Source organism: Hemitrygon akajei, chromosome 17 (genome assembly GCF_048418815.1).
Source record: "Hemitrygon akajei chromosome 17, sHemAka1.3, whole genome shotgun sequence".
NCBI classification, from domain to species: Eukaryota; Metazoa; Chordata; class Chondrichthyes; order Myliobatiformes; family Dasyatidae; genus Hemitrygon; species Hemitrygon akajei.
In genome coordinates, this window is record NC_133140.1 from 68,036,469 (window position 1) to 68,180,647 (window position 144,179).

The 144,179-nt window shown below is 39.5% G+C and overlaps 2 protein-coding genes across 2 annotated transcripts; both read left to right on the forward strand.

The window, feature by feature from the left end:
- The first annotated feature begins 13,028 nt into the window (after positions 1-13,028).
- On the forward strand, positions 13,029-75,369 carry usp10 (ubiquitin specific peptidase 10). Its single transcript, XM_073070336.1, has 14 exons — positions 13,029-13,131; positions 35,210-35,278; positions 37,204-37,249; positions 37,883-38,968; positions 46,152-46,243; positions 48,728-48,837; positions 48,978-49,033; positions 49,164-49,267; positions 53,434-53,533; positions 55,731-55,908; positions 60,640-60,805; positions 62,023-62,167; positions 65,197-65,262; positions 73,480-75,369. Exons 1-14 carry the CDS (start codon positions 13,111-13,113, stop codon positions 73,665-73,667), a joined length of 2,427 nt encoding a protein of 808 aa, XP_072926437.1. The 5' UTR covers positions 13,029-13,110; the 3' UTR covers positions 73,668-75,369.
- Positions 75,370-100,416: 25,047 nt separating this feature from the next.
- crispld2 (cysteine-rich secretory protein LCCL domain containing 2) lies at positions 100,417-133,775 on the forward strand. The gene is made up of 15 exons (XM_073070337.1): positions 100,417-100,617; positions 102,218-102,508; positions 104,781-104,899; positions 105,753-105,885; positions 106,971-107,086; positions 108,184-108,284; positions 111,116-111,268; positions 120,306-120,366; positions 121,088-121,154; positions 121,811-121,944; positions 123,104-123,147; positions 123,249-123,321; positions 124,775-124,850; positions 130,314-130,447; positions 131,667-133,775. Exons 2-15 carry the CDS (start codon positions 102,284-102,286, stop codon positions 131,716-131,718), a joined length of 1,488 nt encoding a protein of 495 aa, XP_072926438.1. The 5' UTR covers positions 100,417-100,617; positions 102,218-102,283; the 3' UTR covers positions 131,719-133,775.
- The last annotated feature ends 10,404 nt before the right edge of the window (positions 133,776-144,179 follow it).

The following is a 144,179-nucleotide window of genomic DNA, read 5'->3' on the forward strand; positions in this document are numbered from 1 at the left end:
CTTCAGGAATTCGTGGGTATGGTAAATTTCTACCACCGTTTCCTCCCTTCAGCTGCCCGAATCATGCGCCCCCTGTTCACCCTGATGTCGGGTAAGGGCAAGGACATTACCTGGGACGAGGAGTCCGCCGCCGCTTTCATTAAAATGAAAGAAGCCCTGGCAAACGCCGCGATGCTAGTGCACCCCAGAATGGACGTCCCTACCGCCCTCACAGTGGACGCATCTAACACGGCAGTCGGTGGGGTACCGGAGCAACTCATTGAGGGTCGCTGGCAACCCCTGGCGTTTTTCAGCAAACACCTGCAACCACCCGAGCTCAAATACAGTGCTTTCGACCGGGAACTGTTGGCGCTATACCTGGCAATCCGGCATTTCAGGTACTTCTTAGAAGGTAGGCCCTTCACCGCGTTCACAGACCACAAGCCGCTTACCTTTACGTTCACGAAGGTGTCTGATCCCTGGTCGTCCCGCCAGCAGCGCCATCAGTCCTACATCTCTGAATACACGATGGATGTCCGGCACGTCTCGGGTAAGGACAATGTCGTGGCAGACACGCTCTCTCGCCCTAACATTCATGCCCTTTCCCAAGGGGTAGACTTTGAGGCGCTGGCAGAGGCGCAGCAAGCAGACGAGGAGATCCCTAGTTACAGAACCGCAGTCTCCGGTTTGCAGCTCCAGGACCTCCCCGTAGGCCCAGGTGAGAGGACCCTACTCTGTGACGTCATCACCGGCCAACCCCGTCCCGTCGTTCCCGCAGCCTGGTGGCGGCGCATTTTCAACTCCATTCATAACTTAGCGCACCCCTCCATCAGGACAACCGTCCGGATGGTCTCCAACAGGTTCGTTTGGCACAGACTCCGCAAGCAGGTCAGTGAATGGGCCAAAACGTGCATGCACTGCCAGACAGCCAAGGTGCAGCGGCACACCAAAGCTCTGCCGCAGCAGTTCCACCCCACCCACCGGCGTTTTGACCCACATTCATGTGGATATCGTGGGCCCCCTGCCAGTGTCGCAAGGAGCGCGGCACCTCCTCACTATCGTGGACCGGTTCACCAGATGGCCAGAGGCGATCCCACTCACCGACACCACCTCCGAATCTTGCTCCCGGGCACTGATCGCCACCTGGGTATCCCGCTTTGGTGTACCGGCCCACATTACCTCCGACAGAGGCGCCCAGTTCACCTCCAGCCTGTGGTCAGCTATGGATAGCCTTTTGGGGACACAGCTGCACCACACAACTGCTTACCACCCACAGTCGAACGGCCTGGTGGAGCGTTTCCACCGTCACCTAAAGTCGGCTCTCATGGCCCGCCTGCGAGGAGCTAACTGGGTGGACGAGCTTCCCTGGGTCCTACTCGGCATCCGCACGGCGCCCAAAGACGATCTGCACACCTCGTCGGCCGAGTTGGTGTACGGCGCACCCCTGGTTGTCCCCGGGGAGTTCATGCCAGCCCGAAGGGGGCACGAGGAAGAACCCGCAGCAGTCCTGGGCAGACTACGCGAGAGGCTCGGCAACCTGGCCCCCATACCCACCTCGCAGCATGGGCAGCACCCGACCTGCGTACCCAAAGACCTGCAGAACTGTAAGTTTGTGTTTGTACGACGGGGCGGACATCGGGCACCGCTACAGTGGCCCTACGAGGGGCCGTTTACGGTGATCAGAAACAACAGGTCCACGTTCGTGCTGGACGTTGGGGGGAGAGAGGAGGTTTTCACGGTGGACCGACTCAAACCGGCCCATGTGGACGTGGCGCAACTGGTCGAGTTTCCGGCACTGCGGCGCAGAGGCCGACCTCCCAATCAGGGTCCGTCCCAGACTGTGGACATTGGGGGGTGTATCGCCGGTTCTGGGGGGGTGGGGGTTATGTGGCGACCCACTTCCTAGCACACTCGAACTGGCTCACAAATTGCCAGCGCGCCGGCATAAAGGCCAGTCCCAAAAGGGCGCCAGGTCTGCTTCACCAACAAAGGGAAAAGCCCGTGCGGGACTGTGAGTACGTGCCCCCTACAGCATCCACGCCCGGGGAGGGCGGGATCAGGGAGGCTTTAAAGCGAGGCCGCAAAGTTCGAATAAAATCTTTTTTAACTGCAGTTTACCGACTCCGTGTCGTTATTTCAGCGCTGCGTGTAGCACACCGCTACAGCTTGACCTTTTGTGGGGAGCTTTCTTCAAAGTTAGTGGCAAGTAGCATGCTGGGCTACTGTCTGTAAAGTTTAGGCTTCCATTTCCTTCCATGGTTCAGTGTCAGTTTTTCTTTATCCACTTCTGTTAATGGGTCTGACCTGAAACATTAACACTGTTTCTCTGTCCTTGACCTGTAGAATGTTTACAGCACTTGCTGTTTTTATTTTCAATTTCCATAATCAGCAGTTTTTTTTATTATGAGTAAAATATTAACTATAGTACTAAATATATAATTTTTGATTGTGTGAAATATGACAAATTAAACATTTCTGTGAATATCTCCGAGTTTACACAGTAGTGTGGCGGTCAGCTTAATGCTTTACAGCGCAAGCGATCGAGGGCTCAATTTCCAGCGCTTTAATGAGTTAGTACATTCTTCTCATGACCATGTGGATTTCCTCTGGGTAATCCGGTTTCCTCTCATTTTCCAAAGGTGCACAGGTTAGTAAGTTGGGGGGGCATGCTATGTTGGCGCTGGAAGTGCGGCGACAAATGTTGAGGCAAACAACGCATTTCTTTGTATGTTTTGATGTGTATGTGACAAATAAAGCTAGTCTCTGCTTTTTTTGAAAAAAGAGTCATTGTTCAAGTTAACAAAATTATGTTGATTAATGCACATAGTTGAAAATTGTAAAATAATTGGTACCATAAGACATGCATTGCCACAAAAGTACTGAAAGTTGGCGGGCACTGCAATGCAACAGGAGCCTGAGGACATAAACAGGGTGAAGCACAGACAGGAACAGAGCCAGATCATTTTCTTGTTTGTAACTAAATGAGATCAAAGTTTGAAGTGTATGGTAATAATAATAGTAACTGATTTATAGAGCACTTTTCATATAAATGATGTAGTTCAAGGGTGCTTTACAATGAGATAATGTGCAAACATAAAAATAAAAAGACAAAATGAAAGCAAAGTTAAATAAACAGTTTTGAACAAGTGATTGAAAGTGTCAACTGAGTCTGTATCCCTTACAATATTAGGTACTTAAATTCTACATTTTAGGAGTGTAGGTGAAAAAAAGCTGACTGGCCAAGTTTCTATTGAGGAAGATTGTTTAAATTTAAGAGGATGGCGTAGGAAGTCCAGAGAGCTGGAGCAGGATTATGAAACGAATAGCAGGCATGGACGTGTTTAAAGAGACAACAGAAGTGCAGATTACCCTTTGGCCAAGCTTAGGTCAGTGTGGCTGTTAATGAAAAACTTTTCTTCAACTTTTTATGCTTAAAAACAATGTGAAAACACACTACAGCTCCAGTTCTTCTATTTGGGGGAATTTTCTGTTTGTACATTAGTTACCAGATTTCTTTTAATAACTTCTGACAATTGGTCTCAGAGAACTGAAATGCTAATTCTGTTTTAATTTACACAATATGCTGCCAGTTCAAAAAAATTTTTATTTCAGCATCTTCAGTTCATTTTGGATTTTCTTCTCATTTCCTCTGTTATACTTGTGAAAACACTTCAAGGGATGTTTTCATCTCCAAAGACCTTTGGAGCATCTTGAATCAGAATTAGGTTTAATATCACCGGCATATGTTATGAAGTTTGTTAACTCTGCAGCAGCAGTACAATGCAATACATGATAAATATAGCATAAAAATTGAATTACATGAAATATATGTATGTATATTAAACAGTCAAGTTTAATATAAGTAGTGCAAAAAACAGAAATAAATTTTTAAAAAGTAGTGAGGTAATATTCATGGATTCAGTGTCCATTTAGAAATCAGATGGCAGAGGGGAAGAAGCTGTTCCTGAATCGCAGAGTGTGTGCCTTCCAGCTTCTGTACCTCTTTCCTGATGGTAACAATGAGAAGTTAGCATGTCCTGGGTGGTGGGGGTCCTTAATGATGGACGCTGCCTTCCTGAGGCACTGCTCCTTGAAGATGCCTTGGATCGTACGGAGGCCATGATGGAGCTGACTAGTTTTACAGGTTTCTGCAATTCACTTCAATCCTGTACAGTAGCATCCCCCCCCCCCCACCCCGTACCAAATGGTGATGCAGCCCGTCAGAATGGTCTCCACGATACATCTATAGAGGTTTTGAGTGCTTTAGGTGACAAACCAAATCTCCTCAAACTCCTAATGAAGTATAGCCACTGCCTTTCCTTCTTTCTAGCTGCATCAATATGTTGTATCAAGGTTAGGTCCTCAGAGATATTGACACCCAGGGACTTGAAATTGCTCACTCTGCTGCAGATCGCTCTATCGCTCTATGAGACTGGATTGTGTTCACTCGTTCTACACTTTCGGAAGTCCATAACCAGTTCTTTTGTCTTACTAATGTTGAGTGCAAGTTTGTTCCTATGACATGTATGCCCTCTTGACACCATCTAAGAGTCCGCCAACGATGTATGATGATTTTGGAGGAAACTTTAAAGGCTCGTTTTTGTTTCTATAATATTTCCATGATGTTAAATTGCCTGCCTCACAGCACAAAATAATGTTCAATCTTTGTACCCTGCTCAGCATGCAAATGAGCTTCAGCAAAGAGGTAATTCAGAATTTTGTCTGAATAATTACAGTATTGTACATTGTGATGTATGCAGACAGGTTAGTTTTAAACTTAAATGAAAGAGTTTCACAGTGAATCTGCAGGACTTCACAAAGGCTACTGATTTCTTCATATATACATAGAAGGGGCTACTTCAGCTCATTGAGACAAGTTCAAGATTATTGTCATTCACCCATACATGCGATACAACTAAGCAAAGCAACATTCCTAAGGGACCAAGGTGCAAAACACAGTGCACATGTCATATACAGCACATAAGATGATGATGATGATGGCATCCATCTGTCTCAAAGGACAATGGAGTGTGCGCTATGGCTGTGCAGTCTAACTTTAGAGCGGCAGGTCTTACTGCAGTTTCTCCCTTGTTACTGCCTCCCGTGTTGGTTCTGTCATCGCAAACAGCAGCACTAGCCTGCGGGGAAGGTATGGAGATCCTGGGATGCCCAGTCAAGATCCCCCTCCCGTCGTCACTGGTGCAGTCCAAAGGAAAGCAAAGCAGTCTGTTTGGCATCACCTTGGCTGTAGGAGCTGCTGGAAGGATGTTCAGTGATGTCCTTAGGCGCTCCACTCTGGATTTTCTGACTGGGTTTACTTCCGTAGCCTTCGTCTCTCCTGAGACTGCCCACAAAGCAGTGGGGCTATTTACACAAAGCTAGGGATCTTGTTCACAAGCACCAGAGCACATAAAATAATATTAACACAATTACGTTAACAGATAAAGAAAAAGTCTATACCATCTTAGAGACCAATTCCATTCCTCCACTAGTTTTCCCTGTAATTTATTCCCCCCACACTTGCTTCAACTTTTCCCAGATTCTACCATTCACCTAAATAGCAGAGGCAATTTACAGAGGCCAAATAACCTACCAACTTTTATACTTTGTACCTTTGGGATTTGTGAGGTAGCTGAAGCACCTGTAGGAAACCCATATAGCTACAAAGAGAATGTGCAAACTCATCACAGACAGCATAAGAGGTCAGGATTGAGCTCGAGTCAATCTGCATGCATGACTTTGCTATTCTTCATTCTGCTATGTCAGCCACATCATGTCTAACTGGGGTCACTCTATGGTGCTTCATCAACTTTTAGGCATCTCTCACCCTGTCAAATATCATTTCCCAATCTACCATGCACCTACAGGTTCCCCATAATGAATTACGTCTTATGTCTTACATTCAGAAATACCTTACTTTGAGCCTCAACTATACAGGGTATACAGAGAAATGCAAATATGGAAATACACACAGTTACCTACAACTGGTTTATTTACTAATTATGGCCAACTTATTAGACTCACCTGCTCATTAATACAAATATCTAATCAGCCAGTCATGTGGCAGAACTCAAGAGATTCAATTGTTGTCCAGGTCAACATCAGAATGAGGAAGAAATTTGATCTAGGTGACTTTAACTGTTGAATGAATGTTGGTGCATCCGATTTCCAAAGAACGGTTTTGCATTGTAAATGACTTCTGTCATTTTGTTTGAATATTTTCATTCCATGATTTGAGTCATGTTTTTTTGTCTCAGTTCTTACACCTTCTTCAAGGTCTGGCTGAATTAAACTCAATCCTGTTCAGAGTTTTCTGCACATTTGCAACTCAGCAGCAGTGTAACCTGTTATGGAAGGTGGCAATATTCTGTAGTTTTGGAAATGATCTGCTAAATGATATCTCGTTGTTAAAGCTGTAATACTTGATCCTTCAGCAATTCTTTGACAATTCTCACTGATATGATGAAATATGTCTGTACTTCTACATACAAACGTTTGTACTTTTTGCTTCACAAAATGCTCAAATGAAACTGACGAGCAATATCCAAGTTTAGCATTGCCGGTAAATCACAACTAGAGAAAATAGTTCATATCAAATCAAGTTTAATTATCATTCAACTATACATGGACACAGCTGAACAAAACAACATTCTTCTGGGGCCAAGGTACAAAACATACACAGCACATTCAAAATAGAGAGCAAAAAAAAAACATAGTCACGCAAAAAAACACATATACAAGACCACAAGACATAGGATCAGAATTCTGCTCTGCCACTCTATCATGACTGATCCTGGATCCCACAACCCCATACACCTGCCTTCTTGCCCTGTTCTTTGATGCCCTGACTGATCAGGAAACTTCTGCCTTAAATATACACATGGACTTAGCCTCCACCGCAGTCTGTGGCAGAGCATTCCACAGATTTACTACTCTCTAGCAAAAAAAAATCCTCTTTACCTCCGTTCTAAAGCGCAAGACCCTGAGCACCATGTCCTGCAGATTGATGGTACAGTTTCTGGCACTGCAATCCAGCATGTCATTCCACTGATCAAACACTGGAGGGCAGCACTGATGGGAGAGGCCAGCCCCCAACTGAGCATGGACTGCCTCCGGCGTCTCCTCCGCTGGACTGCAGCAGCAGGCAAGCCAGCGACTTGAGGCCTAGTCCTCACCACAAATGAGGCTATGCAGCTTCCCCACCACCTGTCACACCACCAAACAAGAGAAACAGGCCTGTAGTATCTTACATTATCAATGTCCAACAGGGTCTTGGATTGCAAGAGAAATGTTCAAGGCAATCAACCACTGTTACACTGCAGGCTGTCTTCACACGCCAACTTTGATGCCTTTGAGTAGTAGGCAGCCCCTCCAAACCTGGCTGGCCGCTCTGACATGCCAGCCAGCTACTCCAATCAAAGAGCAGCTCACTGGTTGGGTAGACCTGCAGTATCCAGAGTCTTGGAGTCCAGTATTATCTTGCGATCATAACATTTAACATATCTAACAAAGCAAAGAACACCATTGGTTGGTCGCTGAGAGGCCACTGCGTCAGAACACACCACCATCTTGCTGGAAGATCTCAATTCTTTGACAGTGGTACTGAAACCCAATAAAATTTGATTGAAATAAAACAGAAAATGCTCAGCAGGTCATGATGAATTTGTGGAAAATGAAACAGAATTAAAGTTTCAGGTTGAAGACCCTTCATCAGAAATGATAATGAGACAAAAGGGGCTTGTTAAAAGTGTGGGAAAGGGATGACTTCTCTGGGGTGTTTGAATCTTAATGTTACCCTTTAGAAGATGAGCTTAACAAGGCAGCCTACAGAGAAGTCATCACCCTGACACAGTGGTGTCAAGAAAAATAAATCCTCTCCCCCAATGTCAAAAAAACGAAAGAGCTGGTTGTGGACTAAAGGAGAAATGGAGATAGGCTAACCCCTATTGACATCAATGGATCTGGAGTTGAGAGGGTGAACAGCTTTAAGTTCCTCAGCATACACATTACCAAGGATCTCACGTGGTCTGTACATAAGAGCTGTGTGCTGAAAAAAGCACATCAGCACCTCTTTCACCTCAGACGGTTGAAGAAGTTTGGTATGGGTCCCCAAATCCTAAGGGCTTTCTATAGGGACACAACTGAGAGCATCCTAACTGGCTGCATCACTGCCTGGTATGGGAACTGTACTACCCTCAGTCACAAGACTCTGCAGAAAGTGGCGCAGACAGTACAGCGCATCGTAGATGTGAACTTCCCACTATTCAAGACATTTACAAAGACAGGTGTGAAAAAAAGGGCCCGAAGGATCATTTAGGACCCCGTCATCCCCAACCACAAACTGCTCCTGTTGCTACCATCCAGAGCATAAAAGCCATGACCAACAGGCTCCGGGACAGCTTCTTCCACCAGGCCATCAGACTGATTAATTCACGCCAATACAATTGTATTTCTATGCCATATTGACAGTCCTATTGTACATACTACTTATAACAAATTACTATAAATTGCACATTGCAAATTTAGACGGAGACGTAAAGATTTTTACTCCTCATGTATGTGATGGATGGAAGTAATAAAGTCAATAAAAATTTTATACCTCGACATCTATATACCGTCTACAAAGTCAGCAGAGAGGATAATTGATGTCCGGTCTTTGACGTATATTTGGGATTTCAGAACATTTGGTTAACATTGCACATAGAAATTTTCTGAACAACGATAAAGCGCGTAGATTTAGTGTAATTATAACAAAATGGACTGAGAATTGATTAATATATAGAAAACAAAGAATGAGAATAGAGGAGTCCATCACTGGTTGGTAACCTGTGACTAGAGGGATACCACATGACTTATTTCTGGCTCCTCGACTATTCCACAATCCATATAAGAAATTTGGATTAATTGACCAAATGCAATATTTCAAAGTTTATTGATGACACAAAGTTAAATGAAGAGTACTGATGAGAATGCAAAAAGGCTTGAAAAAGATATAAAGATCTTGAGTAAATGGGTAACAATATGGCAGATTTTGTGAAATACTTGAGATTACCCACAAAGGTATAAAAGGGGATTTATTTTAATGGTGAGTGAAAGACCATGAAACCATGGTTGGCATGAACTTGCTGGGCCAAAAGGCCTGTATCTATACTGTATTGCTCTATGATTACAAGTCAGCATTTTAAAATTCCTGGACATTAACATTTTGGATGACCCGTTCTGGGCTCAGCACATGAGCGATGCATACTTCTATCTTAGAAGGTTAAAGAGGTTTGGCGTGTTAACACCCTAACACACTTCTGCAGAAGTGTCCTAACTGGTTGTATCACGGTGTAACAAAATATTTTCAAATTTGTTCTTTGTTCTTTCCTACTTCAACAGCAAGAGGTAGCCACAAAGGAGTTGCTATACATGTATTAAAGATTAAGAAATTACTTTATTGAGTATAAAATACAGAAAGAAAGATTGCTTAATACAATAAAGATAAGAACAAAATGATACTTGTCAACCAATCAATGAACTGATTCATATAATGGAAGAGAGAACCTCAGGTGACTGGGAGTATTTCTACAGTTGTTTTTTCCTCTCTCCCTCCCCTCCCCCTCTATTTGTGACCCATTTAATATTCTTCCAAAATTTTACAATTTTTTTTAATTGCAGTACTTTTCTGATCCCTCGTGGTACCAGCCTATACCAGTTATCCCTTGTAACCCTTGACCTGGGCACATACCTTATAAACAGAGACAGCAGATTTACAAAAGGCATTCTTCACCAATATCCAATCTCAAGAAGGTATATCCAAGTAAATCCTCAAGGTATTACCACATTCTTAGCTGATACCCTTTTGTCTTACAACTACCATTTTGTGTTACACACACTTAACTTACCAAGTTGCAATGAAAAAACTTATTCGGTAGCTTTTTCTCCTTCCAAGTGGCATGATACAGCAATTCAAACGTGCAGGAACTCAAGAAGCTGCAGAGAGTAGTGGACTCTGCTCAGGACATCATTGATGACATCTTCAAGAGGCGATGCCTCAAGAGGGCAACACCCATCATCAAATATCCCCACCACCCAGGCCATGCCGTCTTCTTTGCAGCTACCATCGGGCAAAAGATACAGAAGCCTTACATCCCATACCGTTAGGTTCAAGAACATCAATGTCCTTTCAGCTGTTGGCTCTTGAGCAAACGAACAAAACCCTAATCACTACAGTTTAACAACGCCATGACCACTTCACACTAAAATGGATTTTAATTTTCTTCTTTTCTAATTGTGTCCTTCATGTAAAAATTACGTATAACTTACATGTTTTCTTGTAAATTCTGCTTATATGATGCTCTGTTTCGGTGATGCTGCTGCAAGTAAGTCCTTCATTTCACTTGTGCATAACTGTACATATGACAATAAATTCAACTTTGACTCTAAAGAGATATTGACACAAAAAGACATCTGGGTGTCCTTGTAGACAAACCATGAAAACAGTTTTTATTTATTTAGGAAAATATTTCCTATTTATTTAGGAAAATAAATGAAACATTTGACTTTCCTGCATGCAGTTTGGACACAAGGATGTCAAACTAAAGTTATATGAGGCCCAAGTGAGACCAAATATGAATTATTCTTTGTTTTATCTCTCCTCTACCATAATAGGATATTCTTCTTACGGAGGAGTACAGCTGCAGTCAATCAGACTTGTTTTTGGGATGGCAGATTTGTCATTGAGTAGATCAGAATCATTATTAATATCACCAGCATATATAATGAAATCTGGATTACAGTAAACAAATATATAAAATACTTAAATAAGTAGTGCAAAAACAGAAATGTAAAAGTAGCAAGGTAGTGTTTATGGGTTCACTGCCCACTCAGAAATCAGTCGGCAGAGGGGGAAGAAGATGTTGCTGAATTATTAACTGTGTGCCTTCAGGCTTCTGTGCCTCCTTCCTGATAGCAGCAATGAGAACAGGGCATGTCTTGGGTGATGGGTGGCCTTAATGATGGACACAGGCTTTTTGAGGCCTTGCTCTTTGAAGATGTCTTCATTACCAAGGAAGTTATTGTTCTTCAAAGCTTAAAGAATGAAATGAATTTCATCTATCATGTTTTAGTTGTATTCCTTCCCCTCTAGCCCCCCAACTTCTTATTCTGGTGTATTTCCCCTTCCTTGACAAGTCCTGATGAAGGGTCTCAGCCCAAAATGTTAATTCTTTACTCATCTCCAGACACGTTGCCGGATCTGCTGAGTTCCTCGAGCATTTTGTGTGATTGACTGAGGAATGAGAAGTAACAACATTGAAAAATACAACAATTTCTTTCCGAGTACAGGGAAAACAAAAAGAAAGTTTAAAAATCTGTAGAAGCTGGAAATCTAAAATTGAAAAGAAATAGAAGATGCTGGAAACACTGTGCAAGCCAGGCAGCTTCCAAGTCACATCTCCATAATCAGAATGAGGAAAGGGAGGTACACCAATGCTCTATTAATCCACTGCATTTAGGACTTTAATGGGGCTGAACCAGCAGATTTTCTGCACTATTGTATGTTACTTCCATAAATACTCCAGCACACTATCGTCTTTTTTTAAGATGCTACACAGCAGAATAATGTATTTCACAGTGAAACTGTTAAGTATAAAGGGTTCATGGGGAAACAAGCCCATGGTAAGTTTAAAGGGAGTGGAGGGCATAGCTCTAGAGAAGTTTCAGAAGAGAGGAGGGCATCAAATTAAACATAAGGAGATACTGGAAATCCAAAGTAACATACCCAAATCACCAACTATTTGTTCATTTTCATAGATGTTCCCTAACCTGCTGAGTTCCTGCAGCATTTTGTGTCTGTTGCTTAGGAAATAGAACTAGGTGAGTTCCAAAGGAGCACATAATCTGAAATCTTGGTGAATGAGAGATCAAGAAGTGGGATACCCAAGGTGTGAAAGGAACTGTGGAAGCAAGGCCCTGGTGTGTGAAGGAGAGCACAGAATCCAGGACCCCAACATGTAAAATCGTGGGTAGGATCCAGGGTGTGTGAAAAAGGACTGTGGGAAATGGGCCCCTAGTCTATGAATAGCAGAAAAGGGCAGGGGCTGTGGTGTGCGGGAAATATCTTGTGAGCCAGATGCTCAAATATCGGAATTTCCAAAGATTCAGATACTAGACTATCAAGTCAGGTCGAGTTGTTGTTACATGCACAACTGCACTGAAGTACAAATACAATGCTTGCAGCAGCATCGACGTGCGCACGTAGATGGAGACGAGAGAACAGAGAAAGTGGTTGCAAGGATAAATAGGACAAAGGGAACATATGAACAGCACGAGGCCAAAGACCCTAGAAGTACGGGCCACATTCTCAAATTAAGAGAAAGGCCACTTAGGACTGGGGGAGGGGTGCGGGAAGAAATCAGAGAAATCATTCATAGGGTGATGAATTCGCGGAATTGTTATCCCACAGTCACGTGGAGGTTCTGCGATTGGTGGCTTCCCATCTGAGCTCACAAGTTTTCCTAAAGTTGTGGAGATTAAGGAAAACTGGTGTTAGGGCAGGAAGTCTTTTAAAAAAAGACAATAACAAATCTGGAAATACTCAGCAGCTCAGGGCACGTTTGTGGGAAGATAAACAGATTTAATGTTTCGGGGCAGGAAAATGGTGTGAAGATTGATCTTTTCTGTTGGTAGGACAGTTTCAAAGGGCTGAATAACCTACTCCTGCCGCGACATCCTTTGTCCACGATATCTCATTCTTCAGCTCTACGTGTAACCAGAAACACATTTACAAACTGCAGAAAATAAATTGCAGCTTCCAGACGTACCGATCACCAACACTACTGCCTTTGGATCAATGTAAAAGGCGAACACCTGAAAGTGACCAATCCTGAAGAAGGCTCTTCGCAGACGCGCGCTAACTGACCAATCCACTGTAGCTCTGTGTTATACTTGCAGGTTATTGGCGGAGCCCGATAATTCGCATATTCACCAATCAGAGAAAACAATTCTCCGACTATCAACCAATGAACAGGGATCTAGGGGGTGGGGTGCTTCGCTGAGGGAGTAGTGCGCAGGCGCACTGGTTTTCACGTACGAGACAACATGGCAGCAAACGGGGAAGCATGAGTTATCTCATTCAAAGGCAGCAAAATGGCTAGCAACAATATGAAGGTGAGGAAAGTCTGGTGTTGCAGTGTCGTGCTGGAGAAAATGCCTATCGCCTAGTGCGGGATTGAAAACAACCTGGGTGGGGAAATGGGAAGAGTTTTATCTCCTTACAGGGTGATTGAAAAAATTCCATGAGGTCGACGCTTAGGCCCTGGGGTGTTTTCTGGGGCCTGACTCTGAACACGATACGGTGCATATTGGAAAGAAGGAATCTCCCTTCTTCCAAGCTGTCACTACCACTTAAAACATTCTTCGTCCCCGTCGTGTGGCATCTTGGTTTCGGCTGCGTTCCAAAACGCTTAGCTTATCAAGAAAACATTAGAAGATATAAGGTGTGGGGGAGGGGTTCCTGCCTGCTCGTGATGATTCATTCCAGCATGGACTGTTTTTACTGCAGATTAACCCGCTTCCTAACGTGTTCAACCGGGTAAATTGTGATCGAACGCTAGATCGGAAGAGGGTTAATTTTGTTCAGTAAGATCCATGCGTGCTTCATGGGGATGAATGGTCAAAATGGATTCCGATGTGTATTTTTCGATGAGGGGCTTTGCATGCTGTATGTTCAAAATATTTTGATTAAGTACACGACTGTATTAGTGGTCGTTTTTTTTTGACCACACTAGCGTTGTTCATTCTGTTTGGCATTTGCATCCCCAAACAGTTGGGTACTGTGTTGGAACATTTTTTAAAAAGGTGTTGATTTCTAATGTATCAAAGTATTTTTCCCAGAGAAAGTAAATCATTGGAAGTTCATCAGCGACTGCTAATTCAACTCTATAAATGTGAAATATCTTGTAATGAACATATTCAAAATCTATAACTAAATGCTAACTTAGAAAAGCATAGACACGGCAAAGTGGTTGTTCCTGATAAGTTACTTTTTAAAAGGACTTTTATGTTGAAGTACTTGTTTTTCTTGATTGAGCATTTTTATAAAAAAGATATTCTGAACTTTACCTGTTGGAATGTCGAGTTATGCAGACGTTAGAATCTGTACATATATTAAAAGTCAATTACAGTACACAGAAAATTGCTTCAGTTCGGATGTGAAAATCTAATGGAGAGAAAATCAGGTGATTAGTACATTGGATTGTAGCACTCCACTGGCTGTAAAATAACACAATTTTGATTCTACAATAAAATTAATATTTTATCTGCAAAGATGTTTGGAATCCTTTTGTGCCAGTGGTGATGAATGTGAGTTCATTTTTTAATCTTAAATTTGTAGTCACCAGATACTAAATTTATGATACCAAACAGCAAAGGTCATAGATTGTGATCTTGAATGGAGGGCCATGCTGGAGGCTGTGTTGTTATGTGTCCAGTGTAAAACAGTGACCAATGTGTAACATTGCTTACAACAGAGGCATTATAAAAATGTATACGCCTATTTTAAAAAGTGACTAATAATTATTCCCAATATTTATTTATCAATTGATTGACATCTAGCTGAGATGTTTTGTGGCCCCATGAAAGAAAGTTGTTAAATCATTTTGCCATTCATTTATAATGATTCAAAATACGTTACTGATTTTTCTTCAGCCATAAAAGTAATTTTCCAATCAATGTTTTAAGTTTTAAAATAGTTCTATACCACTTTATTTAGCCCAGTTCTTTTCTACTAGAAACAAAAGGCACCAGCTCCACAGTTGCATTATTTTCAGAAGTGAGTGTCATGACCAAAAATTTTTGCACTACTGGTGCCAAGAAAAAGTGCTATGTTTTCATTTTAACATTGCAAAATATTCCCGCCTAAATAGTTTTGTTTTAAACCTATCATAATATGTAACAGAAAATGTAGATTGGTTTTAAATTTATACAAGTGATTTTTCCCCCCTTTTAACTTTGATTAATAGACTGATTCTATTGTTTTAGTTTTTCACATGTTAATCAGTGGCAGATAACTATCTTTATCTGGCATTTCCCTTCCACTGTCTATAAATCTATAGGCTTTGTCCAGTGTCTAGGACAATGAATAATAAAACATTTAACTAAAGCTTGGGAAGACTGAACAAGATGATTTTGGTTCTTCAGTATTTCCTGCACCCACCCTCAGCTGAACTCCAGTTCCTGACCACTGATCCCATTCCTTTTCCAGCATACTTCAGGACTGAAACTAGTTATTTTTAACAGAAAGACAATACTTCATACCTGTCCATACAATCACCAAAACCATCCTCTGTAAAGTTGCCTGAGACTTATTGTTATCCAAGCTGATTTGTTCAGACATTTATTTATTTCCTCTCTGCTTGACAATTCCAATTGGAAGTCATTGCAGTTCTGTTGTATATCTTGAGGTAATAAAGAGATGAGTGTCAGTGCGGAAAAGTGGTGCTTAGCTATAATCTTATCAAATAGCACAGGAGATTGAAGGACCAAATGTGTTATTTCTACTATTTATTGTATTTTTGTGTTCATCTAATTTGGATCAAGCCCAGACTGTTCACTTACATCATTTCTTGCTTTTAAAAAAAATCTGCATTTTAATGTGACTCATCTCATCCTTCTCTATCCCTCAATCTCCTCCAGTCTCCTATATTTACTGCTTCTCTTGGGCATTCTATATTTGATTTGCTCCATAATAACTGATATGGAATTCAAGGTCCTGGAATTCCCTTGTTACATTCTTCTGCCTCTTTGCCTTTTACTCCTTTGTTTCTTCTTAAATTTTATTTTTTGGCCAGCTCTTTATCATGTGCTCTAACTTGTCCTTGCAGTCAGATGTTGTGCTGGTTGATAACATTTCTCTTGAGTGTCAATGTTAGGCGTGTTTTATCCTTGTAATGTGTTGTAACCCAAGGATTCAAGCCAATAAAATACCGTGAGTTAAAGCTATTTTGTGTGCGTGTTGGGGGAGGGAAGGGTCAAGAACATTGGCATTTAATGCTGAATGTTAAAAGTGTGAATTTTGGTTTTTAGTTTGGGATAGGTGGTGGTAAAGGAAGTCAATAAACAGCATGGTTAGGAAAGTGTTCTGCCTCAATTTACAGTTAAAAGAAGTCACATTTTCAAGTAATTGCATTCTTAAAAGGCAAGGATAATATTTAAGAATGTATGTTCATTATCTGGACAGGAGTGGGATTTGTGTACAGAACTGTATAAAGCTGATATTTTTCCTGTTACTGGAGTAAAATAATTGTTGCAGTCATCATTTAATCTACTTATCTATTTCAGCAGTGTTAAATTTTGAATCCTGCTGCTGCCTTGATAACCTAATACAAATGCAGTTCATGACAACATTACACTGTAAAAGCTGCTTAAGGATTCTTTGACACTTAACCTTGTTCTGTTTTTTTTTTATTCACTGACTGAATATTTTTGTCTTTAACTTTTGGGAAAATTACTCAAAGTTGTCATGGTTCTGAGTGTGTTTTATGTCCAAATGTCTAATTACTGTATCCCAAAGCTGAAAATAATAACAGGCTACCATAGTTTTGTCAAATATTGCACTTCACATTTTGCACAAGGTTATTTTTTTGGCTAAAATTAAAGTGTATATGTAAATCAGCCTTAATTGGCCTTACAATTAAAAATCAGAAGATGCTGTCAATACTAGGTGAACCAGGCAGCAGTTTTTTTTTGGAAAGATAAATTGTCTGATAGCCTGCTCTCAGAACTAGGAACAATGAGAAAATTTGTTTTAAATTGCAGATTAGGAGGAGGAATGGTTGAGGAATAGGAATGTCGGAGGTCAAGAGAGATTGGACGATACAAATTGGGGTGATGTGTGCTGAAAAAATCTGATTTAAGGCTTTTTGAAGTTGATCTGGATGAAGGGAGAATGAATGAGAAAGAAAACATTACTGGAACTGAGATACAGAACACGATGTCTACTGTTATCTCAAAGATAGAAACACTCAACTACACTTCATTTACACTTCTTCCAGTTTAATGTACTGCACTTTGGTCCTACTTTGCAAAGTACCTCCAGGTGGTCTTAACTGTCTGTTTGACTGTGACTGCAGTTACCTCTCCTACTCCCATTTTGAAAGTTCAATGTAAGGGAAACATCTCATCTCCTAACTAGTCATGTTACAACTCTCAAAAATCAACATTTAATTCAACAATGTGGGTGGCACAGCTTCTAGACCTGTTTCCTCAGAGTGCCATAGATCCTGACCTTGGGTATTCCTTCTTGTGTGGATTTTGCACATTCTCCTTTTTATTGTGTGGGTTTCTTCTGGTGCTGTAGTTTTGTCTTGAGTCCCAAAGTTCTGCAGATTGGTAGGTTAAATGGCCACTGTGAATTGCCAGTAGTGGTGAATGTTGGCTGGAATGTTAGAATTGGGAAACGTTGGGATTATTTTCACTGGAACATAGACCAGGTAGCTGACGTTAAAGAAGTTTCAAAAGTGAAAATTAGGGCAGAGGTGTCTAAAACGGGAGGATATAAGTTTAAGTTCAAAAGAAAGAAATTTAAAGGAGATCTAAGATGGACATTTTTCACACAGAAGGTGGTGTTACAGGTGAATGTCATAGCATTCATGGGTCTTTTGGATAGATTTGTGTCTGTAGGCAGACAGGATCATCTTGGATCAGCATCATGGTGGACAGACCAGTGGAAAAGATCCATTTCTGTGCTATGCATTGCTTTGATTCCTTATGTGTATGTGTGTGACGTAATCTGGGGGATATAATGGGTTAGGAGTGAATTCATTTAAAGAAAATGGGTACTAGGTGGTCAGCACAAAGTTAGCTGAAGGGCCTGTGTCCATGCTTTTTCTGACTGTAAACTTTACAGGTTTATTTCAAAATGAAACACTTCTGAAGAAAGGTCATAAGTGTGTAACATCTGTTTGTATCCCTTCATGGATGCTGCTGGACTTGTTGGGCATCTCTAGTATTGTTGCACTTATGAATTTTAGCAACAGCAATCGTCTTATATCTCATCGTCCTATTATTGTTTTTGTTTTATCCTCATTCACCTCTGTTTACAACTCTTACAGATGGATTGGTTGTAATTAACACTTCTTTACTGTCCTCGGCCAAAATCACCACCATTGTTAAGTATCCTAGTTCCAGCTAAGTTCATGCAGTGCTACAAGGAGCTTTGATTAGTGTTTAAATAATTGTCAGGATTGGAAATACTTTTAAATAATGGGGTAAGGAAGAAAATTATTAAAGAGATGTAACAATAGCATTTATAACATTGAAAATGATTGACTTTTAGGTTCAAAATAATTGAGATTAGAAGTGCATACCGATTACACTTAAGTGAGGTGGAAGGTGCAGTTCGGTACTAAAATGGGAACTTCTAGTTTTATTTGAAAGTACATGAGTATAGTAGTTGATTGTAAAAGAGAACCCATTTAGTTAAACTAATGCTAATTTTGGACTTTGATGCGTTTGGTATCATAGTGGGTAAGTTACAGGAGTTCTGGATCTATTGAAATCCCATCATTAAGGTGAGGAATTTGAGTAAATAAAATAGACTTTAAAGCATATTTCAATAATGACTGCAATTTTCAGTTTGTCAGAAAAGCTTGTCTAGTTCAAGAAAGGCAATGTCATTATTACATAGGCTGTTCTCCAGAGTCACCAATGCATCACCTTGTTCAAGAACAAATGGGCATCGATGCTCAATACTGACATTGTTTGGAATAACTACATCCAATAACTAAATTAAACTCATGTGTAAATACCTTTTTTTAGAACTACAAAATGACTGTCCAGATTGAGACAATTTGGCACATTATTGAGAAGAGCTATGAAATAAGCTCTTGTAATTTCTTCTTGGTGTTTAATTTGCTATTGAAAAGTCCTTTTTAAATCTGTTTCATGGAATCATTTTGTCATTAATTCTACCTTGAGTTGTTGGTGATTTTAAATACTTCTATTATCAAATTTCCTTTTGGCCTTTTTGTTGCCAGAAGAACAGTCCCAGCTTTTATAAATCATATCTAGTACTCTGAAAACATGGGAAAAGTGCAACACAGAACAAGCCATTCAGCCTCTTCATGTGACCTGTCAAATATACCTGCTTCTACCATTTCCCCTGGCACTGAGTTCTAGAATATAGAACTTACTGCAAAGAAAAAAATTGCCTGATAAATCTTGTTTAAGCTGTTTTCCCTTCTCATTTTAAACCCATGTCCTGGAGTATTTGACATTTTCACCCTGGAGAAAAATATTACCTTATGCCTTTCATAATTTATATGCTTCCATTAACCTCTGAGATGCCAGAGAAAACAATCCATGTTTATCCAATTCCCTCATAGTTATATTCTCTAATCTGAGCAATGTCCTGGTAAACCTTTATGCATCCTAATGTTATGGTGACCAAAACTTCACACAATACTTGAAATGTGGGCCACCTAGATTGTACAGCTGCAACAAGACTTACAAACTTTTTTTAAACTTAATGCCCAACTAATTAAGGTAAGCATGTTGTACAACTCTCTATCCAATTGTGTTGCCACTCCATGGTGCCACATCAATGATCCTAAGGGTTTTGCCATTTAATGCATACATTACTCTTGCATTTATTTTTGAAAATGCAACCTCTTGCATATCCAGACTAAACTCTCCTGATTTCTAAATGATCTATGTCCAACTGCATCTTTTGACAGCCTTCCTTGCCATCTATGTTGAATGCAATCATGGCACAATGCTTTTGGTTGTATGTCAAGACCTCAAAACATTAAATATTTAGCAGAACATTGTTGGAGATAATGTCTTTAAGTGTTCAGCATAATAACTTGCTTTTTGTAAGTCAATTATACAACCTGGTATTGCATGCTGCCTATTACAGCCATGTTGATGTCTGCTGTATTCAAAAGTTATACCTGCTGTTCCCTTATTCATGGGCCTTTAATTTGTATAATTTAGTTGATCTTATCTCTTAATATATCATTTTTTAAACATCTGTGTTAAATGTAATCTGCTGTGCAACTGCAATTTTATGTCCAGCTCCTGAACTCTGAGCTCTTACTGAATGATACTTTTAATAATGCCAATATCTGGGGTGAAGAGGGGTTAGGTACATGGTTATGTATTTCACACCTATTTGTTCAAGTGTTCAGCTCCTTTCTTCCCTTGGCCAATTGTGTACAGTCGGCCCTCCTTATTTGCGAGTTCCGCATCCGTGAATTCAACCAACCGCGAATTGAGAAAACCTGGAAGTGCTCTTCCAGCACTTGTTTGAGCATGTACAGACTTTTTTTTTCTAAGCGATGCAGTATAACAACTACTTTACATAGCATTTACATTGTATTAGGTATTATAAGTAATCTAGAGATGATTTAAAGTATACGGGAGGATGTGTGTGGGTTATCGTGGATTGAGATAAAAAAAATCGGAAGTTCTCTTACTATGTAAGTCGGAACAGGTACGTCCGGTATTGTTTAGCATCAGTTAGTCAAATGTTTGTCTTAGTATATATTTTACCTTTCTATGCATATAAAACACTTAAGAACATATGTTTCAGCGCCGGGCTCAGAAACGGAAGTTCCCAAGTTCGATCCTGGGACAGACCACTTCCGAGCGTGCTGTCCATCCATGCCGGGTTGATGTGGAGGATCAAAAACTCAAAACCCAATAATTAAACTACTGTATTGCTTAGTAATAATTGTAGCTTTCATCGGGGCAAGGCCTTTCTCACTTTAACTTTAAAATTGTTCCGATCGTTGACCGACATAGTCTAACGCTTTTACAATGACCGATGGCATTTCACCTTTTTTCGATTGTTTTATTATTTCCACTTTATTTTCAATCATGATTATTTTCGTGAACAGAAACACTGTGGATTCAGAGCTCTGCCGCTGGGTACTAATGTCCACCACACTGAGACAGGTTAAATAAGGTCTGGGGTTCTGCTGGGTCCTAAGGTCCACCGCATTGAGACAGGTTGAATAAAGGACTTGCATCTGTGATTTCTGGTATCCGTGAGGGGTCCCAGAACCAATCCCTCGCGGATAAGGAGGGCCGACTGTATTCACTCAGCTCACCAAAGTCATGGATTTCAATTATTCAAGCAAGTTAGTGTATTAATTCTGGTAGAATATACATATTTTCCTTTGGATACTTAAACTACCAGTTGACATTTTTGGTTGAGCTTAAGTGTCAATATTTACTGTTGTAAATCGCTGTCAACATTTATTTAGTTTTGCAATGTCAACTGTCACAATGGTTGTATGAGCGAGTTGCTGAAGTCTTTCTGCTGTTTGAAGTTTACATATGAACCAACTTCTGACAATGTGCTGGAGCCCAGTTAACTAACGAGAGACAACTACGTAAGTCAGGTGTATATTTTTATAAAACATTTGCTGTGCTGGTCTGGCTTGGTACTGCATACACATGAGGGTAGTTTCCCTAGTAAGAAACTTTAAGGAAGTGAAGAATTTCAGGTTCTTGTATTGTTTTGTCCTCAAAGAGTAGGTTTGATATTTCAATAACTTTATGACAACTGTTGCATATGGAAATAATATAGTTTTGGAGTTTTAGGGTATTCATTTTATACCCTCTTTTACTTCCTGTACAATTTATCGATGTGATAAAAGTTGTGGATGGCAGTTTGAATACAATTTTTGTGGTAATTTGCCAATAATAATATATTGCTCTTTCTATATTAACGTTCATGTCCTCTTCTGTGACAAAGTGTGATTTGGAGTAAGAGAGGGGAACTGTATTCAGGGTAATAGTGATTGAATTGTCATTCAAAAATAGAAAATAGCAGTTGTAAAATTTGCACACCCAAGACTGTTCAGATTCACTGAACTGTACACTTTAAATGTTGTATTTACATAATGCTTCTGTTAGTTTCTGTTTGCATCAGGGAGAAGAATTTGGGTATTGAGTCATTTTTAATTCTGTCAACAGAAAAATTCCAAATTGCATTTAGTTGGGATGTAGTATGTGGAGTTGAAATGAATGAGTACTGATAATATGTATATAAAAATATGCTATTTTTGAACTAAAAATTTTATTGATAGTTAAAATTGTAGACAATTGTACAAGACTGTTAGTAAAGGTCAGGGCTGTTATGGTACTTTTGTGAATGAGGATTAGTGAAGTGCTTTTCTCATGTTTTCTGCTCTTGGCTTAACTTCATTCTAATTATTCAGCATGTTTTTTCATTTCACACAAAAGATTAATCTCCAAAGAAAGTGTGCAAATGATTTTGCTCTGATTTGGAGAGTGTGAATAGTCACATTAAACATGACTTTTCCTATCCTCTGATTTTATTTTTGGCAAATGAACTTTGGAAAATAGATTACAAAGAAATTTGTATTGCTTTGATTAATTAAATGTATGATGGGTGGGATACTTGGATGTTGCCAAATACAGTTAATTCATTAAACGCAAATGCAAAAAATGTACTTTTGCACGAAGTAATTCATGTACAAATCATAGAATTTCAGATTAGTTCATTTGTATTACTTCTGAGTTCTAAGATCTCAAATAACTATTGCTCTGCCTGTTGGCTAATACCAATGGTGCTTTAAAACAAGTGTATAATTTGAGTTGTATTGTAGCATGGAAGTTAAAGGGTCTCACTTTGCTAAGGCAATAAATGGATCCACATTAAATGCTCTGATCATTCTCATCTCAAAGAGATGCTTAAAAATAGAAAATAGATTAGCATGCCATCCGCTGAAGGTTAAATATAACAGTTACATCAGAACTTTGTGACCCAGTATACATTTAAATCAATGTGTTTTTTTTATTTACGTACTTGCATTCAAACTGCTTAAGGGTGTTGGATTCAACATAAATCACAATATTGGCTACAGCTTTCCTCTAGCATTTTCTATCAGTTACCTGTCTAAAATGTGATCTTATGCTGAATAATAGTTTGTCATTCGGAGCTTTTGGGAAGGGGGAGTGGAGTTGCATCTGTCTAGGTTGCTTCAAACAGATTTGTTCAGAAATCAGAATTTTTTAAAGACTTGAAGTATATGCTCAAAGTTGGATGTAAATAAACAATACTTTAATTTCATGTACAGGAGCAGTATTTATAATAAACAGACACTGTTAGTTCATACACTATTTTTCCAAAAATTGTGTTGAAGTTAGTAGCCTTGTTTTGTGTAATTAGAATAAGAAATTAGTGCTGTGCAATAGTAGACATTAGTAAATTGTCACATGTATTGAGTGGAAAAATTGTTCTGCATGTGCAGATCATTTCATTACAGCAGTGTGTATTGAGATAGTATGAGGGAAAACAGTAACAATGCAAAATCAAGTGTTAGAAAGTGCAGTGCAAGCAGACATTTTCAAGGCCATAATGAGGTAGATTGCGCGATTCACTCCATCTTGTATTAATACACTAATAACAGGAATAGACACTCTCCTTGAGTCTTGTGTTCTGTGCTTTCAGGCATTGTATATTTGGCGTGGGTGGGGTTTTTTGATTATGTTGGCTGTTCTGCCAAGGCGACAAGGACCGTGGAGGGAAGCTGGTTTATGTGATAAGCTGAGCAATGTTCGCATCTCTGTAGTTATGGTCTCGGAGGGTAGTTGTTGTACCAAGCTGTTATCTATTCTGATAAGATGCTTTCTAGGGAGAGTGTAAAAGGGGAAGAGCCAGTTTTCTTCAGCCTCCTGAAGAAGCAGAGGCATTGGTAATCATCAGTGTGATTAGACCAGACAGGTTACTGGTGATGCTCACACCTTATGCAAGAAACACAGCGTTGTTATAGTGGGTGATTTTAACTTTCTACATACTGACTTGGACTCCCATACTGTAAAAGGACTGGATGAGACAGAGTTCGTTAAATGTGTTCAGAAAAGTTTACTTAATCAGTACATAGAAATCCCAGCGAGTGAGAATGCGATACTGGATCTTTTAGGGAATGAAACAACAGATGACAGAAGTTTGTGTAGGGGTATACTTTGCATCTTGTGACCATAATGTTGTTAGTTTTAAATTAAATTTGCAAAAAGTTAGGTCTAGTCCACGGGTTGAGATTCTAAATTGGAGTAAGGCCAGCTTTAGTGGATTTGTTTTCTGGCAAAGGTGTACTTGGAAAGAGAGGCATTCAAAAGCAAAGCTTTGAGAGTAAAAGGTAAACATAACAAGTGTAGGGAACCTTTATTTTCAAGAGGTATTGAAGCCCTGGTTAAGAAAAAAAAGGAGTTGCATAGCAGGTATATGCAGGTAGCAACAAATGAGGTGATAATAGAGTACAAGAAACACAAGAGAACACTTAAAGATACCACGAGGGCTAAAGACATGAAGTTGTAGCAGACCAGGTGAAGGAGAATCGTGAGGGATTCTACAGTTACATTAGAGCAAGATTTCAAGGGACAGAATTGGGCCTGTAGAAGATCTGAATGGTAAACCATGTTTGGAGCCATAACAGATGGGGGAGATTTTACATAAATTGTTTGCATCTGTAATTACTCAGGAGACAGACACAAGGGCAATAAAAATAAGGTAAAGTGGCATCAATTTCATGGACCCTGTAAAGATTACAGAGGAGACGGTGTCCACTTTGTCATGAGTGTACAGGGAGTAAAGTGGGGGAGGGGCTGAGGTTTTAGAATAGTCGTGGAAGAAGTGTTGCTGCCTATCTTTACTGTTTATGGTTTGTTGGTTAGAAAGTCAAGGATCCAGTTGCAGAGGGTGGCATTAATATCTGGGGTCAGAAGTTTGGTGGTGAATTTAATTGAAGGCATAACTGCAGATGAGAAACAGCGTCTGTGGTAGGAAAGGAATTGCTATAATTTGTGTTGAGGCCCTACATCAGGACTGAGATTGGAGAACTGCGATGCCATTGTACTAGGCATATATTGAATTATTTAAAAGTAAATGTACAATTAATGTTAAGATATGTACTAATAACAGTATCCTTGGCTAATGTTATAAGTAGATTTTGCTGGTTGCTTGAAGACTTTGCTGGTTGAAGTATTTAAATCACACCTAGGATATATGCCCAACTTAATTTGCTTGAAATCTGATTCAAAAACTAGTATTGATGGAGGAAGACCTGAACAAGACCATGGCCTGAACAATCAAATTCCCAATTCCTCTGGACAACTAGAGTTCTCATCATGTCTATAGGAATGTAATTAATTGCAAAACAAAACAGCAAGCATGCATCCCTGATTTTCTTCTACCACCTCGAGTTAATCCATTAGGGAGGCGAGGATATTCTCCTACACCGCAAGACCTGATGAAGAGTCTCGGCCCGAAACGTTGGCTGCTCATTTCAACGGATGCTGCCTGACCTGCTGAGTTCATCCAGCTTTTGTACGTGAGGATATTCTCCCTTGGGAAGTTCCTACATTGTGCATAATGAAGCTTTTGACAGTTATATATTGTTGCTGTGGCGACCCACTTTCTGCACAGGCGAACCGGCTCACAAATAGCCAGCACGTGGGGAGAGACTTCGGTAATGCACCTCTGACGTCATTTCCGCCCAGAGAGGGCGGGCACTAGGGATTGAAATACCAGCACCGCTAAGTTTGAATAAACTAGTCTCGAAACGACTTACCGACTGCGTGTCGTTATTTCAGCGCTGTGTGTAGCACATCGCTACATTGGTGACCCCGACAGTCCAAACGGGATTTGGACCAAAGATGACCGACTCTTCATCCTGTTCACGCAGGTTCGCTACAACTGCCAACTTTCTGGACGCTGCGACCACACGTGTGGTTTAGCCAAGCAGAAGCACAGTTCCAGATTTGGCAGATATCCTCTGATTCCACGCGTTACTACCATGTGGTGAGCGCCCTTGACCAGGAGACGGCCGCCCAGGTTGCGGATTTCATACAGTCGCCCCCGGAAGAACGCAAATATGAAGCATTCAAGGCGCTGCTCATTGGGACCTTTGGCCTCTCACGACGTGAGCGGGGTGCCTGCCTGCTTCACCTGGACGGTTTGGGAGACAGAATGCCATCAACATTCTCCCTGGGTGAAGCCAAGTTGCCGGCCCCATACCTGGACTCCATCACGCTGTCGGACAACGAATTCACCAGAATCCTGGTGGGCTTCCCATCGATTCTGACACCGCAGTTCACGGCAGCCATGCCCAGACACTGGGTACAGCACCACATTCTGACCCAGGGACCACCCCTCCACACCCGCGCATGAAGGCTCCCCCCGGAAAAGCTCTGCCTGGCGAAGGAGGAATTCAAGCGAATGGAGGAATTGGGGATCATACGGCGGTCTGACAGCTCATGGGCCTCCCCCCTGCACATGGTGCCCAAAGCAACAGGGGGCTGGAGACCATGCGGCGACTACCGCAGGCTGAACGAGGCTATGACACCGGACCGCTACCCTGTGCCGCACATTCAAGATTTTGCAGCAAACCTGCACGGCGCACGGATCTTCTCCAAGGTGGACCTCGTCCGGGGATACCATCAAATCCCAGTGCATCTGGACGACGTCATCAAAACGGCACTCATCACCCCTTTCAGCCTTTTCGAGTTCCTCCGCATGCCGTTCGGCCTAAAGAATGCCGCACAGATGTTTCAGCGGTTAATGGACACGACCTGGACTTCGCTTTCATCTATTTGGACGACATCCTCATAGCCAGCAGCAGTCGTCAAGTGCATCTGTCCCACCTCCGTCAACTCTGCGCCCGACTGAGTGAATACGGCCTGACAATCAACCCGGCCAAATGCTAGTTCGGGCTCGACACCATCGACTTCCTGGGCCACAGGATTACTAAAGACGGGGCAACCCCTCTGCCCGCTAAGGTAGACGCAGTCCGCCATTTCTACCACCGTTTCCTCCCTTCAGCTGCCCGAATCATGCGCCCCCTGTTCGCCCCCTGTTCGCCCCGATGTCGGGTAAGGGCAAGGACATTACCTGGGACGAGGAGTCCGTCGCCGCTTTCATTAAAACGAAAGAAGCCTTAGCAAACGCCGCGATGCTAGTGCACCCCAGAATGGACGTCCCTACCGCCCTCATAGTGGACGCATCTAACACGGCAGTCGGTGGGGTGCTGGAACAACTCATCGAGGGTCGCTGGCAACCCCTAGTGTTTTTCAGCAAACACCTGCGACCACCCGAGCTCAAATACAGTGCTTTCGACCAGGAACTGTTGGCGCTATACCTGGCAATCCGGCATTTCAGGTACTTCTTAGAAGGCAGGCCGTTCACCGCGTTCACGGACCACAAACTGTTGACCTTCGCCTTCACGAAGGTGTCCGATCCCTGGTCGGCTTGCCAGCAACGACATCTGTCCTTCATCTCGGAGTAAACGACGGACATCCAGCACGTCTTGGGAAAGGACAGCGTCGTGGCGGACGCACTCTCCAGACCAGCTGTCCAGGCCCTGTCCCTGGGGGTGGACTATGCAGCACTAGCAGAGGCGCAGCAGGCAGACGACGAGATGCCCAGCTACAGGACCGCAGTCTCGGGTTTGCAGCTGCAGGACTTTCTCGTAGGCCCAGGTGAGAGGACCCTCCTGTGCGACATGGCTACCGGCCAACCTCGCCTCATCATCCCGGCAGCCTGGAGGCGGCAGGTTTTCGACTCCATACATGGTTTGGCGCACCCATCTATCAGGACAACCGTCCGGCTGGTCTCCAGCAAGTTCCCGTGGCATGGACTTCGCAAGCAGGTCAGTGAATGGGCCAGGACATGCACGCAGTGCCAAACAGCCAAGGTACAGCGGCACACTAAAGCCCTGCCGCAGCAGTTTGCACCCACCCACCGGAGGTTCGACCACATTCATGTGGATATCGTGGGCCCCCTACCAGTGTCCCGAGGAGCGCGGTACCTCCTAACGGTGGTAGACCGGTTCATGAGGTGGCCAGAGGCAGTCCCGTTCACCGACGCATCTGCCAATTCCTGCGCCCGAGCACTGATCACAACCTGGGTAGCACGCTTTGGGGTACCGGCCCACATTACCTCCGACAGAGGTACCCAGTTTACCTCCAGCCTGTGGTCAGCTGTGGCCAGCCTGTTGGGAACGCAGCTGCACCACACAACTGCCTACCACCCACAGTCGATCGGACTGGTGGAACGCTTCCACCGTCACTTGAAGTCGGTTCTCATGGCCTGCCTGAGAGGACCTAACTGGGTGGACAAGCTTCCCTGGGTCCTGCTTGGAATTCACACAGTGCCCAAAGAGGATCTGCACGCCTCGTTGGCTGAGTTGGTGTACAGCCATCCCGGGAGAGTTCATACCAGCCCCAAGGCGGCAAGAGGAAGAACCCGCAGCAGTCCTGGACAGGCTACGCGAAAGGCTCGGCAACCTGGCCCCCGTACCAACTTCACAGCACGGATTGACCCCGACCCATGTACCCAAAGAACTGCAAAACTGTAAGTTTGTGTTTGTACGAAGGGGCGGACACCGGGCGCCGCTACAGCAGCCGTATGAGGGGCCGTTCAGGGTGATCAACAACAACGGGTCCACATACGTTCTGGACATTGGGGGGAAAGAGGAGGTTTTCACGGTGGACCGACTTAAACCGGCCCATGTGGACTTGGCGCAACCGGTCGCGGTTCAGGCACCACGGCACAGAGGCAGACCTCCCAAACAGAGTCCGACCCAGACTGAGGACATTGGAGGGTGTATCGCCGGTTCTGGGGGGGGGGGGGGGGTTATGTGGCGACCCACTTTCTGCGCAGGCGAACCGGCTCACAAATAGCCAGCGCGCGGGGAGAGACTTCAGTAATGCACCTCTGATGTCATTTTCACCCGGAGAGGGCGGGCGCTAGGGATTGAAATACCAGTACCGCGAAGTTTGAATAAACTAGTCTCGAAACGACTTACCGACTGCGTGTTGTTATTTCAGCGCTGTGTGTAGCACATCGCTTCATTGCCATATTTAATCACTTAGGCCATTTTTGATTTTTTTTTCTGTGGAAATGCAGATTATTTGCAGGACCGACATTAGTTGTCTTTTTTTCATTACCTTGAAAACATGATGAAAAGCAAATCTTGTATTAAAAGTTCCACTGTGCTTCTGTTCTGGGTGGTAAGTTTGTTTACTTAAGCCAGTGATGAGGAAGAAAGCCAATATTTCACGCTGGTATATGATGTGGTTTGGGGGTGGGGAGGGGAAGGATCTTGCAGGTGGCTGCATTTTCAGGTGCTTGAAGGCCGCACCATTTTCTGGGTGTTACGAAGAAGCTTGATCTATTATTGTGGTCCAGTTTATAGATGGTATTCTCTATATACTGCACCTTCCTAGTGGTGAAGGAATCATTGTTTAGAGTGGTGAGTGAAGTGCCAGGCAAGAAGGCTTGAATGGTCAATGGACTTATCCCATTAAGTAGAAAGTAGTACATTCTATTTGTGGCTTATTCCTTATTGATGATTTAAATCCTTTGGCGAGCCAAGAGGTAAGTACTGAGCCTCTAGTAGTCATGTTCTTTTCATGGCTGGGATATTTAAGTTGGATCTAATGTTATTTATACCCGAGGATTGATTATGATCAATTTGGTGGCATTCGCTTTCTGGTAGTGGTCATTTTGTTGTATTTTGGAATGAACATAATTTGTCCAAATGGTTGGTACTACCAGAATTAGGTTTAATATTACTGGCATATGTTGTGAAGGTTGTTACGTGGCAGCAGTATGTTGAAATAAAAGCCCTAAATTAGTTAAATAAGTCATACAAAAAGGTGGGGGGGGGGAACATGAGGTCATGTCCATGGGTTCGATGTCAATTCAGAACTCTGGCAAAGAGAAAGAAGCTGTCCTGAATTGTTGAATGTAAGTCTTCCGGCTCCTGTATCTCCTCCCTGAAGGTGGTAATGAGAAGAAGGTATGTCCTGGGTGATGGATGCTGCCTTTTTGAGGTATTGCTAATATACCATAAGTACTTCACTTTTTTTTTTCTAAATTTGTCTTATTAAGTTCACTTCAATAAAGATTCTCTTTGAATTAATTTCTCTTCAACCATCATTCAAACTTGTTATGGTGAAGATGTTAACAGAATTTTTAGATCAAAATTGTCATTGTTACTCAGTGAACCATATTAGAATACAATAGATGTAAACGATCAGGGGGAAATTCCAAACTATCTAGTTATTTTGCCAGGGAAAAAACAACTGAGCAATCCATTGTGCTAAGAAATGCATTTCATTGTGTATTTTTTTTGCTTGTATTTAAATTATGTTAAATTGTTTCACGTGCAGTATAAAATCCTTGTAATTCGATAATTTAATGTGTGGTATTGAGCAGATTTAGAAAATCCAAACTTGGCTTTCACTGCTGAACTGATTCATTCTCTTGTGCGTGCTCTTGTTTGTTTTCTTCTGAGCTAAGAGCATAATCTAGGTTGGCATGTAAGTATTGCAGATGCAGGATTTTTTTTAATGATTCCTTTGGATTGCACTATCACACATACTGATTATAAGGAATACTCAGTCACTTAGCTGGAAATTAAGCCCTCTACAAAAAGTTCTAAAATTTAAGATGTAAGGCTGATGTTGAAGATGGTGCAAGATTTCAAAAACCTATCAGCCTCCTAGGCTAGATGTCAAGCTACTGTCCCATCCCACTGCTTGCTATTGTTCAAGAATTTAGTTCAACAGCAGGTAATTTCAGATATTAACATCATTAATATGTGACCAAACTGACATCATGTTCAAAGTTGAAGTAAATTTATTATTAAAAAATATGTATGTCATCATATCACACTCAGATCCTTTATCTTGTGGGCGCGCACAGTGGGTTTCCTCTGGGTGCTCCAGTTTCCTCCCACAATCCAAAGACCTACAGGTTAGTAGATTAATTGGTCATTGTAAATTGTTTGCGATTATGCTCGGTTAAACTGAGGGTTGCTGGGCAGGATGGCTGTAAGGATCTGTTTCGCGCTGTATCTCAATAAATAAATATACAGTAAATCTAAGGAATACAATAGAATCAATGAGAGACCACACCCAACAGGACAGACAAACAGTCAATGAAGAAGAGACAAACTCTGTAAATACAAAAGAGAACATAAATAAGCATTAAATACTGCGAACATAGCCCTCGAACGTCCATAGATCGTGGGAACTGTTCAGTGATGGGGCAAATAAAGTTATCCTCATAGGTTCAAGAGCCTATATATATATATATATATATATATATATATATGAAATTGTAGGAAACTGGTCTAGAATTTAAGTTCACAAAAGCAAGTTCCAATCCAGCCAATTATCACCCTATCATTCCATTCTCAATCATCAGCCAACTGAAGAATGGTGAAATATCCCTCAAAATACGTATAGTCCTGCTATCCTAGGAATCAGTCAGATGAATCCTTACTGCATCACCCCCGAGGCCAACATTACCTGGAGTGAATTGGTAGAAGGTTGGTTTCTGTGACAGTGGGGATCTCAACAGGAAGCAGTGATGTATCATGTATTTATTCTGCACGTCTGGCTGAGTTTGCCTCTGAATCTTTCAGCCTTTTTGGCACTCCTATGTTTGAAATGTAAGGGAGTTTTCTAGGAGCTGCTGCTGCTTATTGGCTTTTTAAATTGTCCATTATTATTCACAAGCAAATGTGGTAGGACTACCGAGATTTAATCTGAATCACTGACATGAGACTGCTTGGCTGTTGTATGCCATTTAGCATGCAGGATTCTTGTACTGTGGCTTCAAAAAGCAAAAACTTTGAGTTTGGGTATGCCTCTGCACTACCAGGAATGATCACTGGCTTGAAAGACTTGTTTGTGGGAAAGAATATGGTGCTCTGTGGTCATCAGTGTTTGCATTAGGAGGAAAAGTGTATTTCTATCTTTGTCCTCGATGTTGTACAACTCGGTCAGATTACCTCTTAATCTTCTCTACTAGTGAGAGTGCGCATTTCTGCTGCAGCTGATGCTCCACAAGGTCTCATGGATGCCCGGTTTTGAGTAACCAGAGGGTATCCCATTTATCATGCAAATTGTGCTCATTGCACAATTGGAAGTTGTCAGTGTAAAAATGTGACTTTATCTCCACAAAGGCAATGTAGTGGTCACTTCTAATGCTGTTGTGGACGTGTGTATCAGGCACAGGTAAATTGGTGATTACAGGGTCGGTAGGTTTATTTATCTTGATGCGCTTCCTGGTGTGTATGTATTCAGGATTTTGTTTAGTTAGTATGGTGGTGCTATAAAGGCATATACGCCTCTTTCTCTAGGTTCTTGTCGTCCTCTACCCCAGTATAAAATAAGTTTTGAATACATATCATTATGATCTCATTTTAGATTGGTTAAGCTGGCCGGTGGTGTAGTGGCATCCATACCAGACTTCTAGGTGAGTGGTCGTAGGTTCAAGTCCGGCTGGCTCCTTGCACGCTTTCTTTCCATACTGAGTTGAGCATCAAGCTGGCAATTTGGCCTTGTTTTAAAAAAAACAGACAAAAATGATAAAGATATGGCAAGGTTGCCCACCGATGTGCCACAAGGCATAATAAGGAACATTAGATTAGTTGCTCAATAGTAATTGTGCAAGTGCCACATTGCCAACTTTTTATAAGAAAAACACAATTGAAGCTAACTGCTGGACAGGCACATTCATTTATAATTGTCATCACTTGTGGGTTTCATTTGCGAACCTAAAGAGCTAAGGCTCATTGCAGTGCATCTGACTCCTTCAGCACAGACTAGCTGTTCAATCTGCAGTGCTTCTGATTCATTTTATTATTTATTTAATTTGAGTGCAGCACAGGACGGACCCTTCCGGCCCTTTGAGTCAGGCTACCCAGAAACCCCTGATTTAACTCTAGCCTATTCACAGGACAATTTAAAATAACCAATCAACCTACCAACTGGTACATCTTTGGACCACGTGAGGAAACCCACTCGATCACGAGGAGAACGTACAAGCATCTTGCAGACAGCAGAGAGAATTGAACTTGAGTTGCTGAAACTGTAACTATTACCATGCTGCCCAATTAGTGGCTAGGTGGAAACATTATGTATTAAAGGAAAGAATATAATGAATGGAAATGATTGCTGAGGGGGGAGTCAACTTTGGTCAAGGTGGTGCGTAAAAAGCTGCTTTGGTTGACATCTGGATATATCGTGAAACCATTTTTTGTTACTACAGTGAAATCCTGATTTAACGCAAATTCAGATATAACACGATGAGTCATTGGACTCAATGTCCATCCATGTCAATCCATATTCCCCCTTCTCCAGCCTTGTATCCCTTTTGCCAATCAGCTTCCCAGCTCTTGGCTTCATTCCTTCGCCTCTTGTCTTCTTCTATCATTTCGGGTCTCTCCCTCTCCCTGGAAGTGATGGAAATCTTCCAAAAAGAATAATACAACTGGAGGAACTCAGCAGTTTGACTGTTTATTCCCGTCCATAGATACTGACTGGCCTGCTGAGTTCCCACAGCTGTATGTTTTGTTGCTCAAGATTTCTGGCATATGTAGAATTTCTTGTGTAGAATCAAGAATTATTTAGTTGAATGTATATTTGTCAAACAATAGTTTTTTTAACAATAACAGTTGCTTGAAGCAACTGGTATAACGCTTTTGCTATAATAGAAAAGTAGAGTGGGAGTAGGCTGTTCAGCTCTTCAAGTCTACCATGCTGTTCATCCACTTTCTCCCAATTAATTTCTCTTGGGTGAAAGTGGATCTAAACTTCCCTCACAGTATAGTCCTGCTATCCTGGGAATCAGGAAGATGAATCCTCATTTGATCACCCCTGAAGCCAATATATTTTTGTTTTTTGTGAAGTGTTTTCAGGTAGCCATTTCCTCAGTTTGTAATGTAATTAAGAAATGGCAGTTAACAGGAACGGTGGAAGTCAAGTTGAGGTCTGGAAGAGCAAGAAAACTTTCCAAGAGAACTGCTTGTAGGATTGCTAGAAAGGCAAATCAAAACCCCCGTTTGACTGCAAAAGACCTTCAGGAAGATTTAGCAGACTCTGGAGTGGTGGTGCACTGTTCTACTGTGCAGCGGCACCTGCACAAATAAGACCTTCATGTAAGAGTTATTTCCTGCTTCCTCACCACAAAATTCAGCGTCAGAAGTTTGCGAAGGAACATCTGAACAGTCCTGATGCATTTTGGAAACAAGTCCTGTTGACTGATGAAGTTAAAATAGAACTTTTTGAATGCAATGAACAAAGGTATGTTTGGAGAAAAAAGGGTGCAGAATTTCATGGAAAGAACACCTCTCCAACTGTTAAGCACAGGGGTGGATCGATCATGCTTTGGGCTTGTGTTGCTGTCAGTGGCACAGGGAACATTTCACTGGTAGAGGGAAGAATGAATTCAATTAAATACCAGCAAATTCTGGAAGCAAACATCACACCGTCTGTAAAAAAAAAAAAAAAGCTGAAGATGAAAATAGGATGGCTTCTACAACAGAATAATGATCCTAAACACACCTCAAAATCCAGAATGGACTACCTCAAGAGGTGCAAGCTGAATGTTTTGCCATGGCCCTCACAGTCCCCCAAACTAGACATCATCGAAAATCGGTGGATAGACCTCTAAAGGGCAGCAGTACATGCAAGACAGCCCAAGAATCCCACAAAACTAGAAGCCTTTTGCAAGGAAGAATGGGCAAAAATCCCCCAAACAAGAATTGAAAGACTCCTAGCTGGCTACAAAAGGTGTTTACAAGCTGTGATACTTGCCAAAGGGGGTGTTACTAAGTACTGACTACGCAGGGTGCCCAAGATTTTGCTTCGTGCCCTTTTCCTTTTTTTGTTATTTTGAAACTAAAAAATGGAAATAAAAAAGTAATCTTGCTTAAAATGTTAAATGTGTCATCTTTAACTTTATGCCTTTTGGAAATCAGGTTATCTTTTATTCATGGTAACAGAAATTTTGATCGGGGTGCCCAAACTTTTGCATGCCACTGTGCATTTTATTCAAACTTTGCTGCAATCCTGGCTTTCCTGCTCTCATCAACCAAAGTTTTGATCACCAATCCTAATATTTTGTGGCCGCTTGTCAAATTTTGTAAATTAAATTACTTGCCAGGGATGCCATGTTATATGTATAAGTATTATAAATGTAAGTTGTTGGTCTGTGGAAACAAATTAAGTGAGATCAATTTTGCTGTGATAATAGTGGCATTTGCTTGGTTTCTGGAATGTCCTTCCCTTCCTTTTACGAGGCAGATAATGGCAAAGGCATTTTTAGTTTCATTATTCTCTGTCTTAGATTTTCTGAAATCTGAGACTAAATTGTATTTGCAATTGAACTAGGTTAAATATTCATTTTTTTTTCTTTCAGTACATCTTTGGGGAGTTTAGCCCTGATGAATTCAATCAATTTTTTGTAACATCGCGCAGCTCTGTTGAAGTAAGTATGCTCTCGTTTATGTTCATTGTGAGCAAAATCTAAAAATGTTATTTCTGTTCCTTTATTGTGCAGTACATATAAACATGAGTAGGATATTTATGTACTATATTTTAAAACTAGAATGTGCATGGCTGTTAAAAGTTCAGAGTTCAAAACAATATATGTGGATTGGTTGAAGAGCTTCAGATAGTAGGATTTTGCTTTTAGCTGAACAAAACCATCTGATGCCTGTTTGTGTATCCTGAGTAATCCAAAAATGATGACTGAGCATAAGAAATTGGGTCACTGTAATCAAATAAACCAGCCATCCTCCTTTCCCAGTTAATAAGAGTATGGTGAATCACCTTCAGTTTGCTGTTCCTACCCTGTAATCCTTGATTCTCTTCATGATCAGATGTCGACTGTTGCTGCTCTTACAAGTATTGCTTGAGCATCCATCGATGGAAAATTAAAATTCAGATGGCCTGACTGAAGTAGCCTTTATAAAGAGATCATAATCTGTCATTTCTAATGTTAAGGGATTCAAGGGTTATCATAGACAGGAAAATTGACTTGAAAAGTATCAGATCAGACATAATCCTATAAGATGTTGAATAGGTTCAAAGGACTTCTGTTCCTTCTTGTGGTCTTATTTCTTGTACCTTACAAATTTGGACCCCTGCATTCTCTGCTGATAATGTAATTTCTACATTGGATGAATCAAATGCAGTGGTTGTCTCTTACAGCATGCCACCTCTTCATTCCATAGGGTTGATCCCAGGCTTTTGGATACCTGTCACTTCAGTTCCCATTCCCTGTGTTTCTCTGACACATTTCCCTACTCACTTGGCTCTGACAAGGCCCAACAAAAGAATGAGGAACATGGTCTTTCTTGACACCACATGAAATTCAATACATTTGGATAGCTGGCTTCTTTTCTCAAACCAGCACAGCAGTATTTTGGAAACCTTCACCATCTCAGCTGAATTCTGACTATTACAGAATGTTTCTTTGTTGTCTTTTACCCCTCCTCCAATCCTGCAAATTAAATGGTTTGATTTTTAACTTTTAGTTGTTGAAGCATTACTAGAGGTCCTTACTGAATGGATGTTTCCCTGACTGAGGGAGTTACTGTCTTAAGATAATTATTTGGGACTGATAAGAAAAATTACTTCACTCAAGAGGGTGGTGAGCATTTGGAATTCTGTGCTCTGGAATGGGACTTGAGTGTTCAGTCATTAATTAGTCATTTGGATGCATAGATTTTAAAGGTAATGAGGATGGTACACGACAATGATATTAAGGTTAAAAAAAGTTATTGAATGGTAGAGTAGCCTTGAAGCTAAATGGCATATGCTTATTACTTGATGTTGAATTCACTGTTTTTGAAATGTAGCTCATTTTCTTGTAGATATTTATACAAAAGAACCAGTGTGTGTCCAATATCTTACAACGGTGAAGCTGTTTGAAGAATTGTAAATTCTAATTGTATTTTATAATTGCACGTGCTTGTTGATCTCCAGGTTTGTCTAGGAGCGCAAATTTGATCAGCAAGAGCCATAAGTTACCGTGAATTCAATTGGTACCAGAGAACTGGATTTTTCACTGCTGAATATAATTAAGAAAATTAAATGTTTCAATGCCAGCTGACTTTCAGATTAGACTACTAAAATGTATCCTGCTAACATCTGGTTGCTATTGTTGGTCAAGAATATTTGTACACTGTCGCATCAGTAAAATGATTTTGTTCTAGTACTTTTACTCATTTGGTTTGAATTTACTCGCAGATTGATTAAAACCATAGGGTAAATGTGGTTAAAATTTAATCTTGTTTTCTATTTCAGCGATTAAATCACATTTGTTAAAATTGTAGATGGTGGAATATAATTTTAGTGTATATAATGTTTACACTGAAAGCCTAAACTTTATTTTTTGTTTTGGCACAGCTTCCTCCATACAATGATAAAGTCCTGCATGTCAGTCAATCAGCAGGTAAGTGTTTTCATTCGTTCCTCAAATATTACATTTAGCCTGACAATGTATGGAGTCAAATTCTTTACACACATAATTACAGGAATGCTATCTTGATTTAATAAGGGCTTATATTAAAAAAATTACAATACCATTATTTTTGATCAGCAGTGTTCCTGATTTATGTATGCTTGTAATGTGCATTAATTCTACTATTAAAGATGGAAGTAATTAGAATGTCTTTTAAAGACCTGGCTTAATTTTTCTTTATAGTTGTTGGACATGCTGATGCATATATAAGTTTGATTTTTGTATTGAGACCTCATACAAATATCTGGAATAATATTTAAGTGTATTTCTGACATCACTGCCAAGGAGTCAGATGCAATCAAAGTTGGCTTTTGAGGCTGGTTTATTTACAAAACTTGATTAAACAAAGATATAGCACATAATCATGAACTAAATTGTTTGTTGGTTACATATAACATGAGTATTCCCTTTCCTGGAAAAATGAACTTTTGCCAGTACACAAGTTATCAGAGCTCCCCCACTCCCAAAAACAAGAAAGAAACTTTCAAATTTAGTGTTCAGTTTTCAAATTCAGTTTTTAGGAAAAGATCATCACTAATTTTTTCTTTTTGGTTGTTTAAATAGGAGATGGAAATGATTCTGACATTGAAGAAAATGATTCAGAGCTGCAGAGCAATGTTTACAAAGTCTCCAGCACGTTGAATCCACAGGCACCAGAATTCATATTGGGATATCAACCTGTACAGAAATCGTTAGACAGCTTATCAGAAGAAGCTGCCTACAGCTCCATTGACTGTCAGTTTGGAGAAGGTAATATTTCTCTGGACAGTGGCAATTGCCAGGGGAATGATGATCTTGCCTATCGAGAACAAGGGCCAAGGGAAAGGAGAAACAAGAAGAAAAGACCGCCTGGTTATTATAATTATCAGGAAGGTGTGAGTGATGCAGGGAGTCCTACTGAAGCTTTGGATCTTGTTAATGGGCATGTGTTAAATCCAGGACTGAATGCTAATAGCACAGAAGATGTTGAATTGCTTGCCCAAAAGGAGATTCCTGAATCTCATGGACCTATTTCTTCAAAGGCCAATCAGAGGACTTGTGAAAGCCCTGAGAATGATGCGGACTTCATTGGTGGAGCCTTCTGTAATGATTCGGCCTCTAGTGCACTAGATGAGGCCAGGACAGCTGAGCAGCCTGGATTTGATGCAGAGTGTAATACCCAGGCTAATAACGATGAGGCTACTGTTGAGATTAATTCCACTGAACAGCTTGGTCTCTCGGAGACAGATAGGAGTAGTCCAGTAAGGACAGCTATTGCACAGTCATGTGCAAGCGCAGATATTAATCTGGATGCTAAAAGTGAGCACACACTGGAACCCTCTGGTGAGAGTGTTATGACACTTCCTAGTTCCTCTGGATCAGGATTGGATACTGATAGCACAGAATGTGAGCAGGATAAACCAGAGGATACGTGTTCAGTTGAGCCAGAGCAGACTGCCTTAGCCCACTCTACAGCTTCAGCTCCTTTGCCTGCCAAATCATGGGCTAGTCTTTTCCACAATTCAAAGCCCTCTTCGGGACCTGTGGCCTATGTTGAGGCAAAGTTCACACCAACCAATGCTTCTGTTCAAATTCCTGAAAAGCAGTCAGAAATGAGAAGCGATTCGCCTGTTCCAGTGTCTGAGGATTCTGTAGCTCAGAAGATGGCAGGTAATTTCTTAAATATATTCTGAAAAAAACTTTTAAAAAGCTCTTAGTTCTGTTGTACATTTCTAAGTACAACAAATTAACTATTTACTCAGGTGTAAACTGGGCTGTTAACAACGTGACACCTTTAAAACCAGTAATTCAGTAAAAAATGTTTCAAAGTACTTATTAAGCTGTTCTTGTAGCTATTTTTGTTCTGCAACCATTGTTAGTTCTGCATAACTGAACTTGAAGGTGCGTGTCATTTTATCTGGAGTTATATGATGAAATTTCAATAAATTTTGTTCTTACCTGTGCAAGGTATATAAAATTGTTAGCATAGATACCCCTGTTATTCGACAAAAAATGAAAAAGCCCTGTTAGAACAGGTTTGAGTACCCTTTGTCTGAAATACCAATCTCTGAAATCTAAAAAAAATGTTGAGCGCTGATGTGACATTGCAACGGGAAAATTCCACAGGGCACTTGGGAAGGTTCCCAGATGATTGATAAGTCTCTGTGCACCACTGACAGTTCTGAGAAGTGACCTCATATATGTAATGAACAGAAGTTAATAAAAAATAGAAAACACTGCATATAGCAAAAAATGAAGATCTCAGCGGTGTATTGAAAGAATGGGTTTGTCAGCGTTGGAGTGAACTTGTACTGCTTAATGGTATACTGATCATGAAACAGGTGAAGATCTGTCACAACAAATTGAAAATTCAAATTGTGAATGTTCAGGCTGTTTGCAAAGATTTAAGAAAAAGCAAAAGCATGGTGTTAATTTTTTTAAGATACTCTAAAGCGTCTTCTGACCATGAAGCAGCAGAAAAATTTATTGCTGAGTTTGTAAAGGTCATTGTTAATAACAAGAGCAAGTCACCAGAACAAGTGTACAATGCTGGTTGTTTTTATACCTTACATAAAACTTTAAAATACAAATAGTGTACTGTAAGCTTTGAATCAAAACATGACATCATATGTTTTTGTTGTTCAGCTGATTCACATATTCTACTGATACTGGTGTGCTGCTTTTGTTAACCCTGCACACACTATATTTTCATTACATTAATGGTATGTTATAATTTTTACACTTGTGATGAGCAAGTGGACGACAGACTCCTCACAGATTGCATGTAAGTTCAGAGTTGGGAACAATTACAAATTTTTTAAATTCCGGAAACGGAAACATTTCCGGGCCCAAGCATTTCGGATAAGGGGTACTCAATTTGTACTGTTACATTCAAATATACCTGCAAGCATATGGTGTGATTGAATTTTAATTTGTAATTTTAATTAATTTTTATAAATTGTACATCATTGCTGCTCGTTTTATTTCGGGTAGTGAATTAAGCAATAAGTTCTTGTATCCCGTTCGTTTTGAGTATGTTTTGCAATCATGTTAGAAATGTTCATGTTGAGTTATGTGATAGCTACTGTCTTGTTTACTGTTTTGTGCTGTAAGAGTATCATTAAATTGTTGAAACCAGTTACGACTTAAGGCATGTGGCTCTGGGTTGTTAAAGATGGCATTGTGCAGTACTGAACATCAAGATGGCAAGAGTTGTTAGTATAATTGAAGAAGATGGATAAAACTACACTCTGCTGGACATTGTTTACTTCAAGAGTTAATGATTTGGGCAAATATTTGTTTAATACTATGCCATTGATAGTTTCCCTCTACAACAGTTGGGCCAAAATGAAGCAAGGGGAATGACTCTTTACCCAGTTGGCCTGTTTTTGTTCACACATTGTAGTTCCCACCTGAGGCAAGTATTTGATAGTATTGTTTATAAAGATGAGTGATTGTTTCAATTTCATTGAGAGGAAATGTTTGCATTCAGTTAATAAGCCTTGTTTGGATATAGTTATTTTAAGCCACAAAGTACAGGAGAAAGTTGTATTGGAAAAAGATGCTAATAAGTCTCATTCCCAGAAGAAAAGCTAGTACATTGATTGGAGATAATGAAGATCTTGCATATGATTATAACATGCATTTAAAAAATGCATTTAGGCAGATAGATGTTCCTGAAGAGCAAAAAAAACCTAAGAATAAATTAGAAATATTAGCAGTTGAAATAAAGTGTGATGAAACATACACTTGAATTGATAGAAATTTTAGTGTTGATCCTAGGCAGAAGAAAGTGCAGACAATGGAAACGGAAGCCAGCGTTCAAATGGGAACATCAGTGTTGGTGTCTGTTATGTTCCTGACGTGACATTGGGAAATTTTTTTTGTAACATTGACTGTACTGATCGCTGCATGATAAATTGTTGTTCTTACCACTAGTGTTTTGTATTGAATCATTGAGATTTCCTAAATAAAATGAAATTCTACATCCTGTAAAAGCACAACGAGGAGTAGTCACAAAGGAATTGTATTTTCGATGCAAATTGAGGCATCTTGGTTAAATATTCTCACATTCGCTGAAATTTTAATTCATCCTAGATTGTGGCAAAAGGTAGTGAGTACCTTCTGCATTCCATATGTAATAACAGAACTAGAGGGTGGTGATCCAAATTGGCAACTTCTAATTCCATGTGTCCAGCAGAGGGTTTGTTTTTAGTTCTACAGGAAAGCCTGTATTGTAGTTTTTAATGTTAAGATATTTTCAGAATTTGGTAATTTGTTATGGTTGTTGACCACTGTTTCTGGTTTATTTAAAATCAAAAAACATTAATTCTGTTTTAAAAATTGGAAATTTAATCTGTATTGCATGGAAGACTTGATATCTAATTAATTATGGCTTAAGAACAATGGTCCAGGGAGGCTTTTCTATGTTCTCACTCAGCTGAAGCATTTATACCAATTGGCCTGATGGTGAGCTCCATTTCTTCTGTAGTTAAACCTTGGCTGTAACTAACCTAGCAGGTGGTACACTCCAAACCAATATTTATTCTGAAGGGTTTTTAAAATCTGTACTTGTGTATTTGTGCAAAGGTTAGCTGTGAAAAGTGAGTATGCATTAAGTTTTTGCAATGTGGAGGGTTTAAGCATAATTGGAACTTTATTAAATTTAGCTATTGAAGATTTACCTTATTGCCACAAGATGGTGCTGGAAGCCTATGATTCTGATCAGTTATCCTTTTGTTTCCTCACCATCTCCTTACAAATGTTGCTTTCATTCTTCTGCTTTTGGCTATCGTTAGTCTTAAATATTTTTCAATTTAAAACTAATTCCACATTATTGGCATACATTAATCTTTTCAGTGCTTGTCTAAACCATTGTCAAAATTTTCAAACTGAGAATGAATGGTTTCTGATCTTGATCTTAGTTTTTACACTGAAAGGATTTAGTTACAGTTTATGTCTGGTCATTTTTGTCTTGACTATCGTATTGTTTCCTACAAAGATTCTTAATGAGTTTTATATTACTCTTCCCTGGTCTTGAAGTACCAGATAGTTAAACTGTGCCAGATGTCTTTTAAATGAATTTAGATGCATTTTGCCACCCAGTCATCTAATAGTCATTTTCAAACAATTTTCCTTTTGTATATTTTGCCTTGCCTGCACTGGATTTTGCTAATTTGCTGAGGCATTTGTCATATTTCCAAGATGTGCATGAATAAAGAAAAATAGCAGCAGAATGAGGCATTGATAAATGTTATTCTTCAATCATTTTAGCAGGTTGTATTTTTATGTAAAATGTCATAAGCGATGTATTTGAAGCAATATTCTTTTTCAGGAATGTCGTCATTACTCCAGCTTTACACCAGGCTTTATATGTTGCTGTGACTTTGGGTCATATTTTACAAATATTGCTGTGGTACATTCTCAGATTGTTGTATTTATATTTACATAAAATTAGTTTCAGGTAGTTCTGTCACCATTTGAATTTCAAGGCTTCATTGAGAGTAGTTATGTTAATTACTACTTACAAATTTGAGATGGAAACTGTTGCATGGATTTCAGTTGGCTGATCCATTTTTCCTCTAAGCTCCAATCTCCTGCCTTCTCCCCATATCCCTTCGTGCCCTGGCCAATTAAGAGTCTATCAATCTCTGCCTTAAATATACATAAGGACTTGGCCTCCACAGCTGCCTGTAGCAAAGAATTCCACAGATCACTACTCTCTGGCTAAAGAAATTTCTCCTCTGTTTCTCCGTTCTGAAAGGGCGCCCTTATATTTCCTGAGGCCGTGTCATCATGCCTTAGGCTCTCCCACCATCGAAAACATCCTCTGCACATCAACTCTACAGTGGCATGTAGAAGTTCAGGCACCCCTGGTCAAAATTTCTGTCACTGGATAGTTAAGTGTGTAGAACATGAACTGATAACCAAAAGTCATAAAGTTAAAGATGAAACATTCTTTTCAACATCTTAAGCAAGATTAGTGTATTATTTTTGTTTTGTACAATTTTAGTAGGGGGGGGGAGAAGGAAAGGAGCACCATGCAAAAATTTGGGCACCCCAAGAGATTTGAGCTCTCTTGATAACTTTTACCAAGGTCTCAGACCTTAATTAGCTTGTTAGGGCTATGGCTTGTTAACAGTCATCATTAGGAAAGCCAGGTGATGCAAATTTCAAAGATTTACAAATACCCTGACTCCTCAAACCTTGTCCCAACAATCAGCAGCCATGGGCTCCTCTAAGCAGCTGCCTAGCACTCTGAAAATTAAAATAAATGATGCCCACAAAGCTGGAGAAGGCTATAAGCAGATAGCAAAGTGTTTTCAGGTAGCCGTTTTCTCAGTTCATAATGTAATTAAGAAATGGCAGTTAACAGGAATGGTGGAGGTCAAGTTGAGTTCTGGAAGACCCAGAAAACTTTCCGAGAGAACTGCTCGTAGGATTGCTAGAAAGGCAAATCAAAACCCCTGTTTGACTGCAAAAGACCTTTAGGAAGATTTAGCTGACTCTGGAGTGGTGGTGCACTGTTCTCTTGTGCAGCAACACCTGTACAAATATGACCTTCATGGCAGAGCCATCAGAAGAAAACCTTTCCTACATCCTCACCACAAAACTCAGCGTCAGAAGTTTGCAAGGAACATCTAAACAAGCCTGATGTATTTTGGAAACAAGTCCTGTGGACTGGTGAAGTTAAAATAAAACATTTTGGCCGCAATGAGCAAAGTTATGGAGAAAAAAGGGTGCAGAATTTCATGAAAAGAGCACCTCTCCATTTGTTAAAGCACGGGGGTGGATCAAACATAGAAACATAGAAAATAGGTGCAGGAGTAGGCCATTCAGCCCTTCGAGCCTGCACCGCCATTCAGTATGATCATGGCTGATCATCCAACTCAGAACCCTGTACCTGCTTTCTCTCCATACCCCCGATACCTTTAGCCACAAGGGCCATATCTAACTTCCTCATAAATATAGTCAATGAACCAGCCTCAACTGTTTCCTGTGGCAGAGAATTCCACAGATTCACCACTCTCTGTGTGAAGAAGTTTTTCCTCATCTCGGTCCTAAAAGGCTTCCCCTTTATCCTTAAACTGTGACCCCTCATTCTGGACTTCCCCAACATCGGAAACAATCTTCCTGCATCTAGCCTGTCCAATCCCTTTAGAATTTTATACGTTTCAATAAGATCCCCCCTCAATCTTCTAAATTCCAGTGAGTATAAGCCTAGTCGATCCAGTCTTTCTTCATATGAAAGTCCTGCCATCCCAGGAATCAATCTGTTGAACCTTCTCTGTACTCCCTCTATGGCAAAAATGTCTTTCCTCAGATTAGGGGACCAAAACTGCACACAATATTCTAGGTGTGGTCTCACCAAGGTCTTGTACAACTGCAGTAGAACCTCCCTGCTCCTGTACTCAAATCCTTTTGCTATGAATGCCAACATCATGCTTTGGGCTTGTGTTACAACCAGTGGCACAGGGAACATTTCACTGATAGAGGGACGAATGAATTCAATCAAATACCAGCAAATTCTGGAACCAAACATCACACCGCCTGTAAAATAGCTGAAGATGAAAAGGATGGCTCCTACAACAGGATAATGATCCTAAACACACCTCAAAATCCACAATGGTGCAAGCTGAAGGTTCTGGCCATGGCCCTCAAATCCCCCGACCTAAACATCATTGAAAATCTGTAGATAGACTTCAAAAGAGCAGTACATGCAAGACAGCCCCAGAATCTCACAGAACTAGAAGCCTTTTGCAGGAAAGAATGGGCAAAAAACCCCCAAACAAGAATTGAAAGACTCTTAGCTGGCTACAGAAAGTGTTTCCAAGCTGTGAAGGGGGTGTTATAAGTACTGACCATGCAGGGTGCCCAAACTTTTGCTTCGGACCCTTTTCCTTTTTTGTTATTTTAAATAACAAATAAATAAGTGATCTTGCTTAAAATAATAAAGAACTGTGTCATCTTTAACTTTATGCATTTGGGAAATCAGATCATCTTTTACTCGCTTAGCGACTCAGAGTAACAGAAATTTTGATGGCGGTGCCCAAACTTTTGCATGCCTCTGTATATCAAGGCCTTTCACCATTTGGTAGGTTTCAGTAAGGTCATCCCTCAAGCCATTCAATCCTTGAATTATTTTTGTCAACCTCCTTTGAACTCTCCAGTTTCAGCACATTCTTTCTAAGAAGTCCAAAACTGTACTCAATCTCTCCAAGTGAGGCCTCACATGTTTTATGAAGTCTCAATATTACACCCTTGCATTTATATTCTAGCCCTGTTGAAATGAATGCTAACATTGCATTTGCCTTCCTCACCACAAACTCAATCTGAAAATTAAACTGTAGGGAACCCTGCACAAGGACTCCTAAGTCCCTTTGTGCCTCAGGTTGTATTTTCTCTCCCATTTGGAAAATAGTTCAAACTTTCAGGATTTAGCTTCACTAGCCAAATCAGTGCCTTCAATGTATATATACTGTTGTTTGTGGTTTCCATTAGGAAATGATGATTTACAATGAAATACTGTTTAAACATTGTTAATCTTTTTCATTTTAACAGTTCTTACTTGACTGACAGCATTTTTTTAAAAAACGTGATTGCTGAACACTTTGGGTCACTGAGATGCTGTGTAGTTTATAATGTTAGCATATTTAGCAATGCTAGCAGTGGTTAAAGATAATGCAGAAAGAACAGGGAAATGGACAATTTTAAGTAGAATGCTAAATCATAGTTTCCACTGAGCAAAAGGTTTCGTAGTGTTGTATTAGATCAGTACATTAGTTGTATTGAGGATCTTGTGAGCCAGATTTCAGACAATGATCTTTTAACACTTTCTTTCCCATATCTACAGAACTACTGGAAACTGTGAAACTGGTGCACAAACCAGTGTCTTTGCAACCTCGAGGGCTGATCAACAAGAGCAACTGGTGTTACATCAATGCTGTATCCTTATAATTTGAATATTACTTAATGTCATTGAACAAGCCACTTCACATCTGAAGAAATGGAAATGAAAGGTCTTGTCTAACCAATGTAAATTGTACTATATCATATAATTTGGGTACGCATTGTAACAGGATTGCAGATGTGTCTTCTACTGTTCTGGAAGTGTGTAGTCAGGCAATGAAGTAACTCTGCAGTAAGTAAAGTTCAGTGGGTTCTGCTTAATTGAGAGACATTGAGACCAATACATTTTGACCCAATTAAGTGGCTGCCCCCAATTAGTCAATGTTTCATGAAAATAGTTTAAAAATATAAAAAGGACAAACTGTAGCGGTGTGCTACACGCAGCGCTAAAATAACGACACGGAGTCGGTAAACTGCAGTCAAAGAATAAGTTTATTTCAACTTCACAGTCTTGCTTTAAAGCCTGTCTCTCCCACCGGATACCTCGAGAGGCACGTACTGAAACCCCCTCAGGCTTTCTTCCTTTGTGCCTGCACTCTGGCTAATTGTCAGCCGGTTCGAGTGTGCTAGTAATTGGGTCGCCACAAAACCACCAATTAACTGATTAACAAATTATGTATTTAGATGAATACAGAACAAATTAGAACACTACCAATATTATTATGCCTCTATAAAACTTTTCCTAGCAGTTATTGACAGAGGAATTCATCCAGTGTATGCTGCCACATTCTTTTGATTGAGTGTAAATGAACAAAATCAATGCAGACACCTAGTGCAGGTTATGGACTGCTTTCTTACAGTGCTTTTGATTGCATCCTCCAAGTCTTCAGTTTCACTCTAACATTCAAGATGAATAGATCCTTGTCCATTCAAGATGATTGTCAATTCCTTCAAATTCTTCATAATTCCTAACTTGATGTAGGAGTCAAATTGTTTCATTTTCACTCTCGGCCCTTTCTAGCACCTCCAAGCCTGAATGCTTGAAGCAATGAGAAAAATATTTCTGAATTGTCTTACTACTTATTTTGTCGCCAACAATCGGTGAGAAAAATCGTTGTTTTGACATTAACCTGCAATTGACACTATTTAAAAACTGTTCGCTTGAAGCACAATGTCAGATGGACACACAAGTGCCATGTGACTGCTCATTAGAAACAGTCCCCTGTCCCAGTTAATTGGCATAGTCTACCAAATAAGCGGCTGCCCTGTTAACCACTGTATTTGTAAGCCAATGCTAAAAAAGTTGGGGCTAATTTTGCTGATGTTTGTCTGGAGCTATTGACTGAAACTGTTGGCTTTCAGCCATTGAAATTGAAGTTAATTCTGTGCTTCATAGGTTTGAAATGTGGAAATTTGGGATTTACTGACATATTTGCAGCCTGCTGCTGGATTCACTTTTGAGTCAAAAGATGTTCAGTCACCATCTAAGGAATTATCCCTTGTGTTCTTTGCCAGCTCTGATTTTTGATGTGGACTATCAAGTTTCGAAACTTTTAAATTTTTATTGAACTTAATTGTTTTAAATGGTATCAAAGTATTTAATGGATTTTCTGAAAACGTGCATTAAACTCTGCCGAGTAGTTGGCACAATCAATCAAATATTACGTTATTCTAATGCAGATGCTTGTTACATGCAAGAACATATAACATTTCTTTAGTTTTAAGTAAGTGCAGAAAGTGCTGGAAGTCCTCAATGGATGAAATATATATGGAGAGAGAAACATACATAATACACTCAGGCTTGTTGTTTTGTTGTGAGATGGCCAAATTCAAGACTTAGCAGGTTTTAAACCTTTGTGAAAACAGTGAAAAGCAAAGAAAAAAAGGTTATAGTGATCTAAATGATAAAAGATTTGATGGTGGAAACTGAAAGGAAACAAGAATAAGCAAAGATGCGTCAAGAAGAGATGAAAATAGTCAAGACAATCTTTACCAATGGCTGATGTGTGTGTATTTTTTTTTAAGTGAGCAATTTGGTGCAAAACTGTTCAGCTCCAGTACAGAGGACTGTAAAATAACTAAAAGATAATTAAGTAATTAAAATCCTGAACTTGCTTTGGAAGATAGGCAGACAAGGATTGAGATTTGCAGTGATTAAAAGAGAAGGTGATCACAAGCTAGATCATGATTCTGGATGTAGCAGGGTGATTCACAAAATTCCAAGTAATCTGTTTAATTTCCTGTGTTAGGATTGTATCATTAGCATGAAAGAATTCCAAATAATTCTAGTTTTTTACCAAGAAGTGCATTACATTACAATGAAAAGGAGAGGGATGTTGGTGATTGAAAAGCAGCCCAAGGTGTGGAGGAAGGAAATAACACCTCTGAATGATGAGGAATCTTCAGCTGAAGAAAAGGGAAGATCATTTGAAAGATGGATAGGAAACAGTGTGGTCTAGAAGAGAGGAAAGGAATAGTCAACAGAATCGTATTTCCATTATATTCTCTTTATCGATGAGTTGCCAATATTTTGCAGTATTTCCATGAAGGTCAAAGTTCCCTTAACAAATGTGTCTATAGACTTTGCAAGCTTTGGTTGCATGCCCACCCATGTATCACCTGATGAAGTCAATTCCAATGTTTAGTGAGACACAGCGACCTCGCAGTTCTACACCAATGATTGACAGCTTGTAAGTATTACATATAATATTGTATATTTTTATGTCTGAGATGTTTTGATTTGCACATTAACATAGACATGTCAAGTTGTGTTCTGTCTCACTTAATTAAATAGTTAACTGCAATTTGTTCTCTTTTATCAATTAAATAGTGTTCGACTGATGAATGAGTTTAGTACAATGCCGATACCCTCCAAGACAAAACCGGGTGAGTAATAGGTATCTTTGTGCGCAGAAAATTGACAGTGAACTCCATTTTATAAAGCAATCGTCTGGTGTAATTCTGGAATGTGCTGTTGTAAAATAATTGATTAATCACAATCTTTCATTATTATAAGGTACTGGTGATAAAAGTGTTAAAGATATTCGCACTGGAGTTCCTTTCGAACCAACCTACATATATAGACTTCTGACAGTTATCAAGTCAAGCTTATCTGAAAAGGTAAATCTAGGATAATGTTGGCACTTGAGCAATTTGTATTTTTTAAATTGTTTTTCCCCCCAATGGTGTTTTGGAGATTCCATAGTATTGAATGTTACCAAGTCCCTTTTGAACCACCGCTCTCATTTTGTTGCAGCATGTATACCCATTGCTGCAATGAAATTCTGTAAACATGTTAATTGAATGTTTTGAGTCCCTTGTGCTCCAAATTGGCTTTGACATTTTTAATAATTCATAATAATAAAATCCTTTGTAAAACGGTGTCAAAATGGAATATAAAGTGGAAAAGTTATTGGTGACGCAGTGCATGGTGCCATAAATTGGGATGTGAGTTTATGCCCATGACTTGTCCTCTTCTCTCTCCTCCCCCCACACCTCTGAATTGTTTCGATCTCTCTCGTACCAAAGTCGGAGGTGCTGAAGAGAGGCCGTGCCCTTCCTCACAGAGGAGAGTTGTCACCGAGCCATGCTCTTCCTGTGATGCTGAAAGGTATTTTTCAATAATCATTAGTTGTTTTTGACTGTCTCTGTCTGCAACTGAGTTTTTAAATTTTTTCCCCACCCCAAATCTCTAACATAACAATCACTTTTCCTGATTGAGGAGTGCTGGAGACCCGCTCCCAATCAATTCTGCTATTGCTGGTGCACAGCGTTAGGCGGATGAGAGTGATGGCCTCTAAGCTTCCTACCTTTTCAGAGGAAAGGTATCACGACCCCTCTCATATTAGAGCTAACATTGGGGATTCCTCCAACTCTCCTCACCTTCCCCCCCACCTCTCCAAGATCATGGATATCATTTTTCATTTTCACAATGCACTAAATGAAATTCTGAGACTGTGCTGCCATGTGCAAATTATTTTTCTCTGCAGAAGGCAAATGTGATGCTCTCAGTTCATCTACAAGCGTTTTAATCAAAGTTGTTGATACATTGGTAGTTTTTCAACATATTTTTCATAGAGCTGCTTTTGTTGTGAGTAGTTTGCTGTCCATTACTGAACAAATGTGATTGAAGATACACTCTAAACTGGTAAGCACCTGGTGTGAGCACAGATTAAATTTGTGATGTACAGCAAACTAATACTGCACGTGACTTACAGAGTGTCTTTTACAGAATGAAGGGTTATTTGTATTAAACCGACATTCCAACTGTAAGTACAGAGATCCGAACATGAGAAGTTTGCAAATAAGACTGGCAAAACTGATTTCGTTCAGTGTGACTATCTGAGCTTGCATTTAGTGTTGGCCTTGCAGTTTTTCCTATTTGATGATTTTTAGTTTATTTTTCAAACTCAGAGCTCAAGGTAAATTTAACAATTGTTTTATATTTTAATCACCTGCCTGGCCCTCTGCGTGCTGTTGATCAGTATTGTTTTCAGGAGTGTTGGTAAAATTAGTCTTCTGCCTATGAGTTAAGACCATGAAGTTAGTCTCCCTAATTAGTACAGGGCTTAATTATGTACAGGGGTGGGGGGAGGGTTTCTCTGAACTTAGGAGAGGTACAGTGCCTGGAAATAGTCCTGATCTCGTAAGGTTCCTGTCAACCAATGGTGCAGCTCCTAAAGTAAAAGAACAGTAGCAATTTGTTCCTACTGAGTTGCATCTTTCGGATTTGAGAGGCCATGAGTTGCAGGGGTTATTAGGGTAAAGGTTGCTGTGAGTACAAGGAAGAATCTGCAATGCTCCTCCCTCTCATCACCACAGAAATATATTTGATGCTTCCAGAACTGTGAATTTGGAATTGTAAGAGCTATTTGTATAAATACTTCTTCAAAGGGGAGGGTCTTAATGGTATCCACATTTTGTTTGTTATCTGCTAGATGTCAGTAATCCTATCCTTCGAAGATTACGAGGACTTGAGTTAATTTCCTTTGAATGTAGGGGATGTAAGGATTTACGACCAACCAGGGTAGCTCTTAAACAGTGAACGGTTGGGTACTGAAGGGTGTGGTAGAACAAAGGAAATGCAATTTTTTTGAAATTGGCGTCACAGGGTCATAAAGAAAGCTTTTGGCATATTGGACTTCATAAATCAATATATTGAGAATAGGAGATGGGATGTTATGTTGAGATTGTATAAGATGGTGAGGGCTAATTTTGAGTATTGTGTACAAGAAAGATGTAAGCATGGTTGAAAGAGTACAGAGAAAATTCATAAGTATGTTGCTGGGTCTGGAGGACCTGAATTATGAGGAAAGATTGAATAAGTTAGGACTATATTTTTTTTAGAACGTAGAGGATTGAGAAACTTGATAGAGGTGTACTAAATTATGAGGGGTAAATAGGGTAAATGCAAGCAAGTTTTTTCCTTTAAGATTAGGTGGGACTACAACCGGAGATTATGGGTTAAGGATGAAAAGTGAAAAGTTTAAGGGGAGCATCAAGGGAAACTTATTCACTCAGAGGGTTGTGAGAGTGTAGAATGAGCTCCCAGCTCAAGAAGTTTAGATAGGTGCATGGATGGTAGGTGTATAGAGGAATATGCAGATCAATGCGAATAAGCAGTTTAAGTAATGTGGCATTGATAGATGGGTCGAAGGGCCTGTTTTTCTGCTGTACTTTTTTAAAAACTGACTGTAAATCAACATCTTATATTAACCCTATTTGAATTTAAGAGGAAAAATGTACTTACCATTTTCATTTTTTGTTTTAATTTAACGGTGTTTAAATTAGTTAAACTTAGATTTACTATTTCAGCTTGAGTTTTCACAATCAGAGTTTGAAAGTTGCTGGAAATTTTCTGTATTACAACTTCTGTAAAAGTTTTACGTGCATCGGCAAGCAGCATTACAGAATGCTTACTACCTATGCTTGAAGTACTGGGGGTATATCTTTTTTCTAAATCTGAAATCTGAAAGACATGGTCAAATGTAGTTTGTGGTGTATGTGAGCTTGATTCCAATGTTTAAGAGAAGTTTGGATAGGTACATGGATAGTAGAGATATGGGGAGGGGGAGCTCTGGTCCTGGTGCAGGGTCAATGGGAGTAGGCAGTTTAAATGGATTTGACATGGACTAGATTGTCAAAGGACCTATTTCTGTGTTGTATTTCTTTATGACTATGTAGAAATGGCATTTGGATTGATTTGGAATCCTTTGATGTAAGTAACTTTTTGGCTTTATCTTGTATGCAGGTGTTTCAGGCTTCCAATTTTTGTGCAGTGCTAGCTATTATTTCAAGTTTGCTGCCATGGGGTCCAACAAAGTAGTATCTACAGACTTAACTATTATAGTCTGCATTTTGAACACAATACATCTGAAAGGATTCCTTTCATATTTTCAAGTAATTTCCCTGTCATTTGTTTTCATACTTCCATTACATTAATTTGCAAAGTAGATTTGATCTCTACCTGATATTTCAGGTTCTTTATGATGCATGCATTTAAATAATGCTTTCTATGTCCTTGAAGATCGCAAAGTACTGCACAGAATGTGAAGTGTTTTTAAACTGTAGTAGCACAAATTGTCCGAGAAACAATAGTGTAAATGATCTTGTTTTGGCTGTGAGAAATGTTTCATCAAATATTAATGGAGATTCCATACCATTTTGATGTCTGATTCTGAAAGATGGAACATCCCCCTTAACCTTACTTTGGAAACTTTGTTCTGATCTTAATTTTGGTGCTTTAGCAGACTGACCCTGGGCTAAATGTTTTTAAAATGTTTACAGATGTTTTTTACGGTTATACTTAGAACATCCAATTAATTGCCATAATCATTTCATTGTTACAGTTAGGCTTAAAAAGCTGAGATATATGTACTCAATGGATACAACCTGACTTCTAAATTAAATCCTAAGTCTAAGAAATCACTTGAATTTATTTGAGCTAACACTTCCTTAACTAGTAAGAGATGATGCAAGAAGACCAAGAGATTCTACTGAGTCCCTGCCTGTTTCAGTATTATATGTATACAGAAGATGCTTAGACACAATAGAGAATGGAACTTTCTTAAGCACCTTTTTGTTGATACAGTAATTGCTCATTTATTTCATCTGTTTTGAGACTTTGCCTATAAACTGGCTGCTGTATTTATCTATGTGATTACTGCAGATAATGAAATAATTGGATTGAATATTTTTCCTGCTTATGTTTCCTGCTGAAACTTGCACCCGATTTTTCATTGTTTTTTGTTAATATTTTAGCTTTTGGTTCTTATTATCTTATTCAGGGCCGACAAGAAGATGCAGAAGAATATTTGGGCTTTATTCTAAATGGTCTTCATGAAGAAATGTTGGCACTGAAGAAATTGATTACTCCACAGAATGAAAGTAAGCAATTTCTGATGTTTTGTCCTGTTAACCTCATCCGTGAAGCAGGAACATGTCAATGTAATTATTCCCGATACATGGTTAGTTTGTGACACCATCAGGCAGAAAGTCTTTGGATCTGCACATTCTAATCTGGTGATTATATTTTAGTTGAAACCATTAATCTAAATTTCAAACTATATTTTGTGCTAGACTCTTTAAAGTAAGTTGTATAATAATTTTGGTGACTAATTCATCTGACCCTAGAGTAGTCTTAAGATCAATCAGAAAATTTAGACATCCTATTAAATGAAACTATATATTGCACTGTAACAAAATTAAATGGTATGAAGTACTTGTATCATGTATGTTTTATATCATATAATTCAGACTAATGTTCTGCCTGAATCAAATTTTTAAATGTCTGTTTCCATCAACTATTTTGTATTTTTTTGTGTTCTGGTTTACCAGGCAAACTATAATTTTGCTCTGCATGCCAATTGAAGGTTGAATTCTCATATTTTGTTATCTTATGGGAGGCAGCCATTCAGACAATTAAGTCTATGCTATCTCAGAGAAATCCATTCCAATCCATCCCCACACTTCCCCATAGTCTATTATTTCACACAGGGCCAGTCATAATCCCCTGATGTTCTTATCCGCTAGCTGCAGTAGGGGCAAATTACCACACCTCGCCCTGACAACTAGCACATCCTTAGGATATGGGTGGAAGCTGCTGCCCCTCAGAAAAACCCACATTTTCATAGGAATAATGGTGCTCTCTCTGCTGTTTGTACAAGAGGTCAGGATCATGCCTAAGTCACTAGAACTGTGAGACAATTGATTACCTGAAGCACCTCGGTGTTTCTCTGTAGATTATTTTTAAGCCTGTTGGTTTTAGTATATGCTTGGTTAATCTATTATTCGGTTTGCAACTGGAGTATAATAATTTAACATTTATTTTAATCTTTATTGTCAGTTTCAAAATATTTTTACTTGTAATATAGAAGATTGAATAAGCTCAACATAACTAGCACCTTAGAGTGATGTTGTGCTCCCAAGCTATTTCAGTTATATTATTTACTTTTAAGTGCTAACAATGATCTGTTTTAAGAAGTGTATCTCTTTTTGACCAAGCCAGGTTCTGTGTTTTTTAGTGATGATGACGATCGGTAGAATGAAACTTATTTTATGCTGATATAATGGGTTAAAACAAAGTAAAAGTACTCTGAAAACATGGGCAAAGGCAAGCTACAGAGTAGAACAGCCTTCGGTACCAAAAAGTAACCTCTTAAATTTTGAAGCTTGTAGATGGCAGCCTAGCTGCTGTTAGAATGAGCTGTTCAGTTTGAGGATCAGAAAGTTAAAATTGAATATAAAGTTGCACGATTGTTATGGGTATGGAATAATTTAGAAAGAAAATGCTTGACTGTGGAATAAAAATTTCAGATTGAAATACTAAATTGTGTATATAAGTGATAGATGAGTTGCATAGGACTTAGTGGAGTAAGGACAAGGATAGCTAAGTTTATGGATGAATGAATCATAAGTTGGCCAGTCAAGTCAGGGTGTGGAGGTGCTGGTGGGGAAGGCATTGATGAGGGAATAGGTTATCCAAGGCAGGGATAGAATTGTGCATGGAAATGTGCCAGTGTTGTAAACATACTTTTGGCCTGTTCATGGATTTTTAAAAATCTTGATTAATAGGATTGAAACCTTAATGAAATGCTTACATTGCAGCAACAAATTGTACATTTGACTTTTGATTAAACAAGTAGACTCTTCAGTCCTTAACATTTATGAAAATTTCAAGTTAGTTTTTGAAAATAGTATGGTTACGGCAGGTACAGAAAGGTAGGGTCAAGTATCAGCCATGATCTTGTTTGAATGGTAAAGTAGATGTTGGCTGTGAATGGCCTCAAAACACATATGCATCAAATATGTCAATTTTAGTTGAAGGTTTTTTTATGTGGAATCATGATAGAAAAGTGCCGCTTTTTCAGATTTCATATCCAGTAACGTTTTTATTATGATAAGTAATTAAGCATCATACTTGAGTGCAACTAAATAGTATAATATACAAATGTGTATATAAAAATAATTGTGCACCTGAATGTCTGTGACGAGCAGGACCTTGGACTAGATATTTCCTTAGACTCTGCATAGGTGGAAAAACTGGCAAAGCTTATCTTTAAGTATTTTATTTAAAAATGTATAGAATATACAGTTTCAAATGGACCTGAATCGCAACAAGGTGCTGAAGAAGATCAGGAGGAGCAAGGTGAAGGTAGTGAAGATGAATGGGAGCAAGTAGGTCCCAGAAATAAAACGTCTGTCACACGCCAAGCTGACTTCATTCGGACTCCCATCACTGACGTATTTGGAGGGCACATAAGGTAATTAATTTTCATTGTTTTTTTTTATTATTGACAAAACTATTTAATTTTATTAAGCATATAGGAAACTTTTATTTTCCATGCCCCCTTGGAGTACGGACACTTGAATAAGCATTGGTAGATTTTTATGTTGTGACACTTGATTTGTTTTGCTTGGAGAGTTTGTATTTGAAAACATTTATTTTATGGGGCTCACTTACTGCTGCTCTCACCATTTTATGTTGCTGAAACTAATCCAATTTAGTACATCTCTGCCAACTATTGAATGAAAAGGCTAGTATGCAAAGTTAGGAGTTTATTATGCTTTGACTAAGTGTTTGCCAAAGTAAAGAGGAGTGCAGTACATTGGTCAGCACTGGGGTTCCAGAAATGGGTAATGAAAAATGCTTTGTGTACTCAATGCTGTAATAGGTGAAAAGAAAAGCTGACCACATTTGCTTCAGTATAGACCAAGTTTTGAGCTATTCACAATGGACATCACCTCATTTGTGAAATGATGAATCATCAATTGAGAAATAGATCAATTTCTATCAATAATTTTAAATGTGCTTCTCTTTTGTCATTTGAAAATATTTTTAAAGGGGTAATGTGTTGGTAGCAAAAGGAACCTTAGTTCTTGTTCTTTAAAAATTGGATTTGCACATACTGATTTATTTCAGAAAATGGATTTCAAATTTATTGAATTACTACCATATTTCCTGCAGTATGGGTTGGTGAATAAAATTTGATGTTGCTTAATTGAGACTTCCATCTGGAGCTGAGTGAAAAGACAAGAGGTATTTGATTTTGAACAATTGTGTTCAAATCAAATACCTCTTGTTCTCTCCCTACATCTAAGATTTGAATATATTCATAGCTGTACATCATTGACCCCTTCTGGATTTGCAATAAAAATTTAGATTTATAATCACTCTGAAGTTTAATTACATCCTTCCACTTTGTTCCTTGAATAGTTGAAGAAATGGGGCATGAGAGCAGGTTTAATTGCAATTGTGTAATGTACCGTAGATTCCAGATTATAAGCCGCTACTTTTTTCCCACGCTTTGAACAGCTTTGAACACTGCGGCCTTTACTACGGTGCGGCTAATGCATGGTTTTTTTTCATGCCGCCAAAAACATTTTGCCTCGTAACAGTAGACCAATAAAATTGATGAGTAGTTCACAGAGGTCCAATGAAATTGTACGATAAATCAAGCGCACTTTCACAATTAAATTATTGTAAATCAGTCATTTGTACTCACCCTCATCAACATGGAAAACACTCGAAGAAAAGCATTGTGCTGCCTTTATGGCAGTTATTTAGTTTATAATATTTACGCTTAGTAATTCATTTGTTAGTATTTTCTAGTTAAAGTTAGAAGTGTTTTAAGTATATTTGTTTTCTGTACTACATCCCGGGATGCTATGACGTCACATCCGGTTTTGCCGCATCTTGTGGGGAAAATACCGGTTTGCGATAAACAGAAAGGAGGGGGCGAGCGCATTAGACCCGCGCGAGAACGCTGCAAACATATGATGCAGCTTTTAAGTTAAAGGCGATCAATAACTTTTCCTGGTAGGCTGCAGTATATATTTTTTTACCAGTCGTTAGGAGATATTGGAATGTTGTTCGTGCACTGTTCAGTAAAAAAGTATACGCAACGTAATTTGTGTGTTACCGATACGTATGTATATTTAAAAGTAGCCATGTTACAGGCACGGTTCGAAAAAAAAGCATTTGCAATATGTATTTGTTTATGTTACCATACAGATTTAATTAAAAGTTAAAAAATCCTCACGTGTAATATCTTCCTGTGTAAATATCTCATATTACAACGTGGGACACCTGCGGCTTAAAATCCGGTGTGGCTTGTACAAGTACAAAATTGATTTTCTTTCTAAAATTAGAGCCTGCGGCTTTTAATCAGGTGCACTCTGTAGTCCGGAATCTACGGTAATATATTATGGTTTTAAGGGATGAGAGAAGATAAAGAATAGGAACAAAGGGAAATCTGCAGATGCTGGAAATTCAAACAACACACAAAATGCTGGAGGAATGCAACAGGCCAGGCAGCATCTATAGAAAGAAGTACGGTCAACGTTTCGGGCCAAGAGATATTTTTGCGTTTGAGGGAAATTTGTGGATAACTGGTGGAAAGATCAGGTGCACTCACTACATGTTAAATCGCATGCCTTTGTGCTGTACATTCAGATTCAAGGTTCACACAAATGATTTTTAAAGTACCGTAGATTCCGGACTACAGAGCGCACCTGATTTTTAGCCGCTGGCACTAATTTTAGAAATAAAATCATTTTTTTAAATGTAAAGGCCGCACCGGATTTTAGGCCGCACCGGATTTTCGGCCGCAGGTGTCCCACGTTGTAATATGAGATATTTACACAGAAAGATATTACACGTGAGGATTTTTTTAACTTTTAATTAAATCCATATGGTAACAAAAACAAATACATATTGCAAATGCTTTTTTTCGAACCGTGCCCGTACGCGGCTACTTTTAAATATACGTTGCGTATACTTCTTTACTGAACAACATTCCAATATCTCCTAACGACTGGTAAAAAATATATATACTGCAGCCTACCAGGAAAAGTTATTGATACCTTTAACTTAAAAGCAGAGTTCGCTCGGATCCAAAGCCGCTCGCGTAATGCCGCTCCCCCCCCTCCTTTCCGTTTCATCGCAAACGGCATTTAAAAGCAGAGTTCGCTCAGATCCAAAGCCGCTCGCGTAATGCCGCTCCCCCCTCCTTTCCGTTTCATCGCAAACGGCATTTAAAAGCAGATTTCGCTCAGATCCAAAGCCGCTCCGCCGCTCGACCCCCTCCTTTCCGTTTCATCGCAAACGGCATTTTCCCACAAGACGCCGCGAAACCGGGTGTGTCGTCATAGCATCCCGCGATGTAGTACAGAAAACAAATATAGTTTAAACTAAGAGGGTAGGTAGCACAATGCTTCGAGTGTTTTCCATGTTGATGAGGGTGAGTACAAATGACTGATTTACAATAATTTAATTGTGAAAGTGCGCTTGATTTATCGTACAATTTCATTGGACCTCTGTGAACTACTCATCAATTTTATTGGTCTACTGTTACGAGGCAAAATGTTTACGAGGCGGCATGAAAAAAAAAATGCATTAGCCGCTCCGGATTATTGGCCGCAAAGTTCAAAGCTGTTCAAAATGTGGGAAAAAAGTAGCGGCTTAAAATCCGGAATCTACGGTATTACGTCTGTGGGGTTGCCTAAGTTAATTTACGAGCTTGACTAATTTAAAACAAAAGAATTGTTAATGCTAATTAAATCAGGCCACCTCATTTGGGTGACTGAAACTGACTCAATGTGCAGAAATATCTCATCACTGTTGTAGATTAAAGAGAAAATCTCAAAAGAAGCTACTGACATTTTAGATATAGGCATGGGTGATTTAAGATGAACAGGTGTTCCACAGTAAAGTGTAAATCTGAGCAAATTGATACATGTTACATGATGCAGACCATAATTTTGTTCTCTCCCCTAATAAAAAAAGGTATGAGTTTATCTACAACAATTATGAAAACACAAGCAGGGCAGGATTTACAAATGGGAGATATACAGATATTCAAGACTTTGAATCTGTCCCTGAGTAGAGCAAGACCTATCCAGGAGGGGTTGTAGAATGGATGGTTATTGACTGAAGGATTTGTTTCTCTGAGCAGAACTTTTGAGCTGTTTCTAATTTCTCAAAAGTATGAATATTCTCGTGTTCATTCAAAGGATATTTGTAGAGGTGACTGAACTGAGTTTCAGCTTATCATTCAGTCTTGGGTGAATTCTGAGTGTTTAGTCTGAATTTATTCTTAGTATTGATGTTATGCTTTGATGCAGTAGATTTTGCTAGACTATTTGAATACCTTTCAGAGTTAACCACTTGTATATGGAACTGGAGTCGAGTATAATTACTGTATAACAACTAAGAATGGCCAGTTGCTGTTCTGAAAAAGTTGGTAGCAGCTCAGTACCTTCATTATAAGTATTTCTTTTACTAGACATCTCTGTGCGATTTTTTTTTTTTTCTCTCTCTCTCTTTCTCAATGTTTGAATAATTTCAATTCCCCGATTGCTGTGATGTCGGATTCTTTATACCTCTGAATTATTGTGCTAGGTCTCTAGTCCTGTAAATTGACACTGTCTCTATTCCCAACTCCATTGTGGACGTGCTGAATGAAGGCACATCCGCCCTCTTCTGTTCTTATCTATCTATTTCACACTAGGGTAGAGCCAGTAATGGATACTGTTTTTGCCACTGTATGAATATATACAGATGTACTAAGGATGCTTCAGAAAAATTAGATGTATTATGGTCAAAATTGGTTAGAAATAAATAAATATTGAATTTGCTCTTTGAACCTAACATAGGATTAAAATGTATTCTCAGATGGAGACATCTGCTGATTTGTGAGAAATAGGGTTGAACTGGAGCTAATTTGGAAATCTTTCTAAGAACTGGCACTGTTTTTGTGTTGCATGATTCTTTGTTAGTCATCCACTTTATCATTGAAAGTATCTGGTTGTTAATCAGCAAATGAAAATGAGTGATTGTTATAGGCCATAATTAGCTGGAATGACAAGAATGCGGTTCCACAAGTGAGTTGTTCACTTTTTCCCAATTAAACAAATATTTAGCATTATTACAAATCTGCCACTAGATATTTAAGGCATTCAAAAATACCTCAACTGTTTTATATTTTCCTTAGGTCCGTCGTTTACCAGCAAAGCTCCAAGGAATCTGCCACCCTCCAGCTATTCTTCTCACTGCAGCTTGATATACAGTCTGAGAAGATTCGTACAGTTCAGGATGCTCTGGAAATTTTGGTGGCCAGGGAGTCTGTTCAGGGATACACCACTAAAACCAAGCAAGAAGTATGTGCCAGTAAATAAAATGGATTTCAAATACAAGTAGAAACTATTTGTTAATTACATTTTTATTTAAAGTAAGCTTTATTGTGTATGCTAATACCAGAGCATTAAAACAGTGTATTTCTGAATTACAAGCATTAAATCTTAAAATATTAGAATTTGTTTTACTTGTATGTGCGCGCAGACACGCACACACACTCTTCCATTATGTGTATGTAAGTGCGTTCTTCAGCAGTATACCCGATGGCAAAATTGCCAGCATTTTAAAAAAATATTAACCTACACATTTAGTCACTTTAATATCAAACCATTTAAAATGCCATAGGGAACTGCCTACATATTATTGTGAGCATAGAAACATCAACAATTTTGTGTAGACCATTTTGGTTTCTTTAAATTCCTTCTTGTGACATGAAGGTTCAGTGTTGATTGCCAGCAGCAATAAAGATTTTCTGATAAGTTTCCAAATCAGAAAGATGTATGACTTTCAGGGAAATCTGCAGATATGTAACCATTTGCAATGAATATAGATATGGACGTGGGAAGATAAGAGTACGCAGGTGTAGATAAGAGGTAAAGCTCATGCAGAATTGATTATGGGTGTTAAGTGAAGCAACTGAAAGTATTTTTCTTCCCTATCCTGGTTTGATAGCCATCTTTTCCCCAATGTTCACTTCCCCTAATTTGTAACACATCTCCCTGTGCTGCATAGAGAAAAAGCAACTTGCTATCAAGATGTCAGCGTGTTGGGTCGTCCATCATTTTCGATTTGTACTGAATGCTTCTGGCCTTTCTTGTCAGCAGTGGAGCGTAGAACAACAGGAGTATGAGTTCTGGTGTTAAGGTTTCTGACTGATTTGATGCTGCTGGGAATTGTGGAAAAAGCAGCATTGTGGATTTGTTGTTTGTTTCCCTTTCATTGAGAGGGTTCATTTCAGTTATGCATATCTTACAGGGAGATTGAAATACCTTTTCAATTGCGAACATCAAGCTGTAGATGTGACTCTGTATTTTGCACCAGTTAGGAAAAATGTGTAGGTGGTTTTGCATTGGAGTGGCATCATTTCACAGGATACAATAAGCTTAAAGTAGATTTGACAGTAAGGAATGTAAATCGATCCAATTCCCTGATGAATGTACAGTATAGTATTTTGTGAATTTTAATTCAGTCATACTTATTCCTAATTTGCTTATGCAGCTGATGTAATTTGATTTTTCAGGTTGAGATATGTCGTCGTGTTACCTTGGAAGAATTGCCTCCTGTCCTTGTCCTGCATCTTAAGCGCTTTGTTTATGAAAAGACTGGGGGTTGCCAGAAACCAATCAAGAATATTGATTACCCTATTGATCTTGAAATAAGTAAAGGTAAGTATAGTGTTAACATACAGTAAACATAAAAAGTTGATTCTCTATTCTGCCGTTGAACGCTAAAATTTTAGTATGTGGAGAAAGGTCCCCAAACATTTGCCAGTTTTCTTTTGGGCTTCACCAAAGCAGCAGTTTTGTGCAAGAGGGAATTCAATGTTCCCTCTAATTGTTTTTACAGCTACATGGACCAACCATTGAGCTGAAATTTTTTTCACAGGCTGAAAACTGTGCGGTACCTTAATGAAACATTATAGAAAAGAAAATTCCAGTTGTGTGGTAACAAATGCTATGTACGCAGAAACATTTTGGTTACTGTGCAGCCACACACGCGGGCAGCTTGGAGGAAACAGTGGAGTACACAGGTTTTAACAGTCTGTTAATTTAACAGTGAATTAATGCTTCATTATGGTATCTGGAGGTGACCACAGACTAAACTTTTTATTTCACAAAGTGCTTGATTTCTATTATGACATTAATCTGACAATGCATTTATTGAATAAACATGGTTCAATACAGAGCCAGAAGAGAGAATTCACTCTAGCTTCATCATAAGAGTCAGCTCCTTTCAGTGTCCCAGTCACATATTTCACTTAATTCTCACTTAAGTTACTGATTTTTTTGAAATGTGAACTCTGATTGCTGCACTTCCTTTGCTGATGCCTGCTTGAGTAATGTAGATGGGAGACCCTTGGGAGGTAAGGAAAACAACATAACTACAATGAATATAAGAATTAGACTAAATTGTTTCATTTAGATCATTAAATGGAGATAAAGATGATCTAAATTTTGGCTAGGATATGGGGAGACTGGAGAGTAATCTGTATATTTTAAATTATTTGCTCCAGATTGATCAATATTTAAAATATACTTTAATTTAAGGTCTTTGTAAATGTTGCCTTGGAACAGTTGCATTTTTGTAAGTCATGGTATTGAGCTTAAGTTGGTGCTGCCTTCAGGCAAGTGGAGAGTATTACATCACATTTCTTTAAAATTGGTGGCAAGGGTTTGAGGCGACTGGGGGACAAGTCACTTGCTTCGGGGTGCTTGGGTTTAATAAATTTCTTTTCATTAGTGACTGCCTTGTGTTGCTGGTGAGCATTTGACCGTAGTAATGCCAATGAATATCAAGAGAAAATGGTTAAACTGTCTTTTTGGAGATGGTCATCGGTCACCACTTCCGTTACTTGCTGCTAATTCAGCTTATGCCTCATAGTTGTCTTGGTCCTGCTGAATGCAGGTATTGAGTGCTTCAGTTGTTGAGAAATTGTGAATAGAATTGTGGAGTCATCAGTGAACATCCCTCCTCTGACCATATGATGGAATGAACATCATTGACGAAAAAGCCAAAAATAGTTAGGCCAAGAGCACTTGCACTGCAATATCAGTCATCTTAATTTCTACCTGGTATAACTTAAACCATTGAAGGGTTCCTTTTGACATCTGTTGATTTCAGTTTATACTAAACAGATTGAAGCCCTGCAGGTTTATTTCATTTAGTCATAAATGGTCTTTGGTAATTAAGCAAATAATATCCAGAAGCTCTAAGAATATCCCCACAACCCCCTCTCTTCAACAACAGGAAGAATATTCTTGGAGGTGCCACATCCTGTAAGGTGTTCATTTTCCCATGCAATCACAGCCAGGACTGCGAAGTTTTGATATTAATCATTTGGTTGTGAAATCTCCTGGTCTTGCCTACTGCTTGTATTTAGCGTGCATTGCATCTATGCCAGGCTAATAACTCATAATTTTTAGATATGCTTGCTATTGCCCCTGGCATGCCCATTTGAACTGCTGGGCATGTTAATGGTGGTACAATGAGCGATGCGGGGCCCCAAGATTGCAGATTGTGGTGGTACTGGTTACGGTTCCTGCTAATGGGTCATGTGTTATTGATGCCCATTGAACATGGTGGTGACTGGGCTCTGAAGATAGATTATTGTCTCTACAAGGACAGTGCAGTAGTCACTTCTAACGAAGTCATCATGGGCCGATACATCTGCCACAGGTGGATTAGTGAGGAGAAATTAAAGTACATTTATTCCTTGCATTGGTTTGCTTATTTTTGCCACAGACTCAGTCTGGTAGCTCTGTCCTGCAGGGTTTGGCTGGCTTGACTGTTGATGCTACCAACCCACTCTTGGTGAAGTTGAAATCCCTCAACTGGCGTACATTGCCCTTTTCTTACTTCCGGCTTGCTTTCCAGGTGTTTATCCACAAAGGCACTGTTTCGTAACAGGAGGATGGTGGTATATAGATAATCAGGAAGAGATTTCCTCACTTGTATTTGTCCTAAAGCCATGAGACTTCATGCCCTCTGTCGTCCATGTTGAGGATTCCAAGAACTATTCCTTCATGATTGTATGTTAGGCTTTTTCCCTCTGGTATATCTGTCCTGTCAGTGGGACCAGATGTACTCGTGTGTGTTGGGGAATTCTGCTGTAATGTCTGTGTGACTATATTTGACTCTTCATACTAGTCTTAATAAACACCAGTCCCCAGATATATGTGAGGATGCTTTAATAATCAGCTATTGGAGTGGTTCTGAAGTCACAAATAGGCCAGAGCATATAACAACATGAATGAACAGAAAGGGTGTATTTTTACTGGTATTGTGATGATTACAATTAAAGTAATTTTTTTTTTAATGTTCTTTTGTGCATTGAATAAACTTTTGAGACCTCACCATAACTAAAAGATTTGCCATTGTGGTTTTCTAGCTCTATAGTTACCTGTTCTTAAAGCCCACTGAAATTTTTTTGTTAATTTGTGAAGCAGAGGTTACTCCATTGAGATATAAATCTACATCTTTCAATGTTTATTTGTATTGACACTTTATTAAATAAGCACTTGAAGGTGTGTCCTTAGTGATATCAACTTTCATGAAGTGATAGTCTACATGTTTTGATACCCAGCTGAATTTACCCCATTGCATGACCTTTTCCATATTATCCTTTATATTAAAACTTGGGTTGCTATGAAACTAGTAAGGTATCACTTTACTAAAACTATTGCTTTCCTTGTAGATCTCCTTTCCCCTGGTGTGAAGAGTAAGATTTCCAAAGTCCAAAGAACCTATAGGCTCTTTGCAGGTATGTAATTTATTAAAATTGCCCATTCCTTCGCTTTTGCATTTGTAGTGATCATTGTAAGTATTTTAAAAGAAATCATGAAGCTATGGTATTCAATTAGTGCCAAGTTCCTGGTAGTGCTTGTTCTCTTTGTGTTAATTGTCTGGTTTAGATTAGAGTACTGTTTAGATAAAATAATGGTTTTGAGTTTTAAAAAGGAAGATTCATCAGATATACAGTCGGCCCTCCTTATCCACGAGGGATTGGTTCCAAAAAATGCAAATGCTCAAGTCCCTTATATAAAATGGCATAGTATTTGCATATAACTTATGCACATCCTCCTGTATACTTTAAATCATCTCTAGATTACTTATAATAACTAATATAATGTAAATAGTTATTATACTGTAATGTTTAGGGAATAATGACAAGAAAAAAAGTCTGTACATGTTCAGTACAGATGCAACCATAGTAGCTCTTCTGGGAATGCTGATGCTGCCTCGGCATCAGCCGATCCCAATTCTCCCATGATCTTTAAGTTCTTGAGGCTGTAGCGCTTTACGTAGCTAGCCAGTCAACCATCCCTCACTAGCTTTAAACTCCTTCCTCTCGCTCACAACACAAGTAGCAAACGAACAAGACGTGAGGCAAACAATGCTCAAACAATGAGTGCTGGAGAGAGAACTTCCAGGTTTTCCCAATCTGCGATTGGTTGAATCCGTGCATGCGGAACCCCCGGATAAGGAGGGCCGACTGTATTAACGTGCCGTTCTGAGAGATGATGTGAGGATACAATAAGCTTGAATGACTTCCTCTTTACTGAAGTTTAAAAATAAAATGGGATTGGACTGCCTTAGGTGATAAGACCATTTGAAAATACCAACTTGTAACTTTTTTGTGATGGGAACCTTATTTTTGAAGCCCTGTTCAAAAGATTCTAAGTACATCACCTGGAGTATAATATCCTGTCAAATTTAAAACAGCAAACCTAGCATTTAAAGTAACAGCTGTAAGTAGTTTGTGTACATTCCAGTACTAAGGACTTGGGACTTGATGTTAACAACTTATCATGAGCTATCATTTGCACATTTTAGAGGCTGGATGTTGATATTTTGTTCTTCCACTTTCAGTCCTGGTGTAGAAATTGTTAGCTGAAATGTTCATCATGTATCAAATCTATGATGTTTCTTGGTTATGGTTAGATGGCAGATGCTTTACATCATGGGAGTTGCACACATTGTCTTGTTCGCTCCTGTTAAAGTTTAATATAAATCCATCCTTAATTTACCAAATATGCAAGGGAAGCAGTCTGAAAATTGTATGCGTTTGCAGTTACGTAGCTGATTTGTGTTGCTACTTCATTCTGTCTAAACTGTTAAGTTGTGTTTGCTTGTAATCTAGTATAAATTTGAGGCATTCTGTAGGCATCCTATAAAGTTTGAAATGTCTTGTATACCTTAACCTGACAAGTCTAAATCAGAAAATAGATGGCCTTTTCCGACTCTCCCTCCCCCAACCCCTTTATGAATTAGCATGTCTAAATTCCTTAATCAATTACCTTTAGTCTTTCAAGAATATAGGACAGAGCTGTGGGTTTAAGACCATGTTTGGAGTTTTTTGTGCAGTATTGGCCCCTTTTCTTAAGGAAGGGTGAAAATTAAGTATTGTATACAGTGCATTGTAAAAGTATTCAGCCCCAACCCTTTGTTCACATAAATGGGTGTTACATCCAGGGATTTTGATCAATTTAACTGAGAATCTTTATTTGTGAATCACATGCTATGGCCCAAAGGCAGAAAAAAATGTAAAGTATGAGAATCTAAAAATTTTATACTGAAATTTCAGCAGTTCAAAAGCATTCGTCTTCCATTGCTCGGTACTTAATGAACTACCTATCACAGCTGTTACAGCCAGTAGTCTTTTTGGACCTCTGCTGACCTGGGTGAGGGGTGGGGGTAGCAGCGAGTTGAAGAAACGCTGAAGCACTGTTGGAATTCATACAGGGTTCCCCCCCTCCCCACCCACTTTGGGGGTCGCAGGGTTTGTTGACAAAGCTAGCATTAAAAGCTGATATTAAATTGCTTTTGTGAAGATAGATGTGAATGCTATGCTGCCTACTCCCAAACTACTGTTTATTAAGGAAGTTCTGGGATCTAAAACCAGTGACAATAGTTATAAGTAGGGCGGTGTGTCACTGGAGGAGAGCCTACAAATAGTAGTTTTCTTGTGTTCCTGGAAGCCTTGTTTCTTGAAGAAGTTATGAGTTCCAGATGTATTGGGAGTAACCTTGATGAGCAACTGCAGTGCATTCTCTTGATAAGACTGGTTACAGGCACTGTGTAACCAACAGGGCGTTAGCATTTTACATGTAGGTGATGTGCTCCTCGGGAGAGAAACACAGAAAATGCTGGAATACTCTGCAGATCAGGAAACATCTGTGGAGAGAGAAATTGTGTTACCATTTCAGATCAAAGATCCCTTATCAGAATTGGAGTAATGGAGTGGTGTGGGTGGAAGGTAAACTAGTTTTACAGGAATCCAAGTCTGAAGTGTGTCAGATTCTCATGGTGGCCTGGTGCATTATCAAGCACCAAGGATGATTTTGGGTTCAGGGTCATGCTCTTCACAATACTGCTTCACAGTTGGACAAATTGTGAAACAATCCAATTTTCGAAAAAATCAATCATCACCCAGGCTTTCTTGTTTGATTTCCAGATCACTGGTAGATTTAACTTTAGAATGCCTTTATTGCTTGTGGTGTTTCAGAGTGATGCACAAACATAGGCTTGAACTTGGTCACTTTTGTCATTGCCCTCAAGCAAGAGAGTTAACCAGTCCTTTGCAGCCTTGAACCCAGAATCAAGAAATGAAAGTACAAAAAGCCATTCTTTTCCAAAATAAGTCTGTTTGTCCACTTTGAAGGTGAGCTTAGGAGGATAATTATCCTTTTATCTTGTATTCATTTTTTATAATCAAATAACCGTGTTGTAACAAATCAGTACTATGCTGGCTAGAGTTATGCGGGATCTGAGTGTATATAAAAGATGTGACTAGTGCACATGGTGGAAAAAATTCTGGGAAGGCAGGAGATGAACTGGAATGAGAGTTGAAATGATAAAGTATCCATTTGGAATGAAGAGAACCAAAAAAAAAGTTGATTCCTTGCCAACAGTGTTATAATGGGATTTTATGAATATTTTTAATTTCCAGTGACTTAGGTTTGTTGAAAAGGCATTAATTCCAAATGTTAATATGAAAATTTACATTTTCTTGCCAATCACCACTCCACAGCTTATGGAAATTAATTGTGCTATTACGAGGGGTGATTGATAAGTTTGTGGCCTAAGATAGAAGGAGTCAATCTTAGAAAACCTAGCACCTTTATTTTTCAACATAGTCCCCTCCTACATTTACACACTTAGTCCAGCGGTCGTGGAGCATTTGGATCTTGGACCTCCAGAAGCAAGGGCAATTGATAAGTTCGTGGCCTAAGGTAGAAGGAGATGAGTTATACAACTCCCATTACATGCACATGCATATCAACTCTTTGAGTGATTATGCAGAAAGTTTGGAGTTAACTCATCTGGAGTGATTGATAAGTTCTTGGCCTGAGGTAGAAGGAGATGAGTTATTAACTTCCATGGTAGGTCTTACACAGTGAACAGTTGGGCTCTGAGAAGTATAGTAGAACAAAGGGATCTGGGAATACAACTCCATTATTCGTTGAAAGTGGAGTCATAGATAGGGGTGTAAAGAAAGCTTTTAGTATATTGGCTTTGATATGGCAAAGTATTGAGTACAGGAGATGGGATATTGAAGTTGTACAAGATGTTGGTGAACTCTAATTTGGATTCTTGTGTGTACTTTTAGTCACTTAACCACAGGAAAAATGTAAAGGTTGAAAGAGTACAGAGAAAATTTATAAGGATGTTGCTGGATCTGGGGGACCTGAGTTATAAGGAATGATTGAATAGGCTAAGACTTTTTCCTTGAAATACAGATGGAAAGGAGATTTGATAGAGGTACAAGGTGACCCCCGTTTTTCAAACGTTCACTTTACGACAGCTTGCTGTTACAAAAAACCTACATTAGTACCTGTTTTTGCTTTTACAAAGAAGACCCCCGCTTTATACGTGTGTTTACCCTGAGAAAGACTACCATGACCATGAAGCCTTGTGCAGGCAGTTGTGTGTGTATGTGTGTACGTGCCGATTTTTTTTTCCTCTCCAAATCGACTTTGGCTTGCTGACTTCCTGATTCTGATAAGCGAAACTGCACCATACATACAATATTTCTACTTTATATAGGCTGTACATTTATCATGTAATTCCTGCTTGTACTATATGTTTGTGTTATTTTAGGTTTTATGTGTTATTTGGTATGATTTGGTAGGTTATTTTTTGGGTCTGAGAACACAGAAATTTATCCCATATAAGTTAATGGTAATTGCTTCTTCGCTTTATGACATTTCGGCTTACAAAAGGTTTCATAGGAATGCTCTACCTTTGGATAGTGGGGTAAACCTGTATACAAAATTATGAGGGGTATAGATAGGGTAAATGAAAGCAGACTTTTTCCGCTGGGGTCCAGAGGGCATGGGCTAAGGGTAAAAGGTGAAAAGTTTCTGGGGAACATGAGGGGAAACTATTTCTCCAGAACGTTGTGAGACTGTGGAATAAGCTGTCAGCATGAGAAGCTTGGATTGGTACATGGTTGGTAGGGTTATGGAAGAATATGGTACCGGTGCAGATCAGTGGGAGTAGGCAGTTTAAGTAGTTTGGTGTTGACTAGATTGGCTGAAAGGCCTGTTTCTGTGCTATACTTTTCCATGACTGTGACTCTAAATGAAGATCTTATAATATTAGCTCTATCTGGATTTAAGAAAAAAAGGCTCTGTCTCATCATAAACAAGAAAAGATCTGCAGGTGCTGGAAATCCAAGCAACATACACAAAATGCTGGAGAAACTCAGCAGGTCAGGCAGCACCTATTGAAAAGATTAGTGAAGTTTTGAGCTGAAATCCTTCATTAGGACTTTAGTCTTTTCCATAGATGCTGCCTGGCCTGCTGAGTTCTCCCAGCATTTTGTGTGTGTTGCTGTCTCATCATTTTCATTTTAAGATTTAATGTAACTTGACTTTTAGTTAAATGTATATTTAATATTTTTGATTGAATCTTAACAATCGGTTTGAAAGTTGCTGAAAATTTTCGGTATTGCAACTTCTGTAAAAGTTTTACATGCAGCAGCAAACTGCATTACAGAATGCTTAATACTCATGCTGAAGTACAGGTATATCTTTCATGTTTTAAATCTGAAAGACATGGTCATGTGTAATTTCTCAAAATTGCATTGTCAATTTGAATGACTTATACAGAGTTATAATAAATCAGATAAATTTTATTAACAATATTAGATTCATTCTACAATGAATTTGGGAGTTTTCCACTATTCTAAATAAGCAAGTGTGATCCTGGCTCCATTTTTGGCCCAGAATGGGCATGTTTTCTGGAACATGATATGCATATGGTATTTACCATTATAGATTGCAAAATGTTGGCAGCTTTGTGTGCTGTATCTTGTTATCTTTATTGGGAAGAGGTTGTACCAAAATGGAGAAGCAAATTGTGTGTGTTGAGGTAAAATTTAGAATTTATTATGAATTCAAGAAATTTCTCTTCATAAGCATTTGACTTCATGTAACAAAGGATTTTAAACATCATTGCATGAGTTGATCATATGTAAATATTTTGCTCAGATCCTTTCATATAAAAATCTTTGGTTCTGTTATGCCTTAAATGATGTCATTGGTAAGATGAAAACTGCTAACATCCACCAAGAGTATTCTGGAGTTATGTTAATATACTAGATACTTCAAACAAGAACCAGCCTTCTGTTCTTAATGGAAATTGTAAATTGCAAGCAGTTAATTGAAATTAAAAACAAACCTTTGCAAATAATTTTAATTGGCTTATTAGTTTTGTGTGTGTAAAAAAAAAAAAATTTAAAAAATCAAAAATCTGTGTTTAGATGGATTTCTTGCACCTTGAAAACTCCTACAGTGATATTAAGAAAAAAAATCATTACCCATGGCACTCATCAAGCATTTGTCCTGAAGTAATTATTGGACCGTAATGTAGAATGCCCCATTTTATTCAGTTACTTTGTCATAAGCCCAATGGTAATATCCTTTAATTCTGCAAAAATTGGACACCAGTATTTTATTAAAGTACTAGCACCTTAATTGTTCCATGTTGCTACTTAATGAAATGTGGGGGAGGGATGGGAACAGAAAATTATGAAAATGTTTAGCAGATTGGGCAGCATCTATTGATCAGAAAAGCAAATCAGCTTTCAGTTCGATGGTCTAAAATTAGGAAGTTTTAAACTGTGCACATTGTAAGTTGTAGTTAAGGCTGAAGAGTAAGGAGGTCAACCTGTATGGATGACAGGTTGATAAAGACATTGTTAGTTATATGATTGGTGTATGTACTGTAGAAGGGACGGAAGGAAAAGGGAAATGTACTTGAATTGTGTGAGTTGCCCCTTGCGGTGGTAAATGTTTGGAAAATTTAGTGAACAAAGGACGCTTTATTCAGATTATTTAGCTCCATTTTAGTACTTGCATGCAGTGGCTTAGTGGAATTTGCAAACAGCTTTTTATTGTTAAATTGTGGATTTGGCTGAATATATTTGGAAGCAAAAATATTTGAATCAAAATCTGATGAAAAGGTGATTTTTACGTTTAAATATCTTTTTTGGTGTACATGGAAGCTTACTACAATTTTATAATAAGGGATAAAGTGTCCTGTAAACACTGCAAACCGCAGGGAAAGAAACAGTACTGTACTTTAGTACAGAACTCTGTCTTGCATGTGCGTCATAGCAGCTGGTTGCTATGGAATTGTCATGACTTTGCAAATCAGTGACAGCTTCTGGGGTGAGTCAGTGGTCTATTTGGTCTTTGTATTGATTTCAACCACTAGATAACTTCATAAATCCATATTATTTATGAAAGTAAAAAGTGAAAACTATAACCATGTTACATTTGTTTTTGCAATAACAGAACTTTGATTCCTCTTCAAAGTAATTTGAATTACTTTTTACCATGCTGTGCTGCGTTATTTTGTTTCTTCTATTCCTTTTGTGGTTTGTCTCTTTTTTTTGAAGACTTTCCTATCTAATAGAATGGTATTAGAAGTGAGGTTGGCTATTTTTGGAGCATTTACAAATTATATTGAGGTGCCTTCTGTTTTGAGCATAAAGGTTAATCAAACTTTGTGGGAAAGTTAGTACATAATTTTAAAGTGTTTGTATGTCTGTCTTTAAATATGGTGATCCAACATGCAAACTGTCTGCAAGGTGGTTTGGACATGGGTAATACCAGCACACTGGTTGCCATTAAATTCCTTTAGTTACAGCAGTTTGTAAAGTAAATGCACAGACAGACTGTTGATGCTCTCTAGCCAGGGTAAATCTTATCCACCGCAGGTCAAACCTAACTAAGTGTACAAACATTGAAATAATCTAATTAATTCTGGTTGGGTCACCTAGGATATTTTTGTTATGAAATAATTGCTTCAAAAATTAAAAAGCTCAATATAATTTCATTTTTGGTTTTTGAATTAGCCATCGCAATTGACAATATCTTCACTTTACAAAATGCACTTGAAATGCTGGGTAAAATGCTGTACAAATGTATCTTTGAGTACAATCAACTATCTGGACCAAAACTAGCATTTAACAAGTGATTGAATAAGATCTTAAATTTTTCACTTTTATTAACAATAAAAAGAAATGCATCCCATTCTTAGTATAATTTACATCTTTTTTTATCTCACAACTAATTGGCTTGAATTAAGATATTTTGGGCTCAGAGAACTGACAACAAACATATGCCCCAAACCAATGCATTACAGATGTGAGGGCAGTCTTCAGTGACGCTTCTAAATTATGTACTAATGGTAGGAATTTTCTCCCATTTGTTTAAATATAATTTATTTCTATTACTACCTGAACATCTGGGATTCTTGTCTATAGCTACTTACCTGAGCTATAACCAAAATTAATTATGCTCATTACAGTGGGTTTTTCTACCATTTACATAAAAGAAAGTCATTTACTGTTTGTGAAAGATAGAAATATCAGCAAAAGGTTATTTACTGCTGTTGTTTTGTTGAAAGTTACTTAAAAGGCTGTCATATTGGCTTTAGTATCTCACAGTTTTTCTTTCTTTTTCAGTTGTCTATCACCATGGAAACAGTGCAACTGGTGGACATTACACTACCGATGTCTTCCACATTGGTCTGAATGGCTGGCTACGCATTGATGACCAGATAGTTAAAGTGATAAATCAGTACCAAGTTGTGAAGCCCTCTCCTGAACGTACAGCCTACCTCCTGTACTACCGCCGCGTTGATCTGCTGTGAACTGTCACTGCTGTGTTGCTCCAGCATCTTGCTTCCCAGAGCACCAAGTGTCAGATAAAAACCCTCCCCTCCCTCATTGCAACTTTCCAAATCCACTTCCAGAAATTTCAGATTAAAGCATTTAATTGGGAAAAACTTTTGAGATGTGCACCAGCAGCAAATCTTGTAGATTTATGTCTATACGTGACATCTTTCATAACATTTAATTCCATTCATTTCAATCACGGATGATGTTTTTTTGCTTTTGTTAATAGGTAACACTTCAGCCCATGATTTTGGGGGAGGGACAAGTGTTCCATTGTACTGAATGCTTTGGTGTTTTGATGAGAAAAACTTGTGTGTGATTACTGGGTGTTGAGTAGCATTAGTACGCTGACAGTTTAAAGAAAATGCTAATGAAAAAGCTTAAAATTGCATGTTAAAAATTACATGCAAATTCACATTTGAGGTTGAAATGTTGAGTCTCCGTAGATGGGTGATCGTAACTTTGCTGCAGTTACAAAGACTTCTGATTGCAATTATGCTTCTGTGTACACAATTGAAACTTGATAAAAAAAAATGATTGATATAATTCCATTAACAGTTCAGTCTGGCTTTGTTTACTTTCTGTGGTTTTGCTCTTCTCTAATTGTTAAAATGGAACTGTACACAATTTAGTGATATTTATAGAAAATTTGAGCTTTATTGCCCATTAGTTAATAAATTCATCACAAGCTCTTTACATAACCTTTTGGGACCTGCATTGGGTGCACAGTCACAATGGAACATTGAATTAAGAACTTCCTCTTTTTCAACTATTCTGTATTGATATACAGAAAGCAATGAACTTCAAGACCTTGAGTTCTAGCATTATATGATAGTTATTGTTTCAGAAACATCAAATGGGTCAACTTTGGATTTTGATTTGCCACAGAGCTGTAACTAAAGATTTTCCTATGAAATGTTCTGGTTCTAAGGAAATAGTTTTCTTTTGCTTATTATAACATTCTTACAAACTTGCAGTTAATTGGCAACTCATTCCACTGTTGATTGCTGCACAACCGCTATATAACTTTACCAACATGCTCACATGACAGTCAAATAGACTGCTTGTTTGGTTCAGTGAATTGTTACCACCTGTCCAATAAGCTAGTAATTGTCTTATCCTAAAAGTCCTCATTTTTGCCATATTTTCCATGATTAACAGTTGAAATGTAATTAATTTTTTAATGAACTGGATTCATTTTACTGCCGTAAGAAATTAAATTTCTGAGCCATTAGACCATGGCAAGTACTTCGTTATTAGTATTGAGGATACAGGTTTTCTTTTGGTGTGGAAGGTGACTGGTGTTGGGGATTGGTCTCTTTTTAAAACCTTTTTCCATATTTGGTTGTCAGGGATTGATAAAGTATCTGCAAGTTTTGCTTAAAGACATGTTTAGTTCCTATATGCAAAGATTTATTTTCCTGACCTTTTTATGTATTCAGTCATTGGAATCTCTAACTTGTGCATTCCCTAATAAAACCTTTCCCCACTACTATGAGATCCATTCTTAGATGACCAAACATGGTTGACATTTTAATGTGAGATATTTTCAGAGCTTTTTAAGAACTATACTTGCGTGGTAACCAAATGATTTGCTTTTAGATTCTGTGAACTTGATCTTACAATTTGTTGTCTTGCAGAAGAAACTACCTTGAATAAAAGTCTATTACTATGGAACATTGTAGTGTCTAATCTATTTTACCAAGGTCCCTATATTTTATGCTCAAGTCCTCATTTATATAATGTCCTTTTTAAAGTTCCATATTTGCAGTACCTGGTGCTTGCTATTTTAACACCTAAATCCTGCAAATGTTACAATAAATTCAGTTGCAACTTTTTTAAAACCTCTTTCCTTGGGTTGAAATGTGTGGTTAATATTAAATCTGAAGGCTGACTAAGCATAAGGACAGAACATGCTGGAAGCACAGCTGTTATCTTCAAAGAGATAACATGTTTTCTTTTATCTCTTCCTCAGCTTCTCTGTAACTTAAAGCTATCTTGTTTTACCCCCCTCTTTTGCAGTTCTGACAAAGGACCTTCACTGAAGCACAGACTGTTTCTTTTCATAGATGCTAACTGATCTGAATGTACCAAACATTTTGTTTTAGTTCAGATTTCCAGCATCTACAGTTAGAATTTCCATCAAATAGTATTAAAGCCACAGAAAGCTTTACAATATTGATAGCAAGAAATGTATGCCTTCCTTTTACTATAACTTACTGTACTATAAACTATTTATCAAGTGGTATGAATGATCAGATTTCTGAAGTTTTACTAACAATGTGCAATGTTAATCACACAGTTTGAGGTGGTTCATTATGATACCAACTCAGATTTACCTATTGACACAGATGTGGAGTTTGTGAAACATTCCCATGTGGAGAAACAGCTGATAAAGCATGAAGTCTTCAATTAGACCCTGTTCTTGTACCACAAAAAACACCTCCACAGCACTGGTTTGCTTTAGGTAGTTTTGGCAGCTCAGTGGCATTGGATAACTTGGGTGTTGGTGGGAGAGAGACATGTTTATTTTTATGCTTTGCTTGGTTTATTTTGGTGGATTGAAATGAAGTAAAACATACTGTCTGATAGGCAACTACCAGTCTGCATGGATCATAATTATCTGGTGACAGCACAGAACTTCATTCATAAAATTAACAGTTCTTGGGGCAATGTGTGGTTTAGCTCTGTAGTCCAGAAGCCAGTCCTTCAGGAAACAACAAATTGTTTTGAATTAAACTAGTTATAGAAATGTAATTTTCCCCTCAGGAGCCAAATTTTTACTGGGTCTGATTTTTTTCATGGTGACTTTTTTTTTAGATAAGATGAAAGATGAGGGAGATTCTCATCTTGCCATTTTATAAAGCAGTAAAATTAAGTAAAATTTCACTGAGAAGAATGATTTGAAATACTCATTTCTGCAACTAAATTATTCAGAAATAATTTGAAAAGTTATGATTTAGTGGATTTGCCTATGATCCTTACTGAGGTCACTTACCATTATGAAAGCTTAACTTCGGCTGCGTCGGGATCACATCACAAATTTGAAATCGGGGTGGTGCATTTTGAGTTACTCTGGTCCATAAATACGCTATACCTTTATCTTGCTGAGCAATGTAACATTTACTCAAATACACAATGTTAAGTTTTTCATCCTTAGCCATTATATACGAGACACTAAACAGTATTAACTTTCACACTTTAAAAAAAATCCTTCGACAAAGATCCCAAAAGCCGTTGAACTGTTTAGCTTTTATTGTCGTAATCTGAAGCAATAAGTACTATAAGAACACAGGAAAATAGGACCAGGCCACCACATCCCTCGATCAATATCATCATGGATAATCTATGGAAGCTTTAACTCATGGCGTTGCCCATAATCCTCACATCCTTAATCTTTGAGCTATTTGTCTTCATTTTAAATATATCCAATGATCTGCTTTCCACCACTCCATAGAGAATTCCAGAGATTCACTACTATTTGAGAAGAAATTGCTATGCACCTCAGTATTAAATGACCAGCCCTTAGAATGTATGGCTCTTAGTCCTTGACTCTCTCACTACAGAATACACCTCAATATATAGCCTGTCGAACACCTTTAAGATCTTAAATAAGGTCACCTTTTCTAAACACTAAAGTATATAGACCCATGTTGTATAGGCAGCTGACTTATTCCAGGATACAGTCTTGTGATTCTCCTGTGGACTGCCTCCAAAACAATTGCATCTGTTAATGTAAGGGATCACAACTGCACTATACTCTGAAGTGGAGATGTGAGACTGCAAGTGCAAAGGAGTTGGAGGAGCTCAGTGAGTCGGGCAGCACCTATGGAAGGAAATAGCCAGTAAACATGGTGGGAGAAGGGGTGGAGCAAGAGATGGCAGGTGATAGGCGAATCCAGGTGAGGGAGGGAGAGAGGCTGGGAATAATGTAAGAAGTTGGGAGATAAGTGGATGTGACAAAGGACTGAAAGGTGGAAAGTGGAAGGGATTCTGGAAGAATGTGGAGGGGAATTTAACGAATGTGTGGGTGATTGAGAGCAGAGAAGGTGAAGGAAATGAGTGATGGGATAAGTCGGGGGAGGGGGGGAAGGACAGCAGTGAGTAGTTAGCCAAAGAGAGGAGTTGATGTTCCTACTGTCAGTTTGGAGGCTACCAAGGCAGAATATGAGGAGCTGTTCCTCTAATCTGCTGCAAGCCAGCAAGCTTTGACCCCCCCCCCCACCCAGATGTAATGGAGAGTTCCTCTAGTCCTTACCTAACACTTCACAAGCCTAAACATCCAGCATATTCTCTGTAAATTCTACTCTCTAAAATATTGCACCACCATACCAAGCATATTTAGCACCCCCCACCCACCCTCCTACCTTCCAGGCACTTATTGCTGTAACCATGCGAAGTGTTAAACCTGTTCACTGCCAGTTAGGGCCCCAAAACTCTCCTTCCAGGAATAGTATCCTTCCCAAGTGAATCCAGCCCCCTCTATATCAGTAAGACCCAAAGCAGATCGGGGCAATAGCTTTGTCAAGCGTCTTCCCTCCATCTGCCACGCTAGCTGGGATCTCCCAGTGGCCAGCTTCACATTAAAGGGTCTGTCCATGTGATGCTCAGCTAAGGCTAGGCACAGATTAGGGGAGCAGCAGCACCTCATCCACAGCAGTCATGAACCTCATGGAAAGAACATTGATTACTCTAACTTCCAGTGACCACTTCCTTTTCTCCATTTTCTCCCCACCCCCCAAATCCCCCTGATCCCCTCTTTCTCCTCCCTCTGCCTATTGCCCTCATTTCCTACAATACCATAGGTTCTTGAGTTATGCACCAGCTTCTTATGTGGCATCCTGTCAAAATCCAGATGGAAATCCAACATACGATCTTTACAGGTTCAGACTTGTCACATCTTTGAGGAAATTAAGCACATTTTTCATATATTATTGACCTTTCATCAAATTATGTTGATTAGGTTTCATTGTATTCTTTCCTGAATGATTGTTCTTTCTTCTTTAAAATATGTAGCAAGTTGGATGATAACAAAAAAAATTGTTGATTACAGCCATCAATAAATACTTTGGTGTTACCTATTCTCGATATAGGTAACAACTTTATAGTTATAAAGGGTTTATAGTTTATAGAGGGTTAGCAACTTTATAGTTGCTGCTCTGAAAAAAATCCTTCCACAATTCAAATCTTGATGCCCAGGGCTAGTACAGCAGGCACCCCCAGGAAATATCAACAAGTTCCTCTCCACCCTGATTTGGAAGTATATGGTCATTACTTCATTGTCAATGGATGCTTACCCTTGAGAAAAGGGTCATCAAAAGTAATTGGTTCAAAAAGGCCACTCACCATCCCTCAAGGACAATTACAGATGTGTAATAAATTTTGACATTGACATTAATTGTGGAGATTGAATATCCCAGATATTAAGTTTGTTCAAAGATAAGTAAGCAAAACGATTTTGTAATTCTGACTTGCATTCTTTCACCCATCATCTCCATTTGCTACTGAAGTGCACTCATATAAAATGCAATAAAACTGAGGTTGGTCACAAGAATGTAATATTTTAATGATTACTTTCAAAACTGCATCTTGATTTTAAAATTCTCATTCTTGTTTAAAAATCCCTGTATTGTTTTTGATCTTCCTGATTACTTTGACTTGTGGACTGATAACCCTTGGAAAACTTGGAGCACTTGAACAGCCTTGAACTTAGTTTGTTTGTCCACCATTGGTAGCAGTGAGTGCCCTCAGCTTCCAAAACTCAGACATTTTCTCTTTCAGCTTTTCTGTCCCACCTCCATTTCATTTGCTAACCATACGATCCTACTAATGATTGAATTTTTGGTTATTGCTTTAACACCTCCCTGTGTAGCCTGTCTTAAATAAATTTAGATCAGACAGGGGAATTAATATTTCAGACTGATGATGAATGAAAGGTAAACCTGAAGTATTTATTCTGCTTCTACTTGGCCTATTAAATGTTTACAGATTATTTTTCTATTTCAAATTTCCAGCATCCAGATTGTTGCCTTTCTCAAAGTGGTAATACTGATAAATCTTACCTTGAATGCTGTTGCCATTTTAGTTATCAGTCAGCTAAGGATTTCAATTTCTGGGTTGCAATTGGCATCCTGGATTTTTTTTTATTCGCTCAGCTCTACCAAACAGGGAATGGAATAACTTGCCTAGTTTCTTGTTTTCCCCTTTCACCTTTTGGATGAAAGTCTGGACCCAACATATTGATACAGTTACAATGAAGACACGACAGCTACATATATTTCAATAGGAGTTTGAGAAAATTTGGTATGTCTCCAAAAACACTCAAATTTCTACAGATGTATCATGGAGAGCATTCTAACTGGTGGTGTCACTGTCTGGTACTGGTAGTGGGTGGAGGAGCTACTGTACAGGATAGAAGTAAGCTGCAGAGAGTTGTGAACGTAAGTCAGCTCCTTCATGAACACTAGCCTCTGTAGTATCTAGGACATCTTCAAGAGGTGATGCCTCAAAAAGGTGGCGTACATCATTAAGGACTCCCATCACATAGGTCATCCCTTGTTCTCATTGCTACCATGAGGAAGGAGGTACTGAAGCCTGAAGGCAAACACTCAACAATTCAGGAACAGCTTCTTCCCCTCTGCCATCTGATTTCTGAATGGACATTGAAACCAAGGACACTATCTCAATTTCTAAATTTCCTTTCCTGGCCCCTAACTCCAAGGGTCTGTAAGTCTCTTAGACCTACAGTAACTCTATCATTGTTTCACATCTGTAAATAAATTCCCATGAGCCCCAGGTTGTGTCTGATCTTTCATGAGGCACTTTATCAAATGACTTTTAAATATCTAAATATAGATAAGCTACCCTTTATATGCTCACATCCTTGAGAAGCCCCAAATCTCTATTTCCTTTTCATTAACTAGTATTGAGTTGTAATCACTTTATGCTTTGTTTATTTGTCCTATTATTTCCTTAATAATGCTTTCTAATATTTCCATGACAACCTATATCAACTAAAGTTTTCTCCCATCTGAAACAGGGTTGTTGCTTTTGTTTTGTAATCCGATGGGATGATTTGTCAAGCAACAACCAATGCACCAACCGATGCGATCTATGAACTTTCTCACAGGTTAAGATTCAGTAAAAGGCTTAATGTCTCAACTTGGCACATCTCTACAGGGTAATATTCCAGGCCTCTCGCAACCTCAAGCCTTCATCTGCCAAGTCCTTGCTTCATTGGATAGCCTGCAAATTTGTACTGGATTCACCCTTGTGAATAAAAGATTGAATTAAGTTTATGCTGGGTCAACTAAATATTTTGCTTACTATGAAACATTAGCTGATGTGCTTAATAAACAGTCTCAGTTTTTGGGTAGATAAATGCTGAATTGTGTATCATTTGGCTTTAATTTGCTTGAGTTATAAGGAGTTGTGTTGTTGATATTTGCATTTTATGCTTTTTTAATGAAACCATAAAGCCCATGGGATTGAGAGGTGGTAGCTGTGTGAGTGAATTTGACTAACAGAACTCAGTACTGTAAAAAGATATTTTACAGAGAGGAAGGATGTATGTAGTGTTGTACAACCCACCCCCCACCTCAGGTGCGGTCTTTTGGGCAACTACGTATATGGATAAACAGGTGTGGGGAGGGGATATGTGGCTTTGCATTCCTCGAAAACGGTCCACATCGTGCTTTTTCATAATGTGAAGAGTTTCATTGGTGCATATATCAACAAATGTGGCAGAAAAAAAGAACATCTTGAGTTATTTACTCTGTTTTCACACAAATTTCATGAGAATAACTTATTCTATACCTTGGGTTTGTGGATAATGATCAGAGAATTCTGTAAGGGCAAATTACAAATAGTGGGAGTCACCTATATTTGGAAAGCCTAACTTGTCCGTGAGATAATAATTTTGACTTATGACATGGATTGGCAATTGCTAAGTGGCCACCTTATTAGGTACACCTTGTTAATTCAAATATTTAATCAGTCAATCATGTGGCAGCAACTCAATGCATAAAAGCATGCAGACGGGGTCAAGAGGTCCAGTTGTTGTTCAGAATAAACATCAGTATGGGGAAGAAATGATTTCAGTGACTTTGACCATTGAATGATAATTGGTGCTGGACAGGATGGTTTGAGTCTCTCAGAAACTGCTGAGAAACAGTGCGCCAAACAGAAACAAAAAGCATCTGGTGAGCAGCTGTTCTGTGGACGAAACTGCCTTGTTAATGAGAAAGGTCAGAGGAGAATGGCCAGTCTGGTTCAAGCTGACAAGAAGGTGACAATTACTCAAATAACCACATGTTGCAACAGTGGTGTGCAGAGGAGCATCTGAATGCACAACACATTGAACTTTAAACTTGATGGGTTACAGCAGCAGAAGACCATGAACAGGCACTCAATGGTTAGTTCATTAGGTACAGGAAGTAACTAATAAAGTGGCCACTGAGTGTATTAGAGCATATTAGTGGACAGTAAGAAGTTTTAGCAGGCTGGTGAAATATGATGAGCAGAAATAAGAAGAATGTTAAACAAAATTACTGACAGGAATAGAAGAATATTTTAAGGTAATTCTAAGAAAAATCCATGGTTTAAAAAAATATAATGTCAGGGACAGGAAAATGTTCAATATTTCTTCAAGCCTCTTTTCTCAATCAGTGAGCTTATGGCTGATAAGTAACCTAATTTTATGTGGTGCCTTTGTCCAATTTTCCCTTAACATACTCAGAAGCAAACTACTGCAGATGTTGAAAATGTCAAATAAGAATTCAAAATGGTGGGGAGGCATGCTCTCAAGAAAGATATGGGAAATCGTTCAGGTTCTTAACTTTTCATCAGAACTGGGGAAAGTTAGGAATGAAACAAGTTTTAAGCTTTGGAGAAAGGGAGAGTGACAGAGTAAAAAGCAGTGAATGACTGGTCCAGGTGAAGCACCCTCACATGCAGTGTCAACTGTCCATTTCCCTTTACAGATGCACCCTGACTTGCTGAGTAGCTCTCGCAGTCTGTGTTGTCTTCCAGATTCCAACATTCACATTCTCTTGTGTACCAAGAGAAATTATTGAAACCGAGAGAGATTTAAAAAATACAGTGGCGGTGTCATCTCAGGAAAGAACATGGGAATATTAGTTAAGTACTATGTCTTGTTGAGAGGGTGGAGGTGGTAACTAAAAGGGAGGCAACTGAAATCTGAAGAACTTGACAAGAAGCAACGAAACCAAATCATGTGGTGCAGGTGTAGAGTGAAGTGGCTGATTATCTGAAGTCTGTCAATCCAATTCTGAATCCTTAGTATAGAACTGTAACTGATTCCTTTTACTGCAATTTTCGGTTTACCAATGATAGATAATAATCGTCTATCCGCTTCATCTCAACGAATGATTGCATTTGTTACATTAATGGCTAGAAGATCTATTTTACTGAATTGGAAAGAAATTAACCCTCCAACTGTATTTCAGTGGTTTTCTCAAACTATTTCTTGTCTGAGTTTAGAAAAAATTAGAAGTGTGGTTTTTGATTCCTCAGTTAAATTTGAGGAAACTTGGAGACCATTTATTCAACATTTTCATATGAGTTAAATGGTCTGATCCTAAACCTTACTGTTATTATCTTTAATTATTTGGATGAAGGTTCGGAGTTATCGGCACTACTGTATGTATTTGACATTATGCAATTGCCCATGTTGGTTAGTTTTTTTTAAAGTTTTTTTTTTAGTCTTTTTTTGGGTTTTTTTTTTCTTTTTCGATTCTTTTACATTAATACTATGAGTTTGGGAGGCCTTATATATTGATTATTATATATCCGATTGTCTATTTAAACTATTAATTATGTACTCTCAAATGTTTTGTATTCATATTTCACTTATGTTTTTCTTAAAATTAATAAAAAGATTTAAAAAGAAAGAAAGAAAGAACTGTAACTAGTCAAGGAATGAGGTTCTGTACGTTAAGCTTAAATTCAGCTTTGTTGGAATAGTTTGGGAGGACAAAGATGGGTGTCAGAGTGCGAATGGGATGAGAACCTCAAGTAAAATGTGATTGAAAGCTTCAAGTCAACCTTGCAGATCAAATGGAGATGTGTTCAATTTAATTTACTTTACATAAAATAATCTGTTTTAAATTAAACAATAAATCAATCATCAACTGCCTTTTATAAAAATAGTTGAACTGCTCTCACTTTATCTAGATACAACTTTCTTGGTCTCACTGCTGAAAGGCCAGGTTTTGATTTTCACACTACTTTGTTAGACTTACATACCCTAACCAGCAGAAATAGTTTGTTCTGATTTATCCTTTCAACTCCTTGTAATATTGTATATTACTATAGAACTATATTGAATCTTAATGTCTTAAAAACCTGTATTAAATTGCCCCCTAATCTTAATTCCATATGATAAATTCCAGCTGAATACATGGGGTCCAGGCAAAATGTTGATGTATCTACTGTACCCTCTCCAGTCTGTCCTTAGTTTGGATATGTGGCCAAAACTGAATTTTGCCAGCTGTTGTCCAACTGAGTTTCTGTGAGTGGTTAATCAAATTCTGACACACTGTTGTCCTGATATGTGCGCTTACCTTTTAAGAACCTCGTTGTTTGGGTAACTACTAGTGGTGATTTAATCTGTCTATGGTTCAATTACAGATGAATGGATAGAATGCAATGAAAGGTTTCAAAGTCTATTTAATATCAGAGAGTGAGTATCCAGTATACAGCCTGAAATTTGTCCTCTTCACAGACATCTATGAAACAAAGAAATCCCACAGAATGATAGAAACATCCAAGCCCTGAATGCTTAGCTATAAGAATAAAATGCTCAAGAAAATGGAGTAGTAATCCAGATTCCTACTTTAATGATTTGGAAACTTGAGTTCCAATTCCACAATGGCAGCTGAGGATTTTAAATATAGTTAATTATATACATTTGAATGTATATTTTTAAAGCTGATATCTATAATGGTGTCTATCATCAGATTCTGACCAAAAAAAATTTCCAGTTCCATCCTCAACACAAACAAGAGAAAATCTGCAGATGCTGGAAGTACAAGCAACACACACAAAATGCTGAAGGAACTCAGCAGGCCAGGCAGCATTTATGGAGAAGAGTACAGTTGATGTTAAGGGCCGAGACCCTTCAGCAGGACTGGAGAAAGGAAGTTGAGGAGGAGAGTTAAAAGGTGGGAGGAGGGGAGGGAGAATCATAAGATAATGGGTGAAACATGGGGGGAGGGGTGAAATAAAGAGCTGGGAAGTTGAAAGTTGATTGGTGAAAGAGATACAGGGTTGGAGAAAGGGGAATCTAATAGGAGAGCACTGTATTCTTTTCGATAGATGCTGCCTTGTATGCTGAGTTCCTCCTGCATTTTGTGTGTGTAGTCCAGTTCCATCCTGATACGTTGTTGGCAATAAAGGCTTCAAGGCAGCCATCATCATCCTGGTGCCCAAGAGGTCCAAACAACTATGATCTGTGGCACTGGCCTCAACAATAATGAGTGGCTGGTTATGGATTGCATCAAATCACATCTTCCTGCAACATTGGACCCTTTGCACTTTGCTTATTACTCAAATCAGTTGCTGATGATGCCATATCCTTTGCACTAAGCTCCATCCTTTCCCACCTGGAAAATAGTGCCTCATAAAACAGGAAGCTGTTTGTCAGCCTCAACTTGGCAATTATTACAATCATGCCTCAGAAACCTATAGATTAACAATCCTCATTGGGTCTCAACGCCCCTCTTTCTAACAGGATGCCAGACTTCTTGATGGAAAGGTCACAGTCAGTCTATTGGCAGAAACGTTTCTAACTCCATCATGCTGAGCACCACCAACAACCCCATGCCCAAGGCTGTGTGCATAGTCCACTGCTGTTCACGCTGCCAACGCATGTCTGCACTACTAGATCCAGATCAAACCAAGTCATCAAGTTTGGTGATGACACAACAGTGGGTGGCGTCATCAACAACGGTGACAAGATGGCGTACAGAGGAGGAAGAGCGCTGGTAGACTGGTGCGAACACAACACCTTCAGTCTCAACATTGACGAGACCAAAGAGATGTGTGGTCATTAGGAAGGTGCAAGCTGATCACTCCTCAATGCACATAAATGACCGTCAGAAGCACCAACTTTCTGGGAGTGCATATAACGGACAATCTCACCTGGTCCCTGAACACCACCTCTTTGATCAAGAAAACGCAGCAGTGTTTCCACTACCTGCGGAGATTGAGGCAAGCGAGGCTTCCTCCCTCCCCACTCATCCAACCTATTCTAATCAATTTTTACAGGAGCACGGTTGAGAGTGTCCTAACCAGCTGCATCACTGTCTGGTATGGGAATTGCAAGGCATCTGACTGCAAGACCCAAAAGATTGTGAGGAATGCTAAAAGGATCATCGGGGCCTCTCTTCCACCCATCTGAGGTACTTATCAGGAGCACTGTGCATGCAGAGCTCTTAGCATTGGCAATGATCCCTGCCATCTGTCCAACAATCTCTTCAGATAAGAGGTGCCATATCATTAGGACAAGAACTGTTAGAATGGAAAACAGCTTTATCCCCCACACCGTAAGATGACTAAATTCCCTGTCACCACCCAGGTTTCAACACGTATGAAGTTCTGGTAGTGTTACACTGTTTACCTTGAGCTTGTACCATAAATTTACCTTATTATTTGTTAATTAATGTGTGGTAAAATTACTTTGTGCTGTGTGCATGTGTGTGAGTTATATGTACTGTGTGGAGGAATATTGTTTCATTTGGTGGTATACATGTGTAAAGCTGAATGTCAATAAATCGAATTTGAACTTGAAATTTCAGCTCAAATGGAATGCGAGCATGTTGCTCCATGAATGGGTACTGAATTGTAAACATTTACTGCTTCATTTGTGTTTTTCGGGACAAAACTCTGCAGTCATTACTGGGCGAAATAGAAATGGGTGCTCAGCATTCAACTGCTCTCTTTTTTTTGGTGGCCTTAAAGCCACTCATATGTCAAGAAGGGAGTCTGCAAAGGCATTCTAGAGAAAAAGTGGGCAGAATTTATTTACCTTATGAGCACTGTCCACATCTTTCAATTTAAAACTAAAGTGTCCACGATTCTTCTCCAGCCATAGTGTCAAAGTTAAATAAACCTTATACCTGGCTGAGATCAGTTGCTACTTCAACACATCTTAGGGACATACCCTTATTTGAATACTTACTGATTCAGTGGGAAATCCTATCAATTTGTAACTGCTAATAATACGAGTTATTTTTGTTCATCAGTTCTTTGAGTAAAATTGCATTATATTGGGATATATATTTGTTTATGAGTAGTTTTTCATTGATTCTACTTTATTTCTCTGCTTCACTGTGAATGCCTGCAAGAAAATGAACCCTTAAGTACTTTGATAATAAATTGCTTTGTACTTTGGGTATTTATAGACTAATTTGTAGGCCCTCATGATAAATAACTAACACTTTATTGATTTGTATTACACTCTAATTTTGAATGCTTTTTGAAAGTAGTGTTGAATTGAAAACGATATTTGCTGTTCAGTGAGCTGTTATGAGGTTACATGGTGAGGGTGGTGTTGATTAGTCTTTTACTAACATTGTATTAAGCTTAGATTTAAATGATGAATCAAATACGCTTTACGTGGTTGAACTTGGTCTGCTGTTGGTTTCTGGTTTTGGCTGAAAGACAGATTAATTCACTTCCAAATGAGCACAGGAAACAAACTAAATAACTTCCCAATTGAGGAGTATTTAAATTTCTTGGAAATAACTTTGTTCGCTTGTGGATCATATCTGAAGCAAGAAACGTTTCTCATCTTTCAACAAAATTAAACTGTTTTGCTCTCCTTCGATGCTCCCTGACTTGCTGCGTATTTCCAGCATTTTTCCATTTTTATTTTGTGTTTTCAGCACACACAGTCTGCAGATTGGTAAAAATTCTAGAAGATTATTCTGCACAGTTCACTGTAATTGAGCCATCAATCAATTAAAGCACTGGAACCTCAAACACAAGATTCTACAACTGTTGGAAATCCAGAGCAACGTACACAAAATGCTGGAGGAGCTCAGCAGGTCAGGAAGTGTCCATAGAAGGGAATAAACAGTCAAGGTTTTGGGTCAAGACTATTCAACAGGACTGAAAAGGAAAGGGATAAGACACCAGAATAAAATGATGGGAGAAGGGAAGGAGGACAAGCTAGAAGGTGATAGGTGATGCCAGGTGGGTGGGAAAGGTAAAGGGCTGGAGAAGAAGGAATTTGATAAAAGAGGAGAGAGGAGCATGGGAGAAAGGGAAGAAGGAGGGGCTCCGGGGTAGGTGATTCGGCAGGTGAGGAGAAGAGGTAAAAGGCTGGAGGGGGAATAGAAGCATTAAGGTGGAGGGGAAAAGAAAAACAGAGAGAGTAAAAGTAAAGAGAACTACTGGAAAGATGAATTGGAATCTTATGCTTGTGCTAAATTTTGCATCTTTTGTAATTAAAAAAGTCTAGTCCCAGGTGGAAATGGTTAATATGAACAAGCAAGAGCATGTTGAATTAACATAAAAAAGTACTTCTGGAGACAGAAGATAAGAATTTGGTGCAATAAATTCATCTTTCTGATTGGTTATTTTTCTTACTTCCCATTTCACACTTCTATTGCCAAAAATATTTTGAGTTCCATGCAAAGTCCATTTGTAAATTATCGATAATGTTTCAAACACACTTGGCAGTGTGGAGGATCAGGAAGATCTTGGGTGTCCATAGGACACTCAAAGCTGCTGCACAGGTTAACAGTGTGGTTTAGAAGCTGTATGGTGTGTTGGCCTTCATCAACCATGGGATTGAGTTCAAGACCCATGAGGTAATGTTACAGCTATATAAGACCTTAGTTAGAACTCACTTGGAGTATTATGTTCAGTTCTGGTCACTTCATTACAGGAAGGATGTGAATGCTATAGAGAGAGTGCAGAGGAGATTTACAAGGATGTTGCCTGGATTGCAGAGCATGCCTTATGAGAATAGGTCGAGTGAACTTTGCCTTTTCTCCTTGGAGCGACAGAGGGTCTGAGATGACCTGATAGAGGTGTTTAAGATGATGAGAGGCATTGATTGTGTGGATAGCCAGAGGCTTTTTCCCAGGGCTGAAATTTCTAACATGAGGGAGCATAGTTTTAAGGTGCTTGGAAACAGATACAAAGGGGATGTCAGAGGTAGGTTTTTCACACAGAGAGTGGTGGGTGCATGGAATGTCCTACCAGTGATAGAGGAGGATACAATAGGGTCTTTTAAGAGATTCTTAGATAGGTACATGGAGCTTGGAAAAATAGAGGGCTATGCGGTAGGGAAATTCTGGGCAGTTTCTAGAGTAGGTTGCATGGTTGGCCTGTAATGTGCTGTAGATTTCTATGCTCTATATTTTACTGCTTCCTTTTTTGGCTTTTTATTGACATTTAGAAGCAGACAACTGACTTCAATGGCCTTCAGGAAGGCTACACAGAAATATGAATCTGTTTAAAGCATAGATAATCAACTTGACAGAAACCACAAGAAATGATCTCAATAATAGCAGGATAACTCTCCAGAAACTGTGGAGTAAATGGGGGGAACTATATTCAGATGAAATGCATCAGCCTTGTACAGTCATCAGTCCTACGACTGAGGTGTTTATAGAACTTGGAACAAGATGGGATGAGGTTTCAAAGACCTCAAAGGAGAAGGCAAGGTGGTCAGGGATGCGTTCAGAATAATCATTCCTGAGGTGGCAAAAGCATGAATCAGAATATGCGGTGAAATGAGTCAGGTGATATTACGTAGGAAGAAATAAACAGTTTTATTGATGAACTGATACAGTAGATGGCTACACATTTATAACCATCGTAAAAATGACATCAGAGTTGCAGAGTCTGGTTCATCCTTGGACACTTGCTAGGATGGAGTTCTGATAAAACAATAGAGATTTGGCTTAAGTCCAAAGGTTACATACTTGGTTGCCATAATATGTAACTGAAAGATTTTCTGCTCATTCAGAAGACTGGGACAATCATTGTGAGAATTTAGAAGCATTGAACAGTAGACAGAGGTGGTGGTGACACAGAACTGAGTGATCCCAGCATTGTTTAAATTGATGCTCACAGCCGTAAACCAGAGTAGATGTAGTAATGCTGATGAAGAACCTTTCAGAATGTGTGGTATCTACCACTTAATCTTGTTTCATTCCTCTAATCCTCTGCTTTAGCAGTCTGGTGACCTACTTGCTTTTAGCCAAGCTGTTCCCATGAAGATGCAATACTGTCATCTACATAACAATTTGGAAAACTGTCCAGGCTTGTCTTGTTGTCAAAAGGCAGGACAATTCCAGTCCAGTTATTCACTGCCCATTCGATCTTTTCTCATTAGCAAGGTGAAGGATGATGTCACCAGCAGTGAAACGGAGAAACACTTACTCACCAAAACCCTGCTATAAGGCACCTCAAGGCAACACATACAAAATGCTGGAGAAACTCAGCAGGCCAGGTAACGTCTATGGAAAAGAGTAAACACTCAACATTTCTGGCCAAAGCCCTTTATCTCGATTCAAAATGTCGACAGTTCACTCTTTTCCATAGGTGCTGCCTGGCCTGCTGAGTTCCTCCAGAATTTTGTGCTTGTGCTTTGAACTTCCAGCATCTGCAGACTTTCTTGTGTAAGGCACATCATCGGGTTTTGCCAGATTCATTCTGCTCCAGAACTCCTCACAACCTTGGTTGAAATATTGACCAGCAAGCTAAATTCCAGAGGTGGTCATATCACAGCCTGGTACGAGAGCTCCAATGCATAGTATCACAAGAGGGCTGTGGGCTCAGCCAGTTCCATCACAGGCACAACCTTCCTCTCCATCGAGGAAAACGTCGAGAGGAGGCCCCTCAACAGGGCTGTATTCATCGTTAAGGACCCTCACCCTCTCGGACATACACTCATCTTCTAGAACATACTCTCACCCTCTTGGACATACCCTCACCCTCTAGAACATACCCTCACCCTCTTGGACATACCCTCACCCTCTAGAACATACCCTCACCCTCTAGAACATACCGTCACCCTCTCAGACATATCCTCACCCTCTCAGACATACCCTCACCCTCTAGAACATACCCTCACCCTCTAGAACATACTCTCACCCTCTCAGACATACCCTCACCCTCTAGAACATACCCTCACCCTCTAGGACATATCCTCACCCTCTGGGACATACCCTCACCCTCTTGGACATACCCTCACCCTCTCGGACATACACTCACCCTCTAGAACATACCCTCACCCTCTGGGACATACACTCACCCTCTTGGACATACCCTCACCCTCTAGAACATACCCTCACCCTCTCGGACATACACTCACCCTCTAGGAATACCCTCTTCACATTACAACCATCAGTGAGCAAGTACGGGAACCTTAAGACTACACTCAGTGATTCAGTAATAGCCTCATCCCCCCGTCATCAGTTTTTGAATAGTCCATGAACCCATGGATACTACCTCATTACTCCTTTTTCTGTACTATTTATTAATTTTGCAGTTTATAGCAATCTTACGTCTTTACACTATACTTCCACTGCATGACAAATTTCATGTCATATAAGACGTTGATCTGATTCTAATTCTGAGCCTGAAAGGTGATTGAAAATGCGATTGGTAATGGAGATGATGAATAATTTAAAGCTGAAATTAGAAAATCCCTCATGAATTTAGATGTTTCTGTGCGATCTCCTGATTCCTTGAATTGGCATTTATTGAGTGTGGTATTGCAGTAATTGTAAGTGTCCGTGTGATCTCTGTGCACAATTGTTCTTTTTTAAACATGGTTTGCATGTTGTTTTATTTGATCCCAGTAATGTTTGTTAGTTATATTATTAGTTACTCCTCTGATCTGATAATGCAATTTATTTATCTATTTATTTATTTATTTATTTATTTATTCCTTCTAGATTATGTATTGCATTGAACTGCTGCTGCTAAGTTAACAAATTTCATCTCACATGCCAGTGATAATAAACCTGATTCTGATTCTGGTCTGTTGCTGAAATTTACCCCTAGTGATCTTTGACAAGTGCAAGATATTTGACTGTGTGTTGTATGATTTGATGTGGACATTAACTTGGTTCTGGTCTTGAGGGGACGTAGATGCTAAGGGAAAATCAATTAAAACATTGAACATAGAACATTACAGCACAGCACAGGCCCTTTGGCCTACATTGTTGTGCTGACCTTTTAACCAATTTCAACATCAATCTAGATAGATAGATAGATAGATAGATAGATAGATAGATAGATAGATACTTTATTCATCCCCATGGGGAAATTCAACTTTTTTTCCAATGTCCCATACACTTGTTGTAGCAAAACTAATTACATACAATACTTAACTCAGTAAAAAATATGATATGCATCTAAATCACTATCTCAAAAAGCATTAATAATAGCTTTTAAAAAGTTCTTAAGTCCTGGCGGTTGAATTGTAAAGCCTAATGGCATTGGGGAGTATTGACCTCTTCATCCTGTCTGAGGAGCATTGCATCGATAGTAACCTGTCGCTGAAACTGCTTCTCTGTCTCTGGATGGTGCTATGTAGAGGATGTTCAGAGTTATCCATAATTGACCGTAGCCTACTCAGCGCCCTTCGCTCAGCTACCGATGTTAAACTCTCCAGTACTTTGCCCACGACAGAGCCCGCCTTCCTTACCAGCTTATTAAGACGTGAGGCGTCCCTCTTCTTAATGCTGCCTCCCCAACACGCCACCACAAAGAAGAGGGCGCTCTCCACAACGCTTTCCTCCCCTGCAGCCCCTACTTTTCTTTCATCTATGCATCTGTCTAAGCATCTCTTAGATGTCTCTAATGTATCTCCCTATACCATCACGCCGGCAACATGTTCCATGCACCCAACATCTGTGTAAAAAAAAACCCTCTGACATTCCCCCCTCCTATACTTTCCTCCAATTACCTTAAAATTATGCCCTTCATTTTAGCCATTTCCACCCTGGGAAAAATGAGCTTACTAGCCACTCTGTCAATTCCTCTTATCATCTTACACACCCCGATCAGAAGATAAAGCTGAGGTGGCTGGGAGTTATTTTTTCACAACAGTGATGAACTGCTGGAGTTATTTATCTCAGAGGGTTCTGATGGTTCAATCACTGGAACTTGTACTTTGGACAAGTCAGGGGATTAAAGACAAAGAATATTGAATATTCTTAACGCAAAGATAGATGGACAGTTGATAAGCTGTTGCACAAAAGAATTTTATGCTGTTCCTATGCATAGACAGAAACACGGACTGAACAACCAGATCACCCAGAATCAGAATCAGGTTTAATATCAATAGACAATAGGTGCAGAAGTAGACCATTCGGCCCTTCGAGCCTGCACCGCCATTTTGAGATCATGGCTGATCAATTACTATCAATACCCGGATCCTGCCTTGTCCCCATATCCCTTGATTCCCCTATCCATAAGATACCTATCTAGCTCCTTCTTGAAAGCATCCAGAGAATTGGCCTCCACTACCTTCCGAGGCAGTGCATTCCAGACCCCCACAACTCTCTGGGAGAAGAAGTTTTTCCTTAACATCACTGGCAGATGTCGTGAAATTTGTTGCTTTATTGCAGCAGGGCATTGCATACTATTAGCCCACTGATAGCAGCTCCCCAGAGTTCTCTGTCTTGGGCCAACAGAGCAATACATTAAAAAAAAACCTATAAATTACAATTATGTTATTAAATATAGAGAAACATCCTAATTTGTACGTTCAGTCATCAACATCGCAGAATGCATCAGATGATGGAAAAGGAAATAAAAGGAAACGGGAGATGAGGGTTGATTGGGGAGGAAGCTGCAGTTTCCGGAAGTGGTGCAAACCACACTTTGACCGGATATCATACTGTGGTCCACCGAAGACAAGAAAATCATCCTTGTGGAGCTCACGGCACCATGGAGGAAGGATGCAAGGCAGCTCACGAGAGGAAGGCCCTAAAGTACCAGTCCTTAGTCCAGGAGTGCAGGGACAAAGGGTGGCAGACGTGGCAATACCCCGTGGAGACCGGCTGCAGAGGGTTCTCTGGCAAGGTCAGCACGGAGGTTGCTGTCTGCGGTCGGCCTTAACGAAGAGAAGAAACGAGCAGCTCGCAGGATGGGAGAGGAAGCAGAAAGAGCCTCTTGCTGAATATGGAGCAGGTCTAGAGGAGTTGGGCTGGAAGTCAGTAGCAGATGGGCAGTGACTTGGCCACCACCGCTGACCCGCCAACCGGAGAGTGTAGCGGTTAAGGGTCGAAACATTCTATAAAGGTTGGGCACCACCTGGCGACATCTGCTCCTGGCCAAAGGCTAAGGTTACCTCATCAGGTCACTGAAAAGAGCACCCCAGTGTATGATGCAAGAAACATCTGGTTTGCCAGTGTCTTCCAGGGAAGACTGGATGGCAATCAAGGAAGATCAGTGACGCTGGAAAGACATCTGACCTCCAGGAAGAACTGGCACGGGCACACAAGGCTAGTAACTTTGTGTGCAGCACTCACAAGAGGGCACCATACAAGCTACGGGTGAACTAAATACGCAGTTTCCCAAGGGTCTCTCTGGGGGGAGGGGGAGGATGAGAGACTCAATAGGATGGACATAGTGGCAATGGAGAGACCTGGAATTATGAAAATAAGAAGGCTGAAGCAAGCAACAGTGAGGCATTCATTGCAAGGTGCCATTGCGGCAAAATCTACGAAAACATCAAAGCCTCAAGATATACCAAAGCAGGTCCAGCTGTGGAACGAAGGTGACTCATGAGACGATGGGAAACACTCACAGAGCTGAAGATCTCTCCGCACCTGAGCCGCTCCAGTGCCAAAGAAGAGACCAAGTGAGTGCCCCCTTGGACACCCTAATCCATTCATCAAGGACAGAGAGGATCAGATGGCCTAGATCATCTGACAATGTATCTTGGAAGCAGTTTGATGACAACCTGGATTGCATCTTGAAAGCTACACAGGCAGGACATGTCTGCAGGAAAATTGACCTACTCCTTTGTGTTCAACTTTGCTAAAGAGCGATTTGGCCCCATGGATAAGAAGGGGGATCTTAAACCATCACGGCAATCAAACAGGAGGGAAGGGGAGATTTGCCACCTGAGAAATGAGATAAAGACCCTGAACGAATAATTCAAAACAGTTCATCTGATGAAAAAGAAGGTGTCAAAGATCTGTAGGAACAGCTGTGCGAAGTTCCGGAGGTGGAGAAGCTGCGAAAGTGAAGAAGGGAGAAAGAGAGAGGAGCGCACAGTTTGTTAAAAACCCATTCAGGTTCACCAGGGCTCTTCTTAGCCAGCAAAGATCTGCCACCCTAACCAACTCAAAGCAGGAGGTGGAAGAATTTCTGTGGGAATCACACAGTGATCCCCGTAGGAATCAAGGACCAGTATTCAGTTCGAAAGTCCCCCCAACCAAGAATCTCTGCAACTGAACTGAACGCGGCAGGAGGTCCAGGATATTATCAAGAAAGTCAGCTGCCACCCAACAACCAAGTGATATACTCTACAAGGTATATAAGACTCCTCTGGAGGTTGTGGAAGATTTGGAACAAATGTTCTATCCCACCAAGCTGGAAAATAGCTGAAGACGCTTTGTTCCCAAGGAAGAAGATTCCTCCACAATCACCCAATTTAGGACAATCTCCCTCCTTAGCGTGGAGTGTGCAATATTCTTCTTGGTGCTTGTGAGAAGGCTGACCTCTGACTTAATGGAGTACCACTGTATCAACACACCCATCTGGAAAGGTGGCATCCCGGGTTTTTCTGGGTGCCTTGAACACACCCCAATACTCAGCCAATTGATCTGTGTGGCCAGGCAGTGGTTAAGGGTCGAAACACACTATGAAGGTTGGGTACCACCTGATGACATCTGTCCCTGTCCAAAGGCCACAATTACCTCATCAGGTAACTGAAGAGAGCACTCTAATGTATGATGCAAGTGGAAAAGGAAATAAACATATATGAGATCCAGAAGAACTGTTTCAGAATAATTCATTGTGATCTTTCTAATTCTGTAATATTTTTCAATTGAGTTGAACTTATGTAATATTTTTACGTTTTGTGGCCGATATGCAATATAAGAATGTGTAATATTTTTAGCTAGTACCTCCATGTCCAGCACATAATTCTCCATAACTTCCACATTCTCTAAAGGGATCCCACCACCAAGCACATCTTTCCCTCCCCCCCCCCACTACTCCCCTCCTGTATACCGGTGAGACCCAATGAAGATTGGGAGACCAAGCACTGAAGCACCATCCACCAGAAAAAGCAGGATCTCCTAGTGGCCACCCATTTCAACTCTAATTCTCATTCCCATTCTGTCATGTTGCCCATGGTCTCCTCTACTGTCACAATGAGGTTGGAGGAGCAACACCTTATATTCCATCAGGGTAGCCTCCAACCTGATGGCATGAACATTGATTTTTTGAACTTCCAGTAATTACGCCCCCCCCCACTTCACTATTCCCCCATTTCTGCTTCCCTTTCTCACCTTATCTCCTTACCTGAATATCAACTCCCTCTGTGCTTCTCCCCCTTCCCTTTCTTCTGAGGTCTTCTACCCTCTCTTATCAAATCCCCCCTTCTCCAGCCCCTTATCTCTTTCACCAATCAACTTCCCAGCTCTTTACTTCACCCCTCCCCCTCCCAGTGTCACCTATCACCTACTACCTTGAATTTCTTTCTCCCCTCTCCCCACTTTCTCCTCATCTTTTTTTCCAGATGCGATGAAGGGTCTCAGCCCGAAACGTCAACTGTTTACTCTTTTCCACAGATCCTGCCTGGCCTGCTGAGTTCCGGCAGCATCTTGTGTGAGTTGGTTGTGCAATATTCTTAGTGTTTAAGTATTTTGAAATGTATAAAATGTGCATTTCAAAGATTGACATATTAAGCCCAACTGTTTAATTAATCAGAAGTTTCTATATTGCTACTACATAAATTCTGCTTTTTCACGCCTTTTCAAATGTCTGATAGATGGCTCCTATTGCTTTCTTAGCTTCAATTTATAAATTTAGATCAGTCAAGTAAGTGAAGAATTATATAAAATTGGAAGGGATTTAAAGTTATTTTTAAGTAACCACAGCAGTAGAGTGTGGCCTATGTGGAAGAGATTTGGTCCTATTTATTGAGCTATTTTTATGAATGTGATAGCTCTTGATTGTATTATTGCTAGTTAATGACAGGTAGTAATCTGACCAAAATATTGATCTGACCACCTGGCCGCAGGATGAATGAAGTAATGGATACACCTGTACATCATAGACATGTCAGCCAATCAGTGACAGACGGACAGAGATTCATGATATCAGGTTCATGGTATTACAACACACCAGGACACACTGCACATTGTGAATCTTGGCAACAGCTAAGCAATTAACAACCTCTTGGCCCACATGTCCTTTCTGCATGTAACAGTTACAATTAAAATAATTTTCTTATTTCTTAAATCCAGCACAAAGTCAAACCTTGGTTACAAATCAACATTGAATTCAAGTGTAAACGAAAATTCGAAAAAGTCGCCGAGTTTGGAAAACCAAACTAAAAACAGAAGATGCAGTGAACATTGAACAAGCAGGTCAGGAAGCGACAGGAGAAACAGTTAACATTTCAGATCCAGGTGAAACACCTGCTCATTTTCCCTTTCTACTGATAATTGCACGATCTAACATTTCTATCATTCATTGTTTTGTTTATTATTAAATTCAGCAATTTCAGATAATCTGCTTTTCCAGGATTTGGCGGGAATGCACATTATGATCAGATCGGCCATGATTTGATTGAATGATAAGAAGGCTCAAAAAGGGCCAAGTCACCCACTCCAAATCTGAATTTGTATGTTTTATCTTATACTTCCATCTTTCAGAATTTTCTTCTCTTATTCAATAATTTCAGGTTTCCATTTATCTTCTTATTTTATAATTCACAATCACATGCAAGCCTGCCTCATTTCCACCCTATTGTATATTTTCCCTTTTGATTTGTATGGAAAAACTTATTTGTATCTCTGAGTTCACACAGTCGTGTTGAAATCTTATTGACCCTAAATATTAACACTATGGTAATTTCTTCAGCAGTACTGTTTGGTCTTCTGAGTATTTCCAGCGTTTTCTGTTTCATTTTACATATAACCATATAACAATTACAACACGGAAACAGGCCATCTCGGCCCTTCTAGTCTGTGCCGAACGCTTACTCTCACCTAGTCCCACCGACCTGCAGTCAGCCCATAACCCTCCATTCCTTTCCTGTCCATATACCTATCCAATTTTACTTTAAATGACAATATCGAACCTGCCTCTACCACTTCTACTGGAAGCTAGTTCCACACAGCTACCACTCTCTGTGTAAAGAAATTCCCCCTCGTGTTACCCTTAAACTTTTGCCCCCTAACTCTCAACTCATGTCCTCTTGTTTGAATCTCCCCTACGCTCAATGGAAAAAGCCTATCCACGTTAACTCTATCTATCCCCTTCATAATTTTAAATACCTCTATCAAGTCCCCCCTCAACCTTCTATGCTCCAAAGAATAAAGACCTAACTTGTTCAACCTTTCCCTGTAACTTAGGTGCTGAAACCCAGGTAACATTCTAGTAAATCTTCTCTGTACTCTCTCTATTTTGTTGACATCTTTCCTATAATTCGGTGACCAGTATCATTTCCAGTATCGAAGCATTATGTTTTTCCATTATAAAAAAATATGACAGTATCTGTTCCTGACGCAGGAACAGGAGGTGAAACTCCTATGACGGAGTTGAAGTTACCTGTTCAAATCAATTACGAAGAGTATCCAAGGATTGTATAGCTGAGGCGATAAAAGTAATCGCCGCTAGAGGGCAGCACCATGAGACGCTTTCACTAGAAATTAAACCCAACCAGGCGAAATAAAAACTCCAAAGTTTTAAGTACCGGCCAATCATACTGTACAAATGTATTGATCCAAACATACTATTCAGTCATAAAAGATACCAGAAATATACGGTGATTAATATTCAAGCGTCGTTTTAGCGAGAAAAGGTTAATGTTTTTAACATGTATTAAATATGATTAATATTAATTAATAATATTAATTCTTCGATGATATTGGGATGTACCTGAAATAATTCTGAACCATTTACGTTGGCCAGAAAGTTTGAAAGTATGGCGGAATGCTAATTACACATATAAGACTCATACTTCCAGCTGGTTATTTTGTTGTTACGAAGTTTAATGATTAAGTTCACCAGTCTAAAGTCATGATGGCAAAATCAATCACATTGTTTGAACGTGAACATCCTTGGTTGCAAACAATTCAAGGCATAGCGGATGCGCCAGGTCGAAAACCAGCACAAACACAAAACCCAAAGTGATGGAGATACTCATTGGGTTAAGCAGCATCTGAGAAGGAAGGAATCCAAACCCTGTAGGTCAAAGGTATAATAACAGCACCCAGCACTCCCCTATACGGTTTATTCACAAAGCGAAGGGCTACATTTGGGGAAACATACAATAAATCTAATTTAAACAGTTACATCGCGTTTGGGCGCAAGAACGAATAAACAGAAAGGAGAGGAAATCTGCAGATGGCGGAAATCCGAGCAACACACACGAGGTGCTGGAGGAACTCAGCAGGCCAGGCAGCATCCACGGAAAAGAGTTCAGTCGACGTGTCGAGCCGAAACCCTTCAGCCGGACCCAAAAACAGAATTGTCGGTTACAAGGAACATCGTGTAATGCGAATACGTCTACTTCAGTAAACTCGCTCGAGCGAGCAGAATGATTCTAGAGCAGATCTATTCATTCATCCATGTGAAGATATGGAGATAAATCTTTATGTGAAGATACCTTTATCTATATTGCACAAAACGTCCTTCACTGAATACTGGGACATGGGCGGAGAATATAAAATGGAAGTAGACACGAGAGCAACATTGAAGAGGATTTTAGACTGGCACATAGACTTGTGGGGAATGGAGGGATGCGGATTTTGTGCAGGCAGACGGGGTTACTTTAACCTGTGAAGAGCGCAACATGTGGGCTGAAGGGCTTGTTCCTGTGCTGTATTTGTTCCGTGCTCTTCAAGTTAGTTACATTGTGTAAGAATGGTAATTCTACTATCTGCAGTCTCCTGTGTGTTCAGGAGGACGCTAAGTATGCTTTCAAGACACTTAGTGAAATCATTCATACTTTGCTGTTCAATAATCGGGGTGACATTAAGTCTGTTAAACATTAAGTTTTCTCGTAGTAATCATTAGGACGAAAACAGAGTTGCAGGGTTTGTTACATTACAAAATTTGCCTGAATAACCATTTCCCTCGATACCCAGGAGTCCCAGTTCGATTGGGATGCCTCGGCATTGAAGTTGCCCCGGGGGCGGTGGGCTACAGCCGCAGTTTGTTTTCCCTGTCCGGCGAAGACACACTTCCAAACATAATAGCGGCTGCGAGGAAAGTTTTACATGGTCTCGTGGTCTGGATGGGCCAGTTCACGGTCGGGATGTTTCCAAATTTGTTGCTGCATCAGTAAAAATCGGGTGTTTAAGTGCGTTGCAGGGGGAAATTCCCTCCACCCACTAAAATGATCAAATAAAGCCCTGTTTGGGCTCGCGTCCTGCCTCGGGGTCGCAACGGCCGGACATCTGATTCTGACGGCGTCATCACCAGGTCCGGCGCCAACAAAAATCACTTCGCAGGATATGACCAGCCTATCTGATCCCAGATATAAATTCGGCCGTCGACTGCCGCAGAGACGCAGAGAGCACCGTCAACTTGAGCTCCGCCAGTCAGCTGCCGAAGCGGCGTTAAAGGAGTCCGTTTGAAACCGAGTGCCTGCGCTCCTCCAGCTCCACATCACTCCCGCTCAGCATCGGAGCCCTTCTAGCCAAGGAGCTGAGCTCCCCTTAATCCTCTTGTTGCTGCTGCAAGGTGAGTGAGAGGATTTTTCTGCACGAGGTGCCCTCTTTGTAAAATAACAGTTTTATTTAAAGCGGGTGGACTCCTGCGGCAAGCGGATTGTGATCTGGAAGTGCCAGCTGCTGGATTTGGCCAGACTATCACAGAAGAGGTCCCAGACGAAGGTAGAAGCCCCACACACGCGTTGACCCGCCGCTCCCTCGGCGAACAAACTTCTTGTCCCGCTCTTTCGGAGGGAGGAATTAACGAGACATTTAGACAGATACTGAAGTAAAATGTAGAAGGTACAACCCCAATGCTGGCATTCGTGTTAAAGGGGAGATGCAGAGGAGCTATTGTGTGAGGGATGCCCCTGGTTTGAGATTAAGAGGCAAAATAAAAGTGCGCTTGAAGGAGTTCAGAGCGGCACACACTCAAAGTTTCAGAAACAACTTCTTCCCCTCCGCCATCAGATTTCTGACTACCTCTCTATGATAAAATATTCATATTTTATCTATTTCTTATCTTTGTTTACGCCTTGCTCCTGCAAAACAACAACTTTCACAATATATGTCAGTGATAAGAAACCTGATTCTGAGCAAACACGAGGAAATCTGCAGATGCTGGAAATTCAAACACACACAAAATGCTGGTGGAACACAGCAGGCTCCAGCTCTGTATCACTTTCGCCAATCATCTTTCCAGCTCTTAGCTTCATCCCACCCCCTCTGGTCTTCTCCTATCATATCGCATTTCCCCCTCCCCCCACTACTTTCAAATCTCTTAGTATCTCTCCTTTCAGTTAGTCCTGACGAAGGATCTCGCCCGAGACGTCGACAGTGCTTCTCCTTATAGATGCCGCCTGGCCTGCTGTGATCCACCAGCATTTTGTGTGTAACCTGATTCTGATTCTGAATTGGTGGTAATGATCCTAATTGGCTGTATTGGACATGGAGTAGAGAGGAGATTCTGTGTTGCTGATATTGGGCCAAGCATTGACCCTCAATGGATACCCTTCCTATACATGCAAGTCCAACCTTCAGAGCAGATCCCATCTGGCTTCTCCATCTGAATGTCTAGTCAGCCTTTCCACATTAGTGCCACCAGTCATCATTATCATTATGTGCCTTGCTGTATCACACAGGCGATCCACGGTCTTTGACCATGGTTATTCTTGGTAAATTTTTCTATAGAAGTGCTTTGTCACTGCCTTCTTCTGGCCAATGTCTTTACAAGATGGGTGACCCCAGTCATTTAATACTCTTCAGAGACTGTCTGCCTGGCGTCAGTGGTCACATTACCAGGATATGTGATATGCACCAGTTGCTCATATTACAATCCCCCATGGCTCCATGGCTTCACCTGACCCTGAAGGGCAGGGGGTGGTCGGTTTCTAAGCAAGTGCTACACCTTGCCCAAGGGTGGCCTGCAGTCTAGCAGAGGGAAGGAGCGCCTTACACCTCCTTTGGTAGAGACGCATCTCCACCCTGCCACCCATACAGTAGTGGGGCTGTAAGTCGCTGTTGTAAATAACCTCACTGCACGTTGACATGGCTGCTCTCTCCTCCTGAGGCTGCACGGTGACACTATTCTAGCCCCAGCTGAGTCTGACCACTTGTTATCTTTGTTCTAGGTTGTTCACTTAAGGTTCTCACAGGCCGTTTTAGTGAGTTATTGGAGGCCACATCATTTCCCAGTCATGAGCCCCGTCTACACCTGGATCTCTGTCGCCTTTCTAATCGGCCTGGCTCAGGAATCGAGATGCGAGGATATCCGCAATGTCTCATACTTCGGAAGTATGTTGGGGCGCATCCTTTTCAGGAGCAAGCGAGCCATCTCCCAGATCGACAAAGATGAGATTTTGCAGCTTCACAACCACCTGCGCGGACAAGTCTATCCATCATCCTCCAATATGGAGTACATGGTGAGTACCTGCCCAGGTTTGTATGACAGCAGCTTTGCCCTCAGAGTGCCGGGGATTCCCATTTTACTGAATCTGACCTTGAGGTGCTTGAGAACATTCAGAGATCTGAAGAGACCAATAAAAACAGATTCCACCTTGTGTACCTTTGTCCTGAAGAATTAAAAAGCAATCAGTTCAATGCAACTCTGCCATATTCTCCTTTTATCATTTCAGGTCCTATCATTTCATTTTTAGTTAAGAATTCTTTGTGTTTTATGGGATGGGAGGGTAGAATTGGGACTGTAGATGCACTATATCCAAAATCAAAGCATGACAGTTGCTGGAAATCCAAGATAAGATCTAACAGGTCAGTGGAATCCATGAAGATAGAATCTAAGTTAGTATTTCTTCACTCTTATAACTCTGTATAATGTCCTCACCTCAACACTGAACTAACTCTACAACTCATAGACTCACATTCAAGGACTCTACAACTCATGTTCTCAGTACTATTTGTTTACTTATTTGTTTTTAATATTTATTATTAGCACAATTTGTCTTTCTTTGTAGTTGGTTTGTCAGTCTTTGTTCTTGTATACATTTTCATAAATTCTATTTTGTTTCTTTATGTTCCTGTAAATGCTTGCTTAATAAAAAGAATTGCAAGGTAGTATATGGTGACGTATATATACTTAGATAATAAATTTACTTTATTTTAGATAGATGACAATTCTCCTTGTGTTTTGTGTGAAATTTCTGGCTTCCCATTTTCTCTTGGCATGGCCCTTGCATTTCAGAATCTGATGTACGTCGCTTGGACAAATTAGGAGTAGGGAAGGTTTAGATGAGGGGTTCCCAACCTGGGGTCCACGGATCCTTCGGTTAATGGTAAGGCTCCATGGCAGAAAAATGGTTGGTAGAAAGATATGGACTAAATACAGGTAGCTCAGATAGACAATTTGGTCGGCATGAACTTGTTGGTGGAAGGGCCTGTATACTTTTTGAGTTGGCCACTTGGCCCCATAGCCAGCTTTGCCACTAAAAACATCATGGCCAATTTTATTGAGACCTCCAATTCCACATTTTAGTCTGCAACACTGCAACCTTTCATCCCCTTGTTAATCAAATATTTATCTGTCTCTGCTTTAAAAATATTCAAAGACTTTGAGGAAGAGGGCCCAGTTCTCGAAGGTCTGCCTTCTCTTCTCCTAAAAGCATATTAATGATTTCCACTCTTTTGTCTAGATGATCAGGTCCTGGCAGATTGAGTAGAGTAAACGTGGCAAAATGTGAAGAAACCACATTTTTATTGCCTTCCATTACGTACCTTTGTTTGGCATACCTTTCCAATGTTTGCTTGTGATTCTTGTTTAGAGAATGTTCCTGTTCTCCCTGTTCTAAGTAGACAGGGGACATCTCAATAGAGATTATAACACAAAGAAGTTGGGTTTTAGTGATAAGCTACAGAAATATAAAAAAAACTTAGGTATTTGTGTAAACAACATTTTTACCATATTTCAATATAGTCATAAAAAAATAAAACCCAGATAGTCATAATTGATGCATCTCTCTCAGTTGTCCTTTCACCCTTGAGTTAATTGTCTACAAAGGGAATTTTAGATAGATTGCATAATTAAAAGAAACAAGTTGTAGGGAACATGCAGACAGGGTGATATAGACATACTGTATACACAATTATTTCTGCATGGAGCTAGTACATTTCTTGTGTAATTCACAGTATAAAATCCTTTATGGCATGAATAAGCAGTACATGGAAACATGCATAATTAAGCAGATTGACAGATAAATCTGCATGATTGGGCAATTTAAAGGAATGTTGTAATTACAATAAAAACAATAAACGCTGGAAACACTCATCTGGTCAAGTCACATCTTTGGAAAGAGAACGAGCAGAGCAAGATAACAAGATCATTTCAAGTTGAAGATAGAGTGGGGGAGAGGCAGATATTTCAACCAGATAAGTATGTGTGTTAGAAGCAGGGAACTGGTTGAGGTTATCTTCAAAAGAGAAATTGTTCAGTGTGGTTTAGTTGTTAGCACAGTCTAGTGGGGATGTAAAAGGATTATCAGTCTATAGTAAAGATGAGCTTATTGGGAGTGTTAAAAGTGGGGAAGGGCAATAGAGGTATCTTTGACCTGAAACATTAATTCTTTTTCTCTTTCTACTTTTTCCAGCATTTCCTCTTTTTATTTTACATTTCCAGATCTGAACTACTTTACTTTCACAGTGGGTTATTCTTTAATTTTATGTGTGGCACATTTTTTTTTGTAGGAGTGGGATAATGAATTGGAACGGTCTGCTGAAAGCTGGGCCCAACAGTGCATCTGGGATCATGGCCCTTCTCAACTAATCAAGTCAATAGGTCAGAACCTGGCAGTGCACTGGGGCAGGTGAGCCAATCACAGGATGTTTCTTTTAATGTAGAGGAAATCAAGGCTTCTGGGGATTGGCCAAGACAGCAGCTATAGTCACCTTAGCCATTGTGAAGCAGGTAGTATGGCCAGGTCCTACTCCTGCTTCCAAACATCTTGTTTTTAACCAAGCAATGATAGATGGAAAGGACCCTTTATTCCACCCAACTTCTCCCACAGTAAAGGACTACTTTGTTCATGCTAATATGTACTCTTTTCACCCTATCTATAATTATCATTTCCTCCTAGAGCCAATAAGCCAGATAAAGCCCAGGGCAATTTTGGAGAGAAAAAATCTATTAAATTCCTTCCTGATCTCCTTAGGCAATCAGTCTGGAAATATCCAGTAGATGATCTAAATTATTTTGTAAGTTTGATGGCCATACATCCTTCCTGTCAGATTACCATATAGATACCGGTATTTATGATTTAATAACCAAACAGAAATTTGTAATCTGCATTTGCAGCTATTCACCAGTGGGGGCAGTAGTAGCATCCGATATATTTCTCTCCTCATCTGTGGTTGGTGGTGTTTGCCAACTGCTCCATTCTGCATCCCCGTAAAATATATGTATAATATTTAACTGTGTTAAAGCTGCTGTAGAAGTTTATTTTATGGGTATCTTTAGAAGAGGTTTAAAACAGGAGGGACTTGGACACTGCTGTGACATTTACTCCACTGTATTCGTTGCGTAAAATTGAGCATTGTAGAATTTGACTTTCATTTTCCAGACCACTACAAGTTAAATCTGTATTTATATGTGTATTCATGCTTTACAGAAGTTCAGTTGAAAACTGAAATGGTGACTGAGTGGTGGTTCTGTGATTTTAGGTACCGATCTCCAGCTTCACATGTGCAGGCCTGGTACGATGAAGTCAAAGATTACACCTACCCATATCCTCATGAGTGCAATCCGTGGTGTCCTGAACGATGTTCTGGTACAATGTGCACCCATTACACCCAAGTAAGTAAAATGTACTCTAACTTGGCTTTGAAGAACAAAGTCTATTTATTGTGGATTTCGCCTGGGTGCAAGAGTCAATCCAAGCACTTCCGGCAAACATGGTCAAACTTCTGAAGGGTGAGGAACTTGGCTGAGTAACACTTTGGCTACAGCAGAAATCAAACTGAAGATGCAGTGTTATTCTACTTCGAGTAGTTCGCTTTTGTATATTCCAGCAAATATGAAACAGTTTAAAGATTCTTAGAGAATAACATTATTAATACAAGTGCATAACCCATTATCCAATCTTCCTTTCCTTGATGATAAAGTTTACTCTGCTTACAAATACCGCTGAATGTGTGTGCGACAGTAATGGCTGTTAACTACCTTTAATAGCAGTTCCTGATCTGAGATTGTTATCTTAAATAAGGTCATTTGGAAACTGCAGCAGAAAACGGAATGGCAACAGACACTAAGAAGCAGGTTCTAAAGTTCAGTCCATCTGGTAACAGCTGTTCTCCCAGGAAAAATACAAGCCTATATGTTGCTATGTCCGGACTGCATTCTAGCAAGATTTCTTTCTAGGCAGTCATTTCATTGTCGGTATTGTAAATAGATCACCAACAATCTTTAGAATGTGATTAATATCTAGTTGCCATTACATCTCATTGTAAGAGGAAGCTTGGCTTGAGATTTTGAAGCAAACTTTGCATTGAAGTGTGTGGGTTATGAAATTGTATTACATTTCGGATGAAGCTTTTTTTGAAGCATATTTGAAAATATGTTTATTAACTATTCAGTTACTAGCTTGAATTCAGATCAAAGGATAATTCACCACTTTTCCTTTCATAAACCTACCTAACTTTACATTCTTAATGAATGCTACCTATTTCCTCCTTTATTTTCAATTTTATGCTGTGGATTATTTTGCCATATACTAAACCAGATTTGGGCTTGAATAAGAAAAGCTAGTGGTTAGTTGAGTTATACTTTTAAAACAAATTTAGATTACCTGGGTTGGTTAGCAGTAAGTTACTTAAGAGCAAAGGACAAACTTAATTGCTGATCCTTTGTTTAACAGCTTTCTCTTTGTCATTTCTTCACAGTTGGTGTGGGCAACAACGAACAGAGTTGGCTGTGCTGTCAATGTTTGCGCAAGAATGAACGTGTGGGGAGAAATCTGGGAGAACGCTGTCTATTTAGTGTGCAACTATTCACCAAAGTATGCTATTTATCCTTACCATTGCTTTTATGTGTGTGTGGGTGGGGGGGGGGGGTCATTGCTAGTTAATTGATAAATGGAGCCCAGAGTGTTTGGCTCTTACTTAACCACTGTCTTTTGTTTATAATGTAAAAATTGTTGATTGAAGCAAATGTAATCGCCATTGAGAGTGTTTAAAATTGCTAAATACTTCATGTACCTGGTCAAAAAAAAGCTGGGAGAGGGCAAATTTGCAACTTTATTTCACTCCAGATGCTGATTACATCTACAGTGAACCTTAATCATCTTGTACCCTTGGAACTTTGTCAGTGCTGAACTAACATATCACCAGCAAACTGTACGCCCGTGAAGTTTGTTGACTTTGCAGCAGCAGTAGGATACAATACATAATATTAGAAAACCAACTGTGAATTACAGTAAATATATATATATATATATAAAACATAGTTAAATTGAATAAGTAGCGCAAAATAGAGATTAAAAAAGGAGTGAGGTAGTATTCATGGGTTCTATGTCCGTTCAGAAATTGAATGGCTGTGGGGAAGAAGCTGTTGCTGAATCACTGAGAGCGTGTCTGCAGGCTTCTGCACCTCCTTCCTGAGGGTAGCACTTGGATGTAACTCCAATTATTGCTCAAAGATGTGTATATTCCACTTCTTTATCTTATACGGTAGGATGCCTACCTGGCCGCTACCCATTTTGACATGACTCATGGTTATTTTGCTGATGTTAGAGCTGTTTATTGTGGCTCAGAGTCAGTTGCCATCAGTTAGAAGCAATTAAACTATTGCTAAAGCATGGGTAAACATTTGTTTGGATTATTCAACCAACTTTTGGATAACTGCTGATTCGCTGCTCTCACTTGTCAACCTAAATGTGCCAGGATTCAGAGAAATGGCAGGTTCCCTTACACTTGTTACTGATTAGCTGGTTGCTGCATTATACTTCATGCTGGTACCAGTCCTGGCCAGACTTTGGAGCTTTTATACCCTTGTCCTTCATTTTAGAGATAAAGGCTGATAGAATCGAAGCGCAAAGTGAGATTAGTTCTTGTAAGCTGACTTTGCTTTGATATTCTTTGCTGTTTATTCAACCAGGGGGAATTGGATTGGAGAAGCTCCTTATAAGCATGGCCGTTCATGTTCAGCATGCCCGCCCAGCTATGGTGGAGGCTGCAAGAACAACCTCTGCTACAAAGGTATGTACAGGCCCTTCTGGCCCAAGGAGGCTGTGCCACCTAATTACACCCACATGACCAATTAACCTACTCATCCATACATCTTTGGAATGTGGACGGAATGTTGAGCACTCAGATGAAACCCATGCGGTCATGGGGAGAACATACAAACTCCTTTCAAACAGCAGCAGCAATTGAACCCGGGTTGCTGGTCCTGTAGTAGTGGTGGGTTAACTACCACCCCTCGTTTATTTGAGTGGGTTGTGCTGTTTGCTTAGTATTTTGTATCAGTGACACAAGGTGGTAGTCGTTGAGTCATCAAAGTAACTGCAGACGTGAATCTTGATGGATGTAAGGTCTTGGGCCAAGGAGCTGCTTTGGATGAAAGGGTGAGCTCCAGTGACAATGCGTTGTTCCAGAGAAAAAAGTTGGGGTTCACTGAAAACAGAGACTGAACTTGGAATTCAGGAGATAGATAACATGACGAAACAGATAGAACCATATAACGTTACAACACAGAAACAGGCCTTTTGGCCTTTCTTGGCTGTGCCGAACCATTTTTCTGCCTAGTCCCACTGACCTGCACCTGGCCCATATCCCTCCATACACCTATCATCCATGTACCTGTCCAAGTTTTTCTTAAATGTTAAAAGTGAGCCCGCATTTACTACTTCATCTGGCAGCTCATTCCACACTCCCACCACTCTGTGTGAAGAAGACCTCCCTAATGCTCCCTTTAAACTTTTCCCCCTTCACTCTTAACCCATGTCCTCTGGTATTTTTTTTCTCCCCTAGCCTCAGTGGAAAAAGCCTGCTTGCATTCACTCTATCTATACCCATCATAATTTTATATACCTCTATCAAGTCTCCCCTCATTCTTCTATGCTCCAGGGAATAAAGTCCTAACCTTTTCAACCTTTGTAGTTCAGTTTCTCAAGTTCAGGCAACATGCTTGTAAACCTTCTCTGCACACTTTCAACCTTATTAATATCTTTCCTGTAACTCGGTGACCAGAATTTTACACAATACTCCAAATTTGGCCTCACCGATGCCTTATACAACCTCACCATAACATTCCAACTCTTATACTCAATACTCTGATTTATAAAGGGCAATGTACCAGATGAGCTGGTAATTGATATAAAGCCTTAGTGAGAATGTGAAAATAAGAATTGAAATTTTGGAACAGGGAAAAGCCAATGGCTTATTAAACGTGCTCAAAGTTAGAGAGGATGAAATGAAAGCTATTCCTCCCACTCCAATACAGAGTGTTTCAAAGTAATGGAATTAAACAGAACAACAGTTATAATGAAGAACCAGGACTGGCATTGCTTTAACAAACCAGATAAGAAACATATAAAATATGACTTTTGATGGCACATTTAATACTGGTTATATGTAAAAAGAAGGTAAACAAAAAGCCCTAGCAAATATACTGTAATTCAGTGTAATGTTTACAATTAATTATCTGATTACTGGTAATTACATTTTAATTGATTTAAATATTTTAACAATTACTTTAACACTTTATGCAGGTCCATTCCTTTATAACATTGATACAGCACAACATTTTAACATTAGTTGCATGATATTTGATTTATTGAGAGAGTTTAAAAGCAGACATAAATATGGCATTAGAGGAAAAAATAGTGTGTGGTTTCCAGTAGATTTTTTCTGTTTACATTTGGGAAACGATTTTAATGTTTGCTTCTTTTTCCTCAGACTAAATTAATGTAATTTTCAGTTGACCAATTTGAAAATGTTAATCCAGTTGATTTTGGCTAGCAAAAAACCCCACTGTGATGAATAGCTGCCTGTTTCTAAACAGAGTATTCCATTTTAAGATGCCAGTTACACTGTTAACTGTTGAATCTAAATGACCTTTATGAGCAGTATTGCACTGAATTATTCCAATGAATGATAATTAGCTGTCATCCAAATATAGTAGGGCAGAAGCAAACCCAACTATGAGGAAAATTACCCTCAATGGCTCTGACCAGAGAAAAGGAAGTGTATTGACTGAAACATCGCCTAATGCCAATTTTTTTTTTTGTTGATTTTCCTAATATGACCTAATTTATCCATTTGGACCACAACAATAGCTTTATAAAGGGGGAAGCAGAGCAAGTTTCTTGCTCTGTCGCTATGCAATGAATGTTTTTGGAAGTGTGTGGGTGTGTAGATACCAGTGCTTGGACACAGCACTGTTTAGTTAACCTGCTACCGTTCAAGATGCAGTCTGAACGTTGTCTTCACTGGACCCTAATAGAAGATGTGATGCCCAATCGGCTGTAAATGCCTATTTAGCACTAGCAATTAGAGGTAAATTTCTATCTTTAAATTACTTGGACTGCTCCGTCGTGCTCATTCATACTTACTTTATTAGGCACACACCTGTACTCCAGCTCATTAATGCACATATCCAATCATAGAGCAGGAATTCAATGCATAAAAGCATGTAGACATTGTCAAGGGGTTCAGTTGCAGTTCAGACCAAATATCAGAATGGGGAAGAAATGTGATCTAAGTGACTAAATGGAATGACTGTTGTTGTCAGATGGGGTGGTTTGAGTATCTCAGCAATGAGTTTTAACAGTGCCAGCACAGGCAGAAGTGAGGAAAGGTAGAGCTATCATTCAAAGAGGCTTCATTGTCAAGGTGTTGGATACTGTCAGCATCAGAATGCAAGGTTAAAAACAAGTTTGCCATCAGCACTGCAGTAAGTATAAGAGTGGAAACAAGAAAGCGGAAAAAAATAGGCAGGAAAATAACTTGAATTTCCCCTCTGAAATTGAATTCTTAACCCATCTGCACAAAAGATTGTGTAGTTACATTTCACTATCTTCTTACAGAGAATGCTATAAAAAGACCACAGCATGAACATACAAATGAAGTTGAGCCTCCACAGGTCAATACAGATGTGCTAAGTCCTTGGAACGTACCGGAGATTCAACCAAAACCGAAGCCAGGACCAAACGTGGAACATAGCGGCTATGATTACATGAGTAAGGAAGCATTTAAGTTGTATATGTTTACTTAAATGCTACTTAATATTTTCAAGATGTTTGCGTGCTGCTGAATTAAAACGAAATGTTCAGCGCTTAGTCTCAGGAGCTCAGATGGAATGTATGGTTCAAAATACGATAAGACTGTGCTAGCTAGTATTACTTCAGCAACATAGCATTAGTAAGGCTGGTCATTTGCCTTGCAAAGGGAATTCCGGAGCTCTGAAAGAGGGCTGTAATTGTGCACATGGAAATGATGATCTGCTAGGAACCTGTGTGCAAGTTCCTGGGATTGGAATCTTCTTATGTGTTAATAATTACTATAGAAATAGAAGTTCACCAATGCCCAGGAATGGGTGTTCTCAAGCATTACTTCTACCAACATTATCTAGCTCTGGAGGGAGATTTCTCCCTTCAATTGTTGATAATTTTTCTCTTATCCATCATTTTATCCCCTTCCTCATGTTTTAACTCTTCTCCTCTTTCCTAATTTTTAGCATTTTTTTTCACCTTCATAGTAGAAGATGATGCCTATTGTTTCCCAGTTAGCCATAATTTCCTGTTATGCTCTCAAATGCACTGTTATTGAAAACACTGTGGAAAATATTTACAGGATCATTTGACATTAAATCTTGAGGCATAGAGTTAAACAAACTAGAAAGTCATACAAAACCTCTATAAATCACTGGTTAGACCCAAGCTGTTGTGTTGTTTCTAATTCTGGATATTACATTTTAAGAATGATGTTGGAAAGAGTTCAGTAGAGATTAACCAGAACAGTCCTTGAGAATTCCTTCCCTTCAAGAGAAACTGGGATTATTATGAGAGAAGGATAACAAAACATTTAATCATGAAGGGTTCTATCAGTTTTCCAGCACTAGTAGCCTTGGCATGGCTACTATTTCTTTTAGCCGTCTTCATTCATCTCATCTCAAATCATCCAGGGACTCCTTACCTCAACAACCAGGGTGGTTAAGATTATCATCTCCCTGCGGTGAACATTGTAGACATGATTCTGAGCTAAAGATGCTAATCCCACTTGTACAGCACCACACTTATATACCCCTCCCCCACCTACCCATTCCCAACCATTCATGAATCACTCTGTGCCAGCATTGACTAATGTTTCTGCAAAGTTCTGTTTCTCTCCTGAATGATTGTGAGAACAGCTGCTGTCCAAATCTACTGTAGCTCCCACCCTGAGGATGGGCCTGACTGAATTATTTTGTTGCCTGTGCAAGTATCAATATTCAACCCCAGGTTGGGGAATTTTAAGCAAACCCTTATGGCCACTGAATGACTCATTCAAATGGTGCCATCCTTGTCCTGCTCTATGCTTGAAATTGTACAGAACAGGTAGGGGACAGTGGTGAATATGCTTTATCCACATCGATGCCACAAAATGGCAAGGCAAATCATCCTGTCTGAATTGTCACTGCCTGGTCTTTCCTGATATTTTCCTGTGTGTCCACTGCCTTCCTACCAACATTATTGCATGCTTCATGTATAAATCTAGAATGCTGAAGATGAAGGAACCCATACTGATCACCGTCAGCATATGATAGCTACTGCTTTCAGAATTATTCTCAGGACCCCCCTGATCAAGCTACAGACTTCGTAATATAAAAAAAACTTTTCCAAGACACCATTCCATATTGATCATAGACCTGATATATTGTATCATTATAAAATTTGGAATCTAATGCTCTGTGATTTAAAATAGTTTTCAGATCTGATTCAAGAGCAATCTTCCATAAAAGCTGATTTATAGCTTTTGATACTATTTTGTAAATCAAGGTTACAGTTAACATTAATTTCACTTACCCTAAATATTCTCCAACTTGCTTTCCTAATATTAATGAATGACTTGCATTCCAAATTCCTGTTAATTATTCTCCTGTCACTTAACATGACTGCCTGGTTCCTGTTCATGTTCTTAATTGTTCTCAATACCCTGTTTTTCTTTTGTGACCCCAAATACTGTGCAAATTAAGTTTAGTGCTACTAAGTGGGGGGGGGGGGGGGATAATATTTTTAAGGTGTTTGCAGTAAAGTATGGGTTGAAGTCAGAGGTAAGTTTTTCATACAGGGTGTCTGGAACATTTAAGAGACATTTAAGAGTCTCTTAAATAGGCACGTTAATGATAGAAAAATTGAGGTCTATGTAGGAGGGAAGGATTAGATTATCTTAGTGTATATCAAAATGTCAGCACAACTTTTATGGGCTGAAGGACCTCTAATGTGATGTAATATTCTCTGTTCTAGTTTTGTCTGTAATTATGGTGCACGTGTTTTACAGTACATGACAAAAATGGAACAAGGTTTGAGCTTTAGTGGTCACAATGACTTCGGCCACTTTGTATCATCCATTCATAGCCGTTCACTGTCTGATATGCTTATTGATGATGCTTACCCAGTAGGGGATCATTTTGCGCACATCTTTAACCCTTCCATTCACTCTGCAGTATTTCTTCTTATGGTTTTTTCTGTGTTATCAGTTCAATGGTTTTGAGCCACACCTGTAATCACAGCCGGATCTCCTTCTCACACCAACATCTTTTCCAGCATAAGAAGTACTCCTTTGCCAATGTCACCATCGCAGTCCTGGGAACTATGATCATCTGTAATAAGGACCAGCATCTACCATGCTTCTTCTAGAGAGCTCTGGAATGTTTAATGTTGCATGGCATGCACTGTCTGGATGTTCACTTATTTTTTTCTGATCTCCTTCCATCACTTTGTAAATGTCTGTGTTAAATCCACATTCTAGATTAACCTGAAACTTGACACTTGATAAAGCATGATCTGTTTATGCTCAACAGTGCAACTTAGTAAAGATTGTTGCCCAGTGAATTTTCAAGTGGGGCTGATATTATACAAAACATTTTAAAAGATCCCTATAGTCAGTTATTTAACTTCTGAGTTTACTTTATCGTAGCATCTCCAGCAATACACATGTCAAGTAAACTATAAAGATTCATAACTGAATTGGAAAAACATAATTCACAGATCTGAGTCATGAAAATAAGTATACTGATCCTGTTTCAAACATCATCTGCCTAAACAGCAGCAGGCACAAAGAGAGAGACGGAGTTGGGAGTGGAGTGGGAAAGAAATTCCCAGGAGTTGGAAAAATCAATGTTCGTATCATCAGATGGAATATGAGGGGTTGCTCCTCCTACCCAAGTTTGACCTCATCATGGAGGAGGCCAGGCACTGACTTGTCAGAGTGGGAGTGGGAAGACAAATTGAAATGGGTAGCCAGTGGGACATCCTGCACTTTACAGTGGATGAGAGAAGTTGCTCGACAAAGCGGTTCCTACAAACTTTTGGGTTTCACCGATGTAGAAGAGGCCACACCAGGAGCACTGAGAGCATTGATTTCTCCAGTGTCTGGTAATTTCTTGCCCTCTGTCCTTTTCTTTTTTCCCATTTCTTATTCTGGTTTCCCTCTTACCCCTTCTTTTCTCCTTGCCTGCCCAACACCTCTCTTTAGTTCCCCTCCTCCTTTCCTCTCTTTCATGGTCCACTATCCTCCCCTATTAGATTCTTTCTTTGGCTCTTTACCTCTTTCCCTTATCCGCTCCCAGCTTCTTACTTTATCTTCCCTCCCCAACCCATCCATTTTACCCCTTAACTGGGCTTACCTATCACCTGCCAGCTTGTACTCCTTCCTCTCCTCACACCACCTTCTTATTACTTCTGCCCCCTTTCCAGTCCTGATGAAGGATCATGGCCTAAAACGTCGGGACTGTTTATTCCCCTCAATAGGTGGTGCCTGACTGCTGAGCATTTTGTATGTGTTGCTCTAGATTTCCTGGACCAGCAGGATCTCTTGTGTTTATTATGAAAAAGGCAACAGTTATTTATTGACATATAGTGCAGAGTTGACTCTTCTGGCGCTTTGAGCCATGCCGCCCAGCAATCCCCTAACTTAATCCTAGCTTAATCGGGGGACAATGTACAATGACCAATGATCAACTGGTATGTCTTTGGAAAGTGGGAGGAAACTGGAAACCGGAACACCCAGAGGAAATCCATGCGGTTACGGGGAGAATGTACAGACTCCTTACAGGCAGTGGTGGGAATTGAACTGGGGTCTCTGGTACTGTAAAGCATTGTGCTAACCATTACGCTATCGTGCCACCCTACGTGATGGTTCCAATATCAGCACTACACTTTTGCTGAATAGCTAAAAACAAGGGTTTTAAAAGCAAAGGACACCTAAAGCACAGAAATCCCAAGGAAGTAGAAACCATAGGTTGTTTAATTGCACTTTCACCTTCACTGTTGAACACCACTCTGAGTTGTTTCCAGAATTAGAATATTCATCACATTTATAGTGAAGCGTGGTACTTCCTTCCTCCATTCTATGCACATAGAGGCCAAATCTCCCAGAATTCTGGGGCACTATATTAAATTGATTTAAGAAACGAATGGCCCTTAGAGAATTATTCCAAGCTAGATCCCTTGCTCAGTATTTAATAGCCCTTCTTACCTTAACGATGCTGGAAGGCTGCATATTTTCTGCCATAGCCCTTTATTTAATTCATGTTATGTGTGATGACATTAGAAACTGTTCAATAATTTACTTACACTGTTTTCCACAGAGCCCTGACTTATAATTTAATAACTTGATCAGGTACAGTCAGAGCGACCAGGTCAATTATTCAGGCTTATTTCTGACTCAGATATGCAAGCAGTCTCAGATTGGCACAAGCATGTAAATACAGGAGAAGGGTAGATTATCAAATTTAAAAGATTGTCTTATGGGGTAAACAAAGATTGAAATAATAGAAAAAGCCTTACTGTAAAGTTAGCCTTACTAAAGTGGGGGCTATGAATGGGTTAACACTGCAGACAGGAAAAGGTGTGGAGCATGCTACACACATCTGTAGAATTGCTGTATGAGTAACAACTGCAAAAACTGATCAGTCAGTTGGTATTATATCTCTGAAAAACACAAATCTATACTACTCTTTGGTTTTATCTCGTATTATTATTGTTTAATTTTTGTTGTTTGTTGCACGTGTTGAGAGTAGCTGAGGTCACTGTGAATGGTCTTTGTCATTTAAGAAAGAGCTGCAGTTAATCCCAATTGCTTGCCAACATTTTTTCTTTCCTCCACATGGAGTAACGAGGCAGGGAGCCATAGAATATGGGTGGGTGGAAGGAGGCTTGGGCAAGGCGAGTTCTGCGAAAGTCCAAGTCTTGTTCTCATTCTCTTTATGAAAATGACACAACTGCTCTTTATCCAGTAAGTACCTAGACGTATTTTTGAGCACCCCCATTTCTCTTGTTAAGCTTAACTCCTTTTTTTTTTCCGGTTATCACTTCCTCCAATCTCCATTTGTTCTTCTTTTTCAGTTTTGAATTCCTGTCTTTATAACTCCTCGATGTATTTTTCCTGAGTTGCAAATCTGAACTTCTACCTAGAAAGTTCTTAATCTTTAATTATTTCCCCCTCCCTCTCTCCCTCCCCTTCCCTCTCTCATTTATTTATTGAGATGCATCACGGAATAGGCCCTTCTGGTCCTTTAAGTTGCATTGCCCAGCAACCCCAATTTAACTGTAGTCAAATTACGGGACAATTTACAATAACCTATTAACCTACCTATGGGAGGAAGCCCATGCTGTCACGGGAATAAGATACAAACTCCTTTCAGAAAGCAGCGGTAATTGAACCTGGATTGCTGGTATGTAAAGCGTTGTGCTAATCACGGCGCTACTGTGCCGACCCTAAAAGCCCTCACTTTCCATGGGAGGATATGCAGATTTCTTACAGATGATGTTGAAATTGAACTCTGAACTCCGATGTCCTGAGGGGTATTAGCAGTGCACTAACTGCTATGCTACTCTGGAAAACATCTCTGCGTGTCTCTCTCTGTCTCTGTCTTTGTCTCTCTCTCTTGCTGTCTCTCTGCCTATCTATCTCTGTTTGACTCTCTGCTATTGATATGCTCTTTTCCTAGACATTGGCTGAGCAGGATCTTGAGACTGTAAGCTCCAATATCTGTCACCTCCTGTGGAGAGGATCTTTACTGGTTCTTGTTGGGGCGAATGCATGCATGATTGATGCTGAAGAGCAGAGATGTGTATGCACCAAAGCCACATGTTTATTTACTTTCATTTGATGTGATTATATTTGGGGATGTGCTCCTGATTTTACCCGTCCAATTGCATGTACACCTCTGCCTGATGATTATCTTGTTCAGGAGAGGATTCTACATCCTGTAGCATTGGGCTCTTTGCCTGGATCTTCCTTGTTGTCTTCCAGGCACTTTCTGGAGTCTGGAAATGTTACTACAGTGGGTTTCCTTTTCTGCTCAGGCACCCTCATTCAATGAACTGTTGCCAGACATGGATGCAATCACCTGCTGACATTTTTTTTCTATATTCATTATAAAATGTTCCACAAAATTACTGATAAAACTAAATATGCCGGGATCCCAGTTTACGGACGTGCTTTTCAGTGTCCTTACTGTGGTCATAACTATTTTATGGATAACTTGTTTTTTACTTTTAGCTTTCACCTTCCATCTCATTGTAATTTAAGACTTGTGTGACAAATTGTATTAATTATCAATTCTCTATACCATTCAGCTATAACAGGAGAACGGTAGCTGCCCAGACTGATTCTTGCAGATGGAGTCTTGCTATTGGCTGCAACTCCGAGCAGCCTGTGGTTCTGTAGGCTCATTGTTCTTGAGTTATATGGTTCCTAAAACATAAGACATTAGGGCAGAATTAGGCCATTTGGCCAATCAATTCTGCTTGAACTGCAATGGCCTTGTGTAGTTTCAGAAGTAGTAAAGAACTAGATCGCCTTAGCTGAGATCCACTGTTGTACAGAAGACTACATGAACCCAGAAAGAAAGTGCCAAATCATATAACTTACTTGTACAGTGCAGAACAGAGCAATGCCTGAAAGCAAGTTATGGTGGTGTGGGATAGAGCTTAGTATTATTTTCCTATTATTAAAATAATACTGCTTCTTTAAGATGTTGTTTAATTATAAGCATTTTTTAAAATTATAGGTATTTAAAATTGTTTTAAAATGTGCTTCAATCTAAATATATTTACTTAACATGTACAACATGGGATTATGTGGAGTTTTTTGTCTTCATTATTATAATATATATGACAAAAAAAGCAAATATGAAAATCAGACTGGGTTTGTTTGCAGGATAAAAGTAGTTTTATGAAAATTAATGGTGTGAGATAATCACATTTCTAAGGTTAAGTTAGTTGTACAAAATAAAACCAACCATATGAAAAGATCACTGCAGATGCTGGAAATCTGAAACAAAGTCAGAAAATGCTAGAAAAAGTTAGCAAGTCAGGCGGACAGAAGAGTCTGCAGATGTCGGAATCTGGAGCAAGGCCAGGTGATGCAGGTACTCAACCCAAAATGTGGACAGTTCCTTTCCTTACACGCAGATGTTAATTACCCTGTTGAATTTTGCTAGAATTTTATTTGTTGCTAGCAGGGCAGCTAGCATCTGTGTAAACAAAAATCAGTTATCATTTCAGTTCAAAGACCCTTAATTGGAATTCACCTTAACTTTTTCTCTTTTACAAATGCTCCATGACTTGCAAACTTTTTTTTTCAAACATTTCCTGTGTATTTGTGAAGCAAGCAATTTGATCGCTCTAAGGCAATGTCCTCTTCACCCACCGTGTATGGAAATGATTTGTCCTTCCAGAAGTGGACTAGAACCATACATTACAGCCTTATCTACAAATTAATGCATGTGGCCCCATTTTTAGTGTCTTGGAAACAACTGGAGGACATTCTGTGATTATTATCTCTTCGTGTGAGTAGAGCAATAATGAAAACAATTAAACCTTTGGTCTTTCAGCTCTTTATAAATGCTGCCACATTTACATTAGTTTCTGCTGGCTTCCCGCAAAGGCAGAAAAATCACGTTATCAATTATTTCACATTTACTGAAGTTTTCAGTTTTTAAAAAGTTCACTTTTTGAAGATCTGGATGTCACTTACAAGACAGATATTTGTTGTCCACCTCAACAAATGAGGTGGTGTCAGCAGCCTTCTGCTGGCCTTGCAGTCCTTCTCGTAAAGGTCCTTTTTTTAGGAATGTTGAGCAGGCAGTTTCAGAATTGAGATCACCAAACCAGTATTCTCCTATTTGCCTGAATCCTCTAAATCTACTCATGTAATTAGATAGCTTTCAATGAAATGCATAATAGCTGGTCTCCTTTGCAACTGATTCGCTTCCAAGCTATGTGTCAAATTAAATGAACAATAGACACAAAATGCTGGCAGAACTCAGCAAGTCAGGTGGCATCTGTGGAAAGGAATAAAGAGTCGACGTTTTGGGCTGAGACGTTTCCTGATGTATGGGTGTTCCTTGAGCATTTTGTATGGATTTCCAGCATCTGCAGAACCTCTTGTGTTTATATTCTGTGTCAGATTAAAATACCCTGTTATGATCAGCATGATCAATCTTTACTTTTTATCCTCTCATGTTCAAAATCTTTGTGCTAGCTCTGTTCCCTTATTGTGTTTTCAACCTATTAGCTTAATACTATATTAGTAAATTGCCGCTAGTCAAGTCTATAGTGAAAAAATATTTCTCTTTCTCTACCCTAGATCTTTTATTTCAATTTGCATCTACGTCGCTTTAATCTAGACTTTATGGTAAAAGTTTTCTTCAATCTGCCCAGTCTTATTCATTCATCCCTTCAAATGCTTGTATCAAATCACTCTTTCGTTCAAATTAAAATATTGTTTTTAGTCCTGCTTTGTGTTTGTATGTTCTCATTCTAGGCAGCTTCCCAGTACTTAGACATTGAATTCTGAGTTCTTTCTAGAGCCCCAAAGCCACAACTGTTCACTGTACATTTCTTGTTGCCATTCACTGTTGTCATTTCTTTTTTACCTATTGATTCACTGAGAATTTTATGGATTCTCCACTGCATCCTGAATGCTATTTGGTTGCCATTTGTTTTTTACTTTGGACTTGAATTGTTTTGCTTTCAGATCATTATATAAACTCTGATTGCCTTTCAGCTCAAGTCATCAAATGTGAAACGAAAATGAGAGACAAATGCAAAGGGACAACTTGCAACAGGTATCATTACTTTCTCTGTGTATATTATTCGTGTATTTCTTCATTTTCATTGTTCATGAAGTTGTACATTGACAAATAATAGGTATAATTATCACAGCTTGAACAAATTCAGTTGTCTGAGGCAGTTTTAGTTTACTTACAGAGAAAGTATTTTCAAAAGTTGCGACAGTACAACACTCAATATTGAAATCGACTATTACACCAAATGTCCTTCAGAGGACATGATGGCTTCCATCTGACACACTTATTTTTATTATTTAATTTGCAACACACACAAAATGCCACAGGAACTCAGCAGGTCAGGCAGCATCCATGGAAATGAACAGATTGTTGAGGTTTCGGGCAGTTTGTTTCTCCGTGACCTCTTGATTACTGAAGAAGGGTCTCGGTCCGAAAACGTCAACTTGTTTGTTCATTTCCATACATGCTGCCTGACCTGCTGAGCTCCTCCAGCATTTTGTGTGTTGCTTTGGAGTTCCAGCATCTGCAGAATTTCTTGTGTTTATTATTTAATGTGCAGTGCTAATTGTACAGAAAATTTTATGCGGAAGTAGGAAGCAGAAAGCTTGTGCAGTCAGTTAGGCAGTAGGGAACACACTGTAAAGATGTATAGTATTTTAGCATTTAAAACAATTAAATGTATCTTCAAAGTGTGACCTGAGGATTTCTCACATGTTCTGCACTTTCTAAAGCTTGTCTAATCGGGTATCTTTTTGATTAGGTACAAGTGTCCAGCCAATTGCAGATCTTCAAAGGCTAAAGTAATTGGGACACTCTACTATGAAACGGTAAGGACAGTCTCTCAGTTCACTTAAATGTCTGAAGGTCCTTTCCCAATATAGATACTGAGTGTGCTTGTGAGCTTATGCCTATGAATCTTAGCAGGATGTATGGCATTGTAGTTGGAGCTGGAAGAAGGAGGTCTTTGATGGATAGAGAGATCAAGACTTTATCTGGGGTAAACTTCAACCTCCATTACTCTTTCCCTCTGCAGAAATAGGCCAAGTGGTTCAGCTTTACCCACCCTAACCCTCATAGTCATGAGGAAACAAATACATCTCGGGCCAACTTCTTCCTTTGAAAGGAACAACAGTTAATTATTTAAAAAAAGAGAGATTGCCCTGCCCAGTTCTGAGATCCAGAACTTAGCACATCTCTGGAACCCCTCTGTAGGTAGCAGAGATTTGCCGACTAATACCGATGCTCAATACCAATTAAGTAAGCCCTGGAGTGGAAATCTGCCGTCTCCCTAGTTAAGGCAAAGTTGGAGGCTACTTTTTATCAAGCCCATCCTTGCATGTCTAAATTAGATTGGGACATCTGGTTTATGGTAGGCTTATTTCAGCCTTGCAGTCAAAGATTTCTAGAACCAAAATTGAGTTTTTAAGGGATTTATCAATTTATGAAGGAGATTTTGAACCAAATTATTTTGCTTAATTTTTAGCAATCCAGTATTTGTCGGGCTGCAATACACCAAGGGATTATTAAGAACGAATATGGTGGTCTTGTGGATATCACTCGGAAAAAAAAAATCCCATTCTTTGTCAAGTCTACCAAAAATCATATTCAGTCCATAAGGTAAGAACATCCTGACTTATTTAAAGCTTTGGATAATTTTCCCTGTATTTGACTTAACTGCCACAAATTCCTAATGGCTATTCATATGAATTTTCAGTTTTCCCCATACACCACCACATAATAATTTAAATTGACACCATAAAGATAAAAAGGTTAGGATTATTGGTCATCTGGAGAGAAAACATCAAGGACTGGTAATGTTGCTGTTGGGCGTGATGAATTAATTTACTGGATATCAAAGTAGGCAGCCTAGTAAGAAATTAAAAATTAACATTCATGCTCCTTGATCTGATTTCCATTAGTATGAGACTTGAGCTCAAAATATGGTATTGTGTGGCAACAAATGGAATATCACACACTTGGAGGGTTACATATAGTCCAAGGCCTAAAGGATGTGTCCAATGTGAGAATTGTCCTAGCTCTCTACTGAATAAACCCTTGAAGAAGTGAAGCTGCACCATTATTTGTAATCTCTTAAGGAGGCAGGAGGTGGAAGATAAATACATGGATCAGAACAGCTCCATCTTCCTCCCTTGTGCACTTGTGAATGAGTGCACACTCTTGATAATACCCACCCAATTTGAGAGGTTTGGGATGAGGTTACTGTGCAAAATTAATCTGTTTATTTTATTGGCTGCTTGTGGTTTTCTTGCCAATAACAGTTTCACCCAGAGACAGAATACTGGAGTTTATGCAGATCTATTGAGATTCAGATTTAGTTGTTTTCATAAGACATACGATATAGGATAGAATAAGGCCATTTGGCACATTGAGTCTGCTTCTTTTTCAATTATATTGCATTATTATGTATAATATGATGAATTGATAAGCAGATATGTATTTAGTATTTAAATAATATTTGAGTAATCTTGTATATATTGGTTGATTAAGGATTTGTGTTTGTTTAAATAATTCATTACAGATTATGTGTATAAATACTGAATTGTATATTTCATCATGCTACCAGGTGATACATGTCCACCTCACTTAAAGTAAAATATAAAGTTAGATTCACATTTTGGACTTGCGTGACTTCTTTTGAATTAGTTTAATGTTTTGAAGTTACAAAACATAACAGATATTTACAACTTTTAAAATCATTGAGTCTTCATAAACTAATGCTAACCTTCTGTTTAATCTGTGTGATATTTATTTACAGCAAGTTCAAGCAAGCCAACGGATTTACTGTTTCCAAAGTGACCAGTAAGATAACATCTTCAAATTTTAATAAATTTCAAAAGGCATTTTTTGACTTTAAGTATTTCCAATGTACTGAATGTAATTTTATAAATTTGCTTTGCCAGCCCGGTCAGTTGACTGTTATGCCACAGTGGCTCAGCTTTGCCCTTACAGAAAGCCATTTACACATTGTCCAAGGTAAGATAGTAGGAACATCTATTTACTTATTAGTTCCCACAAAATTCATAACAACTTTACGGTTGGTTGGGAAGAACTTTACTAATAAATTATGTATTGAACATTTAATAAGAAGTAGGTTTTGCATGGATGAAAATACAGTTTCAAACCCTTCTTCCATGATAAATGTGCTTCATAAACTTGTTAAACAGATCTTGTTAAACTGATTAAAGGAAGGGTGAAAATATCCTGTAAATTCAATTCACTGATGGTATAGTGAAACTTGGATTAAGATGATAAGGTAGTTTATGGGGGAAAAAAAAGGAAAAAAAAACTATCCTTTTATAGAAAGTATTCCAGACCTCAGGTCTTTTCAGATGTTTTGTGGTTTGTGATGTTGTTTTAAAGAGCAATTAACTGTAATATAGGATTCTACATGTTAGCTCCTCATAATACACACACAAATTGCTGGAGGAACTCAGCAGGCCAGGCAGCATATATGGAAAAAAGTAGAGTTGACGTTGCTTTTACATCGACTGTACTTTTTTCCATAGATGCTGCCTGGCCTGTTGAGTATCTCCAGCATTTCGTGTGTGTTGCTTGGATTTCCAGCATCTGTGGATTTTCTCTTGTTTAGCTACTGTAATTATTGTTTTGGAAATACTCTGTGTTAATATGATACTACAGTTTGGAATATTCAGTGTATTTGCCTCCTATCCAATGAAAACATCCTTCTTTTACTCTGGCACACAGATGTTGCCATTCTTAAGACTTAACATTGAATTAAATCTGGTCAAAGCTGGTGATTACTACTTCATTGTTAACAACATACAGAATTAATCATATCCAAGGACATTGATTGGAGTATTTTACTTGTTCCCATTTTATGCAGTATTTATTTCTTCACTTAATTATTTTACTGTTCTTCATAGTATTTTTAGTCAAGTTTGAGAGTAGATTCTTTCTCCTTTGCATCTTCTAATGACATGGTCCCAAACAAGGTCAATGTATCCTTTTCCTTAAAGACTAGGTATCTGTTTTCTCAGTGTATTTTCATTTATTGAGCACCTTGGGATATTAAGTTCAATGATGAAACTGCATCTTTGCCCATTATGTGGGTATCAACCACTGCGTCAGTCTTGGCTTTGTCATGCTGCTGTAAGCACTCTCTATCTAAACCACTTGATGTAAAGTGTAATACAAAAGTCAAACCGCTCTAGCCATTTTGTGAGAGCACAGAGTAATATACCAAGAACGTGTTTCTACGTGCCACTTTCTGTTACTATTACAGTTGATTGAATTAAAATGATCACTTTTAAAACTTTTATGTAAGATTGTCCATGTGTTTAAGATGAAGATTTTATTATATCAACCATTATATTTGCGAACTTGATCTCATTTGTGCAATTAAGTTCTATAATGGTTTTTTTATTGTGCAATTGTCAGTTCAGAGAGTTCTTTCTTTGATTTGTAGGATTAACTGTCCACCAAGCTGTTTAGAGGAGTTTCCCTTCTGGGCACGGGTCATTGGCAATAAAATTTATTCTGATGTAAGTACACTGTACTTTTCTTACATTGATCGAGATCCTGTCAGTAAGTGTAGATGTTTACCTCAGTATCGTAGGGAACTACCTCAGGTTGTACAATATTGCAGCAGGAAAACTGAGATGTCACAATTTGCCCTCTTGCTTCCCCTTTTGTGGTATGGATGTCCATGTTTACTTTCTCAATTTTTGATTTTAATCCAATGCAATATCCTATTGGGAAAGAAAATCTGCCCATCTGCATAAAACATTTACGATTGTGCATCATTCTTTTACTAATATTAAAACCACATTTCTGATTGCTGGATAATTGTAATGAGGAAAATAAAAGCCAGAGCTGAAAACGCTGTGGTTACTATAGATTCACCACAGAAAATTTGAACCTCCAGGAAGATTAATCTCTTTCTGAATTTTGTTTTTATATTTGAAGGCGAATTATGGTTTCAGTATTAGCTCATTCTAGTTCATTCTGCTATTCTGTGCTCCTCTTGTTTACTTATTTTGCTGCCAGTACATTTCATGAGAACAAAGAAAAATCCGGAAGAAATTGATGTATTTCTTCAGCGGCAGATGCAGCAACAGTAGACAGATAGTATCTGGCTGATGCATTAGATTTGATTGTACTCCCTTCCCCAGGCCTCAAGTTCTACTTAAACTGTTGCAGAACGTTGTATAATAATTGAGTAGATTCTGGCGAGTGAGAAGCCAGCAAAACCTCTATGGGCTCACACTGTGCCCTCCACCTCTGACTCTGGCACTGCTCTACCAGCTCTTAGAATTTAGTTTCCTTGTGTTCAAACACCTCCTCAATACAAATTAGTAAAAATCCAAACCCACTGTTTTTTTTTTAAAGAGAAGGATCTAATGATGTTATTGGGTCTGATACTGAATCCTGATCACAATTACTTTGTCTCCATTTTGTTCGATTCAAAATGATTCAAGGATCAGTGACTGGGGTAATAAATAGAGATGGCTGAGGACCTAACTAGAATGGTTAATGAGTTTAACTCCCTGGGAGAAGAAACTTTTAAGATGGCTTGAAGTTTTTGCTTTGATAGCCCTATAGGGCTTTCCATAAGGGAGCTTTTGGAAAAGGCTGGGTTGGTAGTGTCTGCAGTTACATTTCCTGACCACTTCCCTGTGCTGCCACATACAAGTCCTGCTGTGATGGTAGACCGCAGTCACTGACCTTTTCAGCCGAGCTGATAGTTCGTATATTGTGTATACTTTTGTATATTGTGAGAGAACTAACTATTTTGTATCCTATGGCAGATCCACAATAACATTATTATTCAGATAGCTAACAAATCTGAAAGAACAATAGAAAGTTACAGTGTTTATATGTGGACTAATCTCCTTAGTATTATACAGCAAAAGAACCTCCTGTAACATTTCAAGCTGACACTTTAAATGACTCCAGATTAAGGAGCAATAACATTTAAGATTAAATGCCCAAGAAGTTTGTCCTTTTAAGAAACAGGAACCCAATATTTTGAGTTCACATTCATAGAAGCATAGAAAACCTACAGCGCAATACAGGCCTTTCGGCCCACAAAGCTGTGCCGAACACGTCCTGAGAAATTACCTAGGGTAACCCATAGCCCTTTATTTTTCTGAGCTCATGTACTTGTCCAGGAGTTTCTTAAAAAGTCCCTACCGTTATTCAGTCCATTTTGTCATACAACATTTTTGCATTTCAAAGACAATGTAAATTAATTTTCTAAGCATGTTATACTACATTGTGATTCATTTTCTTGCAGGCATTTACAGGAAAATAAAGAAATACAATAGAATTTATGAAAAACTATACATAAGCAATTCTTGGGGAAAGAGTCTGGAAGTGATAAATCCTCATGACTCTTCAACAAACCAAGTTCTGTTAACTGTGTGATTGCGATGAAAGTAAACGCATTCCTTCACATCTCTAGAGTACGCTTCTATACACAGTGGCAGTAAATCGTGGATGACAGGTGGAGCTTTGCCAGCAATTGAGTACCGCTTCTTCACCAGTGACCAATATATAAAAAAGAACAATAAGACACTAATGTTGTCTAGCTAAAATGTAATAACATTTCTTAAAGCATCTAAAGCTTTGAAAGCCTTCTATAGGTATGTGGTGTAGAGTATATTGACTGGCTGCGAATGGAAACACCAATGCCCTTGAATAGAAAATCCTACATTAACTAGTGGATACGGTCCAGTCCATCACAGGTAAAGCCATCCCCATCATTGAGCACACCTGCATGAAACATTGTTACAGGAAAGCAGCATCCATCATCAGGGACCCCCCCACCCCCAGGATGTGCTCTCTTCTCACTGCTGCCATCAGAAAGAAGGTGCAGGAGCCTCAGAACTCACATCACCAGGTTCGGGAATAGTCATTACCCTTAACCTTCGGCGTGTCCAACCAAAGGGGATAACTTCACTCAACTTCACTTTATCATTGAAATGTTCCCACAACTTATGAACTCACTTTGAAGGACTCTTCATCCCATGTTCTCAATATTTATTGCTTATTTATTTATTGTTATTACTTTTCTTTTTGTATTCACACAGTTTGTGCCTTTTGCACACTGGTTGAATACTCAAGACGGTGAGGTCTTTCAATGATTCTTTCAATGGTTATTATTCTATTGTGGATTTATTGAGTATGCCCACAAGAAAATGAATCTAAGGGTTGTATATGGTGGCATATGTGTACTAAATTTACTTTGAACTTTAAGGATGCAACCAGTTATTTTTATTGTAGTATAGTCAGACCTATGTCATCTTGACCAAAAATTATGGTTGCTTTATTATTTAACAGTTAGGGAACTTGACGATTCTGTATTTAACTAAATTTGTGAACATGAGGATTTTCCCTAGGCTGAACTACTATTTCAATAATTAACAATTTTTTTCTTGTTTCTGAACTGCTAGGTGGTAATGATAAAAGAAAGCTTGATTTTCTATTTACATTGGGACAGTAGACGTGTATGTGAATACTTGAATGTAGGCATGGGGTTTCAATACACCTGTGTCTTCATCAAATGTGTCCAACTTTTCTTGGCTCTTCAATTATGTACACTGGCTCTTTAGTTTTCCTCACTAATACTGCTGTCCTTGGTTGACATTGTCTTAATGTATTGTTCAGACTTCATTTGGAGCTTGTGGGTCCTTGCAGCAATCATCACCCAGCCAGCAGGGGACTATCAGACTGCCTGTAGAGTATCGAATTATTGATAAATAAATAATAACACAGCAGGACTGTTCTGCTTCCTTTGGGACTTTTGCATATTGGCTTCCCTTCAGCTTTTTCACAGAAGGCTGCACTGTGGTATGCACATCCTATTCGTACTATTTGACGCTAAGCTCAAGTTCAAAACCCACATCCCGACTATCACCTTCATTCCACTGGTCCAGTATTGCACGTCTCCACTCCCTATCTCACCCACATAGTTATTGGGTCTCTTATCCACACCTCCAGGCCCTTCTGCCACCATTGTAAATCCTCACTCAGAGTTCTTCTACTCACACGCCATCCCTAATATCGAAATTTCCTTTCACTCTCATCTTTGTCTTCTGATTCCAACTCACTGAATTTTATGTTCTTCCCTTTCCTAAATTCTGCAATTTTCTACTACCAACAGAACAGCCAAATTTCGCACTCAAAACACCTTTAATGTAGTTATACATCCCAAAATGTGGTATTAAGAATGCTGTTCTAATTTCAGTCACTATTGTATTGCCTCCATTCCTTTTCTCATGTGTTTTCCTAGGCCTTCTATCTGTTTTGTCTCTGGATGAACCATTAACGATCTCTTCAAGCATCTCTACTTTGCGTCTGCTCAACTTTCCTTCAAAAGCTTCTTCAAAACTATCATTTCAGGCAGGTTTTTAGTCCCTCCCTCCAACTCAATAGTTACCATCAGGGCTCTTGGTGTGGTTGCTTTTGCCTGAAAGGCTGCTAATGATATGGAGGTTGTTTATCAAAGTCAATCTGTGGATCTCAGAGAGTTTTATTTACCTTGTGTAAGGAAGGCCCAGACACAGCTTCTTGTTTGTGAGGATTCAAGGGGAAGACCTAGGAAGTGATTGCTTTTTGAGGTATAAAATATTGATGAGGTAAAAATACCCGAGTCTTACTGACCTAATGGAAAGTTACAGAATGTCTCATCTCTGCAAGTCTAATTGTGATTGCTCAGTACAAGTGGGTTTGAAGTGGTGGGGGGTAGTGTAAGCACTTCTGATTTGACATCATAGAATGAAGATTTTATTGGACCAGTCAACAGTGGGCTAATTAATTGAGGTGAAGTTTGCATCCAAGTCTTATTGGCATTGTGGTGAAGATATTTTGGTACTTTCAGATTTTTTGGGGGTCTTGGCCAAGAAGGGTTTGTGTTCCTGACTTATTTCGGAAGTATTATGTATTAGCTCAAGGGAATGGGATTAATGTCTGGCCTTAGATTCTGTAGAAAACTAAATATTAAACATACCAGTTTCCAAATCTGAAAGCTTATTCCCCCCTGCCTTCTGCCTTTGGTGAATACTGTTGAGGATGCTTTCTCACAATTTCACTGTAAGTGGTCACAATGCTGCTATTATGTAACACAATGGATCAGAGTGCCTATTAATAGCAGCTTTAGTCATCTTTGGCCCGCCTCTTACTATTTACTAACAGAGAAGCTGCATTAAAACCTATTTTAACGCACACAAGGGGAAAACTAAACAAATTAACTGTGTTGGCAAGCATAACTTAGCATAAAGCTATGGATTTTGAATCCTTACCAATTGATTAGCTCTTGACATTGTATGGTGCACATATGATGCCTTCTATCAAATGGAATGTACCGCAGACCTTCAGGAGGGAGAACCTGTACGATCCACTGAGTTTGTTTAAACTGCACCAAATGCCACAGTTTGGACAGACTAGGAAGCTCAGTTTAAATTGATCTCATTACTACAAGATCCATCAATGTCCGGTGAAAGTGTGAGTATATTCAACTCAGTGACATGATGGAGCCTGAGCAGATTTTCTGTATTTTTGCTGCAGAACAGCAAAAGAAAAATAACCCTCTTCAATTTGGAACGAGGAAACATTATTAATTTCTGTCCCCTCACCCGACTTGCCACACTTAGGAAGGATGCTGATGCTTTTCCTTCTGACTTTCTGCTGCTAATCTGAGATGAAGGGATGAACAGAAGAGTAGTATATTTTAAGACAGGGAGCCAGGCACTGCAAATGAAACAAAATTGAATAAAAATCAATAGCACTTACATCAAAACTGTAGGGACAGTTTCTTACTTGGTTAAGATTGCAATAAGTGTATTGGAGGAGAGAAGGCATTCACTCTTGAGAACGAGTAGTAACATAAAGGCTCATTTTATCTTTGCCATTTAGAGATAGAGGTTTTAACTGTGGATATCTGAAATAGCTGAGCTATATGGAGCAGTGAAGGGTCCAACTCACTCCTTCTGCTAATCTTTTAGAGATCCAGTATCTGTCGAACAGCGGTGCATGCCGGTGTAATTAAAAACCACATTGGTGGACTCGTCGATGTGATGCCAGTGGAGAAGAAGAACCGATATAAAGGAATCTCCAAAAACGGAATTCAATCAGAGAGGTAAGCAGCAGGAAAAACAGATGAAAAACACACTGCAAAATATGAGAAATTTAATTCTTTTATAGTGCTACATAGAGCAGAATTAGAATCGGAATCAGGTTTATAATCGGCCGCACGTCATGAATTTTGTTGTTTATGGGAGCAGTACAGTGCACTACATAAAAATGCCATAAATTATAATAAGATACAGTACTATGCAAAACTCCTAGGCACATATATACAGTATAGCTAGGGTGGCTAAGACTGTAGTAATTTTATGTATTGCACAGTCCTGTTGCCGCAAAACAGAAGCAAATCTCATGACATAGCTGAGTGATGATAAACCTGATTCTGATTTGGGTCTCTATTGTGGACTGTGAATGGGAAGGGGGCAAGGAGAGGGGAATCATAGTTGGGAAAAGGGCAAGGGAGAGGGGTGGGAGCAGGAAGAACTGGAATCCACTGTAGTACGCTACCTTAAAGGACTTTAACCATGCGTTCAGACCCATATGCTAGAGGCAAGGGTATAGATGGTGCATTAAACAATCCATAGTTCTTGTTCCTGCTGGGATTTGGGCTAGCTGGCACAAATCAGCTAGCTTGGAATGCAAGTTCCAATTAAATTTCAATATGGGATGGAGCTGTCCCACTTGAATGTTCTTTTATGTTGATGGAACATGATGAAACATGAACTCTTCTAAACAAAATTGAAAAAAAACTTAAGGTCATATTTTTACTGTGGGCATTGTTGCAAAATGGGGGAAGCAAACCTTTGGAGGCATAAGAGACTCTTTCTATCCCCCACCCACCCACCTACCTACCCCCTCTCATCTGGACTCTTATCTGCCAGCTTGTGCTCCTCCACCCCCCCCCACGTTTTTTAACCTGGCTTCTGCCCTGGTTCTGATGAAGTGTCTTTGCCCGGCACGTCGAGTATTCATTGTCCTCCATAGATGCTGCCTGATTTACTGAGTTCCTAACCATTTTATGTGTGTTGTTGGATAGTAAATCTTCAAGATGTTCATATTTTAAAAACTCAGCAGTAAACACAAATCCCCCTAAAACTTGTCTCATGCACCTCCACAACAATTCTCAAATTGTGTCAGATAATCTATGCAGAAGCAAAGCTCCATCTGAATTGCAAGGATTCTCTGAAAGCACAGGGAAGCAAATCTGGCATACTGTACTTTAACAGATTTTCTCTTGGGAGTAATGAGACAATGACTTCCTTCTCTTCCAGTATAAAAAATCCTCCTGATGGAAAAGCCTTCAGAGTATTTGCTGTGGCATGAGCGAGAAGGTAATTGTGACAGAACTACTTTGGAAGCATCAGCGAACAAAACATTTACACAAACCGTGCACACTTGACGGTATTGATCAACTTCATCACATGAAGAATTAAACATCATCCTCAGATTATAAATCTTACATCTCATTGGCTACAAAGAAAAGTGGACTCTGGTTCGAACATTCCTCTTGTTATTGTACATAATAAATTTGATATTTTGTTTAAATGCCGAAATATAGTTATTTACAGCAGTGCTGCTAAGTTATATTGCTCAGTATAACATAGTTAAGTATTTACTCCTAATTTGATCTCTGCCTCAGTGCAATCTATTGGAAATGATGGGTGCATGTCTCATTTACAATTGTTTGCATCAGTGCGAATGGACAAAGTACCGTGTGTGCACATTGCAGGAGATGAACGCTGGAGAACGGTTAAAGGCGGGGCCTTCAGGTCTTTGTGACTCTTCCGGCAGTTTTCTCTTCACCCAGAGGTGTACCCGATAAATCTGGTGATCCTGCAGGCTGATCTACCAGAATGTGTGTTGCTCTGGATTTCCAGCATCTGCAGAATCTCTTGTGTTTGTGAAATGTTTTTTTTAAAAAAAGCTGCTTTCAGTTGCACAACAACAAATGTCTGTGTTCTTTGAGTTTATTTGGAACCTCAGAAGCAGATAATGTAAGAATTTGCTTGAAGTTCCAAGAGTTCATTTTGTGCAAACATTTTTTTTTGTCGTATGGGTCTGTTACATTCTAATGAATGCAAACTCATTTCTTGAATCAGTGCATAAGCAGATACCTTGTGAATAATGCTCTCCGCCCCTGCCTCCCCATTAGTTGTCCTTCAGCACTAGCACCTGACAGGAGTAAGGTAAAAGATGAAATGAATCGTGCATGACCTGAGACAAAAGGAAGGAATTTGTATGCTTTGGCAAACAAGGAATGAGATACACACAGGTGTATGTGGTGCCTCGTTGACTGAGGATTATAAGTGTCTTGTGGCTGAGCCACTCGTGTAAATACTAGCTCAAGTTAATAGAGGACCACACACAGCCCTGCACTTCACCCTCATCCATCTAGTGTTCTGTAAATAAACTAAACCTTGGTGAAATCATTCCTTTCACATTGATACCACCATCATTCCCTCTTTATTCAATTACCCTCAGTGTTTGACAAAAGTTTCTTATTTATTTGGTCAGAGCACTCTTTGCTCTGTCATGGAGACCACATGACCCTGTTATACTGTTTTCTTTTTTATGAATTATAGGTAATTGATAACCTTACGAACTTAACAGTTCAAGTGCATTAGCACAGTGGATAGTTAAAACGCTGAGACAGAGGGGAAAGTAAGAAGAATTTTATTTTGAGAGTCCTAGATTACACAATAATCAATGTAATCAATGGATAATGTGGTAGCAATGAAGAAATAGAGGCAATATTTTAAAAAAAATGAATCAGATCAGAGGTTCTGAAACTCTTTTTTTAATTGCATGCCCACTTCAAAATTTATCAACTGTTTATGTGTAAGTTACCATCATGTTTAATATTTTAAGCCTATAATTAACTTTTTAACAATTTAACTTTAAATGATATTAAAAGTGCCCTACATATTTTTCTATTCCATTTGTTACTTAAGAATACAGCACTCTATCAAATTTTATCAATGACTAACCTGTCTAGTCTAAAGTAAACAAGAAATATGGGCATGCTAGCACAGTTTGGGAACCCCTGGATTAATGCATTGGATTCACCACTGTGGTTTAGGATTTTTTTTTAGCTTTTTAATTGTAAAAAAAACTCTTATTTCTCTTTATTGGATACCTGCAAACTGTCAGAATGAAGACTTGCATGTGCAAATTCTGACAATATTAAATATAATTTATTGCGTCGGGCAACAGGGATGAAGATAGCCGCTCAACCACTTTGATTTTTGTTACTGCATCACATTGTATATTTTTTCATATCTATGTTTAAGACTAAATAGACTTACAAGCCGCTAACTATTTTTAATACTTTATAAAACTGAGTGCATTATTTCACAATAAAATGTTATTTTTCTCTCGGATTACCCAGTGTATTGGTTTTGAGCTGCACATTCATAAACTTCTGCTGTGAGTTGACATTGGAAATATTTGTTGGCTGTAAAATGATTAGAAAGGGTAGCCAAGACTGAAACTATGCATATGATATGATAAATGAGTAGGAGGAGGGAGCTCAAGATTTTTGGTAATAGAAACTATTTTGCAGTTTTAGTATTATTAAATTGTGCACAACCATTTAGTACACTTCCAAGGAAAATTGTTCTCTGTTAGCTTTCATCGCCCATTAACACTTGACAGAGGGTGTAAACTTTTTTCACAGCAAATCTCTCAATAAGAACAAAACTCCCCTTATCCTTAATCTCTGGGACATGTGCGAGTAGCAGGCAAATAAACAGAACAAGAGTCCCATAAGGTTGCTAGTTTAATTCAGCAATGGCAACAGTGGGGATAGATTTATGCTAATGGATAGGATCAAGGATCAACTTTATTCACCATATACATGTACATGTATTAGGAATTTCCTGTGGGGTGTTGGTCAGGGTGCAACATTCACAAAGTAAACCATCTTATGTGAATTTCATTATTAGATAGAAGCTGTCTTTACTTTATCATTTGCCATATTATTTCTCATAGTATTACACAAGATGCATAAGAAATCTTGAACTACTTATTACATTTAATGTTTCCTCATTTATTGAATATATTACAGTTTGGATCTCAAAACAGGTTGTACACCCAACAAAGCATTCTGTACCAGATGCCCAGAGTCATGGAAAAGTGCAGCACAGAAGCAGATGCCTCGGTCCACCTACTTGATGCTGAACCATTTAAACTGTCTAGTCCCATCGATCTGCACCCAGACCATAGCCTTCCATATACCTGCCACCCAAACTTCTCGTAAACATTGAAATTGAGTTTGCATGCACCACTTGCGCTGATAGTTTGTTCCACACTCTCACGACCCTCTGAATGAAGAAGTTTCCTCCCATGTTCTTCTTAAACTTTTCACCTTTCACCCTTAACTAATGACTTCTTGTTGAAGTCGAACCCAACCTCAGTGGGAAAAGCCTGCTTGCACTTATCCTATCTATACCTCTCATAATTTAGTATACCTCTATCAAATTTCCCCTCAAACTTCTAAGCTCCAAGGAATAAGGTGTTAAATTATTTAATCTTTCCTTATAACACAAGTGCTCCAGTCCCAGCAACATCCTTGTAAATTTTCTCTGTACTCTTTCAAACTGGTTTACATATTTCCTGTAGGGAGGTGACAAAATGTACACAATACTCCAAGTTAGGCATCACCAACATCTTATACAACCTCAACATAACCTCCTGTCTGCTGTTCTCAGTACTTTGATTTATAAAGGCCAATATGTCAAAAATTTTTATGACATTTCTACCTACCTGTGATGCTACTATCAATGAATTATGGACCTGTATTCCCAGATCGATTTGTTGTACTGCACCCCTCAGTGCCCAAACGTTCACTGTGTAAGACCTACCCTCATAGGCTCTACTGAAGTGCAACACCTCACACTTGTCAGCATTAAATTCCATCTGCCATTTTTCAACCCAGTTTTGCAGAAGATCCAGATCCCGCTCTGAGCTCAGAGAGTCTTCTCCACCGTCTACTGCACCCCCAATCTTGGTGTCATCCGCAAATTTGCCGATCCAGTTAACCACATTATCATCCAGATCATTGATATAGGTGTCAAAACAACAATGGACCCAGCACTGATCCCTGCGGCACTCCATTAGTCACTAGTTAGAGAGGCAGCCACCTACTACCACACTCTGACTTCTCCCACAAAGCCAAGATCTAATCCAATTTACCAGCTTATTTTGAATGCAAACGACTGAACGTTCTTGATCAACCTCCCATGTGAGATCTTGTCAAAGGCTGGCAGGTGGTAAGAGCGGACTCCCTCACCCCTGTCCCTCTGACCCTCATCACAGGTGCCCCTCAGGGCTTTGTACTAAGCTCCCTCCTTTACTCTCTCTATACTCATGACTGTGTCGCCACCCACGGCTCCAATCTGCTAATTAAATTTGCTGATGACACTACACTGATTGGCCTGATCTCAAATAATAATGAGGCAGCCTTCAGAGAAGAAGTTGTCACCCCGACACAGTGGTGTCAAGAAAACAAAATCAAAGCAGCTGGTTGTAGAGTGCAGGAGGAATGGAGACAGGCTAACCCCTATTGACATCAATGGATCTGAGGTTGAGAGGGTGAAAAGCTTTAAGATCCTCGACATAAACCTCACCGAGGATCTCACGGGGTCTGTACATACCTGCTAAGTGGTGAAAAAGGCACAACAGTGCTTCTTCCACCTCAGATGGTGGAAGAAGTTTGGAATGGGCCCCCAAATTCTAAGAACTTTCTGTAGGGGGCACAATTGAGAGCATCCTGACTGGCTGTATCACTGCCTCGTATGGAAACTGTACTTCCCTCAATCGCAGGCCTCTGCAGAGAGTGGTGCGGACAGCCCAGCTCATTTGTAAATGTGAACTTCCCACAATTCAGGACATTTACAAAGACAGGTGTGTGGAAAGGGCCCGAGGGATAATTGGGGACCCGAGTCACCACAACCACAAACTGTTCCAGTTGCTATCATCTGGGAAACGGTACCACAGCATAAAAACCAGGACAAACAGGATCCGTGACAGCTTCTTGCACCAGGCCATCAGACTGTTTAATTCATGGTGATGCAAATATACTTCTACGTGATATTGACTGTCCTGTTGTACACAATATTTATTATAAATTGCACATTGCACATTTAGATGGAGACGTAACGTAAAGATTTTTACTCCTCGTGCATATGAAAGGTGTAAGTAATAAAGTCAATTCAATTCAATAAAGTCTATGTAGATAACATCTACTGCTTTGCCTTCATCAACTTTGATGGAAGCTTCCTAGAAAAACTCTATGATTGGTTAGAGATGACCTACCATGCACAAAGCCATGCTGACTATCCCTAATCAGTCCCTGTCTATCCAAATTCTCATATATCCAGTCCCTCAGAAAACTTTAGAAAAACTTTCCCTCTACTAATGTCAGGCTGACTGCTCTATAATTTGCTGGTTCATTTTTAGAGCCTTTCTTAAACATCGGAACAACATTAGCTATACTCCAATCCTGCAGTACCTTACCTGTGGATTTCAATATCTCTGCTAGGGCCCCTGCAATTTCTGCACTTGCCTCCTACAGAGTCCAAGGGAACACCTTGTCAAACCCTAATTTGCCTCAATTCAGCAAATAACTCCGCCTTTGTAATCTGTATTCGGTCCATGAAGTCAATACTGCTCTATCTGGCTTCTATAGATGCTGTATCCATCTCCAGAGCAAATACAGATGCAAAAATCCATTACAGATCTCCCCCATCACTTTTAGCTCCACTCATGGATTTCAGTCCCTTTGCTCTTCATACATCTGTAGGATCCCTTAGGATTCTCCTTCACCTTTTCTGCTAGGGTAACCTCATGCCTCCTTTTATCCCTCCTGATCTCTTATATTCCATCAGTACCTCATTTGTTCCTACTTGCCTATAACTGCTATGCACCTCCTTTGTTTTAATTAACCAGATCCTAAATATTTCCCGAAAACCCCAAGGTTGTTTAAACCTTTTATCTTCACCTTTATTCTGACAGGCACATACACACTCTGTAAAAGAATTGTCAATTCTTTTCTGATACCATCAAAATTGGACTTTCTACAACTTAGCATTTCAACCTGCAGACCAAACCTATCTTTTTCCATATTTACTATGAAACTAATGGCATTATGATCATTCAATGCAAAGTGTACCCCTACACAAACTTTGTCACTTGTCTCGTTATCCAAAAGCAGATCAAGTATTGACTTCTATGCACCGATTAAGGAACTTTCCTGAACACATTTGACAAACTCCATCCCATCCAGTCCTTTCACAGTATGCCTTTCCTACAATACTTCTTGCTTTGGTATATTTGCAGCTCCTAAAATATTTTGTTGAAATCTTATATAATAAACATCCAGGTAGTAGCGAAAAGCATGTTTCATAAAGTTGTGCAAATTGCTAAACCATGTGGCAGAATAAAATTAAAAATACACTGAGTGTGTATAGACCTGTTCGAAAATGCTGAATTGAAGATCTCGTCTAGAAATTGCTGCCAGAAAAAGCTTTAAAAATCACTTAATGTCTTTGCTGGATAGTTGAATTTAAATTTGCAGAGGATTGGTTTTCCATCTGACATATGGTAGAGTGAGTTGTGGGCATGGTATGTTGCTATTAGAAATGTTGTGACACTTGCCAACTCCCCCGTGTATCCTCGCTGATTTGATTTGACACAAACAACATTTCCCTGTATGTTTCAATGTACATGTGACAAGTCAACCTAACCAACCAAAGATCTTTCAGTGCACAGAACATATGCTGAATATGGTGTAAATGTGCTCTTACATGTCCTGAAGATATTTTGGAAAATTGGGCACAAACCTCTTAAAAGTAACACTGAGGTTTTGTGCAAAAAAAAAAGCATTTTTCTTAGGAGCTCGTAGTTGATGTATTGTCCCATGTGCATCAGTGCAAAGAGTTCTCCATATGGCAACAGGAATGTACACCATGCACAGCAGCAGGAAAGCCTGCCAGAAAAATGTGGTGACGGGGTGGGAGTGATGTAGTGTTCCCCAATGTTTCTTGGCATTCACACATGATCGTCAATCTCACTTGACTACTTTGCTGTGTGTGCCCTCAATCCACTGCGAGGTGTAGGCTGACTAAGATGTAAACTGATAGATCCGAGAGAGAGAGAAGAGACTGGATACTGGAATCTGCGGTGAGAAATAAACCGCTGGAGGAGCTCAGCAGATCAGGTGGCATTTATGGTGGGAAATTAACGCCCAATGCTTTGGATTTAGATGGAGGGTTTTAAACCTGTCCATTCACCCCATGGATGAAGTCTGACATACTGAGTTCATCCGGCAGTTCATTTTAGCAAGTTATAGCTCAGGATTGAGGGGAACAAAAAAGTTGCAATTATTGAAGGAACCTCCAGTGTACCATATAACATAATGCAAACTGAACAATAAAGTTGGCAGATGAGTAAAGAATTTGTTGTGAAAGTGCTGTCCCATTTTTAAACCCAAGAGCATGTTATGAAGTCACACACTCATACGAGGGGTGATTGATAAGTTTGTGGCCCAAGGTAGAAGGATTCAGTTTTAGAAAACCTTGCACATTTATTTTTCAACGTAGTCCCCTCCTATATGTACACACTTAGTCCAGTGGTCGTGGAGCATACGGATCCCTTTTTTGTAGAAGTGGTCCACAGCCGGGGTGATTGGTAAGTTTGTGGCCTACGCAAGAAGGAGATGAGTTAAACAGCTCTCGTTACAAGCCCATGCAGTTCATTGTTTGAGTGAAAATGCAGAAAGTTTGAAGTTAATAACTCATCTCCTTCTACCTTAGTCCATGAACTTATCAATCACCCCATGCTGTGGACCACTTCTGGAGGTCCAGGACGCCGACTTCTACGAGGGGTGATTGATAAGTTTGTGGCCTAAGGTAGAAGGAGTCAATTTTAGAAATCCTAGCTTATTTATTTTTCAACATAGTCCCCTCCTACATTTACACACTTGGTCCAGCGGTTGTGGAGCGTACGGATCATGGACCTCCAGAAAGTGTCCACAGATGGTTGATTGATAAGTTTGTGGCCTGAGGTAGAAGGAGGTGAGTTATACAGCTCTCCTTACATGCAAATGCAGTTCAACTCTTTGAGTGATTATGCAGTAAGTTTGAAGTTAATAACTCACCTCCTTCTACCTTAGGCCACAAACTTACCAATCACCCCCATACAACACAGAAACAGGCCCATTGGCTCACCATTTCTGTGTTGACGATCAAGCACCTATCTGTATTAATCCTGTTTAGCAGCACTTGGTCCTTAGCCTAGTGCAGTTCTACAATATCTCCCTAATTTCTCCATTAGTGAACTGCAAGGGTCAAAGGTTGCCTCTAGAAGCCCCACCTGGCAGTGGAAGAACTAAAATCTATGCTTTATGACCCACAATGACAGCAGGAGCAACATGACATGAGACAAGTTTCAGCCATGGTGGTTTGAATTGTGCAGTTTCCAGTTTCCAGAAGGACACACTCAACCCATAACAGATTGCTAGTGTGATCTACCTTGGGTAAAACCTCTTTAATGCTCAGTTTGCTCATCAAAAACTTATGCCAATGATTTCAGTTTCCCAGTTATAGACATTTTTGTCTAATAACAAAATAATAGGAGGGAAAAGTTAAGCACATGCAGAAAGAAAACAAATCAGTGTGCTAAATTGTTAAAAATTAGGGCATGCAATATTTGTCAAATATCACTTTCTCGCAGCATGTGATAGGTCTGAGATGAGGAGAAGCCAACTGAAAGTCACATTGTATAAAAGAGTAAGTCAAAGCACAACATAAGCAACATGTCTCAGGTTTGTTATTTGAAAGAAAATGGGGGTGGGGGGGAAGTTGCTTTGGATGTTGGAATCCCAGTTTCCAGCAGCTGGCATCTGCTGAGTGAGCAGCAGAAATAATGTCTCAGTTTCATTACTTTCATTACAAGATGATTTGAGAGATTAACAGCTTTTCTATGAGAATATGTAGAACCAGAGAAAGGTGAGTGAGGATAGGATGAAGGACAGGATTGGTTAAATGAGAAAATGGGTAAAAGGGCTGAAACAATGAATGGCTTGAGGGAGGTTGGAGTGGAGCGGGAGGAAGCATAAGAGTGTGAAGGGAGATGCCCTCTTCTTTCTGACTGACCAACAAATCAGCGTACATTTTTTCAAGGAAAAGTCTTGGCTGAAAGAATATTTTATTAATTGTGCGTAAGTACTATTTTGTCTTTCAAGGATGAATTGGACTGGAGAGTCTGTAATGCTGATCCCTTAAAAGTAGTTGTATTAAGGGATCAGTCTTACCTCAAATGGCTGTTTTCTTCATAATTGCTCATGGGTTCATTTTAGCTGCTCACCGGCAGACTTTGTTATTTTCTCCATATTTGAGCATTTTAAGTTTTTTCATCTGCTGTCACGTCAGTATTTGAAGTCAACTGTTCCTTTTAGCTGTAAAAGAACAAGCCACAGACAATGCAATTTCTACTGTAAGTAAATTTACTTCAACACACTATAAATACTACAGTTTGACTCGCAAGACTTGGCGTAGAATTGCACAGCTCAGAAACAAGCTCTTTGGCCCACTGAGTGCGCCAGCCATCAGTACTATCTACATGAATCCCTTTCCATTTCTCAGCCTTTTAAGCCACGGTGTTTCAAGTGCTCACTTAAAAGCTTCTTAAGTCTTGTGAGTGTTCCCCCTTCACACCATAAGTCTGTGCGTTCCAGATTTCAATTATCCTCTAATGGGAATAATGTTTCCATTTCTACTCTAAATCACCAACCCTATATACTTAAACTTTACTTCTGGCTTTAGACACAGCTAAGGAAAAGGTTTCTCACTACTTAACCCATCTATGCACTCAATTAAGTACCGCCTGAATTGAATATTTTGAGTAACTTAAACCAAAGCCACAAGCATGTTGTAGGAAGTAAACCCTTTCAGCTTTTAATCTTCCAAAATACCAGGACTGAAAATGCAATCTTTTCAATAAATTGATAGAAGACAGTTTTGTGTATGACTTTTTGTATTCAAATTTGCCTGGTGCAATCTGGTTAAAGATGCTGCTCCTCTACATTGGTCAGGCACATCATAAGTTGGCGGGCTGATTCGTCGAGCACCACTGCTCTATCTGCCAAAAACAGAACTTCCCGGTGGTCAGATGTATTGATTCCGATTCCTATTCCTGTTCCGACATGTTGGTCCATGGCCTCCTCTTATGCCACAGTGAGGCCCACCCTCAGGGTGGAGGAGCTACACCTTATATTCTGTCTGGGTTCAATAGGTTCAAAAGGTACATTTAATGTCAGAAAAATGTATACAATATACATCCTGAAATGCTTTTTCTTTGCAAGCATCCATGAAACCAGAGGAGCGTCCCAAAGAACGAATGACAGTGAAATGTTAGAACCCCAAAGCCCCCCTCAGCTCTCCCTCCCATGCATAAGCAACAGCAAAACAATGACACCCCCCAACCAGTAAAAAAGCATCTGCACCCTCCACCGAGCACTCAAGCGTACAGCAAAGCATCAATAAAGACACAGACTTGCACTACCCCAAAGACTATTCGTTCACCTGATAATTCGACATACCACAGACTCTCTCTCTCCCTAATAGGGGAAAAAGAGCTGTCCCCATTTCGCAGCGAGAGGGGAGACATAACAGAGTAACAGGGTAGCCTCCAACCTGTCGTGGTGCATGTAGGTATGAGAAGGGGAAATCGATATTGGGTGACAAGGAAATGGCTGAGGCATTGAACAACTGTTTTGTGTCGGTCGTCACGGTGGAGGACATGTCTAATATGGCAAAGAAGGATGTTGTGGACGAAATGGGAGGTAAGGACCTCGATGAATTCACTGTCACTAAAGAGATAGTGATGAGCAAAGTAGAGGGCCTGAAGGTAGATAAGTCCCCTGGTCCTGATGGGATGCGTCCCAGGGTGCTGAGGGAATTGGCAGAGGTTATAGTAGTAGGCAGATTAGAAGACAGCAGATATCATGCCACTTTTTAGAAAAGGATGTAGGCAAAAGACGGGCAACTATAGGCCACTTAGCTTAACATCTGTAGTCGGGAAAATGCTCAAAGTTATCATTAAGGAAGAAATAGCGAAACATTTAGAAAGGAGTGGTTCCATTAGATAGACGTAGCATGGATTCAGAAAGGGCAGGTCCTGTTTGACAAACTTACAGGAGTTCTTTGAGGACATAATGAGTGCAGCGGATAGAGGGGAACAGGTGGATGTTGTATTCTTGGATTTCCAGAAGGTGTTCGATAAGGTGCCGCACAGGAGACATATGGATATATGGATAAATAACATACGGATGCATGGACTCGGAGGAAGTGTATTGGCATTGATAGTGGATTAGTTAACCAATAGAAAGCAGAGAGTAGGTATAAATGGGTGTTTCTCCGGTTGGCAGTCAGTGGTGAGTGGGGTGCTGCAGGGGTTGGTGCTGGGCCCGCAGCTGTTTACCATTTACATTGATGATTTGGAAGAGAGGACTGAGTGTAGCATAGCAAAATTTGCTGATGACACTAAACTGAGTGGAAAAGCAAATTGTACAGAGGATGTGGAGAGCCTGCAGAGGGATATAGATAGGTTAAGTGAGTGGGCCAAGGTCTGGCAGATGGAATACAACTTGGTAAATGTGAGATCATCCACTTTGGAAGGAATAATAGAAGAGCAGATTATTATTTAAATGGTGAAAGATTGCAGCATGCTGTTGTGCAGAGGGACTTGGGAGTACTTGTTCATAAATTGAAAAAGGTTGGCTTGCAGGTACAATAGGTTATTATGAAGGCAAATGGAATGTTGGCCTTCATTGCTAGAGAGATTGAATTCAAGAGCAGGGAGGTCATGCTGCAACTATACAGGGTACTGGTGAGACCGTACCTGGAGTACTGTGTGCGGTTCTGGTCTCCTTACTTGAGGAAGGATATACTGGCTTTGGAGGCAGTGCAGAGGAGGTTCACCAGGTTGATTCCAGGGATGAAGGGGTTAACCTATGAGGAGAGAGTGAGTCCCCTGGGACTATACTCTCTGGAATTCAGAAGAATGAGAGGGGATCTTATAGAAACATATAAAATTTTGAAAGGGATAGATAAGATAGAAGTGGGAAAGTTGTTTCTATTGGTAGGTGAGACTAGAACTAGGGACATTGTCTCAAGATTCAGGGGATAAGGTTTAGGACTGAGATGAGGAGGAACTGTTTTTCCCAGAGAGTGGTGAATCTGTGGAATTCTCTGCCCAGGGAAGCAGTAGAGGCTTCTTCACTAAATATATTTAAGATACAGTTAGATAGATTTTTACATAGTAAGGGAATTAAGGGTTATGGGGAAAAGGCAGGTAGATGGAGCTGAGTTTACGGACAGATCAGCCATGATCTTATAGAATGGTGGGGCAGGCTCGATGGGCCGGATGGCCTACTCCTGCTCCTATTTCTTATGTTCTTATGTAACCTGAAGGCACGAATATTGATTTCTCCTTCCAGTAAAAAAAATTCCCTGCATCTCCCCTCTTCTTCTATTCCCCACACTGGTTCTTGCCTTTTCTCATCTGCCTATCATCTCCCCTTGGTTCCCCTCCTCCTTCCCTTTCTCCTATTATCCACTCTCCTCTCTTATCAGATTCCTTACTCTCCAGCCTTTTATATTTCCTACCTACCTGGTTTTACTTACCACCTTCTAGCTATCCTCCTTCCCCTCCCTCCACCTTTTTATTCTGTCGTCTTCTCCCTTCCTTTCCATTACTGAAGTAGGGCTTCGGCCCGAAATGTC

Coding starts and splice junctions, on each gene's coding strand:
- usp10 (XM_073070336.1), top strand. CDS start 13,111: ATGGCTAGCAACAATATGAAG. Junction 38,969..46,151: donor TGTAGCTCAGAAGATGGCAG/GTAATTTCTTAA, acceptor CCATATCTACAG/AACTACTGGAAACTGTGAAA. Junction 49,268..53,433: donor AGTCAAGCTTATCTGAAAAG/GTAAATCTAGGA, acceptor TATCTTATTCAG/GGCCGACAAGAAGATGCAGA.
- crispld2 (XM_073070337.1), top strand. CDS start 102,284: ATGAGCCCCGTCTACACCTGGATCTCTGTCGCCTTTCTAATCGGCCTG. Junction 107,087..108,183: donor GTGTGCAACTATTCACCAAA/GTATGCTATTTA, acceptor TTATTCAACCAG/GGGGAATTGGATTGGAGAAG. Junction 123,148..123,248: donor TACTGTTTCCAAAGTGACCA/GTAAGATAACAT, acceptor TTGCTTTGCCAG/CCCGGTCAGTTGACTGTTAT.